The following is a 127,153-nucleotide window of genomic DNA, read 5'->3' as shown; positions in this document are numbered from 1 at the left end:
TTAAGGAGCATATCAAACTTGCTCTAAACACAACCAGCGCCTTTTAAAAACTGTTTGTATGTTTTCCTGCTAGTCAGAAGCATTTACATTTATGCAATTTTTTTAATAGATTTTTTTTTTAAAGAAATTGTTTAAATGCCTGAAGTTTCAGGAGTGTATTACTTTAGGTTATTTACAGTATAATTTTTGTATAAAGTTCTGTTCTTTGAACCACAGCTTTATTATGGTACGCTACACTGGATACAGATACAAAGACACTGTTAAAAGAAGATTAACTAAACACAGCAGTTGTCTGGCATCAAGAGCTTTTCAAGTTTTACAGCCTGAATCTGGAGAGATAATGATCTGCTGTGCCTTTGCAGTCACTGCTTAGCCCAAAGTAATATTACTTTTGATAATACTCAACACATGAATATTCCTGAAGTAATTCAGTCTCGAAAGTCTGGAATTTCCTCCTCAATTACCTTTCTAATATTTGGACATGCAGTTGTCTCCAAACCTGGGTATTCATGGGATTTCTAGTTAAACACCTACACTTTGATACTGAAGACTGCCAAATATGTAGGAATTTCCTTTCTTAAAGCAGTAGTGAAGACTGTATCTACCCTTTCCCAGCACTGAATGTTTTAATAGCACTGGGTGCTCACCATGAAGAAAATGTGGAAACTCAAAAGGTCAGGACAGACTCTTAAGCACTTGCAACTGATGTTACTGACATCAATTTTAATAATTCTCAATATTTGTAGTTTTCAGAGAAGTTTTTAATATTTCTCTGTCCACTTTTATAAGCTTTAAAATGATTCTCTGCCTTGAGACTTGCATCAAGAAAAAAGCAACTCTCTTCACATCGAAAGCTTTGAAGACTAGGGACGTGCTTTACACATTTTAGAAAATGTGGTTAAATCCACATTAGGTAGCATCAGTTGTTGAGTTTAAAAATCGATTATTGTCACATTTGATCGAATGAATTTTAAAAGGAACATAATGTTTAATATTCAAACGATAACAGTTGCCAGAATGTTCTTTTTAATATAAAAGGAACAGGAACTTTGGAAAGTGAACATGCAAAACAGTCTTTTATCATTAGCTCATGTATTTGAGGAAGAGCAGCTGTCTTTTATATGTTTTTTGACAAATCATATTGTAATTCTTTTGTACAAAAAAGAAGTACTTGTATTCTAGAAGAAATATGAAATGCTTAATTTATAAGCGGGCTGAGGTTTTTTCCAGTATTGTTTTCTTTGAAAATGAAAGGGGATCATCTGTTCAGTTGTGGGGTTTGGGAACCTTTGAGAATTTAATTTGTGGACCAATATTTTGTGGAAGTGTAGGCAGGGGTAAAATAGGGCTTGAATTCTCATCCTTTTTAGACCAGCAAACCACCCTCTGCAAGACATGTCTAAATTGCAAACTTGTCTGTATTTGCATAATGTCAGTTTGCTTCAGCCCCTAGAAACCTCAGGACTTGGTTTAAAAATAAAAAAGTAGACAGCTAATAAGTTTTCATACATATGTCAGCCAGAAAATATTTGGTGTCAGGTAAATACATAAAATAAAAAAAAGAAGTTGAGCTTTGTTTTTATTTATTTCATTTGGTCCGTATTTGGGAATGATTTGAACAGTCTGAAGCTCAGCTTAGGTGTTTTTTTGGGGAGAGCCCTTCTACCCCGTTTTAATTCCATTTAGAAGGTTGTCCTAAAGTTGTAGTTTGATCCATTCATAGGAAGAACTGTGTGTCTGTATTTGAAAAGAAGAGCCACCAGGATGTGCCCTCCCAGATGGGAAATTTAATTCTGACCTTCCTAGTTTTTACAGCTAAAAGCACAGAAGGGACAACCCTTGAAATCATCTGATGTTAGTAATTTTAATTTTTTGTACCTGTTTTAAATTCTGTTGCTGTATTTACTATATTGTAAATATTTTGTTGAGGGTACCTATGTATTTTTGATTTCCCTTGTTTCAGTAATTCAGGTGTCAACTGCTTCCCCTAAAAAGCACCAGTATGTTAAGTTCTAATGTCATGATCCCAATGTGTTACTCATCTTTAATCCTGTTTTCATTCTTCATGTGTACAGCAGTATTTTTAATAAAGAATACCAGAAATAACATGGCCTTATTTTGACAATGTGAAGTTCTGAAGTTGGATACAGGGCTTTTCAGCTGCTTTGGAGTTGTTTCTTCCTGTTGTATTTCTGTCTGCAAGGCAGAGTTTAAACAATCATGAGTCACAAAGTGCATTTCATGCTTGCCACTTACAGTATATCAGATATCCAAAATCAGATAGATATTCTTGACTAGAGTCCTACAAGTACACATTTCCCTAACTCTCGAGTCCCATCTACTTCTGTTCAATCAGGTCTGCTTTGCTAAACAAGCCCTAATTTTGAATACTCTGTTTAAGTACCCTTACTTTGTTGGAGCTTTTTGCCCAATTAAAAAGTACCTAAATTTCTCTGAGAATTTGCATGTGGAGTCATGACAGCTTCCTTCCCCAGAATTATTTTTATGTTGTTAACCAGCAAAGGGGAGATGGTTTACTGGTGGGGTAAGTCTTCTATACCCATCCAATCCTGACCACGCTTATGTAATGTGAGATTTTGTGCAATATCTGTGAAACTGTCAATACTCCCTGTGTACATTTAAAGTTAAGTCATTATCCCTTAAATGCAGTGTTTTAGAAATGTTATTATATAAGCTGTAATGATTGATGCACTTATCTTGTATCCAGTTTCCTTATTAGCAATGTGCAACAACAGCTACACGACCCCTGTGGCACTAGGTGATCCCATTACCTTCTGTCTCCCCAGGGAAAGTTTCATCTCTGCTGCCTTCCAGCACTTGTGTGTAGTTTACCGCAGTGCGGCTTGGAGGTCCCCTCAGTTAATAAAACACTGTATAGCAGAGAGCACTCAACTGAAGGTCTCTGGAGGCAGCATGCCCAGCTTCTGATGGATGGGGTGGGATGTGGAGGTTCTCTAGAGAAAGCATCTATCAGGCCTAAGCTGCCAACTCATGTCACAGTTGGTTCAGAACAGGTTTAGTTCATAGAGTCATAGAATGTCCCGAGTTTGAAGGAACCCACAAGGATCATGGAGTCCAACTCCTGTCCCTGCAGAGGACAGCCCCAAAATTCATACCATATGTCTGAGGGTGTTGTCCAGTCTCTTCTTGAACACTGTCAGGCTGTGACACTTCCTTGGGGAGTCTGTTCCAGTGCTCTACCACCCTCTGGGGGAAGAACCTTTTCCTAATATCCAATCTAAACCTCCCCTGGTGCAACTTGAGGCCATTACCTCTTGTCCTATCACTTGTTACTTGGAAAAAGAAACCAACACCCACCTCACTACAACCTCCTTTCAGGTAGCTGTAGACAGTGATAAGGTCTCCCCTCAGTCTCCTTTTCTCCAGGTTAAATAGCCCCAGTTCCCTCAGCTGCCCCTCATCAGACTCGTGCTCCAGGCCCCTCACCAGCTTAATCACCCTCCTCTGTACTCTCTCCAGCACCTCAATGTCTTTCTTGTAGTGAGGGGCTCAAAACCAAACACAGGATTCAAGGTGTGAAAAACGTCTTCATGGAAAGGGTTGTCAGGTGTTGGAACAGGCTGCCCAGGGAACGTTGGAGGTGTTTAAAAGACACACAGATGAGGTTCCTAGGGACGTGTTTTAGTGGTGGACTCAGCAGTGTTACGTTAGTGGTTGGATATGATGGATGAAAGGTCTTTTCCAACCAAAACAATTCTATGATTTTAACTGTGGAAGTAACTGGGCATGGGGGCAGTTGAATGGATATTTGTCAATGGGCTGCTCTGTCTTCCCCCAGCCTGAAACCCTGCCTCTCCCAGAGACAGAATTGAATTTTTGCTTTTAGACAGCAATAAACACTTCTTTGATATGCTGAATCTAGAGGATGTCACTCACACAGGGAGCAGTACAAGTGTCCCCCACCATACCTGCTTTGCTGTGTGTGAAATGTGCCTTCCATGCAAATATTCCATATTCTCCTTTGCTCACAAAACTGGCCCATGGGATGGATTGTTTGCCAGATGTTAATGCTGCCCAATGCTGAATCACCTGCTGTAGCAGTCTCTTATATTGGATTATTAATTCATTTGGCAGAACTCTGTGGATTCTTTCAAAAGCAAACTTTATTATATGAATTTAGCAGTCAAATACATTATATGAAGACAGAAAATGCAAGACAAAATAGGAGTTATCCACATCCAAAGAAATTTAGGGGGTTGATATAAAAGTAATCTATGTAGTCCAGTTTTCTTAAATATTTATGCACAAAAAGCATATTTATATATTTACACTGTGCAAATATTTCCTTTGAGATGCATCATCCCATAACTTTCTTTGCTCAATTGAAGATAACAGTTCTTTAAATTTTATTTTGTTTTGATCAAGATGAAATATACTTTATCAGCAAGAGACAGTGCAATAAATACTGAAAACTGATGGTCTCTTGGCCAGGAAGATCTAGAATTGATACATAGCTTATAAGTAGTGGTACGTACTTCTTGTACGTGAATGTCCAAGAACATTTTTGTTTGTAAATACACAGAAGGTCATTTGCCTTCAAGTCTGTTAGTGGATTAAAGTCACAGCTCTTAAGCTGAGTTTTAAGAGGTCAGAACCATATTATATGTAGCATTTGAGTTAATATATATTAATAGTGGACCAAAAGGAGCTGATATTGGGCAGTGGTTTTTGAAGACAACAGCGCTACTGTGTTAAATGGCCAACTCTCATTTTTATATTGCATTCAAAAGTGAAAGGGGATTGTGCATCCTTATGCTTCTCAAACAAACATTCATAGCCTTTCATTCATACAAAAGTATGTTGCAAATGAATGATACATTTTTATTCCTGTACATATATACTGATAACTAACCTGGAAAATTGACTGTCTTCATAGAAAAGCTGCCCTAACTTTCAAAGGAGATTGTCTTGTCATTTCTAACTAATCTCTTAAAACTCTCTAGTGATCGATTCATTAAAGTATATGCAGCTTAGTAGCCATACTGTCTTTTCAGACAGATTCCCATAAATAAAATATAATCAGTGCAGTGTTAGAAGGTCCACGAGGTTTTGTGGACAGAGCTTGGCTTTAACATATCTAGCTTGTGGTTTGGTTCCAGTGTCTGTGTTGGCATACTGACAAAGTGCAAGACTTCAAGAACATATACTTGATTTCAGCAGGCTTGTCCAAGCCGAACTGATCTGTATTCCCTGTTGTTGCAGCCCTGGCTCTGATCTTAGTTCTCCTCTGTCCTTGCCAATTGTGTTTTGCAACACACATTTGACATTCTTGCCTCACAAGACACCTTACCGTGCTTGCCATCCAGAGCAGAAAGAGCCATGCAATGCCCCATCCCCAGCTAGCTAATCCTGCTTCCTCGGGGTGTCAGCCTTCCCTCAAGTTTCTCAAAGTAGAAGTCTCACTAAAAACTGTAGAGCATGATCTGTTTCTAGTTTCCCTCTTCTTGAAGAATCCTGTGTTTTCCAACACTACACAGGCCCCAGTAGCAGGGTTCCCAAAGGCTCCCAGCTGCCTCTCCAAACCAGAACACCGGGGCTGAGCAGAGGCTGAGTGACCACAGTATGAAATACCATCCTACCACCAGGGACCAAACAGCAACCAGGTTTTCTCTGCAATGATGACCATCCAGGTTTTCAGAAGCACTGGGCAATTTTGGTGGCAGCTGTTGGTGTTCAACATTGGGAAAGTCAAGGCCTAAGCATTAGTATTTTGCTATAGTTTGTATATGCTTCTTGCAGTCTGTAGAAAAGCAGATAATTGAGATTAAGCCAATGATATCTTTCTCAATTTTAGGATAATTAAAATTATTTGGGTTAAAGTTTTTAAACTGACAGTGTTTCAGAAGAACCTTTTTGGATTAAACACGTTTAAATCTTGGCCTAGAAGTGCTTAAACGGGCGGCTGAGAATAAAGCACCACGGAGTTGTAGTCTGGAGGGGGCGAATGACACACTTTCATTTTCTCCAGCACCGTGTTACCATACGTATATCTTCGCTTGGAGTCACTGAGCTGATCACAACTGAAACTGCAGAAGCTTCTTGGCTTGGTTATTCCAGAAAGCACCGACTCCTTGCTCCTGCTGGCATCTTTCACGCTGTAACAGAGCAGTGTCACTGTTAGCATATTTAATGTGTACGGGCATTTGTTTTAATGACCTGAGCAAAGCCACATCACAAGAAGCAGCTTTGTTTATTCTCAATTGATGGGAACGGCATTGATGCAGATGGGATTGCTCAATGGGAGGGCGGAACGGAGGACTGAAAGCTCTCCTGTATCTCTCTTGAAGCCCCTTCTGAACGGAGATGCTGTGAGTGAACATCTCCGTTAAAGTGCTGCTGTTGTTTTAAAGTGTCTTGGTGCTTACAGGGGATATTTGATCACTCAGTCTAAGCTCTATTACTCATTTGTGGCCTGTGCTCTAGGGAGTGAAACTTCATGGCAGGGCAAAGCAGTGTGGAGTATCTGACATCTATGCTGATGCTGGGCTGGGGATGCCCGTAGGGTCCCCACATTTAAATGTTCTTTCTAAGGGAACTGGGGGTTTTTTAGCAGGAGGAGTGAAATAATGAAAGATCTCAAGCCTCTGGGCAAAAGCAGAAAGCTATGAATGTACGTGTTCCCAAAGCCTAGTGCGGGGATGACTTTTTAAAATAAATGCCTGATGTTTGTGAAGAAGGGCACAAGGTCTGCGTAGCTCCTCTCTTTGGCTTCTCTCAGCAGCAGACATAAACTGGTTTGAATTAGAGTTTTCCTGTCCCACAAAGGACCGGTTATCTTGTAGACTGGCTTTTATAAGGTGCCCTTTACAAGAGGGGTTTAATGTCTTCTCAGCTAAGCCACTGTTTAAGACACTGATCACCTTGCAGCACTTTCTCACCTGTACTCAGAGAGCATAGTGCTTAAAAAGGCTTTTTCAATAATGAAGAAATTTGAGGCAAAGAGAATTTTCACACCGTTGAACTTAGATGCCAAAGATTTTTCTGTAGACGAAGGACAAGACAGAACAATTTACATCATGATTATACATGAAATCCTAATGTAAACATATGTTGGACTGTGACGCCTAAAATTAGATTCTCTCCTTTGTATTTTTATAAGTTCATGGACACTCTGCTCCTCTGGGTTTATAAGGTCAGGAACATTGGCAGTCCTAGTCCTGAATTCCAGAAGAGACAGTCAGAACATCTGTTGAGGCTTTTGAAGCCCAGGGGTTTGCTTTTCATTTTAATTTGCACTGCTGTGTTTTTGAGTGAAGCACAGAACTGGTAGCACAGAGCCTTTCCTGATTAAGAAATGGAGAATTAACAGTTTCTCTTAGATTTCACAGTTTCTTGAATCTTTAACTCATGAGCCTGTGTGCTTTTTAAAGAGTATGGTCCCTGTTTTCTGTCCTGCTCTAGGAAACTGGAGGGTCCTACCAAGAAGGCCCTACATCTACATTTGTTTGAGATGGATGGAGTTCATGAGGAGGAGCCCTCATGACGAGGATTGCAGATGCATCCCATATTTTTATATTGCATCTATCGGCAGATGGACGAGTAATTGCCTTGGGATAAATCCTGCAACTATATGACAGGGTTAGTCACAGACTCAATGGGTCTGTGACTAATACAGAATTTTTGTGAAGGGTTTAAAGAGAAACACTTCTGTGGTTTACATTGTAAGTCCTGGGGAGCAGTGGACTGGCAAAAGTGTAGTGTGCATGTGAAGTTATGAGACTTAAAATCATCATGCTTGGTCCTTTCATTCGTCAGCAGGCTTTTGCATCCTGAGAATTTTCTTGTGAGCTAGATTTGGCTTCTACTTCAATTAATAAAACTACAACAGTAGAGCTGCATCTATTAATTTTACCCTGAATGCAGTGCTGTACCTGGGCATGCCCTCCCATGGAGACCTTTGAGGGAGCCCCTGGGGTTCTGGGATCCATAGTCAGGCTTTATTTTGAGACCAAGCTTACAGTCAATAAAGGCTTCTCTAGCTGTGGACTATCTCATTTGCACTCTAGAAATGTAAATGAGCAGCTGTCATGTTGGTTTTTAATTGGTATCGTTTGTTGGAGGAAATGGCTGCTGCTTTCCTGACAGACTGAAGAACAGAGTGAGGTTAGAGACTGGCTGTGGCTCTTGAGATGCTTGTTCCAGCACACAAGCGGCGGAGTTCACAGCTGTTTTTCTGGCTTAACAGTTTGCTTTGACTCAGGGGTTTGCTCCAGCCCAAGGATTTTGGCTTACTTGGGTTGGGCTTTTTCACCAATCCTGAAAAGCTAGAAGAGAGTTGCAGTTGGGATCCTTTCCACTTGCAAAGGAGCAGAGCTCAGAAGGTGGTCCTTTCTCTGCCCCCAGACCTTTCTATTGGGATCTTGTTACCTGAGGCCTTACATTAGGGAAGACTTAGCTCTATGCTGTTCAGAGTATGACTTATTTTCATCTCAATGGCAATAGCAAGTCCAAGACATGTAGCAACCACTTCTGTTTTTACACTCCTGGCCACCACCTGGGCCTCAGGGGCTCACCAAGGTATGGGCTGATGTTTGTTTCCTATAGCAAAACCAAGGGTGAGCTTTGCATGTTGGCGCCTTTCCCTCCACAGGAGTGGGCGCCTGAGGAGAGGGGACTCTGCTGGCTCGGTGGGGTGCCCCTGCACTCTCAGGTAACCTGGCTCCTTCCTCTGGGGTTGATCACGCTGAGTAAGGACCAGTGCATGTACTGGCACCCTCCTGGAGTCAACTGATGAGTTTCCTCTGAAACAAACCCTGGGTGCACTTTTGGGGACAGGCAAGATGCACCAGATTTGGGTCCTTCCACCCCATGCCACCAAGCCTGAATCCAATGATGCTGTGCTCCAGGGTACACACACACACCCTTTTGCTGCTCTGAGAGCATCACCCCACCGTGCGGGCTTGCATGCGATTTCACATGCTTTGAATTGAGAAAAAAACCCATGCTGAGTGCAGTCGTTGTCTTCTGGGCAGCAGGAAATGTGGGGTCCCAGGGAAAGGCAGGGCTCGGGGTGTCCCTGCGGTGAGCACAGCCAACCTGCCCCAGCCTGCTGGCGAGTGGGGAGAGGACAGGGCATGGCCCTGCAGTACCCTCAGCGCAGGACCTGCAAGTGCGTTTTTCTGCATCTGTGTCCTGAACTGCGGTGTTGAGGTTTACAGCATGAAGGTAAGTGCTGCGGAAGCAGTGAGGTGTTACAGTGAAGGTGATCTAGCTATAAGCTGCTGCTCAGAGGAGGGTGACCCCTGCCTCAGCCTGGTGCTGGCACCAGCTGTACTGATGGTGAGCTGCTGCTGCTCACTCAGAAGCTATTCTGGGGCTGTTCTTCTGATAATCCAGCGACCTGAACCAGCTCTCTGCAAGGCAAGCCAAGCAGAAATGTCAGCACAAGAGAGAGGGTAGGGCTGCAGAGCAGGATGCTTGAGACGGAAGGGAAGAAGCAGGACTATGCATCTGGTTAGATCAGCTTCCATGTGTCAAACCCCTCCAGGCTCCACCTTGTTCAGTGTTCCGTGCAACATTCAGGGGTATTTATTTACTGTTCCAACTTAGCCTAAGTAAAGGATGCTTAGCTAAGAAGTTTAGCTTACAGGCCAGATGACCTTGTACGTTCTCAGCCAAGTGCTCTGTTTCTATGAGGATTTATGTTCTAGCAGCCACTGTTGAGTTCAATTTTATTCCCCCATCCAAGCATTCCTTTTCCTTTTGCAGCTGAAAATGCTGCTTAAAGCAGTTCCGGAGGGGTGCTTGGGGCACACTCCACGTATTCTGTACCATGCAAAGAAAAAGGCATTTCATACATTTCATTTGGGGAGGTTGCCATGTTGTCTCTGCAGCTGACAGCAGCCTTCAGAAATGTCACATTTACACAAATTAAAAATGGGTTAAACCACTTCTAGGAAACATTGCATCCTTTGGAACCCTGTAATATCCACACACATTCCAAGCTCTGTAACACCTGGGTCCTCAAAAGAAAGTATGAAAAATTACCTCAGTAACATCAAAATACCATAAAATTGCCCACAAGCCCCTTCTCTGAACAGTCAAGGCAGGAGAAAGGGTTTTCCAGCACTTGTTTGGAGTGGTTTGTATCACCCCAGCTTTGCCACGCATGGGCAGTGCTCCATTGCAGACTCCCGCCAGCAGCACGTTTGCCCAGCACACTGTGTATTTTGGCTGTGTGAGCGTGCATGCTCTCATACACGTATTTCTAAGCTTGTAACTAACGCCCTCTTAGTCACCGGCATTTTTCTTGAAACAAGACCTCTCTGCCTTGACTGCACATTTCAGCCAGCTCCAATTGTTCATGAAGACAATACTACACCTCCCAACCTGCCCAGCTGCAAGTTGCTGACAAGTTCGGCTCAGGCAGGATGGCGGGATGGCCTTGACCTCTTGCCAGCGTAAGATGAACGTTGGGTTGGGTCTGGGCAGTCCCTGGGCTGGCTGAGAGCAGCGAGCCAAAACCAGCCACAGACACCGCCAGCTTCGCAGCGTCTGGGAACTGAGACACCGCCGGCATTGAGAAAATAAACATTTCCCATTTACAGAGAGTTTGTGTTAGTGCAACACATTTCTTAGGGCAGCCCTAGTTCCCTGCTTGGGCAGCTGTCAGGAATTAGGTGGAGGAAGGTGGCCAGTATATTAAAGTGCTTAAAGGCAGGAAGAGAAGTGAAGCTCTCACATCCATCTATTGTAAAGTTGCCACTTTAGCATCCTGAGCCCATGGGTGTTAAATGGGCCGTGCTTAGCTGAGTCATGGAAAAGAAGGGCAAAAACAAGCACGGGGAGCCTTGTCCCAGCTGCAGTGCCCTTGGGGACTTGCAGAAATGACTGCAAATTCTTCATAGCCACATGTTCCTCCTCCCCATTGCCAAGGGCTTGTTTCCTACAGTTACCTACCTCTGCCCCAGCTTAGTCCCTTTTGGCACTCAGCATGCAGTTGAGACTCAGGTTGATCGGTAGCATGCTAATAAATCATATTGGTGATACGCATCAAAAGGGCTGAGGGTTATTCGTTTGCTCAAAGGCACATGGAGGGTGAGGTGTGGGAGCTGATTGCTGACTCAACTGAGCAGGACACGCTTCAGCAAGTGTTTGCAGGGACCAAGGAGACCTCAGCCACTTTCACTAGGCCTGATATAGCATGAGGACCTTGAATACTCCTTTGCCCTCTAAAACATGAAGGAGAAGAAGGAAACATAAAATACAAACCCAAAAAGTGTCCGTTTCTGCTTGCTGCCTGTCCAGGTGAAGCGTTTCAGTTCTTCTGGAGCCAGCACCATCCCACTGTCTGCTTGGTAATCCTTGAAGAAGAAAGAGAGACATGAGTCTATTAGGTGTTAACTGTAGAAAGTTAGTTTTAAAATGGGCTCAATTATTCTTCAGTCAGCTTTTCAGCATCGTTTTTGTTGTTCATGCTCACGCTCACGGAGCTCTATCTGACTGATAACAGGACTTGTTCCTGCCAGGAACCTCTGATGGAAATGTGTCCCACAATTCTCATTTGCGCACTAGTATTCTGACAAAAACACAAATCTAAGGGATTTTAGGTGGCTCTTCCACAGCGGTGGGACTCAGATGGGACCCCAGCAGCTGTACCTATCAGATCTACTGCCACTGGCCATTGCTTATCAGGGAAGGTGTGTTTGCATAGTCAGCAAGGATCTACTGTCCCCAGTTTGTAGGACATGGGATAACAGCATCCTGCAAGCACAGCTAATTTTGCACCTTGTATCAGTAGAGCTGACAAATCAGTAGAACCCTTTTTTGATTCTCCTTGTATAAGTCTGTCACACAAATAAAAAGAGATAAATGGTGTACCATTTGGCTCAAGAGTCACTTACATTAAATACACGTGTTTCCTTGATGGGAAGCTCTTCAAATGTCTTTATGCGCTGGGGTGGTTTTATTTTGAAAGTGTTTATATATCTGTTCAACAAAAAAAAAGCAGGACAATTTTTGATGAGAGTGTGGAGTGCGTAAGCAGGAAGCCCTGCGTATTTCTGTTTCTTTAAGCAGTTGCCTAACTGTCACCGAGGTAGTTTACACCAAAGGGACTTCCTAACCAGACCCCACCCAAACCTCCCTCCCCAGCCCTGGTACGCACACAGCTGCCTGTGTCACAGTGTCTGAGCTTAGTGACCTGATGGACTCCCTGGGCAGAGACGCTTTAATGGGCCATCCCAGTCCAGTGAGATCCTGATGCTGGTGGCCTGGTGGCTGGTGGGACGCTCAGACTGTGTGGGGTGTCTCTGGATGTTTTCTCCCACCCAGGTCCAAACCAGGCTATGCAGCAAGCTACAACACACAACAAATGAACTTGGTCCTGATATTGTTTCTCTCACCTGACATTTTCAGTGCTTCCACAGCTTGAGCTTGTAACAGGAAAATTTTCTTTGCACAAAGGATTGGATGCAGATGGAAACCCACTTTCTGTTGTAAATATACTATTGAGGGGTATGTAGTCTTTGCCTTCCTAAACACACATAAGAAATCCAAGTGTTATTCCTGGGACTGTGTGACCAGTCACGCCTGCCTTGCTGACAGCACACAGTCATGGCATTAGTACCTGCTGGACCTTTGCTTGCAGCAGGTCACCCAGCTTTTTCACCAGCTCGGAGAACCTTGGTCTGTCATTAGGATTGCTTCGCCAGCAGTCCAGCATGATTTGGTAGCTGTGAGGGCAAAAGCAAAAAGAGCACGTGGTGGGGTTACAGATCAGCTGGATTCAAGGCAACCCAGTCCCCGACAGCTTGTCACCAATAGAGTTAACTGCCAAGCCCACCTGACTTTACAAGGATGCTCTCCAACACCACCAAGACGTCTTACTAAAAGAATAAACTTTCCACAAAAAAAAGCAAATAACCTTCTTCCCGCAAGACATCAGGAAAACCACATCAAAATAATAATTTAGCCAACTAGTCATACTTTCTTTTTTTATTCCTAATTAAGCATTAAACCTTTGTATTAAACATCTATTGAGTGACAATGTTTAAGTTAAGGCATCCTAAGATGACTTATATGAATGTGTCACTTCCTTGTATTGGTTGAGTTGAGCTTTCCTTCCTGCAATAAAATACGTGGAAGAAGAAAAAAAAAAAAGCTCTTATCTACTGTCACTAGGATAATAAAACGAGCCAATGGGTAATACTGCCACATAGCCATGGCTGGCTCACATCCTTTCTCTTCTTCCAAAACTACTTTTTGGTAAGTGTTGCTATTTAAAGCCATGATGTTGCACTCGAAAAGGCACCAAAGACACCTACATGTACTTGATTTTGCCTCCAGAGGAAAAATACCCTGACATGTTCCTGCTCCTGAATGATGTGAGCCCTGTGGTGCGTGTTGGGTGTGCTGCAGGTGCCTCCCCCAGCAGAGTGCTCTGTCCTGCTGCCAGGGCAGAGGGGCTGCAAGCTCAGGGTCTCACTTGGACTCCCTCCCTCGGGACCTCCAAAAAGGTGTTGGCCATGCAGTGGCAGCTGGAGGCTGCACCTGAAGGCAGGGGACCAGGGAGCCACAGCCTATGTCATGGTGGCGGGGCTTAGACAAACCCTGTAGGTGACACAGACAGGGAGGCTGCAGGTCTCTGTCACCTTCCTCTACCGTCAGACACTGTCTCCAGGAAAGGGTGGACACTCCTCGCCTGAGTGTTTGTGAGGAAGCCTCCCCTGTCGCTTCCTAAGTCAAGACGACGTTAATAATATCGCATTCCTCCAGCACTTATCTGCGTGCACGTTGGTAAATATTAAACCTGGAGAGGGATGAATGACCTCCCTCCTCTGGGCTGCTCTCTCAGGTCTCCTTGGGCCCAGCCCTAGTGGTCCCTCTTCACCATTTCTTACTCCATGGGAGTGCCAGGAGGCCAAGCATGAGGGAGGACACAAGAAGATGCTGACAACAACAAGCAGATACAAGGCAGCACTGAGTTGTTTTTCCTTATGTTGGCATGAGGTACTTTTGGGGATACTCATTCATCATCTGCAAGGTAACCCAGGAGGGCAGTGGTACACAAGGCAAGCGTAGGAAGGCATCTTACATCTCCTCGGTCGCTTGTTCTGGGGCTCGCATTCTTGTGCCTTCCTTTAGTCTGCTGCAGAAATCCTCATCTATTTGGACTCCAGGATAAGGAGAGGCGCCTGGGGATGACATTGGGAGAACAGGGTCATACGTGCTTTGAGTTGGGCACCTGTGACCTAGCCTTGGCCCTATGCATCCCTGCCAAACACTCAGGGTGTGCAACTTCTGCTTGCAGAGCTGAGAGCCTGGGGACATCCCCCCCGGGGGCCTGGCCCCCCCAGCTGCTGCAGGCAGGGAGCTGCTGCTGACACTGCTTTAAGCCCTGGTCCTTGGAGCCGGGGCTAGGATGAAACCTGGCACTATCCGTGGTGTTTGCCTGGCCTGAATACCAAAACCAAACATGAATTTGACTTGAAAAGAATCCCTCAAGAACAACCAAGTCTGATGTCTCTGTGGTTTGGCCCACCACAAATTCTAGTAAGCAAAGTATTAGCAAACCCCAAATGCTCAAAATCACATTGAAAATAATAAAATCACAGTTTTAAATCAGATCATTGTACGTTTGTATTATTTCTGTAGTTTCTGTTGTTTTAAGGTTCAGCCTGATTGTGCTGTTGGTCTTCTTTCTGTAGATAAGAAAAACATCAGGAAAAGGGAAAATGAAAGAAAAAACTAAAGAGCTCTCTGAGAGTCAGACAGTCACCAGGGTCAAGGAGCTGGGGCTTTAAGAAAAAAATAGTAGGTATTATAAGGCTGACCATAAAATCACAAGAGTTGGCAGGCTGACCAGCAATATGTATTTAAACTAATAAATGATTGATTGTCCCGAGAATTGTATAGTATTGTTTCCTCTGCTGTTCGCCTCTTTTGTCAGCCTCTGTGGCGAACCCAATTAAGATTCTTCTATTCTGACGGTCATTGTTGTTCCTGCTCAGTGTGCATCTTGTATCCTGCCTTTTCCACGTGAAAGAAAGGAGGGGAAAAAAAGCTTCACTGGGTTTTAATTTCAGATTGCATGCTCTAGTTCATCCTGCGGCATCTGTGTGGATGCTTGGTCGCCTGCTGTGTCCAGCAGTCTGGGTGAAGTGGGGTGCTGGGTCCCTCCTGGGCTGGGGTGACTGTCTGGTCTCAGGCTGGAAATGGGGGTGGCACAGTCTGAGACATGCAGAGACCTCCATGTGTGTTCAGCTCCCTTGCTCCCACAACAGAAGTAAGAAGCTTTTGGAGGAACACCCAGCCCATGTCACTCAGTGTCTTGAATGATATCAGTGGCACAGGAGGCATTACCTCAGTCCCTGGCAGCTGCTGACCCAGGCCCACATCTCCATGTGATCTCACATTTAATAAAAACACTTAAAAATTTGCCCAATTTTCTTGGTTTGCCCCACAGGTCAGACGAAGCCCTGCAACTGCTCTGGCTGTGCGGCCCTGCGTCTCTGCCGAGGGTTTCTGCAGGGGAAAGAGGGAAGCTCGAAGTTTTGCCCATGGCAGAAATAGGCAGGGAAGTTCTCAGATAGCTATGCTGTCCAATAAGATTTTCAGCCTGGCAAGACAGTTTTCAGTGCCCTTAAAAGCACCAAAATTTCTGTTTCACAGGGATGTTATACACACAGTTCTCTCCCCTACCCCCACACCCCCCACCTCTGCCTGATTTAGGTCTTTCCTTATGGAAGGCCCAGCAAAAGCTCATTGAGGGTGATGGATGTTTTTCCCCAGGCTGATGTCCCCGCTGCTGAGTCAGCTCCTGGTGTGCAGAGTTAACGTACCCAAGGAAAATATCTCCCACAGCAAGACCCCGTAGGACCACACATCGCTTTTTGTATTGTAGATTTTATCAAATATGGATTCTGGAGCCATCCACTTGAGAGGAAGTCGAGCCTGGAGTAGAAGGGACAAACTTGACTATTATTTTCAAAGCCTAAAAGAATTTAATCATAGACGAATCAACTATATATTGTTAGGTAAATAATTACCATTCAAACAGGAACCTGTGGGATTTCCTTACAGGCAGTCAAGATAAACCCACACTCATTCAGACACTTTCTTAACAAATTCTCAGAGTAAAAGGCTGTTTTTAAAATACGTGTGGCACAAAACACCAGAGTCTGGAAAACTGTGACCAGGGTGACCAAGGGTCTTTGTGGGGATATGCAAGAACAGAGGTCTCTTACCAGGATCCTAGAGACATTGGAGAAATCCCTACATGCAAGCACAAATCATTCTGTGATGGATGTTCTCAGGGAATTTTTCAGAGCCTGAACTGCAAGAGTGTGTCGGCAACCTTTGAAGCCCTCTAATTGCAGCCTGTTAGTGCTACCTGAGCAGTACCCAAGTTAGGCAAATAACACTTAGAATCATAGAATCATTTTGGTTGGAAGAGATCCTCAGGGTCATTGAGTCCAACCATAACCTAACTCTAGCACTAAACCGTGTCCCTGAACCTTGTCTAAATGCCTTTTGAACACCTCCAGGGATGGTGACTCTACTTCACAGCTACATGTAGTGCTGCAAGTCTTGAAAGCTACAGATGGGGCAATAGCTGGCAGGTGGGCAAGACCTGCGGAAGGATTCCGTGTGACCCCAATACCCACACCAAATGCCCATGGCATCAGTGGGTGCAGGCACAATTTGCTGACCCAACTTTCATGCAGGCCTGGTAGGGGGCTTTCTGCCTGCTATCTGCAGAAAAAGTAAAATTAAAAGAGTAGGTGCTGGAGGTGGTGAGTCCAGCTCAGCTGCTGGAGTCACCACGAGCAGCGCTTGGCTCTGGCCTGGGTGCACCAGGGGACATGCACCTTGTTTCAGAGGGAACGGCTTCCGTGAAGGAAGTTGCTGAGTTGGTTAAGCTGCAGAGCCAGCCAAGAAACAAATGTCTAAAAAACATGTAGAGTACTAACAGGGCAGAGCTGTGAAACAGCTAGCATATCCAAGCCGTATGCTGGAGGATAGAAACGCTTTCCAGACCCACAATGCATCTTCTCATAAAAACTGTGATAGCTTTCAAGCTCTTTTAAGTTCAGGAAATGTGAATGTCTTCAGAACATTTTGGTGGACAGTTTGAAATGATACGTTATAAATATTTGGGTAAATAAACAGCATCTTGACTTACATCTCCTTTTCTCACATAATCAGGATTTTTATAAATATCTCTTGCGAGGCCAAAATCACAGATCTTCACGACATTGTTCTCAGATAAAAGGATGTTTCTGGCTGCCAGGTCACGATGAATGCACTATAATAAAACAGTTTCACAATCAAACTGCATTTCCTTAATCCTGCCTACAAATTTCCTGACTGTCTCCCATATCCTTTTAAAAATTGTTATTACTATTTGAGAGATCAATTTAACATTTTTTAGGGAATTTGACTATAGTTTACATGAAATTACTGTAAACGGTGTCAGTTCTTAAACAAAAAAACACCTCGCAAGTCCAAAAAGTATTACATTCTTAAGAACCTTGACATTTGCAGGGAAAGCGCTGGTTCATTTGGAGCTCCCTGCATAATATATGTTGAAATGAATTAAAAAAAACCCCACACGACACCCAAAAGATCTCCCCTGAATGAATGAGCTTGACCTGCTGCCTTCAGCCATGATCCTGTGTTTATGGACTATGGAGATTTGGATAAACACACTGTTGTATTTATAACACCAAGAGGAAAACGACTCTTCCGTTGGGAGCTCTCCCAAGGAAGGTGTCACTAAAACATAGACATGATTTCACCTCTGAATCCCATCCTTCTGCAGGGAAAAATCCCCAGTGCACAACTCACCTTTCTTGAGGAAAGGAACTCCATGCCTCTGGCCACCTGAAAGCTGTAAGAGATCAGGTCCTCCATCGTGAGCGGCAACTTGTAGAGCTCGTCAGCATCTGCAAAAGTGGAAAACATGGTTTGTTGCTAAGTTAGCTCACAGGCAGTTATTTCTCGCCCTATTACTCCCATAAATTCAGTCTTCATGGAGTAGTAGTTGAAGGTCAATCCACTGTCACTGGAAACAAAAATAATGCTTGCTTTATACCCTATGCTTTGGACACTGCTGTGTTTTCCCCGAAGATAAGGAGCAGTCAGAAGAAAACAATCACGCATTTTCCTGTCAGATTTAGTAATGCTGGAAATAATCTTTTTTTAAATCTTCTACCCTCTGGACATGAGTGTCTGTGAGTGTCTGTGAGCATCTCCCACGGATGTTTATTAGGGTGATAAATGAGGAAAAAAATTTCAGGGATGCACAGTATGTTGTAAAAATATCACAGACCGTGTAGGGACAGGAAGGAATTAATACCTACCCTCCTCGTCCTCCTCCACATCACTCAGACTTTTATCTTCCTGGAACCCAGAGCTTGCGAAGCTCTCACTGCTGGTGACACTGGCCAGCCTTTGTTTTTTGCCTTCCACTGGCTCAATATCCTTTTTCTCTTTCACTGGTTCTCCTTGCAGACAGGAGTCCTTCAAACAGAGAAGATGTGCTACATCAGAGCAATGGAGGGGGTGGAAGACGAACTTCTGTTGCCTTTCCATCAGGAGAAGATGGTAGTCCATAGACTCATAGAATAATTTTGGTTGGAAGAGACCCACAAGGTCATCAAGTCTAACCTAACACTGGCACTAAACGGTGTCCCTAAGAACCTCATCTACATGTCTTTTAAACACCTCCAGGGATGGTGACTCAATCACTTCCCTGGACAGCCTGTTCCAAAGCCTGACAACCCTTTCCATGAAGAAATTTTTCCAAATATCCAATCTAAACCTCCCCTGGAGCAACTTGAGACCATTGAGGCCATGGCATGTGGAACCACGTCTCCCATGCGTCCACATGTCCAGTGCCACTGTGGCACACAGGAGTTGGTGGTAGGCCTGCACTCCAACAAGGTTGCCATCCACAGAGGCCAGAGATATGGTGGCTTGGGAGAACCAGCACATCATTCTGGGGCAACCCAGGTGGTGGACTGACTCTGATGTGGTGAGGATTTGCAGGGTCCATGGATGGACACATCCGCTGGTCTGTGGCTCATCTCAGCCTGAAATAAGACATCTGAAAGGGCCTATTTTTCTCCAGCATCCAGAGAAGGAACATGGTGGGATGAGTTGAGAAGGATGTGCCCACAGTGCAGGTGTCCCAGCCCTATCAAAATAAAGCATCAGGTTTTTGTCCCAGGCTGCTTAAAGCACCTGCCTCTATGTCCCTGCACAGTGCCTGGCGTGGGACTATGAGCCCTTCCAACAAGAAGCAAGGGCACTTTGTTTTTGAAATACAGCTGCTTTTGGAAGTGAATGCCTGTCTTCCTAATGCCTTTATCCAACGCTTTCAGGTTACATTCAATGACAGTTTAATGGGACACATGCAACACTGTGGAAAATGCTTCCTTGGTGAACAGTCTAGCCACCTGGCCATGCTCTTGCCCCATCTCCTCTTTCCTCTTGTCCTGTGGCCATGTCTCTCTCCTGCACATGCTGCTGCAGAACCAAGCTCTCTCCTTCCTACCTGGGCACCATTCCCAGGGGTTCCAGAGCACTGAGTCTGGGCAGGCTCCTCACTGGGGGGATGATGTAGGTGACTGTCCCCATGGTGGACCCCACATGGCCATGCTCCCTGCTGAGCCTCCTACCCCAACAACCACACATTGAACGAGGCAGCTATTGTGTTTCATGCAGAGTCCAACATGGATGGCCTTGGGAACAGACACTCAGCCAAAACTCTTTGGACGTGGAGGTCCTGCCTAGCGTGCCCTCCTATAGAGCCCTTCTGAAAAATCCCTGAGATGCTGCTGAGCTTTTGTCACAGCTGAGTGGGAGTTTTGAGGACTGCCTTTCTGGGTCCAGGCTCTGAAATCCCACTTCAGATCCCCTAATCCTTTGGGAGATTTTGCTGAAAGTGCACAAGCAGAGATATAGTTGGCACATTTGGCTTCAGGTTTGTAATAAGAAACACCCTGTGGATTTGATTCAGAGGTTTGTGGGATGTGAGGACAAGACTTTAATCTCTTTTCCTCTTGATAGCCCTTCTTCTCGCACAATAAGAAGATTACTTGCAAATCTTTGAACATTAGGGTGTCTTGGAACATGAGCTTTAACGGCATTATCTCGGTTGTGTTCCCAGCGGTACTGAAATCAGTGGGCAAAACCACTTCCCTTGGCTTCGCTGACACCAGCCTCTGAAGTGACCCCAAGCTCAGCAGGAATGGGTTTGTCAGCAGCAGGGCGAGAGCATGTGGGGACACTTTGGATGGAATTCACTTCCTCTCCTTGTAGATACCTCCATATGAATTACAGCATTCTCCTTTGCAGTCAGGGGAGAGAAATGAGCCCTTTTTTGTCACAGCACATCCCACACCAGACATTAAAATGCATCAGATGAACTGCACCCAAAAGCCATTTTTCCTCTCTGGTAGGAGACAGGCTAAGGACACTAAGTCAGAAGCTGGCATCTACATTACTGACATGTTAGGTAAGATGAACCCTACCAGAGGCATCTCTCTCCTTACCTTGTTGGGGCAGAAAAGATTCCTCTTGCTCTTCAGGTAGTTTGATAAATTCCCATATTTGCAGTATTCAACAATCACCATCAGAGGCCCTGGGCAAAATGAAAGTGCATTTTGAGTGGCATAAAGCAATATAAGGGGCCATCAGTTCTAAGAAGAGTAGTGTTTCTGTCCCATAGCTGTAACTGGAATCCAGACTAACAAACAATGTCTTAATGCAGTAGAAGGCTGCTTGAAGGACACTGGATGTTAGCAAAACACGACTGTCTCTGGAAATCAGGGAGGGCCTAATTTTTGAAAACCAGGTCATGAACCTGGGTCCTGAGGGACCCTCTTTCCTCTTTGGGCAGTCTGCATTCAGACTGGAGTCCTGCAGCCCACGCTTGTTGAACTAGAAGAAGTGACATATCTAAAACAAACAATCACTCATACTGGCCCTATGATTTTCTTAGTGGAATATTGTGAAGGATTTTACAGCAGTCAATATCCCTTGTTGACGGCCTTTCCAAATTGTGTTTAACCTGTGCTTGAGTAGTGAAAAGAGGGAGATAAAGGACAACAAGTGGCATGGTCCTAAATTCACACTGTCCAAGTTAAAACTAAAGGAAAGTTTAAGTAGATAAAATGTTTAATCACTTCACTAAATGACTAAAAATCTTTTTTTCTCTTCCTCTTTTTTTCACCAGCCACAGGACAACCTCAAATATTTCAAGTTAGTAACTTGACCTCTGGACAAAAAACAACATGGCCAACTGATCATTACTGGAAGGTGATCCAAACCTATTTTCAGTGCAGTGTAGAATTTTTTACCTCCATTTTTCGTGCATGCTCCCAGCAAATTCACAATATTCAGATGATGACCAATGTGGATCAGGATTTTCAGCTCAGTCATCAGTGCTTTGTACTCACTTGCTGTGGCTCCTTCTGTAAATGCAAAATAAAGTCAATATGAAATGGTGAAGAATGGGTCCCGCTGAGCTTTACCACTGATCATCACTTTTAATTGAAATAACCTCCATTACTGGATGTACTTCATGTGTTGATGTTCTTTGTCTATTTGTCCCTGCTCAGCATCCTCTTACTTGCAATAAAACCCATAAAAAGAATTAGGCACTCAACTTCCTCCCAGTAGACTTTGTTATATTTAGAACTGAGAGAAATTTTTTTCACATGAATAGTTTTGTCGTTTCAGCCAAAAAATGAAAGAACAAATAAAAAGGGATTTCAAAGCTATAATTAACTCCATCTAGAGTAGGCTTCAGCTGACCCGACTTCAGGTCTAAGGGTTATGTACTAGCCTGAACTAATCAACATCTCAAGAAGTCAGTGGCAAGAGCAATGCATTTCCAGAGTCTGATACAGCCATCAGCTTTACCCATCTGAGTAGGGAAGACTTGAATTACCCTTTGGTGTTGATTGTTTGATTCTGTCCATTATAGAGGAGGTCTGGAGTATTAAGATAGATCAGGGAAGTAAATTTTAAATGGTTAAAATTAGGTGACTGCATCTTACCATTACTGGTTATGATCAATATTCATTGTAATAGAAATAGTAATGATGTAAGAAATCCCACAACTAAGCCCAAATTCAATTTAGTGTTGTGTGAAACTTTTAATTCCCTCTGAGCAATTTTTTTCTGCAGAATTTTGTTTTGTTAAGAAAAAACATATTGCTTTGTGTAGACTCAAAAGGACTTTTTCACTTTAGTGACACCAAGAGTAAGAACATTACAGTGGAAAGAACCTAGACCTAGATCTTAAAGGTCTTGGTTTAAACAGATTTTCTTGGTGGCTCCACACAAAACTTGTCATCTACTCAGTGACCCACTATTCATCTGTATAGGCGGTAACACTTTCCCTCTACCTCATGGGAATTCTGTGTGAACAAAGCCCATGAATGACTGCAAAGTTCCTGGATAATTTAGTGAGGACACAAGGAACAGGGCATATCTTCCCTCACTTCGAGTGCCCAAAGTGAAGATGCCTACAGAAGATCTAGTCACCACAGGCTCTCTTCATAGTCATCAGAGCTAAACAAGCTCTCAGCTCATCATATGCAGGGGTCCACCTTAGGATGGGATGAATTGTTGTTTCTCACCACTGAAAATAAAGGCAAATTGAGTGACTAACTCTGCTACAAACATATACTCTGCACATGAATCCCACCATGAAGACATCTTGTAACTGCTGTCTGCTCATGTCTATTCCAGGAGTAAACCCTGTTGCCTTAGTGGTGCTGGCTGGCACAAGAATCCTGCTGATGTACATGAAGAAATGTTGAATCTATCAGACCACTCTGCCAGCACATATGTCTGTATTTTGGCAAAACAGCTCAGTTAACCACGGGTCAGGTGGTGACCCAGGTGATAGGCATCCACTGAAACCAGTGACACAGGTGGCAGCCCACTGCTGCAGAGAAGGTCTGGACAAGGACCAAAGCTTTAGCTTCCTCCCATATTCCAGACATGCTTGCTGCAGGGTAGCTGTTGGTTTGGTATTGGCCAACAGGATATTTCTGTGTTTCCGGAACAAGAGAGAGGAGGAAGGTTTGCAACCCTCTCAGCTGCAAATTCCCGCCTTGAGGATGATCCTGGATGTCACAGTAGCATGTACCACCCCCTGGGAAAGCATTTAGCATTACATTGCAGAACAAGCTTATTGAGGACAATATCAAGAGGACACATCCTACACAGTGTATGGCTGCCAACATTGTTGGCAAGAAATAGAAGCTATTTCAGGTTGAGTGTTGCAGGGACAGACTGTAGGTTTGAGAGGATCACACATGCCCCTCCAAGGGCTGGAAGTAACACGTACAGATCTCCTGATAAATGATAAACAGGTAAGCAGCTGTGGAGCTTGGAGCCACTGGGTAAGAGGGATGTAGTCCAACTCTGCCTGAACAGAGCCACCTGAGAACATCAGGGATCCAAGTCTTACTGGCAGAACAAGGGGATGTGATCTGGCAGAGGATGACACTGAAATGGATTAAAGGATTAAGACTGCTAAGCAGTTCAGCATAAGCTCCCAGAGCAATGCAAAAAACCCCAAACCAAAACAACAAATAAACACCCCACACCAACCAACTAACCAACCAACAAAAAACCCAAGCAAACAAAAAAACCATCAAAACCAACCAAACAAAAAACCCAAACAAAACAAAACAAACAAAAAACTCACCACCAACAAAACCCCCACAAACTTGATATGATCCTTAGATACACAAACAAGGGAAAACTGAACACAGAATGAATACAGAGGAAGGGATGCCACCATGACTCTGGGATAGGGAATTCAGCCACAACTGCTGCAGGCTACTAGTGAATATTGTCCTGCCTGATAATTTCCCAAGCACCCTCTTCACACTGATGAGGGTCGTTGTCCCTTCTGTTCCAATGAGAAAAGTGGCAGTGAATAGTTGGGGGATGATTTCACTTTGGGAAGAGCACTGGTGTGTGAAGAATGTTGGCACAACCGGGGTGTCAGCATCTTAAACTCCACAAGATGAGACTCCAGACACTTCAGTGAGGACCCACCTGTACAACACCTCCAAGACTTAAACAGCTCAATCTGTTCAGCTTAATAAAAGCGCCTTCATGAAGAAAAATCAGTATCTAATCTATACAGAGAAGGTTAGAATGAGAAGTGAAATTCAGGCAGATGCAAATTATAAATAAGACACCTGTTTTTAACAATGGGATGATTAATCATTGAAAGTAAATTGAAACTAATGATCAAGGAAAATATGAAATCATCTGAGTTTCTTCACATCAAAGTGGATGCCTTATGCATCAGATGAATTTCACTCGTAGTGCTTGGTACAGGATCAGTCTAGCATAATGGTACAAGGTAGGGTATGCAGGAAATGCTATTGTCCCTTCTGATCCTACAAAAGTGACTTTTTCATTCTTTACAACCCAGCTTTGCAGCAAGATACCTTTCAGCATTTTCACAGCTACTATTCTGCATGTCGGCGATTTCTTAATTCCAAAAGCAGATGCTTGTACCACCTTTCCAAAAGCTCCATGTCCAAGAGACTTCCCTGTAAAGAAAATAAATTGGAGAGGTACATTCTAGTTAAAAAGTAATCCTATCAACAAATGACTTCATAGATAATGAATTGAAAAGTGTGCTTTACAATGAGTCTTAGATTGTTTGTTTGATTGTTTTTACAGTAAGCAGACAAACCAGAAGACTGAGTCATTGTAGGGAATAAGTGATATGATTGAAAATGATGCTAAATGAATACAGCCATTCGGTGGATGTATACTGGATTCTGATACACTTTTTTCAGTCTAGCTTTGCCAGCAGAAAGAAAGATTTAGTCTTTTTTTTTCTCCTTGAGCACACTGCATGATGCAGCAGACTGGGACACTGCCACTCATGCCCACAACAACACAGGGTCGTAGCTTAAACTCACACACACACTGAGATGCAGCTTGACACAGACTTTGGTAATTTTTGCAAATGAAATTCTTCCTTCTCAAATGAGGTGCCTTAAAATTATCTTCATTCCAGGAAGGCAGCAGCAACTTTGCATTGCAACCCCTGTAATACGTGAACAACCCTGTGATGTTCCTCCATAGCAAGACTGTTGTTGTATGTTGAGATCATGGAGTGGTGAGAAGCTGAAAATCTGTGCAAACGAGACCTTCACATTTGCAAAATGAGGTCTAGGGGGATTCGGTGAGAGAGGACTTGGAGTGACGAATGACGAGTTTGTTCATGGTGGGTTTGACGCTTTCAGGTATCCAGGGGTAGACATCTGTGCTGTGGTATCACCATCATGCTGCTACTAAAGAGACACCAGGAGAAGCACCCAGAGAGAAATCAGTGGGCATAAAAAAATTCTCCAGCAGTAGAAGCAAAACATCCTCATCGTTCATATTCAGAACCAGGTAAAGCTCCAACGGTAGCTTTGCAAGTTTTCTAGAATTCATGACATTTTATGACAATCTTATGATCTTCACAGCCTCCTTTGTGATTTATTACTGTTTGAAGCAGGGAGTATTGACCGCCTCTTTGACAATGTGCTCACACAGACAGGCCTGGCTGCCTCTGCCCTTCTCGAGTGGCTGGCAGAGTTCTGATCTGAGAGATCTTGTCAGCTTATCAGCTAGCAATAAATTCTATTTCCAAGTAACTATTTTCAGATTGTATTTGTGCTTCACCTTCAGCAGAAGCAAGAGCATAGCAGAAGACTTTGTGATGTAGAGGAGAAGAGCAGAAAATGAAGGCCAGCTTTCCATACAAAAGTAAAGCAAAACATGTACCATATATTTGTTTCTCAGATAGGCACTTGTGACACAGCCATTTCCATAGAACCATTTCCTTTTTCTGTGGTGAGCATTTGTTTAACTAGCTCTCACTTGCACATCTACCTTGTTGATGCCTAAAGCTACAGGAGAGATTAATCCCACCCACACACTCAGAGACAGAGACAAAGAGCTGATGTCAGTTCTAAATTAAATTAAATAGGTACTACCTTTTATATGTGTATCCCATTTCTAAACTGGAATTCTCAGTATGTCTGTCAGTAGAAGCAAACAGCATATGTTATCAAAACTATGGAAACATTAAGTGGAATACACTAAACCAAAAACAACCTCATAAATTTATTTCTCCCCTAGACATGCAGAAGCGTTGACTTTTTTACAGAAAAAAACCAAACCAAACCAAACCAAAATCCAACAAAACAAACCCAACAAAAAACAACAACGTAAAGAACTTAATTTGGATGGATGAAAAGCATCAACAGACTGAGCCTTGGTGTGTGAAGGGTTTAGAGTCTGACACAAAAATACAAGTGAATCAGTGTATATCTTTGAAATTCTACAGTCCCCTTTTTCAGTTACTGCATATATCAGATGTATAAGGGAAGGAACATTAACATTAAGGTCTCGTTTTTCTCAGTGAATTGATGTTCTTAGTCTTTAATATATTGACTGCTGGTGGTTTCTACAAGATGAAGTTGCAGTTTGAGGTCCTGTAAAACCCATCGTACCTTTGTTTAATCCATAGCTTTAATCTGTTTCCATCACTGTTAACTCACTTCCCACATGAAGATAACCTACTTAGTCACCTCTTGGAAAACGTACCAGTTAGCTCATAAAGCTACACAAAGCTGCTAACCTTTCATAAAGGAGAATGAGCACTGGAAACAACACTTCCTTCTCTAAACAACGATTGTGATTTAACGGGAAACTGTAATAAGACTTGATGTATTAGCCTTTGTTGCTCTCCTATTGTTTGTACCACACTAAATGTTAGTGCAGAATAGGGATGCTTTAACTTTTCACAGCACAGATCGAACTCAACAGTTTAGTATGTGCATTGTGTCTATGATACTAACAGATTGCATTTGCAAAAGCCCCTTATGTTGACACAAAAGGTAATTACAAAATTATTAAATAACATGATCAAACAGAGGAATATTAAGTTACCCAACCATTTAAGCAGTCATTTTGTCACAGTCCTCAAGCAGCTACAGTGGCCCCGTTTGGGGTAATGCTCAGGTGTGACATGTTGCAGCATCTATAACCAGACCAAGGAATCAAAATGCTCTACTTAAATATTCTGCACTTGACTTTGGTTTCCTGGGGCAATTCAGAACCTATTAAAGTGAACATAGCCCTCAGTTAAGGAGTTTTGGATCAGGAGGTTTCCATTTTAGTCCCATTTTAGCAAGGTGCTTCAAGCATATGAGCTGCTGGACCAGGGCATCATCAAACAGCTCCTGCAGATACCACTCTCCTTATATGCCAGAAGGCAGTGGCCCAAAGCCATGTTTTCTTCTCAGGTCCTCTGCTGCAGTTTGAATGATCTGGGTTTTCCCCTATATGGCTTCATATTTTCCATTGTGTATGTACTACAGCTCTGCACATGAAGGAGAACAGAAAGGGTTCTGCTGGGTGCCAGTGCTATGAGCTTGCAGAGCACAGGGGGGAGCAGGGTTCAGGAAAACATCTAACACTGGTGTGTTTGACGTAGCACCCGAGACATGTGGCAACACTCCCTCCGGGTCTTGCACCACAGCATCAGCGGTGTGTGACCTCTCATAGATTAGGAAGGTCAAGGCCAAGATTTAGGTGAGAAATACATGATAGCTCAGCCAACGCTTATGTTGGACTGCAATGTTATCGCCATCCACACCATCAGTGATTTATAGCACCTGTGTTTTTCTGCCTAAAGAAAATATGACATTTTGCTCTCAGTCAGACTAATGTACACTGAATGTTAATTATCGTGACTTCAGTGGTGCCCATATGAAATTTCCTGTAACATCTGTAGCTCTTACAGATGAAGGGGGAGTCCTGTTATATAAGCATTGCATCACAGCCGTGGGCTGCATGTATGGGTGTTGGACGAATGCACAGAGAAGGACATGTGGGCTGAAAGGAGACACTTACTTGCAAATATTATAATAAGTACATATCCTGAAGGATAAGTAGGTGGAAAGAGAAAAACAGACATATCTGATGCTGGAAGAGGTTGCATTTCTAAGTGAAAATATTTTTTAAAAAACATAGAAGCGCATTTTATGTTTGTGAGACACTAACCCTTGGAGGCTGCCAAGGTAATCAAAGACTGAGCCAACTGCCATGTAAGCAGGACTTCCACTGAGCTAATAGAGCATACTGCACATACCCAGCTTCTCTGAATCTGGTTCATTGTTGGCATTCTTTATTTGTTTACACCAGCTCTTCTACTTTTAACTCATTCTCTGGTCACCATTCCTCACCTCCAGACTCCAAACACCAACCCTACAAAACATGGGGTTTTCCTTGGTGTTTACAGTCCACTTCTGCTTGATTCTTTCCATGGGGTTTATATACAAATAAAGCATCACATAAACCAGTGATCACATTGTCTGCATATGAAGTTCTTATTCCATCATTGTAAGAACACTATTTGAAGATTGAAGACACTCCAGCAGAAGGTTATGTTTCAGCATTCCCAGAATTGTGTATGACAATTATAATTGATAGCAATGTATTTCAGCTGTGCTTATCCACATCTGGTCACCTTGTGACTTATTGTAAGAGAATTAAGTGTGATCCTAATTGTATGCATGTTTTAATCACTCTCTGTCCTCGATCCCCCAAGGACAGAAGGAATATGCTACAGCTCCTAGCTAAAATGAAGAGGGTTTTTAGCCCTTGCCATAGGACAAATTTAATACTGAAAGAACAAACAGCACTATAGGAACAGGCTGAGATCACTGATATTCTAAGGCTGACCCTCATTAAAACCTGTGTGGTTTCCAGAGGGATTCCTCAACTTCAAAACCTAGTGCCTACCCTCCTGCCCCCCTTGCCATCCCCTGCACTAGGCTAAGCACGTAAGGAATGCTCCCAAACCCACGTCTTTCACTGAGGTATCTGTAGGCGAGCTAGCTGCAGGTTCAAAGTTTCTGAAGGTATTAATTTATTTATGTGTGGACTAAAGTGTCACATTCTTGCATTTGCAGTGCACGAACAGGAATGTTTATAAATCAGCAGCACAGAAGGAAAAATGTGGAGAGTGTGCTGGTGAGAAGAGGAAAGAGGGAAACAGGGAGGGGTAGAGGGTGGACTGTGAGTACCCATTTCTCCATAGGTTTTTTGCCAGATTAGCACATAGCCAGGTTACAAGGGAAGAAAATTACAGTAAATGCCAAAGGTCAGGCTCCCGAATCTAGAGAGAGAATCACCCAAGTCAGCAGTCTGATTGGGAAGCCTTTGATTGCCCTGTTTTTATGTTGTGCTTTAAGTAAATCAGTCTGCAAAAAATAGAGTGCAGCACTATTTTCTGTATTTTAGTTCGCTTACATGGAGTGAAAAATATACACCTGTAAACTCAGCTAGACACAGTCCTAAATGCTGTCAGTCACAGACCAGGGTACTTGGTATGGAATAGTTTACACTGAACCTGGCAGTACATTGGGCTGCGTGTCTAAAACACACCCCCTCTCATCCTTATCTGTTCAAGTACATCTCATTCAATCACTGCAAACCCAGCACGAAACATGCCAACATTACCTAGTTTAAGCCTTTCCCTTGCAATCTCCCACTTGCTGGCATCATAAGGCAGACGTTCACATTGCTCATCTAAGGGGACTTCGTCAGGATCCATTATGATTGACAGGTAATGATTGGTCTTTATTTCAGAGGAATAAGGCTAGAAAACAAAGAACATAGAAAAATGTAAAAGAGGTTAACGATATCTGTCAGCATCTTCCTGTTTGGATCAAGGTTTTCAAGTCAATTCTGTCCATGGGGCTGTGTGTTTTACAGTCCAATAGATGGTTTGAGTAAGCACTCTTTGGCTTTTTTAAATATTGCAAGACTTTTTATATAAAAGAAACTCTGTCCTTTAGCTTTGCTCGTATGTGACATATAGGTTTCTTCAATGAAATCTGTGTGCATCTATATTAACTTATGGTGCTATGATATGGGCCCTCTGCACAGTCAAGAGAAATAGTTTCAGCAAATGACTAAACATTGCTGATAAAAATAACTTTCCTTCATGACTGCGCAAAGCAAGAAATGGCCATACGCAACAGATGGAGTTCAACTGCCAGTGTTTATTTTTTCCATATACCTGGCAAAGATAGATTGTATGTGGTCAGAAGTTGTGCAAGACTAGTCATCAGGAGACTAGATGTTATCCATTTCAGAAACTGTTTACAAATATTCAGAATTTTTTATTTCTTTGGTATCATTTCTGAAAAATTTACTGAAAATATTTGAGTTTGGAGGAATTCATAAACAGCCAGACACAAACACATAGTTTACAACACAGAATTTTGAATGAATTTGCCAGAAGTTCAGTTTCTACCATCCAATAAATCATCCACTTTACATGAGAAATGTAAAGGAAGGTGAACCTAATCTCAATGTATTCTGCAGTCCATCCATTTTGAAACATATTTTCCTTCAAAGAGAACCTAGATTGCCACTGCAATCCACTGGACTTGACACAGGAGCAGTTCTATTTCTCTATATATTTATATATACTTATATAAAATTATACATACCTATTTATATCTATATGTATTTTATATACCTGTTTTACATACCTATATAAAAGGTCTAGTGTGTTCCAATTTCCTGGCTATCAGTTGGAATTTATGGAAAATCTGTTGAACTAAGACTCTTCATGTTGCTTCTCCTAAACTCACGGAAACAGCACACGGGCACATATACAAACACACAGACAGATCTACATATTCTTTTCTTGTTGCTTTAATTGCTCCCTGTGACTTTCAGCTTTCTTCTTCTACAGCCTCGAAATATGTTCCTAATACATGCTTTTCCGGGCCTCTGTTTAAAAAGCTGTGTATGCTTTGGTTACAAACGTAACTTGACTAGAATGACAGAAGCTAATAGCTGCTCTTTTAGTTGCCTTTCATTCTCCCAAGTACACAAGGTTAGTCCCAAGAACGATTACACTGATAGCATGCTTGGGGAAAATTCAGGAGGCATAAAGCCTGGCTCCAAACCATCCACTGACCCTGGACAGGACATAAATGAGTGGGATATGGATAGAAAGTGAAGCGTATGTGGTGCTCCAAAATAGAAGAGTTCTTGGTAGAGATGTGTGTACCGGACTGCTCTTACCAGTCACTTTACAAGAGCTTTTAAATTGATCTATCCCAGAAAAAGCAACAGGGGAGTGGGAAGGTGCAGAGAGCTTCCTATGATTCTTCATTCAGATGCTCTGAAAACCAAATCTTTGGCCCCATTAGAGATTTGAAACAACATTTTGAATTATGAAGAATTGTTAACTATATCATTCGTTTTTGCGTAATAGACAGACTTCAAGAAAATGCTCTCAGAGAGAATAAAAGTATTTTTTCCTGCTGTGGCAACATAATTTGTATATGGAATTTAATTTAGAGTTAATTCCAGACATAAATCCTTGAGAGTGTGAGTTTATAATAGAAACACAGAGAAGACCATAAACATGATCTCATCATGGTCTCTTTCAGATATGCCACCCTGGTTTCGAGGTCTGGTCCTGCATTCCCACAGTCAATAGAAGTCCTTAGTGTAAAACCTCAATTACAGTCAGGCCTGAAAGCAGGTTGAGGTAAGATGATTTGGTGGTTGCAATCAGCCTTTAGCAGTCATCACGGAGCTTGGCCAGCTGGAACATGCGCAGCCACAGTGGCTGTGAGCTGACCCTGGTGACACTGCGCTGTGGTACCTCTCGGGCTGGGGGCAGCTGGTGCTCAGCACTTCAGTGGTGTGGGAGTCAGGGGTGGGGGTCAAGCAGCCATTCCTCCTCTCATGTCCTGCAGTGCCCCCCATGGCCCCAGTACCTCCCTTCCCTCAAATACATCTGCTCCTCCAAGTTGCTCTGAGATCTTTCTGCACTACTGAAGAACAGCTTATGAGAGCTGCTGTGGTTTAACTTGCACACACCATGCAATCCAGATGTGGTGCTATCAGCACACAGGGGCTTTAAACCATCACAGTCAGGCTTGGACGAGAAGGGTCAGCTGCACAGGCAGTTAACTTTATCATGCTGATGCAGGATCATCTGCTCTAGAGGCTGCACCACCAAAATTACTTCAGTAAAATATCACTTTGGAAGTGATGTAATTGTAGCAGACATTGTGTGCAAACCAGACCTCAGCGCCCTCTGTGAAGATCTGTCATTACCACTCACTCAGATCTTCAAAGACATTAAGATGCCAAAGCCTCACAGCCTGTAAGTGAATGGGGATGCCTTTGGTGGGAGCCAGGCACCCAAATGCTTGCAATTCTCGGATCCTTGCTCCCACCCAGGCTTTGCTTCTTGGCTTACTCATGCTCAGCCTTGCTAGTCACAGTTCCCTGGGCGCCTACCAGCAGCCTGGTGATTGCACAAGGAACAAAGGTGAGCAGTAAGTGAATTGGAATTTTTTTTTTTTTTTCCTAAACGTAGCAATCCCAGTGGCCCAAGAAGAATTTTCTAGCATGAGCAAAGGCTGGTAAGGAGAGGCAGGTGTCACCAGGATATCCCTGTCCATTCTTACCCTCTTCAGCTTGCGAATGAAGAGGGTCAACAGCAGCCAGAAGAGTGTTGCAGCCACACAGGTGCAGGTCAGGGTTATTAGCTCCAGGTTTGACCTCTCTGATGTGCCTGGGAAAATCAAGATAAAACAACATTTAAAAAATGACCTGCAACGCAAGGGCACTTTATGTTTCTTTGCCATTAAAGTAAAATACTAGGAAGGACCAGCTTCTTTTCAATGGGGTATTAATCTCTGTTTGGACTGGCTCAAAGAACCTGGAAAAAAAAAAAGGATACCCACAGCAAAGCTGTTTTATTGAACATGGCAAAATTACATTCAATCTGTCCATAAGTTTTCCAGTAAAAAGTCAGCTCTTCTTTGAGGTGCAGGAGGCAAAGTAAACCAGGCTGAGGATGGTCAGTCACATAGTAATTCACTTCTGAGGTGGAAATTCAGTTGCAGGGTATTTTTAGCCAGATTTTCTCTGTGTGAGAATGTGTGTGGGCCTGTGCGTGCAGTCTCACCCCCCCACACACACAACAGTGAAACCCATCTGGCCAAGCTCACATCCAAGAGAGGAGCAGAGGTCTCAGAAACACTCACTCCCCAGCAGCCTTGGGAGAGGAGGGGTCTGCGTGGAGAGGACAGCTCTGCTGGTCCTTCCCTGGGGGCAATGCCATGGTGCGAGAGCTGCTGCTAATATGCAGGAGAAGCTCCAGGGAGGGTTTATGTAGACACCAGTGAATACAGGTATGACTTGGAGCATGCTGTGGTGACACTGCTTAGTTTTTACTGTCCAGGACGTCTGATGCCTTTCCTTGGGCAACACAGCTGCTCTGTCCCAGCTCAGTGAGCTCTTCCATGCAGATGGCTGAGCCTTGCAGGTTTCAGCTCCATCCCAGCAGTGCTGGAAACCCACCAGCCCTCACGAAAAACCTTTCTGGGGGAGAGCTGAAGGCTCCCTTGGAGGTTTGTGATGCAGCCAGCAGGATTCCAGGAGCCTGCATGGATCCAGTCTGGCATCTGTGAGCTCAGCTCATGCAAAACATGGCATGGGGTTCCTGAGCCCCATTCTCGCTGGACAGAAACCTTGGGCATAGGGCTTAGTGCTCCCTTCATCCTGCAGTTCTGTCAGGCTCTGTGCCCGTGGGTCTCCTGCAGGTCACACTAGCAGCATGGGGCCAGGATCCCCACAGGGACATGGGACTCTCTGCTTCCCCAGCAGCACCTCACAGGACCCATCTGGCAGGGAGCCGGGAGAGCTCTCTAAACCAGGGAACAAATTAAGTATAGAAAGTGAAAAACAAAAACAACAACGACTGAAAACAGGGCAGCAAGAAAACATGAACATTAGAAATCTGGAGAGTATTAGAGCTCATAGAGAGATCTTTTTTTAAAAAAAAAGCACAAATAAAATTCACTTCAGACTGCTACTTAGGGACTCATCAACTGATTTCAGAGCAGTCTGTTTTGCAGATCCTGTGATTGTATCAAAATACCACACTTCCCACAATATGTTTTCCATCTGATTGGTAGCAAATGCAAAAAAACCTCCTCATGCTCTGCCTCTTATTCTGATACACCCTCCACAGACACAAAATGAGAGGAGAAGGAGAAATAATTCTGAACATGATTTCACAGTAGTTTTGTCAACTGCACTTGCAGCAGTTTCAGATCCTAAGCAACTTGGTGTTACTCCTGACACATGAAAAAGGGATGATTGATGTCTCACTGGTGGGCTTACTAGGTAATTCAGCAAGATGTGCTGCCTGGTTTTAGGCAAAGCTACCAAGCTTTGTTCAGAGGTTGAATTGCTTCCTGTAGCTGTAGCTTAACTAGCATAACATCTTCCCTCTCTAAAGATGATAATCAGATTTGTGTTTGTACCCTATATCTATGATTCCTCTGGCATGTGTATTCTGGAGATTTGAGAACAAAGCTCACTCAGGAAAAACACAACTGCAACCAGAAATGGAGATATAAAATACCTATTTATCCAAAATACTAGGAGTATTAATTTATCACAAGTATTTTTTAAAGGCTTGATTGAGATACGGGACATAGTGATGGCATAAATTGTACAGCCCAATGCATCAGGCTTTTCCTTTACATATGGATACTCTCCTCTTGCTTCTAAGCAGCACCCATCCAGATGGTGAGTAATAGCTTCTGACATTTATTCAGCAGAACCTAGAGGGGCTGAAGGTTCATTTGTTGCCGCTGTAACATATGGTGGGTCTCAGAAAACCCATGAGGCATTATACAGCCAGCCCTGGGGTGGAAGGCAGCAGATCCCTAATCACTGACGTTTGCTGCCCAGGAGTTAGCGAAGAGATGCAAAGGTACTGTCTTTGAAATGTCCGAGTGAATTCAGGCAACCAGAAAGCATTTTTCCAGGCTGGGGTTGAGTAGGGTTATCAAATGCCAGATTCCTAGTCTTGCTAAAAACCTTGCAGCCAGAGCTGGTTGACTGCCTCTCAGCTGGGCAGGAAATGCTTTGATTTGAGGCAGAACAGACAGGAACAGTCAGAAAAGAGTTTAGGATTAGCAGAGTTTGGAGAGGCTGTAAGCAAGACTAAGACTCTCTCTTTGCCCAATAGCCCAAGATTTCTGGCTCCTCCTTACACCCCTTCCAGAACTTTACCCACCAGGCCACGTCATTAGACACAGACTTTCTCCCATGCGCAGCTCTGCCCCACCTGCCTGACTCACTGAAGCAAGCAGCTGCCCCCTTTCTGCCCCAGAGTCCTCCTGAAAGCTCCCCAGCACCATCCTGTGTCTCTGCAGTGCTACAGAGGGGTGAGGGAAGAGATGCCACTGGCAACAGCTTCTCCCTCTCAGCAACGACAGGTGCCACCAGGACCATGCAGGTATGTGGGGACAAGAGCCTGGACTAACACACTGACCCCTCCAGGCTCAAGCTCAAACCTTGGACTGGCATGGGCTCTGTCATAAGGATTTCAGCTCTAAACACTGAGGTACAGTTCTGTGTCAGGTGTCAATCAGGGAAAAAGCAATGCCTGGGGCACCAACACCACTTCTGTATCCAAAACATCCATCACCCCTACAAAAAAGTGACCTACTCTGCTTAATCTATGTGATCCTGTGGTCACGGCAGTGCAGCACTGCGATGGGTGCTCAGAGGTGCTGAGGAATTCCAATACTTGGAAGTTTTCATGACTTGGCCAGACAAAGCCATCACTGACTGGATGTGGTGTTGATGATGATCCTGATTTGAGCTGAGGATGAACTAGGAACCTTCAGGACTCCATTCCAACCCCCTTTGGTGGTTGTCTGAGGTAACAAGAGTCTAAGTGTCCTCTGATGTTCACATTTTCTCTTATAGTCACCTACACAGCCCAGGCTGAACCTCCTTCAGTAGCCAAGGGAATTCCAGTTAAACTTCATGGAAACATTCCTGATGACTTCAGAGTCAGAGTGACCCAAAAGGCACAACATAAAATACGAAGCCAGAAAGACAGATAGAGAGATAAATAGATAGACAGATAGATAGATAGATAGATAGATAGATAGATAGAAAAACAGTAATTTAAAAAGGAAATACCCATGTTATAGTGTCTGAATAGTTCAGTGAATGCTTAATAAATGTGATATTTTCCTTTTCATCAGCAGGGATCACATTAAGTTATCAAGAATCAACTTTAAGACAGTGCATGTTGCTGTATTCATTTGCTTGTTATACATCCAGATTTCAGTGAGCATGAGCTGTAAAAGAGGCTCCTTTCTTCCTCAACACATTCCCTTCAAATGGTGAAGCCTCTCTGCAACTAGCTAAATTGCTGGCTCCCCTAAGAGTGGGGGCAAGGGTCCCCAGGAGAAGCAGGGCAAGGCTTTCATGGCAAGTTGTCCACTCTGCTGACAGGATGACCCCCGAAGGAGAGCTGCCAGAGACAGCCTGTGTTCCCCCTGTGCCCAGCAGCTTGTGTGCTCAGACTTTTCAGGGCACACTCCCCTCTGCCCGCTGGGTGCTCTGGCAGCCGTTGGCTGTTCCCATTCCAGTGTTTCAGATTCACTGCCTCTTCAGTTCCTCAGCCAAGAGCAAGTGGACAGTTTGCTCTGACATGTCCACAAACGTGGCCCTTCTCCTCTTCAGACAACCCAGCAAGTGTGGCTTCCAAACCAAACACGGGCTGCGTTTATTTAAAGATGGCCCTTTGATTCCACCATCCATTCATCCATTTCAGATACAAAAATAACGCATTGTTTTATCTGTGAGTATAAGAATGTTTTTTCAGAGGAAATAAAGAGAGCAGACAGTTTCCTTCCTGACTCATTCACAAACTACACTTCCAATAGGCTAAACATGGCCATCGACATGAGATGTTGCTTCGCTCCCTTTGATCTGCAGCTCTGAGAGCCACCAGGATGGAAGGAGGGCTTTGGTGCTCACAGTGGCAATCTGAATCTACATTTCTCCAAAAGACAAGCAAGTGGCAAAGCCTAGGAAGAGCCCCATGTTTAAGCCCTGATCTTGTCCCTACAGGCTCAAGGATGGGGTGAGGGGCAGCTGTCCCCTAGGAGAGGGACAGACACTTCTTATCAGTGTAAGAATGAGTGAAATGAGTGAAAAAAGTGCCTTGACACAGTATATAAGACAAAAATCTCTGTCTTTCTCATCCAGTCTCAAATCTATACCTTTTAATATGGTAGTCTTCATCTCCTGCATATTTTAGTGCTCCCATAGGAGTCATACAAGAACATTGCCAGTGGTCCTTCAGGACATGTAATCAGAGAAGAAGTCACTCTGGTGGCTCTCTTTTCTCTCCTCTGGATCATGTACTAGGAGATATGGCTTCCTAGAAGCCATCTGACAGACTGCTTGTGGTTGTAATAAATAGCCAAGCTACAACTTTAAAAATCAATACAATAATTAATTACATTTCCCAGGACTATCAATTAGTAGTACACATTGGACAGCAAGCACTTGGGCACAAGTTATTCTTTTAGCTATTATAGAAGCCATACAACCCTTAGCATTATTCATCAGAAGATAGGTTTTAACTCCTTGATTATATAAATTAGGCCAGCCCACATGTACCTATACTTGTCCCTCACCTTTTAAAGCAAAAGCATCATTGTTTCATCAGCAATCACTATTAACTGAGACTGCTAACACACTCATGGCAGAAAATCAATATTGATTTACTAGCTGTGATTGTCTTCTGCTGTAGGGTAGTATCCAAATACTCAGTAGTGTTCACGTGCATTTAGTAATTTTATGAGAACATCCACAAAGACATAATGCCTGCCTGAGAGAACTGGTGGTAACCAAGTTGTTTTCTGTAAAGAGAAACTAAATGCATTTAGGACTATTTACTTAACACATGAGATCCACAAGACAGGTTATGTCAAATTCAATTTATACATGGCACTGACTTATATGGAGAATGTCAACCTGCTTCTCTTGTCTCATAATATATGAACCAAATGGGTATTAAATGAAACTGAAAAATCACTGAACTAACTTTATTTTTATGCAATGTAAAATTCCTTGATAGAAGTCACTGCCACAGGCTTGAGTCAAGCTTGGCAGAAGGCAGAACAAAGCTGGACATTTAAATGAATAGCAAAATAGCTCGATAATGGCTACAGAAATAACTAGATCATACCTACGTGTTACAAGTACCTTTGAAAATGCATGTGTAGCTACTGCTAGGCTAAAATCTTCTAGTCTGACTGGGCTGTTCGCTTTACATTGAAAATAAACAAATGAAAATATCCCAAGCCTCTAATTTCAATGGAATTAACCTGAAATGGGAAAAGGAGTGGGTATGAGAGTGTTCTTTACTCTGTTTTTTGTTTGTTTTGATGATACTAAATTTACATTTGTCTTCTACCCTGACCTGATCTTTGTTGGGTTGAAGCAATTCTTCTTTCTAGTTCAGTGTAAACATGCTCTGAGTTAGCATTTCCTGAAGGGCTTCCTTTCCAACCTGGTACGCTTCCCTTGCTATGACTTCCTTCAAATTGCTGCCTTCAGAGATGATCACATGAGTCCCAGGTCATACCCTTGCCCTTCCAGCCTGAGTAGGAATATCACCCTAGCAAGGTTGCTCTTCCCATTTAATGTCATGCTTTACCTTGTACTGTGACATATGCTGCACTCTCCACGGACCCTTTTAAGTTGGTGGCTATGCACTGATAAAGTCCTTCATCCTCCTCTTTTACTCTTTCAATAAACAGCATTCGGCTTCCGGGCCCTAAAATTATTCCTGTGAAATGAAATATTTTGCAATGAGAGGGAGCCAGGATATAAACAAAAACAGGCCCTTGTGTAATAATATCTGCTTCGAGTTCTTCTCAGAAGAAATGAGCCGCAGACTGCACAGCACAATGTTATCTGCAGGAAAGCCAAATATACTTGGATGTTTTGGGAATCTTTTGGAAATCAGTGTTTACAAAGCACTTTTGTGAGTGAAAAAGCTCAGCCTAAGGGAATACTCTTGGGAACACTTGTTGTCATGTATATTGATTAGGACTGTGCCTAGACTTGCATCCAAGTGAGTTCTTCAGCATGTCTCCAACTTTTGGAAAATGGGTGGTCTGATTACTTACTGGATCAGGTCTGCACCAGAAGCAGCTCAAGCTTAAAGCACTTCCAAGACCCAGCTGTATGTGTCCACACTGGACTTATGGGCAGCTGACTCGCTCCAAATCTTTGCTTGTCCATGTGGCATGGGATGATGGGCCCCTTCGCAGAAGGACCCCAGCTCATGCAGAGAGGTCCCATGAGGTGCACCCTAAAATGTAGGAGTTACCTGAAGTCTTGAACATCTTGTTTATTCCAGCTAGGTAAACACAGAAGCCAGTCTGGACAATACTGCAGCAAGTAAGAAAGAGGCAGGGAGCAGATTTGGTCTCAGGACTGCCTTTAGGGCACCACATAGTCATGAAATGTGCACTCAAGTGCACACTTGTGTGCTTGGTTCTGTCAGAACTACTGTCTTACCAAAACGTATTTCAGGCAACTACCTTGTTTCCCAGAAAATAAGACCTACCCTGAAAATAAGCCCTAGCATGATTTTTCAGGATGCTCAAAATATAAGCCCTACTCTAAAAATGAGCTCTAGTTACAGGTCATTAAAACAGTCTATTTAAATGTTGTCCAGGCAGCTATACATGTAAAACAGTAATAAGTTTTGGAGCAAAAATTAATATAAGACCCTGTCTTATTTTTGGGGAAACAGGGTAACTAAAGTGCTCTGACCTACCCTCTAGAGACATCATCCTGGCTCCTAAACTTTGTTGTTGCATTACACTCAAGTTAGACACATAACATTCATGTTAGAAGACAGTGTTAGTAACGCACATTTCAACCATGTAGTCACTGTAAAGCTTCAGGGAATCTGGCTCTAGATTAAATTTAGTGCCCGTGCTGCAGGTCTGCACAGGCTTATAACTCATTTGGAGAAATTCTCAGTGTTTTTCCCAGTTGCTTTTATTCAAGCTATAGTAATTTCCAATAACACAGGACAGAACCTTAAACACAAACCTTCTAAAACAGTGCTATTGAAGAACACATTTAGGGTTCAAGTTCATATAGACCAAATCACTTTGAACATTTTTTGCTGAGCCTGTAACACTAGCTCATCATGTGCTTCTGATCCAAATGTGGATGACCTCCCATGAGAAAGGTTTTGCCTTTCCCCCATCATTCATCATCACCTGAAATCTCCAAGGAACACTTCCGTGACTACGGTGCCATCAAAGCTGGACATGTAGCATTAGCTGATATCTGAGGGCACATTCTGGACATAGCAGTAAATATCTCCCAAAGTTTTCTTGTAGCTGCAGCATGCCACCTGGGAAGCTGTTCCTTTCTGCTGCATGAGACCTGGATTCCCCAAGCCATTGGCAGATGCATTTTGGTTTTGGAGACCCCAGGTAGGGAATTAGTCTGGTGGCTGGGCTGTGAACCTGGACCAGACTTTTCATGCCTGACCACAGACTCCTCCTGGTACTCCTACACACATCACACAAGCTTGGTTTTGTCCTGCCTAGCTGTATGCTGGCCAAGACACCTGATCCTTAGGCTCCCTCTATTGTAAATGGAGAGAACGATATTTTTTTTTTTTTCTGGAGATAACTCTTCTAAGATGTAAATTGAGAGGTATGTTTTTCCCCATTGACTCCATAGAGGTCCCTTGTGCCTGCACCTCCAGGCTGGCTGCGGTTTTGGAGTGAGACAGAATAATGTGGAACACCTGTGTGGCTGCCTGCCTGTCTGTAACACCCAGGCAATGTTACTTCCTTACATCTCAGTACGGATGCCAGTGACCCTGCAAATGGCTACCTAAGGCAGATGGGCAAACAAAAAACCTCTAAAAGGTAAGTGAGTACACAGAGCTCTCACCTGATTCTTGCTGTATTTCCTCATGGTTTTTAAACCAGGATATCTGGGGCTCTGGGATGCCACGAACCTGGCACTCCAACATGGCAGAGTTACTGGTGTTCACTGTCTGATCCATAAGGTGCCGAAGCAGGGCTGGTGCCTCTTGAGCTACAAGACAAAACGACACCTCCATTTTACATTCTTGTAACTGTGGGGGTTTAATTATCATCCCTACCAGTATGTTACTGATGTTAGAGATTGCTATGGCTGTACTACCAAGTTAATTGTTCACAGATTTTATTTACTGTTCCAGTTTGCTTAAGAGAGTTTTGTATGTACAGAGTACTCCTGTTACCCAGTGATAGCAGGTTATGATGACTGATGAAGACCTAATGATGATTTTATTTAAAGATTTCTTCAGTTCCTTTACAAACCACATTTATTTAGTGAAAGCAATGAGTTTCTGTGAAAGCTTTGAGGTTTTCACCATCAGGAGAAACAAACCATGACACCACAGTTTTTAACAATTAGCAGGACAGAGTGAGTGTCTTTGCATCACTGAGAGCACCATGCAGCTCTGTACGCCATGATACTCACAAAAGTGACTTTTATCGTTTACTTACTTTACGCTTGCAAATCATATTCAGCAAACTCACATCACTTAAACCCAGGAACCATAAGCACAAATGCATTGTGTTACATGTTCCAAAGTCTTAAGAAACTCTTCTACTTTTGCGTTTCACTTATTTGGCTGAACACAACAAAGTCTGGCCAAGCCACACCACACCACACCACAGCCCGCCTGCCAAAACTGCGTTGGTAAGAAACACGCCCGTGTCCTCCAGCAGCCCACAGCTGCTGGAAACCCTGATGGCAGGAGCTGAGGCAGAGCGCTAGCAGGCCACACAGCATAGCAACATTGCTCCTGTTTTATCTACTGAAATTCATACAAATGCAATGTAATAAAACATTTCCATGACAGTCAGTGATAATGACTATTGAAAGCGTATCTCATCTGTTCTGCTTATGCTCAAGGGCCTTCCAGCTGAGCAGAAGGGCATTTCGAAAACACTCAATAAACATCATGTTAAAGTCATGCCTGAAAGAAGAAGCAAAACAGCAAATCTTTCTAATTTCAACCTTTTGCCACACCTTCCCCCATTTCATACAGAGCCGCAGTCTGTTCTACGTAAGATCAACATGTTTGCAATGTTTATGCACATTGGATGGCAACATCTTTCTGTCACATTTGCGACTCTCACATCGTCTTTTTTGTTATTTTGGTCCCTTAAAAGCAATGATGAAGAATCCAGGGAGCTCCTGAGAAATCTCACAGATGCAGATGCTCTGCAGATTTCCTTGAATTCCCCAGCCTTCTAAGAACCGATTATTTGCAAACATTCCCTTCCAGGACACCGCCAAGATCAGCAATTACTAACATAGTAAGACACACAGTACGAAATACAAAATGAAATGAAATTAAACAAAACAAAGCAGAAACAAACTCTTTGCAACTACTTTCTTTAAGACTGCAATAAATATGAATACACCAAGTTCAAGTATTATGTCAGCTATATTTCTGACATTCTGTGTTTGCAAGATTATACTCTATCTTTTCAGAAAAACTGGCTATCAGACTTTTCCATCTTCACAATCATTCTGTTACCAGCTGTAAATAAAAACTCTTCAGATAAATGACGCGCCTATGTACCACCAACTTAAGCGGTGTGTATGAACCCCATAGTACTAAAAGCATTTTCAAAGTAGGCTATCGTTGCTGTTTGCCCTTTGAAATTAATTCCAGCATAGTCATGACCCTGCAATGACCAGTTTGGGCTTTTCTGAGCTGCAAGTCTGTAATTTTTACAGGCAATGCTATTTTTTGTTTACAGTGCAATAGGCTATTCGTTCTCTCTTCCCAAACAGTAACGTTCATGAGAGAGGCTGTGAAGTAAATTCTTCATCAAATACCTACACAATGACATGACCAAGAAGACTACTGCCTTCTTATTGATACCTTGGTTTGATTTTTGCACAGTTCTCATTTTTCAAAACACTGTCTATGAACAGGCATTGTCTGATGCATGTCCAGATACACACACTGAGAAGAGCTCAACAGTTCACATTTATCAGTGGTCCCTGATTGACACCCCAGCCCAGACATCCAAAATGAAGGCAGACAAGATGACACAACAAAGGCAAATCACACATTCTGTGAGTTATTTGTGATTAATTTTAATTTGTTTATAACCATACACTAAAGATGGGTTTTCATATTAAGAAAAACTTCTTTACTTAAAACTTACGTCACCATTCACACACTTTCAATAATTTCTCTGCTGCAATCAGCTGACTTTTCAAGGACTTGGTCAACCTGAGGATTATTCTCTTTTGCAAACCGCTCATTTTCTGCCATTCACTTTCACAGTGAAGCCAAGGGGACAGTTTCCCGTGCCCCATTCTGCTCACCTAGAAGCTGAGGGTCTGCCCTAGCTGCCAGACTGCTCAGCTCCCAGAGCAGCCCCCCAGGCTCATCCCCAGCCCTTATGCCTGCCCCAAAATGCTGCCTTGCTGGGCCAAACTCTTCTCTCAGTGCCCCTGAGGAACTTCATTGTAGGGAGAGTTTGGCCCAGGGGAGCAACAGGAGTGTCACAAGGGGAAGAATGGGACATCGGTGTCAGAGCACTCAGCTGACTCGGGGCAGTAAGGAGGGAAAATTTCCATTTCCAAATGCAAACAATGGCAAATGGGGGAAAACATTACAATTTGTTCATTTTGGTTTGACTTCTGCATTCCATCCATTCTTGCCTTTTGTTATGATTATGTTGTCTGTTCACTTATTTTTATTAATCAGTACAAAAATATAAATACAAGCTTTAATTTTAATACTTAAAAAAACCCAAAAGAAATATAATTCACATCTTTCTCCCTACATAGTATATTACACAACAGAAGGCAGAGAAACTCCCCAAACCGATGAGATTCTCGAGTCATCTGAGGACATGAAAAGTGACATCAGTAGTTTTTATCTGGCCACCAAGAACTCCTTTCCTCAAATACTTCCAGTGAGGTTTCTCTGTGTCTCCCAACACAGGCAGCCGCATCAGGATTTTACGACATCCTCGCACAGCATGGCTCTCCGAGCTCTAGTTGAGACCAGGTTGGTAGGACATCCACACAACAGTAATACACATTATCATAGTTCACAATTTCATAGAGGAACAGTCTAATTCCCAAACCTCTTTTTTTTTTTGACCCAAACTCATATTGCCTGGCAACTGGCTGCTACAAGTCATCACGCTCCGGCTCCCAAGGCCATGGAAAATTCATAATGGCCTGTCATCACCGCCCACCTTGCCATCAAATGTCTTCTCATGAAACAGCCGTGTAAAAAAGGGGATTATGATGTATTTTAATTCTTTTGAAGACTTGCAAATGCTGAAAAGTGCACTTGCCCCATTTTTAAGCAACCACCAATGATTTTGCTTGCTTTTTAGGCATATTTTAGGAAAAAAAAAAAGAGACCCAAGTCCCTTTGCAAGAACACATTGTGTCTGGAAGCCATCACACTAATAATGAACAAAAGAGCTACTGTATATAAGCAGGCTATAGGTGACATTTCAAGATATAAATTATTATTCTTTTCTTTATTCTGACAACTTCCAGGTTATCAATTGTTTTCTAAGCATTTTAGGCCCCTTGCAACTGGCATTATGGGGAAATGCTATTGTTTACGCTTTCACACTTGACAAAAGAAATTCCCACGTGAAAGACAAGTTTAGCCGTGGGACACAGCCTTGATACCTAAAGGAGGAAATAGTCTGGTGAGTTCCCAAGCACAAGAAACTGTCATGTTGTCACCCCCTATTTTAAAAGCACAGCCACTTTGTTCCTTTGCTGTAGCTATTTTGGTCACTACGGTCTGTTTTGTTATGGCTTATGTAAATGCTATATAAATGATCGATCATAAATGTAACCAAAAATAATAAAAGCTATGTATTGTAAAAAAATAAAGTTATCAGATCTATTAAAAATAGCAACTTCTTCCTTGTACAGAATTTATAATACACAGAAACATTTCATACCAAAATCATGACAAAGGAAAAAAAGGGGAAATGTTCATGAGGAAGTTTTAGCTTGCCCTTTTTTCTCCTTCAGCAGTTTGGCTGGTTCTTAATCCCCATAATAAATCCAATTGTCATTTGCATACCAAAAGCAATGAATATTTTTAATGGCTTCAATTTTGAATTTGTATTTTTGAAAACATATTAAACAACTCACTGTGCTGGCTGCAACCTTGTCAGTCATGTTAGTGTAATATTTCTCACTTAATAAAATAATTACAACGTTACAAATTCCTGTATTTTCAGGCCAGGAGCAATACTCACACTTTCATCAGTAGCTTTTTACATTAGTGCAGAACCACCTTTAAAAATTGACCAACACAGTAACTGGAAGTCTACCTGGATTTATTTGGAGAAACATGGTTCACGTCTACCAGTTTTAAAATCATCATTATTAGAAATGATATGATAGGTCTGTGCATTATATCAACATTTTTATCTCTTCCCTGCATACTTCCTTTAGAGGATACTTTTTAAGATTAATGTACTTTAGTGTAGAAAATAATTTCAAATAAATAAGCATTAGAACTTGCTCAGCAGGTAATATTTATAAAAGTCCATCGAGATCAGATTAAAATAAAAAATATATAGTCCAGTCAATCTCAAACTGAATAGTGCTCATTCTGCACATTAAAGTTAACTTATTAAATGTCCATTGTTGACTGAAAACAGCAGTTTCTAAAGTTAATCAGTTTATTCAGCTTTGACAGTTTTGACGAGGCCGATATCAAAGTGGAAGAAAAGATTGATCCAAAGTTTTCCTTATCGCTCGGTAGGAGACAGCAAGCGAAAACATAACAACATGCAAAACGTAGCATGGGGGATCTTCCAAACCCCAGCTTCCACGTGCCTTGTCAAAGCAGAAAACACTCGTCTGAACTCAACTGGAAGCTCCTGCGTTACGATTTTGTTTGCTATTCCTCCTACGTCCAACCCATGGGGGAATATGCACCACCTCAGGGCCTGAAAGGTAGCAACAGTAATAAAAAATCAAGATGATATGAGACACCTGTTACTGTTTAACGAGTCCTTTAATGTTTTACATTGCTCTGTGTTGTACAATCATTCCTTGTGCTTTTATATTTGAGGATCCGAGAGTAAACAGCCTTTTTGTTGCAGTGCTCACCTCTGATTGTAACGTCTTTCTTTTGAAGCACTTCTTTCCCCGTGTATATGTTCCTTGCTCGGCAGGCATAGGTGCCCGAGTGTGCCAGGGAAACGTTCCTGATGGTCAGAGTGAGGGTGATGGAGTATTCCTTCTTGAGAGACCTTTTTGCTTTTGTTTGATTGCTGACTGTCCTTGGTAAAATCCAAGCAATGTCTTTGTACAGGAACTTGTTGGCTGAACAGGACATTATCAAATTCTCTCCTTCAATGGGCATCTTTTCCAAACTAATATGGAATCCACTTGGTACATCTGTCAAAAATCAAGAACACTTTTTACTTTATATGAAACAAATGAGCCAAAATTAACACAGCATATATTCTCCCCTTTATCAGGAAGCCTTTGAACTAATCAATGTCATTGCCTTCCTGCTGAAGTCTCTAATCTTTCCTTTCATATGCTAGGCTCCAGCTATTCTTATAATTTGTCTTGGAGCTAGGAGACACTTGGGCTCAGACATCAGTTGGTGTAAACTGAAGTCACTCTTGGAAGTAATGAGTTTGCATAAATGTTATGCCAAGTTAAGACAGGCTGGGGCAAGGTACCAAAAGCAGAATTATTTAAAGACAACACAGTGGGACTATGAAAATGGAGGAAAATTCTGATCTCAGCTCCAGCTTGTGAACTGCATGAGAGAAAATGAATCTCAAGAGGACAGTAGAAAAATACTGCAGCTCATCATGCTTGGTTATATTATTTCCTTGGTATTCCCGAGTTTCCAGACAAATCATGTCTATTTCTTGAAAATGCTTAACATTCTGAGAAATTACTGAATCTGTGATTACATGCCTGATATTTCCCTTGGAACAGAGATATTTACCCTCCATGAATTTGAAGTGTGTCAGCCACCCAAGAGGAAAGTAGAAACAGTACCCACTGGCCTGGGTGTCCACCTCTGTGCAGGCAGTGCTAGGATGAAGATATCTCTATTCAGACTACTTGGCATTACACACAGAAGAATAATATTTCCACTTGAGAGAAATCAAGGATCATCGCAGCAACCATTTACTAAGGGTAAATACAACTGAAGTTTTCACAAGGATTTTTCATAGTTAGTTCAGGCAGGAATAATTTATCTGACAATGTAAAAAGTCATACTTGGAAAAGTGTTTGGTGCTGTTACTGCAGCTTCCCTCACCTGGGGAGCATGGCAGACCTGCGGCAGCACTGGCTGCCTCCCAGCCACTGCTGCCTGGGGCTCATCCCTCCAGCCAGGCAGTTACACCACTGACCTCAGTGAAAGTTCCTGAGAGAAAGCACTTCCAAGTTTTACTCCTAGAATGCAACTGCTCTTCGGTTATTTGTAGCCAATATTCTGATAAAGTCATTTCCTTCTTCTTGGTCAAGTGACATCGACTTTGGCCATTTTCAATTGTTCTTTCACTGCTAATTGCTACAGCACTTGGCTGTGAACTTGACTGAAAATCATAAGAATGGTTTCATCTTTCATAAGGGACAATTATGCCTTTTTTTCTTGTCTCTTAGAGCATGAACAGCTCAATGCTAACTTCCATTCAGTTCCATGCTTACGAATGTTGTTTTGGCTTTAATATCACAGCAGCAGGGACAAATTAAGCCAATAATATTCCACACCTTCTTTCAGTAGCCTCTTTCACTGATTGACCAATCCATCAGAAAGCTTCTCCTTAAACCCCCACAATGCAAACTGAGTCCCTCCCAGAGGGACCATGAACATGACCTGCTCACCTCTGCCTTTCAGACCAAGTTCTGCCTGTTGAAAGTCTGGCATAACTTGCTCCCCTTAATACCCTCTTTCCCACACTTAGCCCTGAGTGTTAAACACAGAGTAAATGAGCTTCTGCAAGTCCTCTGACTGTAGATGCCTTCCAGGGAGAGGCCTGATTTCTGTTGGTTGAACTCATTGTGCCCTTGAAGACAGAGTGTGTGCCTGTCACCAGCTGTACTTCAGGTGTGTAGTCCAACCATCAGCCTAATGGAGGCAGGGACAGTAACATATTAGAATGGATATTAAAGCCTGTGTATTTATTTGTTCCTCTTACATTTCACTGAGTTCCCCCTTTTTCCTCTCTCCAGCAAACAAAACTATAAGAAAAACTTTAAATTCAGTAAACTCATCTGTGAGTGACTATCAGCAGCATCCTTTTTAAAATATAATGACACATGGTGCGAGATTTTGGTCTCAGGAACATGTCAACTGGGAGTGCTACTAAGATGAAACCTTTCCATACACAGGGTAGAGAATACTTAGCCTAAGTCATCAAAATGTAGACATCTACTTGAATATAGTTGTTTTGTGTATGGACAATAGTTTACAGTTAACAGAGTGACACAGGCACCTCCAGAGGGCAATGCAACCCATTGCCTTAAGATGAGTCAAATTCCAGAGATCCTGATCCCTCACACTTAATTATGAAATGATCCTACATGATCATCTTAGGCTTAGTACCTAAGTATAAGGTTTTAGTTAGATGAAGTGAATCCTATGCTTGATTTTGATAAAAAGCATTGAATGCAGACACACTTAAAACCAATCAAGGGACCAAAGTTTTCACCGTAGATGAGTATTTGGATCAAAGAAATTGCTGTGTCTTGCTATGCATCTCTAATTGTTATGATGTGTGTTGGGAAAGCCAGGGTTTGGGTCTGAAATACTGATAATTTTTTTTTTTTTTACTTTGCAGATGTCAGTACTCCATGAAAGCTGGGAAGAGCCAAGCAAAACTCTTAAGATGAAACTAAAGATCCCCTGGGACTGAGGCAAATAAGCTATTTTTAATGTAAAAGGATAACTTGTCAACAGAATAATATAGTTGCAACTACTTCCATGTTGTCAGGTCTGGAGCTTTTCCTAGACATATTTTCTGTGAAGAAAGACTATTTTCTGAATCGATCTAGGGACAAAAGCAAAATGCACAGGATTCCAAGAGAATCATTTGTTTAAAGGCCACGAGCCCCCTAATATATGACACCTCTCACCAATTGTTACAGACTCAGGCTAGCTAAATAATGGGGCTGGGAATAATGTAAAAGGGTTTTATTTACTTTAGTGATTTGAAGCTTCCTGTGGAAATAGCTCCCAGGTTTCCTGATGGAAGATTTTGTTTATCTTTGCCAAGCACCATCAGGAATCTCAAAATAAAATGCGTTTAGTGACACTGGGAAACCAGGGAGATAAGGCAGAGCTGTTCCTGTTTCACCCTCTGTAATTGCAAACACACCCATGGGCCTGCTGTGTGCCAGCAAAACAGCCCAAAATGTAGGGAAAGGGGCAGGCTGGAGGGCAGGGGAGTACCACAGTTAAATTTGACATAAAGATGTTTTTACAGAGACTGTTTCCATATCAGCAAGGAGAGCATTCAGAAATAATCTTTCCACATTGTTTTTATATGAGACTCACAGCTACTTTCGTGCCCTGAACAAAGATTTGCTTTGAGAATAAGTGAGTGTGACAACACCCCAAAAACGTCCATAGTAAAGAAAGGAAAGCTGCAGCAAAGCCCATAGATTTCATGTCCTATGCCCTCAGGCTGAGGGTATAAAATTATACTCCTGCCAAACTGCCCAGAAACGCAAGCAAATTGCACTTCAAGGCCAGAAATAATGTGATTTACACTCTGCTATACCTTCTTGCACTTATTACCCCAGATCTACCTTTTCCTGAAGGTGTGGAACATGCTGCTGCTAACCTGGGGTTGCTGGGACAAGCTCTGCCTTCTCACCACCTTCCCAGCATTTTCTCCCTGTAGAAGACTCCTCACACCACCACAGCTGCTTCACTGCAGCACACGTGTTCTCTAATCCCCAGGACAAGGCCTGAAGGAGATTGCCTCCAAGGAAAGTGATTCTTTCTGTTCAGGACAGGCTTTATCTGCTCTTCAGAGTCCTTTCTGGCTTGTCCTTTTTACAGAGGGCAGCAGCTTTTCTTTCTACAAGGGATCACCTTCTCCTGCTTAGACACTTCTCTTACACTTCCTTTTGTGTAGTTCAGGACAGCTTCACATGGTGCCAGCAGAACCAACAACACAAGACAAACTAGCCCCAAGCTGTCACCTGAGATCTGAAGTATTGGCTTTGGACTCATCAGAAGGAAATACTTTGCAGTGTCCTGTTCACATCCATCAGCAATTAGGGCTCACATTTTTTTGTTCCCTCAATGTGTTTTTCAGCAAATGCTGGATGCATTTGTTTCATTGACACAGAACACAGGCTGTTACCCAGACACAGCAGTTTGGTTTCAGCCTGATGGAGGAGAACTATGATTACACCGAGTGAGCCCAACTGATACGCTATGGGTGCAAGCCAGAAGAATGAGCCTAACTTGATTTTTTAAGGGCAAACCAGCAGCATTGTTTAAACAAACTGCCTCCAGTCAGTGCCAGTGAGCGTCAGTGGATGATCAGGACTTTCCATGTCACACAATTGAAGTGCTCAGCTCCAGGAACTCAAAGGACAAATGCATTTTAATGTCACCACCCTATATAGAAAGTTTGCCTCCAGTCAAGACATTAAGAATTTCCAAGCAATAATAAATCAGTCACTCCTCTTTCTGAACATCAGCCAATACAAGAGTCTTCAAAGGAAAGTCAGAATATTCTGCATGTTCTCATGCAAGCTTCAGTATCAAGGAGGAGGATTTCTGTCTATCCCTGGTCAAGATCTAAGACTGAGAGATCTAAGTAGAGAAACTAACTCCTTCATGTCACAGCCCTAAAATATCCAAAGCCACAATCAAAACTTTGAAAGGGAGATTTGGGTACAGTGAATAGGGCACAACAAGCTTCAGCTTCATTTTGTTTCAGGATCTTCCACATGACATTTTGAAGACTGAGGAGTAAGAGCTAGAGAAGGCCAAATGCAGTATCTTGCACATTAGAAGAATAACAGCTTCAGTGAGTGACTCTCAGTGACTACTCAAGTTACATGTGAAGTCCCCACATAAAGATAAGAATACAGCTCCATTGGCAGGATAACTAGTGGAGAACTGTGCATCATTGTTTAGCTTTCTGTCCTAGCAGACACGACATAAAGATAGGGACAAAAGCAAAACTGTGAACTGAGAGTGGGGACAGCAGTCATCTTCGAAGTGGCAAATGTTCTTGTCACATCCATTAGCAGAACATGAAGATGTTCTTGCTTCTGTATTTTAACAAAGAACCTGCCTATGTGTCACTGTTCTGTTTATACTTTAATATCTCCTTTTCACACTTGTTACCAGTTTCCTATATTTATTGGCACTTTCTAAATGTGGAAGTGTGTTACTACAGCTAGTCAGAATATTTTAAAAATATGAATTTTGGTCCACAAAATCAGGAGCGGGGACATTTTTCAAATAAGTTTTCTTTCTTTTTTTTTTTTTTTAAAAAAAACATATCTAGTGAGGGCGTGTCTTGAAATCTCTCAGTATAGTAACAGAATGAGTTTCAATAAAATCACTCATCAGAAGGATAAGCAAGAGACTGACAACAAAGCTAGATGAGAGAAACAAAAAAATTAAATGGGATACATTAAAATAATTTTTCCCTTTCATCTTCAAGGTTATGATTTTGGGATTAAAATGTCAGAATATTTTAACCTTATTTTTTTTTCTCATAATCTGGAAGCAATTGTGTATCTTTATTGACTTACACTGAACATTGTCATCAGCCTAAGTGCTCTATGAAGTACCACTTGGTTAATAAAACCAAAATAATATCTTTCCCCAGAAAACAAATCCTTTGTTATGGCATCTGCAGACATCGTGCTGCTAACCCATGCAGTAGTTCTTCTCAAAAACTCATTATCTTTTTTTTTTTTTTTTTAAAAAAAATCAAATATTTAATCATTTATTTCTGAACCTGCAAACACTTGCATACATCTAGTAATGGAAAAATAACTGGAAACATATGTTCAGCTAAGATGATGAGTCTACTCAGTGCCATGGTCCAAATGACATCCAAGATTGTCTTTCTCAGAAGAGGAAACAAAACTCCGTAGTTTGTACCCTGCCACTTTTCTACCTACAAGTTTCCATAGTCCCTGAGAGCTGAGAAGCTTCCCAGGTAGCCCCGGCATTTCCCCCCTGCTACCACGCTGCCTGCAGACACTGGCACTGCTCTGGTTAGCAGCAGCATTAGGCTGTAGACATCATCAGTGTTGCGCACAAAACTGGCTTACTAGTGCATGAAAATACAGTAAAATTTCACATACAAAATGATTTCTATGAGTGTGAGCAATTTGTGTCATGGTGGCATATGTCATGGAGGGATGAGTCATTCACCAAATTTGGTGTCCTTCTTAGAAATCCAGACCAGCTGCTGTGAAATGCCACTCCAGGACCACCCAAAAGCATGATATGAGTTTACGGGTGCACATATTATTACTATTTTCAAACTGTAGTATATGAAAAAGCCATAACAGCCTGACAGTTATAATTCCAGGACCAGGAAACACATTTGGCTCTAGTGGGGACTAGATCTTACCTGTTACAATAAAGCTGACATTTCTTCTGGCTTTTCCCACTTTATTGGATGCCACACAGCTGTAGATTCCAGAAGACCTGGCTTCAGCTACAACGAGAGTGCTAGCAGTCTGCAAAAGAAATAAGAGGTTTAGCTCTCATTGGATCAGGAGCTCAGTTAAAGGTTCCCTACTCTTTTTCCCAAGTTACTCTTGACAGTCCAATGATTCAGTCCCTCCATTCATTCAGCGGTAGGTACCACTGGGGCTATTTAAGGAGATGTCACCATATGCAGTTTTGGAAAGTGTGGAAGAATAACAAAAACCAAGCTCCTTGGCAAACCCTTATATTATCAGAGCCATCATAATAAAAAATCTTTGAACATGACTTTCAGGTTGATTTATCTCTTGCCACTGAGGTAATGATAAGCTAGAAAACATGAAACATTACACAATGTGATTCACCCAAGGAGATGAACAGCCTGTAAGTCAACCACACTGCAAAGGAAATAGGTGAGGAATGCCTCAGGGAAAAAAATAGCTCCATTTGGCACTAAATGCACTTGGTTTCTCTTTCGTTTTCTCAAGTAAGTGTCAGGTGAGAAAAGACGGGTGAAAGAGAAGTTTACATGTCCTTTTTTGGACTTAATATTTCTATTATTAAAAAATAATATGTAGGGTTTCTTTATATTGTATTCTATCACCATCTTGAAAGGTTCAGCACATTAAGTACTTTTGTAAAGTAGTATGACTTGCAAGATGAGACCTTGGAAGATCAGGGACTAACAACACTTGATGTGCCTTTAGAAAAATAAACCTCATTGCAATAATAAGACTTATACCTTCATGGTGATGGAAAGTCATGATCTTGGCTTGGGTACTAAATGAAAGAAGAATGCTATGCAGAAGCAACTGAGGTGTCATTTTGGTACAGAGATGAGACATGGGGCACACATACGGAGCTCAGCAGTGGGATGTGCTCTCAGACACAACTTAGTAGATTAATTTTCTGTCTCCATTTTACTTCTTCCATAAAACATGAGCTGGCTGGAGTTAACAGACAGAGCTGGGACAGTGATGGAAGGGAATTGTGTGGCCGCGGAATCCTGTTGTTTGGAATTATTTGGCTTTTCTAAAAATCTTCAAAATCATTTTTGTGCGATTAATACATTTTAAGTCTGCCTGACTGCTGGAGTCCAGAGACAAGCACAAGAGGGTGAGTCAGTAATAAATAAAGACCAGCTATCTACGTATCTACATAAACACTGGCTGATCATTTGCACTGCTTCTGTGTCTCCTACTCAGAGACTTCATGGCTATCTCCAAACTCCTTACTGAACACTCAAATAATACAGATGTTCTGGCTTCCTAAAGCATTCTATAGTAGAACGAGTCTATTACTTTTCCTACTTGTTGAGCAAACACAGTGGAGTCAAGTTGTTTGATTTAGACTTGTTTTAGAAAACTGCAAATTCAAGACTACAAGTGATGCTAACAGACCTCTACCCTGTTAAGCTGTCTCAATGATCAGCTACTTCTCTGCTAACAAACTACACCTTATTTCCAGCTAGAATTTTTCTAACCTACCTTTTTGGCTCTTCCATGAGATGAAAGAGGCTCAGTAATACCAGATAGATAATTATAGCCTTTAAAAAAATCATCCTGCTTTGCTAAATTCAGTAGGCTGAACTCTACAAATGTATAATTAGAAAGCATGGCTACAGCCCTGTTTTTATTTTGTCATTCTCTTTGAATTCCTTCTGGTTTTTAAATATAATTTCATAAAGTGTGGACACAAGGCCAAGCAGTAGGATTCCTGCTGCTGTTTGATCAACACTAATTCAAAATAGAAGGAAGTCCATAACATCTGCCAGAGGGCTAACATGGCCAGTTAAACACTAATTCTGCCATCCCACACTTTCCACCCCAAAATCAGCTCTTTTTGCATTATTTGATATTACCTCATAGCAACTTTACCCGGGTAGGAAGAGTAACCTAAAATGCACAGTGAAGGAGAATTAAGCTATTCCTCTCTGATTCTGACTCTAGGGCACCGGTCTTTGTTCTACTACATCCAGAACTGAAGCATTTCTGAGCTCGGAAAATTCATGTCAATTATTCCTCCTACAATTAGTCCAGCGATTTTGAATTTTTTTTATTTTTTTAATTTTTTTTTAGTATTAAACTGTATTTTGTCCTGACATTATCAGGTATTAATTTTTAATGAAAAATTATGCACCCTATGCAAGTTTTACTGCTCCAGCCCACTATTCTGTGATTATTGCTCTTATTGCACTGAGGATGGCACATACAGTTACACTTAAGTAATATGACTGCAATTACTGACTGAAGCAGTTATAGATTGTGCCTTTTCTTGCATATTAAGCAAACCTAAAGAACCTTCCTTGGCACTGAAATTCAGTGGTTTAAACTGAATGCTTTTCCTCAGCATTGTTTTGGTTTTGACCAAATTTGTCCCAAATACTCCTCTAGCATGTGCTGAGGATCGCTCCCAACAGGCAACTTCAAACAACCTCTTTGGAGGGCAAGGGAGATACATGCTATGAACACAGGCATTAGAGGTGGAGAGCAGTCATTGGCATGTTTACTTGACTAAGCCAGAGAAAGCCACAGTGTCTAGGAAAAAGCAAGACTGACTTTGCAACAGAACAGAATATTTTAGAGACAGTATGTCTCTGCATAAATATTTTAGCTTATAAATTAGTCGTAAGGATAAGATAACATCTCTTTAAATAGTTTGTGAGCCCTCCAGTGGAGCAGTCAGTGTTCTGCATTGTGGATGCCAGCCAAAACCCACCAGAGAAGCAGTGTGTACAAAACTAAGCCTGGCATGTTGCTGTTTATTTAGCAATGATGGCTGTATGAGATCACTTTGCGCTGCATCATTCCTTCATACAGCCATTGCAGCAAAAGAAGGAAGACAAAAAGTTTGCACAGCCTTGTATCATCTGGCTTTACAACAAAGTTTGAAGACCTGGATTAGTATCCATGTTACATAGAGAAAGTCTGAATCCAGCTTCCATGACAGAACAGGACCAATACTTCCTGGCATGCTGGACATCTGGAGCATCATCTGGCCACAAACCCTATTTACCATCAAAGCTTTGATCCTTTATTCCTCCTTTCTGCACTCATCACCTCAGCTGAAACACTATGCTGTGGGCTCACCTCAGAGCCACAGGTAAGGGAAATAAATCACATTCTGCTGCTGCTTCTGTCTGCAAATAAAAGAGGCATTGAGCAGAAATCCTGAGATAGAAGAGGAAATTACAGGTTTGTTTGTGGTGGAGGCTGGTGAGGAAAAGACTGCTGGGGAAAGAGAATGCAAAGCAAGTGGCATGATAGTTGTTGTTATAGCCAGGGTGGGCTTGACCTTCTCCTGGAGGTTCTTCTTGATTTTTTTCTCATGTCTCAAAGTAGCTTAGATAGAGGATTCCCACTGCTGTAGTTGATGGCAGAGAAGCAAGAGGAGGTTTCAGAAAATGGTTGGTAACTTGACTCTTTCCTGACTCCTAGAAGTCCCCTGCAGACACAGGCATAAACATGCTTCATCCAGAGATTGCTGTGCTAACTTCTCTAAACAACTCATATATTTAAAACCCAAAATACTGTCCTTTTACCATTGATCAGGGTAGTGCAAGTCTGCCCAATATTGCTGATTCCCTCCTAGTTATACTTTCAAGAAAACAATTCTTTTCCTTTATTATTTTTTTTTTTAATATGAAATAAATAAAAATACACTCTCCTCACTGCCCTGGATTAATCTTTGGCTAGAAGAATATTATTTATGAAGACTCATGTTGAAATATTGACAGCACAACATTGGATTGTTCTGCTTATGCGGAAGACATATTATCTTCATGCCTCATGTGTTGGCAAAGAACATCAGTGTAAAACATCTGGACAACACACTTCACCTACAGGACTGCCACAGAAGAAACACCAAAATATCTTCAACAGCAGGACATGAATATGTGCAGGAGAGCACCCTCTTCCTCCCTGGGGTCAGACAGGCAAATCGCTGCTGTTCAGCAAGCAGAGCTGTGGTTTTCCTCTCCATCCCATGTCATCCCATTCAAAAGGCCATGAGACTGAACACAGCCAGCTGACTTATGAGGAGATGATGCTATGGACAGCTACACCACAGGCACCCCTCTCTTCCTCCCCAGGGACACTCGCAGAGCAAGGCAGTGCCTGATTCTCACCTTCCTTGCTCACTGAGGGAGGGGATCAGTTTCAGGAGCTGGAGGGAGCCGCAGCTTGGCAGAGGCAGGTGCCAAGTTCTGCTGGTTTTAGTCTCACCAAGGGCTCAGCTCAGCTGGCAGCTCCCAGTGATCTGCTTAAAAGTGTTGACAGTGATTCTAGTAGCACTCAGGAAGGCCCCAAGAGAAGTTATGTTGTACTGAAAGAGACAAGCTACACTCCCACTGCTATCTTTAGCCTGGCTTCCTAGGAAGACCACACTGTCTGTCCATCCGTCTGCCAGCATGTCCATGTGTTTGCCAGTACCCTCCCTTCTTCCATGTCCTCAGTAATTTTTGAACCCATTGCCCAATTTCAGCCAAAATTGACAGTAAAATCAAAGTTCATAAGATCTCACGCATTTCCTGAAAATCAGCTGTTGGGTAGAGGAGAAAGATCAAAATGAGTGTTGTAGTGAGCTAAACAGCTTTCTCTTCTGCTTTGGGTTCCAGATGGCAAATCAGCGCAGATGTACTGGCCAGACAGCTGTCATGTGTATGGACTGAGAACAGACAAACACATGCTTCCTTGTCTCATCAGTAACAAAGGGACATGGAAGAGATCTAGAGGTTTAGGGCTTAGCATAGAAGAGGCAGAAAAGATGGCCACATCCTATGTTGCATGATCACACCTTATGTCCAAGGAGAATTGATTCTTTGGACAATCTAGCACTCTGTTTATGCTGGATGATCACAGTTTTTAACTCTAAACACAGTAAGCACATGCCAGATTGACCCATCATTTCCAGCCAAACCAGAGATAGATGAGAGCGAGCCTAGGTTTGATCATGCACAATCTTGTTACACGGTCCTTATTTTCCATTTTCCCTGAAGTCAAGTGGCTTTGGTACTCACAAGGGAGAAGACCACTAAAATCTTGTGTCAGTAAGGCACATCATATGCAGTGGAAAACAAGGCCATACATATATATATACACATATATATATATATACATACACATATTAATGACAAACCACAACTTCACAACTTCAAACAACAACTTTCATCCTACTCCTTCCAGCTTTCCATGTTCTCAATTTCTGTCCTCTCTACTGTCTCCTTCCCTTGGATTTATCATCCTTCCTTCTTGGCCAACACCTTCTACTCTCTCCCACCTGAGCTCACCTTCTTAGCATTCTTCTGTGCATTCTCCATGCCCAGGATCTTTGTCCAACTCTTCCGCAGCTCTCTGTCCCTTGCACCCCTGTACAAAGAGTACTGACTCTTTCTTTCAAAGCTGTTCATAAACCAGTGTGTGTCTGCACACATGGGAGAAAACACATGCCCAGTATGTGTGCACCATATCAATGCATACACCAGCTCTTTGTACTTCGTTGTTGCAGGTCATCGACATTTTAATGAACACTGCTTATGCAAAGAATAATAATCAGTATCAGGCCTGAGTTATACATAGCAGTTAGCTTCAGCTGAAAACACTATGAAGTTATGGTTTTTAGCAGGTGAATGACAGGAGGGTGTCTGTGACCTGTTTACATGATAAGCCTAAGAATAGCCCAGCTTTGTAGGAAGTCGCTCCAATGAAATGAGAACAAAAGGGAATCAAATAACTTTGAGAGTTGTCTGTTGATTAGGTATTATGGCTTATATTACAAAGTTCTTCCATTATACCACTTCAGTTTCTCAATGTCTTTTTAGAGAGGCTTCAGCAGAAAAGTTACTAAAACACTGTTGTCATGGTTTCTCTGTCACCAGAAGAATAATGTAACACAGACTTCCTACGTGACCTTAACTGTACAGACACAGGGTCTGAGGTTTTTCTGACTTTAAAAATATACTTGTGGATACCTTGATAACCACAGGTAAACAAACAACAAATCAACCTACCACAGCAAAACAGCAAACTGGAGGCACTCAGATGTTGCACATACAGGAAATGGGTGGAACTAGCACAATGTCTTTGAGCAAGGTGAAAACAGCTACCTTGATTGTTGAAAGAAACTTTTTGACCATTCCTTGTTCATGTCTTCCATTGATTACAATAATCTCATCCTGTGGCCAACTCTATTTCTCCTTTCATGCTAACCCAAATGTGCAACTTTTTGAGTTTCTTCATGCATTTCCTACTGCTTTGTCTCCTACTTCTTTGTTTTTTTTCCATTGAGCTTTGAGATTGTGTTCACCATGCATGTGATCATGTGATGTTTGGATGTGGAAGTGGGGTAGACACTCTGTTTAGATAGCAGGACTCCATTGATGTGGAAATGCCTCAGAGAGCTCTTCATAGCTGTTTGCAGTAGCAGAACTGCTCACAGTAGCAGTTCATTGGAGCCAGACACTTATGTTGACATGCTGCATCCAGTGAGCTCAGTGCTATTAAAAGTCTTACAATATCCCAGCAGATGAGGAAGGGTTTTGTCTGAAGTGTGTCCCTTTGAGTTTGCTCTGGGAGATCAAGAATGTCTCTCAGACTGCAAAGAGTGAAAAGCTATAGATTCTCATGGGAAAAAAAAAAAAAATATCCTGGATGTTCTAGAGCAACTATGTGTGCATAAATCATGCCACCCAGAGCTTAGCCAGGAACCAAGACTTGCAGAGCATTTTCTACTTACAATAGCAATCCAGCTGTGCTTGAAAAGCTATGGCAGAGCAGCAGCAATGAAGAAACCTTAGAAAAGCTGTGAAAAAGTGAAGCAAAGAGATTGTTTCTCTAATTTCCCTTCCTGAATAGGGACCAGAGGGAATTAATCAATGCAAGGTAACCTTTTTTAGATGAACTACACAATATGAAGACAAGGAATATCAAGGAGAGCCACTAGGTTTTACTGCTAAAACTTTCCATGTAACACATGCAGAGGCCATGCCTTGGTTCATTTCTGGATACATTTTTTTAAAAAGGGCTGCTTGCCAAAGACTTCAAACAAAACCTGCAGTTCTGTCACAAGGACCCATTATTAGGATCTTCCTCCAGGGAGGATTTTATTTGCTGTTGACTGGAAGTTGCTTTGACATTTCAGCCACTCCTCTTCCGCTGTCTCCAAAATGCATGGCACACAAGGAGAATGAGGTCTGGTCATTAGACAGCTCCTTCTGCACCCTGCGAGCAGGTAAGACTTCAACCATAGCCATGGCTAAACTCCTTCTGGAAAATAACAGGTCCTTATCATATTTTGTTCTTCATTACCCCCTTGGAATAGACTGTGTGTTCTCGTGCCTGAAAATATTTCCATTTCCTCCTTCAAATCCCTCCTTGTGTCTCATTTTTCATGTGCTTTCCTATGATAGTCGCCCCTATGAAGCTGTTTGCTCCCATCTTTGCCTCAATCTTTAAGCACACAGAGGTGACCAACTAAACAGATTGAATGCCTCACTGGGATCCAGCCCATTCCCATGCACTGGAACAGTGCCATGAACACCTGTTGTACTTTCTAAATAATACAACAGCAGGAGAAAATGCAGTCCCAGGCCTGATTTTTGGTCGCACGCAAAGCTCTATTTATTCTGCAGTCTGTGAAAGGGCTCTAACATGAGAGTAATTACAGTTTATATCCATTTTCACATGCAGAAGATGGAAGGCAGCCACCTGGGAAAGGAGACCTATATCCCTGGAGTCCTTAGATCACAAAAAGCACTTCAGTGTCCTTAGAAATGGCAGGCCTAGAATAAAGTAGGCTTTAAAATTTATTTCTTCAGCCATTGTTGCCACAAACCCAACTAGTGTGAAAAAACAGATGCTGTGACAGTAGCATGGCATTGTGCATATTTGCCTGAACTCCTCCATAGCACACACAATCAACCATACCAAATCAGTTGCATGTCTAACCCAGGGATCTAGGGCATCCTTCAGGAAAACACCTTGATTTAAAGGTTTTATCTGATGGAGAATCCCCCATGCCCCTTGGTAATTTAATCTCATTGGCTTTCCCACATTAGACACCAACAGATCACAGGCCTACTCATCCTTCAGAAGTGCCTGCATCTCCCCATAGCCCAACTTGGACTAGACACAACATTTGGACAGTTAATTCAGCTGGGATGAATCCCACCATACTGTTTCTGACTGAGATGTCTCTTAAAGTCTTCTTCTGTAATTTGAATTCATTTGGTCCTCTAAACTTTTTATTGTAAGAAAAGACCTGGTCATTGAATAATCTAGAACCACATCTGTGAATAAACTCTCTAATGAGAGTAAATTGTTTAATACTCATAGGAAAAAACAAAACAAAACAAAATAAAAAACCACCACCACAAAAAACAAACAAACAAACAAACAAACAAAAACAAAAAACAAAAAAACCCCAAAACCAAACAAAAAACAAAATAGAGGAAATCGTGCAATGTCACAAAACGAAGCAAAGATGGCCTGGAAACCTGCCCCTGTGCTCCTGATGTGTCCCAAGATACTACAGACCAGCTCTAAAAAGCAGATATGATGAATCCCACTGACATACTCTCCTGACTTGTCATTTACCTGAATATGACTGCACGCAGGTATAAGTACAGCTCTACATCTCAGCAAACAAATACCAAGTATGGAAGTTGAAAGTTATTTGCATGTATGCAGCTCTTCAAATCTGAACAATATAACAATACTGGCTTCTTCACTGTCACATGATAGCATCTTAAAGTGTCTTTTCAACTCATACTGTCACATGGAAACATCATCTCCTTCTAGGAATCTTACCTTATTTTTGCCTTCTATTACAGCTGTTCTCTCAGTGATGCTCTGGATCCTGTTTCCTACGTTGCTGTCAGCTTTCAGGACAAAAGATCCATTGGTATAAGAGCAAAAGCCATGCCTGAAGACAACAAAAATTGAAGTTTTATTGATTTGGTGATAGACTGAAACATTCACCACATAAGACAAAACGATTCTTCTGGAAACAGTGTTCAGTCAGAGAAACTGTAGATGCTGTGTTGACCAGGCAGGTATAGTTACTTTTCATAAAATCTTGAGGTTTGAAACCCTATGTTTGGATTCACTTCCACAACCTGTCCTTGAATATTAGCTTTCTGGAGTCAGTGTTAACATTTAACCCACTGTGGACTGGGAGTTCAGAATTCGGAATCTGAGCCTATAGGGCTATGCAAGACCAACATCTCATTTCTGGTGCTACTGCTTTCAGACATTGTCATTATTCAGGCTTGGCTTCAAACATGAGTTCATATTATTTTCAGCATTAAAATCAAGACAAGTTATATTTTTTCAAGATCCATTCCATTATGTATTGGATGATGTTTCACTATGTGCAGGATTTTTTTGTTATAATGAAAAATGATGCAAGTTCTCATTTTTGAATGTTTTCTTCAGTTCATTTACAAAATGGCAAAATATCAGTACTAGGATTCAATGATTACAGGACACACAGTAACAACAATAATCCTGCAAATTCACAAAACAATGTTAAACAAAACTGTATCTAATTGCCAAAGGGTTTTAAATGTTCATTCAATCTGAAAAAATCAAAGTCATGTTAATGAATGGAAATCTCAGGGAAAAATGTTTTTGCCTTATGCAACAAATTGGCTTCTAATCAGAACATTGAGGTGTGGTCATGGTAGAGCTAATTTGTTTCCCAAAGCCTAATTTGGTACACATGGAAACAAACATATTGGAATGCTTCTTAAATGCTGTCTGTTCCTATTCTTCTTTGAGGATATCTAGTTTTGCATTTCATCCAAAATTTACTTGTTGTTTGTTCAATTCCAGCTTCAACAGAGGAGCTTAACCCCTCAGCAAGGTCAAGCTCTTTCAAATATATGTTCCTTTGATCTTCCATGGATTTGAAAGATAATGACTGTAGTATCTGCAGTCAAATAGTTCTGACATGTATATCAGCTGTTTGGAAAAATGAACTTTAAAGCCCAGTGACTGGATAACAGCATGTGATGCAATCATGACCAAAGAATGAGGTTCATTTCCTTTCAGCTAACTGTGCAGTTTGCTTAAACTTTGTGCTGATTATAATATCAATGGTACACTAACTTTATATGCTTGTTTTTAATTGTGCAGCTTTGTGTCAGGCTGGCCAGTGTCTTATCAGATATTACAGCTTAAAGAAATGGTGATATGTAAACTAACTTGGGCTGTAATCATTAGCACAGATATATGACTGTCTGCCCAAATTTCTTAACATGCATTGAGAGGCTCAGTGAGCCTGACCATGTTCAAGAAGAGACTGGACAATGCCCCCGGATACATGGTGTGAACTGTGGGGTTGTCGTACGTAGGGATAGAAGTCGTACTCAATGATCCTTGTCAGTCCCTTCCAACTCAGGACATTCTATGATTCTACAAAAAAGTCAAAAAACAGGAGCAGGCCAAGGTCATTCATGCATGTAGTGTGGACAGGGAGCAATAAGATAACAGTCAGCATGGCTTCACCAAGGGGAAGTCATGCTTGACCAACCTCATAGCCTTTTATGAGGACATAACGAGGTAGGTAGATGATTGCAAAACAGTGGATGTGGTCTACCTTGACTTCAGTAAAGCATTTGACACAGTCTAACACAGTATCCTTGCTGCTAAACTGAAGAAGTATGGTCTGGAAGACTGGGTAGTGAGGTGGACTGTGAACTGTCTGAAGGGAAGAAGCCAGGAAGTCGTGGTCAATGGGGCAGAGTCTAGTTGGAGGCCTGTATTGAGTGAAGTGCCTCAGGGGTCAGTACTGGGACCAATATTATGCAATATATTCATTGATTACTTGGATGAAGGAATAGAATGCACTGTCAACACGTTTGCTGATGACACCAAGCTGGGTGGAGTGGCTGACATGCCAGAAGGCTGTGCTGCCATCCAGTGAGACCTGGACAGGCTGGAGAGTTGGGTGGGGAAAAATTTAATGAAATATAACAAGGCCAAGTGTAGAGTCTTCCATCTGTGTAGGAACAACCCAGGTTCCAGTATAAGTTGGTGAATGACGAATTAGAGAGCAACGTAGGGAAAAGGGACCTGGGGGTTCTGGTGGACAGCAGAATGACCAGCACTGTGCCCTTGTGGCCAAGAAGGCCAATGGCATCCTGGGGTGTATTAGAAGGGAGGTGGTTAGTAGGTCAAGAGAGGTTCTCCTTCCCCTCTACTCTGCCCTGGTGAGACCACATCTGGAATATTGTGTCCAGTTCTGGGCCCCTCAGTTCAAGAAGGACAGGGAACTGCTGGAGAGAGTCCAGCGCAGGGCAACAAAGATGATGAAGGGAGTGAAGCATCTCCCTTATGAGGAAAGGCTGAGGGAGCTGGTTTTCTTTAGTTTGGAGGAGACTGAGAGGTGACCTCATTAATGTTTATAAATATGTAAAGGGTGAGTGTCACGAGGATGGAGCCAGGCTCTTCTCAGTGACAACCAGTGGTAGGACAAGGGGCAATGGATACAAACTGGAACACAGGAGGTTCCACTTAAATATGAGAAGAAACTTCTCAGTGAGGGTGACAGAACACTGGAAAAGGCTGCCCAGGGAGGTTGTGGAGTCTCCTTCTCTGGAGACATTCAAAACCTGCCTGGACATCTTCCTATGTAACCTCACCTAGGTGTTCCTGCGCCAGCAGGGAGATTGGACTAGATGATCTTTTTAGGTCCCTTCCAATCCCTGACATTCTGTGATTCTGTGATTCTAAGAAAGCCCTTTCTTCCCGACTCTGGTTTAAAAGACAACTTCTAATACATGACTGTTGAAGCCAGAGTAGATGAAAGACAGCTGCATTGAGACTGATGATGCATTCAGATGGGAAAAACTGGTTAAAATTGTTCTGAAAGGTAGATGCCATTTACTTTGCACATTTAAGTCTCTAAGAAGTTTGATTCTGCAACAAGACTAGGCTACAGAAGGCATGATAATGCTGGTAAGCTGATAACATTTCCATGCCATAGCACACATCAGAACTTATTTCATGATGCCAGTACTGTGAGCACACAAACAGGCGGTATCAAAAGCACATACTTGTGACTGGATATTCTGGTGATCTCTGAATAAGAAGACGGAGAACCCAAAATCTCATTTCATCCATAATATATATTTTTTTTTTAATATTTATCCTTTCAAACAGACGGAAACCAGCACTTTTCTCCACAGAATGAATTTATGTTTCTTCGTTACAAGGCTGAAAATCTGTGCTCTTTACTATAGAAAACCTTACAGAGACATGCTTTTAAAGGACAGAAAGAAGGTGCAATGCATGTTCAGAAACTGCTTGTGCAGCTCTGAAAGACATCTCCAGTCTCCTTTCTTGTAGCTCTGGAGCCTCCAGGCTTAGTTATTATTACACTCTTCCTCACGATTCCTTGAAAAAGACTGTATACATTTAGATCGCAATTTCTTAGCGATGAGGACAGCGTTATGTCTTTGTTGATGGTTAGCACAATGGGGTGCTGATTACTCATTAATACTATAATACAAACCACCATCATAATTACAATAACATCACAATAACAAGAAAAACACATGTAAAACACTAGATGAAATATTAGCCCTGGAGGCACATATATATGAACTCTACTGACTTCACGTACCATACTATCTCCGAACTGCCAATTACAATGTTAATGCAATTACAGTAGAAAATTGAATACACTTAATAGTTGTTGTCCATGGTTTTAATAAAAAAGGAGTCACAATCAAGCTGGGATTACATTAATCAACAGGCCGCGGTGCACAGCAGGAGATGTGAGCACTGTCGTATGCATCACTTTGGCTCCACAGTCTGCTGGACCGGCAAAGGTTTATAATCAGTTGCAGCACAGCTGCCAAAGTCTAGGGCAAGACTCAGACTCATCCCTTTGGATGTAGAACCAGATGCTTCATCTCTTCAGCTGCCAAATGCTCTCGCTTTAACCTCAAATACACTAACACAGCCTTGGGCAGGGGTGTCAAACTCATTTTCACCAGGCCCCTACAGACAGAGAACACAAGCCACGTCCAGTCTCCTGATCTGGTTACTCAGGTTAATACTCAGTCACCCTTCCTCTTGCTGCCACCAGTGGTGCCACCTGAGGCCACTAGTTAAGCCAGCAGCATCGGGTAGAGATGGGGAGGGGACAAATGGTAGTAATTAAGAGTCCTGCCTCCTAACCTGACTTCAACTTCTAACAAGAGACATTTTGCAACAGAAAGGGAGAAGGTTCCACTGAACTTAGATGTAGTCATCAAGCCAAATGTTTGTGTTAAGTACAAATTCTTGGAAAGAGAGAAAAACGAAAATACAAAAAATTTACTCTGGCTGGGATCAAAATACACAATAATCTTCCTGTTAAGTCAATTGATGTTTCATTGCATGTGTCCTCAGATGACATCAGCTACATATTTTTATGCTTTTGTAAAGAAATTACAAGTTACTTCAAACTATCCACTCAGTAAAATAGCAAGGGTACCCTTTTTCTAGCAAGAATTGCATGTGTTTTCAGGGAAATCCCACTGAATTTTGGATATCTGAATCTTACTCCACGTATCTCTGGCATGCATGAATTCCTGAAATGTTTTGTTGTGGGATGAACCTCATTGCTTTGCATCTTCAGGAAAGCTCAGAGCAGGGTTACCGTCAGGTTAATGAAAAAGCACACAGTGTGCACAGAGATTGATAAACAAGCTAATATCTGCCAGCACATTTCTAAGCACTTCTTACACCTGTTTCCCTGCAGATCCTTTCATGTCCTTAGTTTGTGGGTGCAATTATGCACGTGTAGAGATCCTATATAAAAATGCTAAGGAGGTATGTGTACAAATGTATGTTTATAAACGTTATACAATCTCAGAGCAAGGTAACCAGACTCTACGTCCTAGTCAAGCACTAGGAGAAAGAGAGTAGTGAGGTTTCTCACCCCTAAGCAGTTTTTTTCCATGTGCCTGCGTGCGTGCTTGCATGTGCGTTGCCTCTGTGCACACGCACGCACCCGCACACACAGGCACGCTTCGCCCTCTGAGTCAAAAGCCTGAGAGATAGGCTATTCCTTTGTAAAAACAGAAGCTGTTAACTTCCCTGCAGGTTTTGAGAAGCCCAGCATGGGGGAAAGGAGGGGTGAGACAGCTCTGCTGGTGCTGGGGGAAGCCTGCAGCACGCCCTGCCTGCCCGGCTGCCTGCAGCGCGGGGTGAGCTCCGCCAGCAGACCTGCTTGCTGCCCTTAGCTTTGGGAATTTACACTTCTTTGGAAAGGCTAGGGGGAGATTTATGCAACCAGAAGTAAGTTCATCTTTGTAAAAGATCTGCGATGTGCGGAGCTGGCACCGGCTGGTGGGGGCCCTAGAGAAGTGGCCTGGGGGAGGGGAGCCAGCCTGCTTCTCAAGAATACATCAAGCCCTTGAGGAAGCAGAGTGTGCCATGTTTGAAGATGCAAAGATAATCACAGTGCTGGGAACCGTCTTGTGTAGCGGAGGAAGCGAAACAACAAGAGGAAAGCAGCTTATGCTCCTGATTTCGCACAGGAAGCTAACAGCACCTCCTGCCAAAGTGAGATAAGAAAACTCCCATGGCCTATTCTGGACAAGGCCATGGTTATCAACCTTAGCTTCACACTGTCCTCACTCTGATCCACAGCCTGCTCCCTTTCCTAATGAGTTTTAGAGCCCTCACCTCTATTAGCATACAGCATGCCAAGCACAACAGTGTGGTATATTTATAACTATCGACAGGGAAAATTTTCCAGGGTAAGAGTGTACTTCATGTCATCTTGATATATTTCACTGAAATCAAACTGCAAACCAGCTCCAAGATAAAGTCTTGCCTATGAAACTACTGATCTAAGAAGACAAGTAGTTTTGTTGTCATCCTGGTGATTTACAGTAAAGAGTAGGAGCTAAGGTAAAGGATTTTTCTACTTATATACAGGACAGACTTGGCACTCCGTACGACAGACAGTCCTAAATGAAAGCCCTAGACCCAGCTTGTGTCCAGACACATCTTCTTCCCCACTCTGGAGACAGTTCTTTAATTTGCAGTTCAAGTAGTACTGTGACAAATACCAGCAGAAGAGCCTCCATCCCCAAAACATTTGGAAAAAAATACTCATCTTCTGTCTTCTCATAATCTCAGCTCCTCCTTCCCAAGCCCTCCTGCATGATGCCAGAGGCTATTGCAATCTTTCCTTCCTGTAACATCCCATTCCACTAAGACCAGCCCTCAGGAATCCCAGACCCTAGAGGTAAGAGAGAAAGTCTGGAGAAAGGAAGACTTTCCCTTGGTTGAGGAGGATTAGGTTAGAGATTGTTTAGGCAAACTGGACATCCATAAGTCCATGGGCCCTGATGGGATGCACCCACAAGTGCTGAGAGAGCTGGCAGATGTTATTGCTAAGCTGCTCTCCATCATCTTTGAAAGGTTGTGGAGAAAAGGAAAGGTGACTGAGAACTGGAAGAAAGCCAGTGTCACTCTAGTCTTCAAAAAGGGCAAGAAAAATGACACAGGAGACTACAGGCCAGTCAGCCTCACCTCCATCCCTGGAAAGGTGATGGAACAACTCATTCTGGACATCATCTTCCAGCACGTGGAGGAAAATAAGATTATCAGGAGTAGTCAGCATGGGTTCACCAAGAGGAAATCATGTTTGACCAATCTGATAGCCTTCTATGACTGGCTGAGTAGATGAGGGGAGAGCAGTGGTTGTTGTCTACCTAGACTTCAGCAAGGCTTTTGACACTGTCTCTCATAACATCCTCCTAAGTAAGCTCAGGAAGTGTGGGCTGGATTAAAGCATGGTGAGATGGATTGAGAACTGGCTGTATTGCTGAGCTCAGAGGGTTATGATCAATGGTGCAGAGTCTGGGTGGAGGCCTGTAGTTGGTGGGGTTCCCTAGAGGTCAGTATTAGGTCCAGTCTTGTTCAACCTGTTCATCAGTGACCTGGATGAAGGGACTGAGTGCACCCTTAACAAGTTTGCTGATGATACCAAGCTGGGATAAGGGCAGATACACCAGAAGGCTGTGCTGCCATTCAGCGAGACCTGGACAGACTGAAGGACTGGGCAGAGAGGATCCCAATGAAGCTCAACAAGGGCAAGTGCAAGGTCCTGCACCTGGGGAGAAAAAACCCCAGGCACCAGTACAGGTTAGGGGCGGACCTGCTGGAAAGCAGCATTGCAGAGAGGGACCTGGGAGTTCTGGTTGACAAGCTGACCATAAGTCAGCAATGTGTTCTTGTGGCCAATGGTATCCTGGGATGCATCACAAAGAGTGTGGCCAGCAGGTTGAAGGAGGTTCTCCTCCCACTCTACTCTGCCCTGTTGAGGCTGCATCAGGAGTACTGAATCCAGTTCTGGGCTCCCCAGTCTAAGAAGGACAAGGAACTACTGGAGGGAGTCCAGTGGCGGGCTACAGAAATGATCACAGGTCTGGAGCATCTTTCTTATGAGGAGAGACTGAGAGAGCTGGGTCCGTTCAGCCTGGAGAAGAGAAAGCTGAGAGGAGATCTTATTTATGCTTATAAATATCTCAAGGGTGGGTGTCAAGAGGATGGGACCAGACTCTTTTCAGTGGTACCCAACAATAGGATGAGAGGCAATGGGAACAAACAGAAGCACAGGAGGAGCTTCTAAACATGAGGAGAAACTTCTTTACTTTGAGGGTGACAGAGCACTGGAACAGACTGCTCAGAGAGGTTGTGGAGTTTCCTTTCCTGGAGGCATTCAAAACCTGGCTGGATGCGATCCTGCTCAATTTGCTCTAGGTGAACCTGCTTTAGCAGGTGGGTTGATTAGATGATCTCCAGAGGTCCCTTCCAACCCCAACCATTCTGTGATTCAGTTCTCTAAGAATTCCTCTTGAAAAAGCCACTGGCAGCCTCAATCACACTCTTGTTTACTGAGGTAGTATTTGGCAATTGCATCAGCACTAGGAGAAAGAGGAAGCCATCATGTCATGGATGGTGACCATTTTTGAGAGTGATTAATGGCAAGCACAATATTTTTCTCAGCATCTATCTTTTTTAGGGCAGTGGTCAATCCCTGGAAGCATCAGGGCAATGTTATTACAAATTCAACTTGGACTGACTCATGTCTTTCAAGAAGCAGTGGTGACAACGCTAACTTTAAGACAGGAACTCTGGAAATTCCTGGAATTGTAAAGAATATATAGGAACTGTTTTCCACTTGGAAGTTATTGAAGAAATCTGAATGACATGGACCTTGCCTGCTCTGTCCCTCGGCGTCCAGCACCATGCAATTGCTAGTGCAGGGCTGGTGTAGCCACGTGTCCTGGGCAATACTGAGTCACTTTGAGGCAGGAAATTGTGAGGGAGAATAGTAGCAGGGAGCATGTTCAGGTTGTAAAATGTGCTTAGTGGGGGTGGAGGGGGAGAACTTGTGCTGGCTCCCTGCCAGCGTGCTCCACGAGCTTTGGCTGTACCACTATAATGTACTCATCCATTAAGGAGCTATGGTCCAAGTGTTCCCTTTTTAGGTCAAAAATCATTGGTTAGAAGTCAAAATGCTGGCCCCACTACGTTCAGTGGCAAAGCTGCAGCCAGATGGGAGTTCATCCCAGGCATCTTCCCTGATACACATGCTCACACAGAGTAGGTGAGTTAGTGGAGCTAGGAGGAAATCTTCTGCAAATAGTAGGAGCTGGATACAGTTTACATCATAAATTGCAGTTTGTTTATTTATATTTATTTAGGAGCTTAACAAGGAATGCCAAACAAGCAGTCCAGGTGAGAGTGGTGCAGGTTTCTCCTCTCATTCTTCAACCCTTCACCTCTCTGCTCTCACTGTCACTGGTCCCTACTGCTGTCCACTGCAGTGTCAACATTTTGCTACCAAGAACAGATGGGATATCACCAACCCATCTCACTTCAAACATGCTCACAACTCTCAGAGAGCAGCAATTCTCCATCACCACTCCTCAACTTCTGCCTCCAGAGTGAGAGTATCTTGTGACCAAGGACACTATTAGCTGTGCTGAAAAGTTATACACTGATGAGTTGCAGGGTTGCTGGAGGATTTCTCATTGGCCTCTGCATTGGGCTGGGTTGGGGCCCTGGTGGACTGCTTAGTTTACAGATTGGGGATTGAGTTGTTTTCTTTTTTGTAGGATGATCTGTGTCCCCATTGAGGGGGATACTTAGAGGGAAAGCACAATCTGTAGGGGAGATCCCCAACATTCTCAATGTCTTATCCTCCTGGTGAGCATCTTTGAAAAGAGTAGAGGATATGGCAATCATGGTGTTGCTGCATATCACCATGGCTCTATGGAAAAAGAAATTGTTTGAAAGCAGCACACTGTCTTTCCCACTATTGTCTACATTCAACCAAATGAATGGATGATGTTTCCCTTTCACAGTCATCCTTTCCAAACATTATGGCTTGTCGTGAACTACCCCAGTATGCTACCACATAAAGCTGATTGATCTGAATTATCTCAAAAGAAGCAGCAGGATCAACAGGAGTTTAACCTAACCCACTTTTCAACCCTTCATCAACCCATGCTCACATTTCCACAGAAAAAAAATAACTTCTACATTTGCACACTTGAACACCCTGCAACACCAGCTATTCACAACAAAACATTCACATGACTGAAGCTAAGGGTCACCAAAACCACATTTTACTTCCAACTTCTATGCCAGTATTTGAGACCCCTGGCCATCAGGGCACCTAACAGCATTTGAAAGTAATTCTTCAATTTTTTGCACATCCTGAGTTGACCTGAAATTTTCTTACCTTGAGTTGATTATCATATAATTATATTTTGCTTCTTGACCCTCTATTTCCCACTTCACACTGCTTAGCATTCCTCATAGACACACAACATCATCATGATTCAGTCAATCCTTCCTTCATTTCTCCTTGTCTGTCTCCTTTCCCTTTCTCCTTTGCTGGACTATAATCACTCTCATCTTCCATGTGGTCACTGTGACTCAGCCTTCACTTTATCTCTCTGAGAGCATCAACCATGCCCTCCACAGAGGTAACGAATGTTGGCTGGAACTATAGACTTATCACTCAAGGTTTCCACAAGCACCTAGAACTTCTTGCTGGGAAAAATCATTTGATTTTAATAGTCTGTGTTGTGCTGAAAGGAAGAGGTATTTTCTGATTTGATTGAGCCGTCAGAAACCTAAAGAGAAAGACCGTGAAACTTCTACATACAATGTCCACTCTTACTCTGTTTCTTCTATTTCCAAATAAGTTTCCTCTATATAAAGTCAGAGATGTTGTTCAGACACTTCCAGCATAAGTTATTTTCCATGCACAAGTCACTCCTAACAGCTCACTTCTAGGCATAACCTCACATCTATAAACTTCAAGATCCAGGTACTCCCAACACCTTCCTTCTCATAATGCTGAAATTTTCTCTGCTGTCCTGTCTGGATCCTTTTGGCTCTAGAACGGAGTAATTCTTTACTAATCTATTAACACAGTCATTAATGCTCCCTGTCTTGCTGATAAGTTGGAAGCATGACTAACACCCTTTTCATTTTCTAGTGATCAACAGAGGAGATGAAAGAGCTCTTGCTGCATTGAGGTTGTGTTTTTCAAGATGGTTTGTTTTTAGCTTCACTGCAAGTAGGGGTCTGAGAGCAACTGCAGGCTGACTGGAGTGAGGGACTGGAAGTGCAGGCAGAAAACAAGGAAAGGATGAGAAAGAATGAAGGGAAACATTTTTAAGGAGAGAGGGGAGTTGATTAGAGGGAAACAGGAAGAGAAAATACTGACAGATGTGGACATAAGACCAAAGATCCATCTACCCCATATCCTGTCTCAACAATGACCATAAGCAGATGGTTGGGGATGAGTAAGAGCAGGACTAACTTCAGATACTTCCTCCTAATACTCCCCCAGTCACCAATTATTATCAGCTCAAGAGCTTCCCACAACAGAGGTCATTTCTATACTTCAGCGGATTTCTCTTCCAAGACTTTATGCAAATTTTACAAATGCCCTGGCAAGGAGTTTCACAGATCTGCTACCCACTGCATGAAGAGTCATTTCCTTTTTCTGTTTGGAATTTCACTCCTCCTGGCTTCATTGAATGACCTCTGCTTTCTAAGCTGGAAAAGACACATAAAACTCGTCTTCAGACATGTGTCCTTTACGGCTCTGCAGATCTCTATCATGTAGCCCCCAAGTCACCTCTTTTTTGGTCTGCAGAGCCTTGACCTCCCTCCTCACTTGTCCCTGACACATTCTTCTCATTCCCTGAAATTCCTTTGATTCTTTTTGTCGCCTCTCCTGGTGTGTCTCCCAGTTTGGCTGCATCCTTTGAGATGAAAGGGTCAAAAATTCTCATAGAATAAAAGATGTCGGTCATTTATGGATTTATGTGGAGTTATTGTGGCATTCTCTATTTTGTTCTTTATTTCTTTCCTGGTAATTTCTAACATTTGATCTGCTTTTTGAGCTGATCATGATTGTGATCAATTTCACAGACCCTTTTATCACAATGCTCAGATCTCTCTTTGTGGTAGCAATGATCAGCCAACAGCTTTTTCACATGTACAGACTTTTTGCCCTTACGTTTTACGTGTGAAAGTCAGCTTGTTATTTCCTGTGTACATCATGCACATTTCTCTTCAGTGAATTTCATCTGCTGCTTTATCACTCAGATACCCAGATTCAGATAGTTCTGCATTTCTTTGCAATCAGCTCTCATCCTTACAAATCTGAATAACTTCATATCATCAGCAAACTCTGTCACCTCCTTACCACCTTTTCCAGGTTATTTCTGAACATGTTGACAAGTACAGACCCCAGCACCACCTCCCGAAAAACTTCACTGGTTGCCTCCCTACCCTGCAAGAACTGGCTGCTCCCTCTTAACCTCTGTGTTCTATTTTTTAACTGAATATTTTTTTCTGAGCGTGATCTTACCCCATACGCCGTGTCTGTTCAAAGCCTTCTGCAAATGCTTTTTGAAAGGCGTACACGTAAAAGGAAAAAGGATGCTAACTAAAGTTTGTATATTTTTGTAAAAGGTGTACTCAATCCAGTAATAGTACTCCATTTGTAATCACTCCTAAGCACACACAGAGTTTGACCTGGTGCCTTCCTTTGGCCAAGAGCCCCTGCTAGTACAGGAGCAAGTTTCTGGCTACAGGCTGGGACGTCCCACAGGCTCAGGCACCGCCAGCGTGCAGGGCCTCACTGACGACGTGCAATCCCCATGTACAGCTTTGTCAGACACTTTAGATTCTATGGGCTGGGCAACAGTGAGTAAAAGACTGAAAAATAATGTCCGAACATGTGCATGACCCTTACTTGTTCTTCCTTAAGACTAGGTGTCAAGCTGTCCCTAGTAAAGCCAAGAGACCACCCTGGGAAGGAACCAGGAGAAAAAAAAAAAAAAAAAAAGAAAGAAAAAAAAGAAAGAAAAAAAAAGGACAGCAAATGCCAAAAAATGCCAAAAAATGTAGGAGAGTGAGGATTAGAAGTGTGATACTAACCAAAGAGCCCCTGACCACCTGGATGTTACTGTAGCTCTTATATTTTAGGTTTGATCAATGACCAATGAAAAAGATTACTTGGGCAACATAATGCATTTTGGTTTAAAACATTTCCTATTAAACCTGGAAAAGTTTGAGTTAAAGTGATTTGAAAACGAGCAATATCAAAATCTGAAAGCTTAAGCTTCTAGTTCAGCTAAGACTCATAATCAAATCATTTACAGCTTGCAGAATAAATTCATCAGTGTGTTACCTTGAGGACAGATTCAATGTACAGCATGTATTTATCAAGCTTATCCATATGTATATGCCAGGTCTGATTCATATGGTATTTTGTAAATAAGGTATTTTAAAAATGTAAAAAAATTCCAAACTACTGACTGAGAACAAGGATATGGTCCTCCTAGCTGTTTGCAGAGGATAGAAGGTGTTTGCAAGCAAGCATTGACTTTTGGCTTACAGAGGAAATACAGAATGAGATGCTTCAGCAAATTGCTCAAGCTGAAGCAGATCAGATGCTATTTCACTTCTCCCTTTCTTTTGGCTTCGAATTCTCTGCCAGTCCATGCTGCCGCAATGTACATCTGTCTGTTTCTCTGCATTTTTTTAAAAATATGTGAAAAACCCAGGGTCGGATTTTTTTATTTATGCTAATCTATTTCCCCAACTGGAGGAAAATAAGGGAATAGCTAGCATATTCTTTGATGTACCCATTTTAAGTACCTTTACATTACTAGATCACTGTAAAAGGATTTTCTTGTAGTAGAGAGTGGAAGGCACAAATGCCACCAGCCAGATCCTCAGCCAGTGTGAATTTAGAGCTGAGGATCTGGCCACATGTCAAATTAAACAAAGGCATTTTTGAACTACCTGTTTATTAATGGCATCTGACCTACTTTTACCAGCTCTAAGGACTCAGACTTCCCTTTCCCGAAAATAGAAGGTGGCATGGGGAACAAAAACAGTCACTGTGGACAAACTAATGGGCATCAATGTTTGCAGACATCCACAATTAAATTCGGGTGGTTCAGTACATTTCTAATTAAGTATAATTAACATTTGTTCTTTACTTGTTCATTTTACATACCTCACTGATGTTCCAAATCTGGTTTCCCCTGATAATCTATCCAAGCACATCCTAATGATTCTGCCTTTCAATCCCTTATTAATACACTGACATAAAAAATGCAGAAATGCAATTAGACCGCTGTGCACACATGGCCTGCCTCCTCTTTCACCAAAGCTGGTGGGAGTCTGGCCATGCACTTTCATTATGGTATTTTCAGGTTTTCCGTATCTCTGCAGAAGATAATAATCTGACATTAGGTTTGAGGCTAAACAAAACTGATAGCTAAAGGAGAGACAGAGGTGGCAAGGTGGTGGGAGAGTTAGAACACCCAAGGTAAAAATTCAGTGTTATACCTGTTTGCAGTTTCTGAATGGCCAATCAGTCAAATCTTGGGCAGAGCATAATGAAGACGTCTCTTGAACTGCCCGCATGGAAATGTCCAGAGAGAGAAACTGTCCCCAAATGACACTGAACAACCGCTGAGGAAACCAGTGCTTTCACTGAACAATATCAATATCCCACGTGCCTTTCTTGGCAATCTCTGCCAGACCAGTTTAAGATAAACACAAATCTGCTGAAGAGATTCATGTCAAGAACCATTACCATCAAGCACATTCCCAGCGTGCAGATGCTCATTCTTCAGCCTCAGAGCTGGTGAGTTTTAGGTAGAGCCCAGCCCAGCTGGCTCCAAAGACAAGCCCTGCCACTGGCTGCCCCTCTGCTGACAACCCAGCCTGAGGAAAAAGTGGCCAGAAAGAACAACTCCAGGGTGGTAGAGAAGGGGCCAAAGAGGCTGATGGCTACTGCAGGGCAAGTGTCCCTCAGGCTGTCTTTTGCTGTATCCACTGAGCGACTGGGGACTGGCCAGCCTGGGAATGTATGTGACTGCTGCAGAGCAACAGATTAAGTTGGAGTAAGATAGCACAGAAAAAGAAGTTTCTTGATCATTTAATATAGACTAATATGTATTTTTTTTAATTTAATTTTATTTTAACTCTCACTGAATCTTCAACTGTCTTTTGCCTGTTATCTCTGAATTTACTAGCTTTTCGTAAGCTTCAAAAAAAAAATCCCAAACATTACTTTTTGCCCCAGACAGTTTTTCTTGACTTTTCTAAGCTTCATTGCTGGGGTGAACATCAGAAGAGATTATTTCCATCTATCCATCTAGTTATCTAGCTAGCTAACAGAAGGTTATTTGATGGCAATAGAGTTGTTTTAAGCAAAGTAATTTCAACTGAAAATAAAGAAAAGAGAATATTAATGATGTTGGTCTCTCCACATTCCAGAAAGACAAGTTTGTGGAGCAATTTTATAGCATTTTTTTTTTATTTATTTGCTATCAGGAAACTATGAAAACTGTTTAATTTGGCTGACCTCCTGTTATTGGCCTGAATGATATAGAGATGAGAGTTATGCAAATTTATTGTACTAACCACAAAGCATTAAAATACATCTGCATTTTATTTAAAAGCAACGGAATCCACCAAAGTATTTTTAGATTTTTGAAACAGAAATACTGACTGGAACAGAAATTGAAGTAAGCAGCCAGATAACCTAATGGTTTCTATTAAGGACCCCATAGGCAACAGTGCTTAAAAAATAGAACCATCTAATTTATGCACCATGCATCATTCCCCATCTTGCAGTGATACTACTCAAGTGATGTGAAGTTAAGCACGTCTTGGAGCAAACAGATCTGTGCACTGCAAGGTCTTTGGAGCAACAGCGTCTTTTTACTCAAAGTGTGTGCTTTGTCCCGTAGCTTTCTGAGAATCCCTATTGCCATACACTGGATAATGGTTACCTGTAAGGGTTTATCAACTTAAGGTAGAAGGTACATCTGTGCACAGAAGCAGGCAATCCTCAGCTACAAACAGAGCAACATTTTGGCCTTGGAAACTTAACACTGGACAGCTAAATCCAAAGAAATGCTGTAATGGCAGAATAAGATGGATTTTTTTATGCACTGTGAAAGGTATACACACTTTAAATCTGTTGCTTAGGCAAACGTCCCCTCATACGATGGGGTAAGCATAACGAAATAGGTGGAATTAAGGGGTTCTCCAGTTCTTCATGGAGAACACCTGAACTTGCACAGACATCAGCCTGAGCAAAGGCCTGCCAGCTGCTGAGGTATTCCACTCTGCTCCCTTCCCAGAGCTGGAGACAAAATGTAATTATTCAGGTATTTCTGTCTTTCTGTTAATTGACCTAATATTACTCAGAGGGAAGTCATTCCACTCCTCTTAGGCAAAGCATGAAAAATGGTGCTCTCCAGACTACTTCTTCAATGAGCATTTAAAGGAGAAGGAAGGGGAGGGGGTTAAAGAGAATTGTCACAGAACAATTATGAAGGCAATTTGGAAGCAAGTCTGGAAACAACCTTGTAACAGAGCCAAAAGCTGATTCAAATTGTTACATTTCTCCTTTGATCACCTGCTCAAATACACTTCTAATTAGCATTTAATTGAGTCTATAGTTTAGCACATTATTAAACACCTGGTTGTGGATATTAATTTCTGTTTCTCATGACATGCTTTCTTGTGCCATAGTGCAGATCTGTGCTTGTTTACAGAAGGAAATAGTTGACAATGGACAAGCACCACCTCAGCTACCAAAGAAGAACCAACTGTTTTATCAGTGCTGCACCATGATTTCAATCCAGAGCATGCACAGATGTACAAAGACTTGAAAGAAACTAAAAGACTGAAAATTTTCATGCATGCCTTTCACAAGGTTTCTCTACCTAAAAGATGTTGCGTTTTCTCTTACACCTTGAACCTGTAAGCAAAAATAAATTAATACTTTGAATTTTGTAACTTGTCCTTCAAAGGTAACATAAAGGAAATGTAGCCCTCACCTGTCTTCAAAATGGAGAATTTCAGGTTATACCTATTCCAGCAAAACAAGAGATTTCTAGTGCCACCTCTTGGTGACAATGGCACAGAAAGCCAACCATTAGCATAATCCCAAAGCAAGGCGTAACTGGAAACATTATGTGTGCTTCTAGAAAGTGCTGACTACTCTTTCACTGATCCCAAGGCATTTGCAAGCACCCTTAATTTGAAATACGATGTTTGACCTATTTAATTGAATGAGGTGTCTTGTGTCCCTGCAGTTAAGCATGTGCTTAAATGTTTGGCTGGACTGTCACTAAAACCCAAATCTATGAAAACGTTGAAGAAGTTAAATCCTATGTAAAATTATTAATTACAACTGAAACAGAGAAATGTTAGTTCCTAAACTTTTGTTAGGCTTTTAAATAACTTTGTGGTGCAGCAATCCAAATACCTTGCATGTTTAAACCTCCAACAGTAGCTTAATGCTAATGCCATTGTAGAGGTTGAGTGTTAATCATTAAGATTGTGTCAGATTTCATGATTCAGGAAGAGCCTTGGACAAATGAGTCAACACACAAACTCGTAAGAAACAGAGTTCCAAAGAAAGCTTAAATATAAAAGAGGATTAGTTAACTGCCACATCAGCATCAAGTAAGCTTTTATGGTGCCATTCATATTTTACCCTGTCTAAATAGCTTCTGCAGATTACTGGGCACATTTGTCTTGCTGAACTGAATCTATGAATCAATGTATGATAAGAGAGATTTGACTTTTATAATGGAAGAAGTCTTTAAGATTATTTCTGTTAGATTTCAAAAGGACCCACACTGCAGAATCACCGTGCATGGACAAAATCCCCTCCATGAGAAAATATGTGAACTTTGCAAGACACTGCCTGCGAGATTTCCCTCATAAAAATTAAAAAGCAATTATCACCTCTGGATGTTGCATGCATGAATAGTAGTGAACTGTAAACAAACCTAAACGGCAATACAAAACAACAACTCTACCCTCCATTTTCAAATAATTATGCAGAAAAAAATTGCATTGTGCCTACGTGTTTACTAAAAAATACATTGATTAAAAGTATACAAACTATTAACTAAGCAATGGTCATGGCAAGTTTCATTCTTGTACAGAAGTAAATATTTAAATGTAATATTAAGGAAAGACGTGCTAAATAGAAATGAGGAGGCTGTCCTACCTTGTTTTAGAATGGTTTTGTCTACAGGGATACCACATCCACGTAATTTTAGGCTGAGGAATACCATACACGGTGCATGTCAGCACTTGTTTGCTGCCCAGTAAATACAGATTGGGATCAAGGAGTGATGACACAGCATTTTCGTAGATCTGGGGCTTCACTGTAAAGGGTAAAAATTGCAAACCAATTTAAACAACCTCATTTCCAATGTATTGCGCCATCATGAAAATACTACATTCCTGCAGGGTGAGTAATAGGAAAAATCCCCAGGAGAACCAAGAAAAACAGCAGGTCTAAGTCAAGTCAGATGAGAGGTTAGTAACATGTTCAAGTCATCAAGAACAAGTATGTGACCGTGGAAGACGGAAACCCTTCTAATGAAAACCAGTGTCTGTGCTGATTCAAAGATGTGCTGTCGCCCTGCATATGGGGCTTGGATTTGGACCTATGACAGTCAGTGAAAACCCACTATAACTTGAACTGTGCAAGACCACTGAAAATCTAGTTCCATGAAAAGTTAGCATTTACATGTTCAGGAGAAGTGTGGGAATACGCTGTAAATTTACCATTTACTGTAAGAGTGACTGTAAGATTCTTAGACAAGTTCCACTGTCGTATGCTCAAAATTATAGTGTAGTTTCCAGCATCTTCCTCAGCAACATCCTTGATGATTAATGAATAGTCTTTAACCATGTATCGGGCACATTTTTCAGCAGCAGGTAGCCCATCTTTTAACCTGTTTAAAAGAATTCCAGAAATCAAAATTTTGAGAAATAATGTTGCTTTAACTGCCTGTGTTATTTTGTTTCACAACATTTCTTGACCTTTGGGCAAAGATTGAATTTACAGTCTGAGATCATGTTTACCAGAGGGTTATCCTTCCCTTACAATAAGATTGCTGATAAATACAAATTATAAATACTTTATAAATTTGTATACTTATCTTTTCAAAGCAATTTGGAGAACACCATTCTATATATTAAAATTGATAAGGATCTGACAGGGTTCTATAACATTTGAGAGTAGCTGAAAATTGCAACTCTTTCTGAAAATCCCAGTTTTCCATGCTTGTGCCACCATTTAGTCTAGAAAACAACCATTTTGTGTAGGACTTATTCACACAAATGAAGGTTGTGTCATCCAGCACTGACCCTTTATTTATGACCTCAGAATACATCCTGGGACAAAGTATTACAGTAGCCTAAGCACAGCTGTGATTTTAGGAAGAGGAAGAGTAAGTAGATTAGATAAGCACTTAAGAATCAGATACCCCGCTATCAAGTGAATGTTTTTAAAGATAACAGAAAATCAGACTAAAAAGTACTAACTGTTGCTCACACACATATTCCTGAAAAAGCACAACATTTTTCTTCAAAGGCTAAGATATAGCATAAAGCACATTTTGGTAGATTGCTGTACAAAGGTTGAAACAGCATTAGTAGAAGAGTGCAACAGAGTTTCACTATGATGATGGACTTAATTAAAATGATTCACAGGTTTTAGTAAGTATTTACAGAAAATTCTTACAGTTCTTAGAGGAGCACTAAAAACTGGGTCTAAGGACTATGGATTTAGGCATTTCACTGTATTTGTATTTTACAGAACCACAGAATAGTTGAGGCTGAAAGAGCCTCTGGAGATCATCTAGTCCAACCCCCTGGTCAAAGCAAGGTCAGCAGGTTGCCCAAGACCATTTTCAGTCTGGTTTTCAACACCTCCAAGGATGGAGTCTTCCCAGTCTCTCTGGACTATTTGTTCCAGTGTTTGACCACCATCACAGTTATAAATAAAAAATAAAGAAAAATTCTTGTTTAAAGGGATTTTTTTTTTGTATTTCAGAAGTTTTGGTTCTGTATGGTAGTCAACAAGCCAACCATTAAAGAAACAGAAAATATTGTATTAACGACTAGCATCAGCTTCACTTTCACTCCTCCCTTTTCCATGTGGAGCTATAAATGTAAGGGTCTTGTAAAACAAAATATTTGGAGCAAAAGTGATTTCTGGCTGTGAATAACATGAACTCCTACTGTTCATGTATATATGGTTTGTTTTCTTAATCAGTCTTGTCATAGACCCTTTGTTAAAGTGCAATGAATTGAGCAAGAGCTACTGGTATTTAAAATGATTTAAACAAAAAAAACCTTGAGATCTTGAATAGATAATATTGTTTTATATAAAAATAGTTTGGGTTAATACAAAACATGGTTGAAATGATTACTTAGCACAGTATATGTGAGCCAAGTGAATGCTCCAGTTGCTAAAGTAGGTCTACAACCTGCAGATCAGCGTATATGGTTTTCTAATAGTGTTTGTCTATATGACTCAGCTTAGTCAGTTATTTTAACGAAAGCCTCCTCTTCTTTCTCCTACTGTCTGAAAAGCAAGTTCAGGTCTCATATCTAAGTCTGAGTGAAGTCGAATGCAACACTTCAGTCATGGGTGGAAGAGATATATAGCTGTAGAGTGTCCCTTGATTTCAATAGGAGACATATGCAACATATTTGAAGATCTAAGCTTTAAACTTTCTAGATCTCCTTTTTTGCATGTGCAAAATGGAAATAATGTTCTCATAAATTGTTAAAACCCAGGACAACACTGAAACTTCTAATAAAACTCCACAACTGGATTGTCTCCAGTTTGTTGCCATTTTCAAGGGCTCTTTTCTAAATATTTTACGTAGACATTATTTTTCATCTAAGAAGAGGTTGAGTGTGCATATGTGGAAGTAACTGTTGTCCTACCATATAACCTCTGGAGAGGGAAATGCCTTCACTTTCATTGACAAACGATAGGATTTTCTTCCAGCTACAGCCTCGAGTGCAGTTTTTCTTCGACGTTTCAAATTAATGAACATTTTATCTTAAACAAAAGAAAAAGAGTGCACCTTTATTACTGTTTGTCAGTCTTTAGAAACAGTTGCTCTGCTAAAGAGAACAGGAAAACAAATAAAAATTATCTTTTCTAATTTCAGTGTTCCCAAATGTCAACAGGAAGAATAAAACCTAACCTCCTGGAGATCTATAAAATATGGAGAAGAATACCAGAAATACACAAGAAACTGAGATACAATTCCCGGGTCATGAATCTGCCTAGAGAAGATACGCTCTAGCCAAAATTCACATTGTGCTTCAGTCAGAAAAAAAGGCACTTGTTTCGGCACAAGAGATAAGGTAATTCTTGGTACATGGGAAGCTGAACTAGATGAGCAGATGACCCCTCCACCCCTAAAGACTGAGAATCAATGAATGTTCCAAAAGAAAATACTCTGCCAGAGAGGATTTAAGAGATCTTCAGAGAAACTCTCTGTATTGTCGGTAAACAGCTGTTTCATCAAACAAACAAATCTTTATCACTTCATTGGAACAATCTCAACCTGCTGGAATTTGTTCTTTTCCAGTTGTATTGCCCCATATTTCAAACTCTTTGGCAAGTTGATGGGTTTTATCAGAGATTATAAAACACAACACTCTACAATACATTAGGAAACCTCCTTCTCCCTCACTACCCAAATTGCACTTAAGCAAAATAAAATATTCAAAACATAAACAATTGTTTGAGTGTCTTTTTGATAGAGTCTATAGTGCAATATTTACTCAGATTATGCACTGCAAAAGAATGTTGTATATCTATTAAACAGGTGCAATATTCAATTGCTTATCATATACATTGAAAATAACATGCATAAGATGAATCAGTGGTTTAATTATGCAAGTCAGGTTATATTTTAAAGATACAACCCCAGTTCTGCAAACTCTTATTCACACTCACGTAAATAAGAGTTTACAAGCTAACTTCAGCAGTTCCAGCTTCTCTGACTTTAATTTTAATCAATATCTGATAGCTTCAGACTTATCTGTTCAAGAATATAAGAAGTCGTTATCATGATTCATCTTATGTACCTAGTGACCTAGTTCAAGGCTTAAAGAAAGAAAAAGAACTGAAAGAATACCAAGAATACCAAGATGGAATGTTTAGCCCACACTTCCAGATACAAGGCAAAACTTAGATAATTGAAAATACAGAACAAATCAATATTCTGATAATGTGTCATCTGTCATAGAGGACACCCACAAATGGCTTGGTCTTTAATACCAATGCTTCAAAGATCCTGGATAGTCCTAATTGTAACAGAATGCCACAAAGAAGGTAACTTTTCGTAGTAGTCCCAATGCACAAAAGTCATAATTCACATATACTTGAAATAACCCCAGAAATGTTCAGGTTTCACAGAAGGCCCAGGAAGACTATAGGGAACTTGTTCAAGGTTCTCACTGTAAAACCACACTGCTGAGTTGCAGTATCTTGTGCTTGTTTCATTATTTTGGACAGTCTAGCAGCCACCTGCTCCACGTAGAGGCAGTGTATCTATTTATTCTTCATTTTTCATAGAAAATAATAAATAAGTACTGTAGAAGAGGAAGTTAGATTCTTCTTTTTAAGTTCAGCTTGTACATGTGGGTTTTTTTGCAAATTATAGTTTAACTGATTGCTTCTGCTGGAACTGGCTGAGGACAGTATTTAGCAAACAAGAGTGATCAAACTGAATATTAACATATCTGCTGCCAACAATACAAACTAGTAATGGAAGAAAAGTCACATATTGCCTTTTGTCTCCCTCCTTTTTCTGACTATGATAAAGATGCAATAAATTCACTTCCATTTTGTGTCAAGGTGTAAAGTTATTGTATGACTGAGCTTGGTAGATGAGCATTCAGTATTCTACAAATCTGCAACATTTCTTACCATAAACAATGACTGTTGTGTTAACAGCCTTGATTGATGGCCCACTCTTAACGTGACAGGTGTATTGGCCTTTATCAATGTCACGCACTTTGTCAACAACAAGGATACTGTAAAAAATGTTGGCTTCTATATTCCTCTGGTCAATGCGCTGCATTATAGAACCTCTCTTCTGTGCCTATAAAAGCAAAAATCAACAAGTAAGAGTGTAATCAAACCAATTTTCATTATTATTAAAATTTTTATTTTACGATACTGCCACCGTACCCTAATAAAAAAAATCCAGATCCCTCTGGGCAGCACTGACGTACAAAATACACCTAACATTTCCAGAGGGTCAAAAATAAAAATCAAAAGTAGCATAGCGATTCATTCCTATCTTCATCAAAGTTGTGATAACACCCAAACTAGTTCTTTCCAAATGAAGATCATCCCTTCTGTACAGCCTGCCACAGCAACAAACCCAGCTGCACGTTGGTCCTTGTCCAGCATTGCTCATAAAAATCCTCAAAGCTGTGATGTGAAGAGGAGCACATAGTTTGGTGTCTGGATTCAGCATCTATAAGCAGTGGATGTATAGAAGAAGAGAGCAGAGAAGAAGAGGGGAGAATTCTGGAAACGCTATGAACAGAAAAGGAACTAGATTTGGCAAGGGAATAACAGGGTGGAACTGAAAATAATGTGAGTCTGAGGAGTTATTTCCTGCAACTCCCCCTCAGCCTTTGGCATCAAAGTTTATTTAACCCAGGACATCACTGGTGTCTTACAAACACTGAGCACCCTTCAGTTATAATCCAAATAAAAAAAAAGCAGAATTTCACAAGTGTGGTGCTCAGCTATGGCTTGGTAAGGGAGCAATGAGTAACGTAATATATTTGGAGCATTTCTTGTTGCTAAGTCGTTTATTTCTGAGATGAAAAAATGCCAAGGAAAATGGCTACAGTGTGCAATAAATGATTGCATTAATCTTCCCTATATAATGTAATCATAATTTCAGCTTGTGATTAGGTACAATGAGTGACATAATAAATGTTCTTGACTTGAATCACCAGCATAAATCAAACTGACATGAAAGGAATGGGAGTTGTAAACCTTAAAATAATGTAAAATTTCTTATCAGCTTTACACGGACTCCCTGGCAGTTATTCTGTAAGCGACAAGTATTTATGAGGATGCTCCCAATGAGGGGGTGAGGAGAAGCACATTCAAGATCATTCCTGTGGTTGTCAAAACAAGAGGATTGTTCATGTGACACTTAACAAATGAGATTTTGGCTAGCTAAATCAAAATATCTTTTCTAAACATGCTCGAGTCGGGTGCCTGACTGTCTGCCAGTCTTTTAAATGGATATGCTGAGAAAGAGCAACTGACTGAAAAATTTTGTCACAAGAGAGAGCCCTTGCCTGTGTAGATAAATTTCTAACATTTCTACAGATTGAAAAGAAGCTCCCAGGGATGAAACAATTCTAGTGTTTGCTCATGATTATGCAGTATAACCAAAGTACACCATGTGAACATGTTCCCTCATGCAATTAAGCACCAGAAAGAAAAAAAAGATAAATATTTAAAGACATGTCAATAAGGGTCAAAACAATGGAATGTGAAGTATGGCAAGCATTTGGAGGCAAAATTCCTCCTGAGATGCTAGAAGCAGTGTGATCTATGGGAAAACCCTGGTTTCTTTATTTCAGCCACAGCACTCACCTCTCCAGGATAAGTCCATGTCATCTGCACTCTGGTGTTCCAAGCTGCAGTGACAGTGCAGTTAATTGCGAGGCTGTCACCTTTCAGCAGCTTGACAAGACGCGGAGTGCTTAACTGGACATCAAAAATTGTGTTGGCTGTATGTGATGAAGAGAAAGAAAAGTGAATAACATCGCCAGAGCAGAGTGCCTAATGCAAAGATGAGTGGAGAACACTACTTACTTTCTCGGTGTGTTAGGTACTTTGTGCTATACTTGTGTCCACCAATGGTTGTCTCACAGCTCAGGAGTCCTATGAATTTGTAGGTTGCCTTGGGTATTCTGAAGCCTTTCATGCTGTCCCAAATTATTGTCTTGCCATCAGGAATTAGGGTTTCACGTGGAATCTGGAAGTGTCAAACATACATCATAGAAACAACTCATCCTCATGCTATTCTTTAATACAGGGATGTCAAACTCATTTTTACCAGGAGCCACATCAGCCTTGTGTTTGCCTTCAAAGGGCTGAATGTAATTTTAAGCCTGTAGGAGTAATTACATTTATACAGTCCTAAAATTACATTTGGCCCTTTGAAGGCAACCATGAGGCTGATGCGGCCCCCAGTGAAAATTAGTTTGTTAACCCTGCCTAATCAAAGCAGCTTAATAAAAAGGAACAGGAAAAAAAAAAACAGCCTAAAAATGCCAATCAGAGTAGAAAGGATGACATTTAATTATGCAGTATTTTCAAGTCAGACTTTCATTACAAAATAGAGGAAAAATCTGGGTGAAATATGTGAATGTTTTATTTGTTTCCAAGATTTCATCATTTATAACAGGATGTAATTTATGACACAATAGATTGACACTGTCATTAGCCTCCGTGCTTGGGCTGCTATTCTGTTGGCTCTTGTTTGGCAGCTGAAGTGCTCATCTTGGCAAACCTTTGCAATTAAGTATCCTGGTTTCACCAATGAGACACAAATACAGATTTTTGAAAGGAGGTGACAAATGGACTTAATTTGCTGTCATTTTGTGACTTTAACGAACTCCTGCCAGGATCCAATCTGATGCTTCACACTTTTATGTTGTCTAAAGGACTGGACTGTTTAAAAAAGAAGAAAAAAAAAAAGGTTAAGGACAAGAATGGCAGTTCCAAAGCTGACAAGTCACAGAATACACATCTCTAAGTCATTATGTACAATATGAAGTGCAAATTTTAAAGCCACACAACTTCCTTAGGTACTTTTATTGGGAACTACTGATCATACTGAATGAGGAAAGTCATATTGACCAGGGATTTTGAGAGGACATCTTGAAACACTAAATACATCACATTTCCACAGAAAAAAAGTATTCAGCACATTTTAAAAATTTGGCATTTCTAAATCTCTCAGAAGTTGAGGACCCAACAAGTGATTAGCATAAAGGCATCAAGTGTTTTTAAATTTAAGACCTGAAATCTAATACAGGCTAAAATATTGCCACATGGGATCAAGTGTTCACTTTGTCAGCAGTAAAAATTACATTTTACGTTAGGATCCTTTGAGTTTTAAGCCCCATTTTAATAAGGTATCAAGAAAACCTTAAAAAACAAAGCATGACATAGGCATTGAAGCTTAGACAAGACTTCTTTTTTGTTCACATCATCTTTTTTGTTATGCCTTATCGATAGAATAAATGCCACCATTTGGATAACACAGAGATCAGCCACGAGTATAGAGCCTGGATGTGACTCTACTTTTACAAAGCCTGCTTTCACAATAAAGACATATTTTTAAAGATGGCACATAGAGTTTGAGTGAATTAATGAATTAGTTCCCTAAGCAAAGATTTCTGGGTCAACTAAGCACCTTGCAGCCCATCACCTCTCACTGTGCATCCAGTCTCACTATGTCCCCTTCTTCTCTTTCTTCCCCTTTATTTGAGCAGAGGACTTGTATGCTGGCCAGCCCTCTCCTTCCTACAGTCAAACCCAGCATGTGCGGCTGCCAGAGGCTGCCAGAGACTGGGGGAATCATGGCTGCCCAGCACCTTACTGCATGGTACAGCGTCTCTCCAAAACATGGCACCCTTGATGCTGCCTGCTCAGTGCACACTAAAAGCTGCCCTTGAAATAACCTCCACTCATCTCTTGCCATTTCCTCTGACAGAAGTGCACGGTGAATCAAATGAACAGTAATTACAGAGCACAAAATGTGGTAGAATTCCTTATCTTTACAACAGCTGATAAGATGCTATAATAAGCATGCAAATTGCAGGGGAAATGTGTGTTACACACACATACAAATAAAACCCATTACTTTACGGACTGCTGGCTACCATTCAACAGTATCTTGGACTCTAAGAGATCTGTTGCCATTCCTGTTCTAAATAAAACAAATATTCAGGCTTTAGTTTAAATTAGATCATAATTTTGCTTTCCATGGCTTCAACTGAATATATCCTCTTGCTACTTCCATGGAAACCAAACTATTTCTGAGCATATTCCTCTATAGGTTTTCATACAGACCATGAAGAAAGAGACAAGTCTGAGCTTCAGAGCCTCCCTAGACTGACATTTCCGAGGGAAGGCATTAACTTCACATTAATTAGTTCATTGGTGGATTACTGAATTTATATTAGCCTTACTGCAGGAATGGGAAAGTAACCAAAACACCCAGAAGTGTCTGGGTCTTGTAAATAAAGTGCTCATCTAATAAATATGATCCTGCTTTGCAACACTGAATGTTATTGGTTGTCTGTATATACAATAGGCTCACCTGCCTTGGAGGAAGATCTTTGCCTGCACAGTTTACTTATCTGACACCCCTCAAAACCAGCTAGAGTTACATCTTTTTGTGTAGTTTTTTGCAACATTGAGACTAAAAAGTTTCACACATTCACATATGAGAGTATAAATTGATGTTTTAAATTTATTGCACAGAATACTTTAGAAAACTGAAGTCTATGACTAGTGAAAGATCACTGTGACACGGTTTGTCTCTGGCTAAGTCGGGGAAACAAGATGCTGCAACAAGCCCCTTTCAGAGGGTGGAAATACTAGGATTTAGTCTCAGAAGAAACCAGGAGTGGAAGCTGTGTGTTCACCCTGATGGCCCTTCACAGCTCAATGCTCTCTCCTTGCTTGTTTTGGTTTCTTACCCAACTCTCCTCCACGCTGTTCCCCCCTGCCAGCCCCACTGGTTCAGGTAACCTATTTCCCACTCTCAGAGAAGCATGATTGCTTTGCTCTGCCCTAAACGAACTTCCAGGCAACCACCTAGAGACACAGCATCATCACCATGATGATCACTGCAAAGATGGTACAGGACAGAGAATCCCAGAATCATACAATAATTTAGGTTGGAAGGGACCTCTAGAAGTCAACTGGTCCATCCCACACACAGAGCAGGGCCAATGTAGTTCAGGGCCTTGTCAAAAAAATTGGCCATTTGGTCAACACAGAGAGAAGCAGAAAACCTGTGAAGAAACAGAGTGCTGGAACAGTGAGATCTCCCCTGAAGCAGCAGAGGATAAATCCAACTAAAATAATAGCTTACAGATGGGTACCAGCAGATAGTCAGAAGCATTCAAAGAATCAACGTGTTGCAACAGCTGTAGTAAACATGGAATTTACTGTCTACATACTTATCTGCATGAACCACATCACTGTGGATCCCAGTGCAGTCTTGGCCTTTCACCTTCTTTGTATTTTGTTTCTAACTAAGCTTCAGTTTCTTATGGTATAAGCTGTGCCTCCTTATTTGCTCAGCACCAATCACTGAACCTTTTTGGTACCTGGTAACATTAACACAGTACTACCATAAGGTTTTCTGTATATACATATGGCCAAGAGTATTTAGTCAAGCTGTGGTTCCCCATGTCTCCAAAAGCAGATTGTGTCAGAAAGAGCCAGCTGAAAGTATAGTAAAAATATACATTAGAGTTTTGAATACTTGTCTTTCATGTCTCTCCTTCCATTAATCTGGGAAGGATGAGGTGGTATTATCAAGAATTCAGACTGTCCAAGTGTGTGACTCTCAGCATACTTGTGTTTTTTTAACTTTTTTCATTTCTTATGCAGAAGCTCATTTACCTTTATTCCTGTGAATGTCATTTTTGAATTTATGACAGAGAAATCAAAATAAGAATAAACAGAGGGATCAAATCATGGTACCAAAAGGTGATGCTTTCTCTGTTTAGCAAGATAAAACCAAATGAAGAGGCAAGAGAAATGTATACTTTATTTGCAATAGGGTTTGTCTGATTTTAGGTATCTTAAATGAGGCTGCCAAAATCATATTGATAGGAATGATGGATTCAGAGGCTCCGGATATCTGTCTATTAAGCATTAGATCAAAACTATGAATTTATTCCACAGGTTTTCATATGATGAAGAAGAGAAAGGGCCATTAGCTGTTCCAAACATAGATTATAACAGGACCTGAAGGCTGGATTTGAAATAGAAATGAAAAGCTCCAACCCCATTTCCCAATCCCTGTTTTATTAACTTCTTGATTTTCAAGACTCCTCCCATGTTGTATATGATTGCCATGCTAAAGAATCTAATTTGCACAGATGTTCAGCCTGAAAGTTAGAGAAACACAGTACCTAAAAGGGTTGACTACAGTAAAGATGCAGTTTTAGTAAAAAAATAATTTGTAGTGTTGAAGATGGACAATAAAACTTCCCCACACTGGTCCACTAAAACTAAGAAATAGCACTGCAAAGGAACAAAATGCTGCAGGCAGTGTTCATGCAACTGTCCCAATGAGTCCTTTTAGAAGAGAGAAATTACCAAAATATTCTATATTTTGATTTTCTGAGACTATAGAATGCAGAATTTAATTACTCTAATGCTGGAATTTTCTTTCTAGCTCCAGAGGATAGCATTATGGGGACACTGACTTCTTCCTTTGTCGCTAAATGGAAAACACATAAGAGCTTTTGCCGTCTCTCCCGAAGTAGTTTGCCTGCAGCTGTGAAATGCATTTAAAACATCTTTTAATTGCTATGTGAGCAAAAACTTGCTGGAATCTTCATACGTGGGTGTCACAGATGATAAAAAAAGATATGATGTAATACATTGTAGCTTACATACTTCAGGAATTTCTGTGATTAATTTTTCCTGGAATGCAAAACATGTAAGCAACCAATCCTTTCTTTCAAGACTTGGCTCCACCTCCTCTTTCTCCTTCCCAGAGTATTACATCTGTTTTTGACGGTGTAAAGATGTATCTTACACCACAAGACCAAGCTAAAGGAAAGTTGATACAAAACCAGAGAGTAGACATGTCTCAATGTTCTCCAAATAAGGAGAAAAAAAATTCTTATATTGTTTAATGAGAAAGAAACCTGAATTCTGACAGTCAGAAATTTAATATGCTGAAATTTCAGATGCTACAATACAGTGCCCAAATAGAACCACAGAATAGAACCATAGAATCATTTCAGTTGGAAGAGACCCTCAGGACCATCGAGTCCAACCATAACCTAACTTGCACTAAACCATGTTCTTAAGAACACCTTTTAAACACCTCCAAGGATGGTGACTCTACCACTTCCCTGGGCAGCCTGTTCCACTGCTTCATCACCCTCTCCATGAAGAATTTTTTCCAAATATCCAATCTAAACCTCTCCTGGTGCAACTTGAGGCCATTTCCTTTTGTCCTATCACTTGCTACTTAGGAGAAGAGACCAACACCCTCCGTGCTACAACCTCCTTTCAGGTAGTTGTAGACAGAGATAAGGTCTCCCCTCAGCCTCCTTTTCTCCAGGCTAAAGAGCCTCAGCTCCCTCAGCCGCTCCTGTAAGACTTGTGCTCCAGACCTCTCACCAGCTTCATTGCTTTTCTCTGAACTCTCTCTAGTACCTCAATGTCCCTCTTACGATGAGAGGCCCAAAACTGAACACAAGATTCAAGATGGGGCTTTACCAGCGTGGGTACAGTGGGATGATTACTGCTGGCCACACTGTTCCTGATACAAGCCAGGATGCTCTCAGCCTTTTTGGCCACTTGGGCACACTGCTGGCTCATATTCAGCCAGCTGTCAATCAACAGTCCCAGATCCTTTTCTGCCAGGCAGCTTTCCAGCCACTCTTCCCCGAGCCTGTAGCGCTGCCTGGGGTTGTTGTGACCCAAGTGCAGAACTCGGCACTTGCCCTTGTTAAACCTCATACAACTGGCCTCAGCCCAACAATCCAGCCAGTTCAGATCCCTCTCTATGGCCTTCCTACCCTCCAGCAGATGAACACTGCCACCCAATTTGGTGTCATCTGCAAATTTGCTGAGGGTGCACTCAATCCACTCGTCCAGATGACTGACAAAGTTGTTAAACAGAACTGGCCCCAATACTGAGCCCTAGGGAACAGCACTGATGACCACTGCCAACTGGATTTGGGCCCATTCACCATAACTCTTTGGGCCCAGCCCTCCAGCCAGTTCTTTATCCATCGAAGAGTACACCCACCCAGGCCATGAGCTGCCAGCTTCTCCTGGAGAACGCTGTAGGATACAGTGTCAAAGCCTTTACTGAAGTCTAAGTACACAACGTCCACAGCTTTTCCCTCATCTACTAGGCGGGTCACATTGTTGTAGAAGGAGATCAGGTTGGTCAAGCAGGATCTGCCTTTCATAAACCCACACTGACTGGGCCTGATGACTTGATTTTCTTGCATGTGCCATGTGATGTCACTTAGGATAATCTATCTGCTCCACTACTTTCCCTGGCACTGAGGTTAGACTGGCAGGTCTGTAGTTCCCCAGATCGTCCTTCTGGCACTTCTTGTAGATGGGCATCATAAGTTCCCACTTCACAAATCCACCCTATGGAAAACTAAATCTCATTTACTTTTGATTCTACAGCCACAGAATCTCACGGTGAACTCCTTGCAGGAGAATCCTGTGCGTGTTTGTATACACACACACAGTAGCATCCTAGATCAGATTATTTTCTCTGTATTTTGCTTTCTTTCATGAGATTTGACAGGTGGAAAACAAGAGGCAAAATCAGTATCTATATTAGCAAAGCAGTGCTGGATAGAATTTGTAAACCTCTAGATCATGTTAAAACACCAGATCAAGTCTGCAGCTTGTGTAAAACTCTACAGCCAAAGAGGAATCAAAGACTTGTATTGATCTAGATAGGCATTTTAGGGTGGTACTGTTTGGCAATTGCATGCTATTCTATAAAAAGACAAATTTATTTTCCTTGTAACAATGATGAACGTTTATGCTGCTATGTACAAAACTCCCTTTATTTAGAAACCAAACATCACTGGCACCTTCACCTCATTACTAAGCCAAACAAATGAACTTTAAAAAAAGAAACGCTGCTCTCTGTCTTGGTACTAAGCACTTTACTACAGGCATATAGGTCAGTTAGCTATCTGTGTAACTCTCAAGAAACCTAAGAAATAAATGGTTTCCCCAAAACATTAAAAATGTCTAGATTTTCTAAAACTGCCCTCATCATCTCAAACCCTGCATGAGTTTCCTTACAACGAGGAGCCCTCCCCTGTCTAATGATAAGTGCACTCATATGGAAAAGGAAGCAACGAAGTCAGTGGTGGGACTGAGGAAGGGCAAAGGCTTACAGAGATCCTTGTACAGCCCTAGCAAGTCTCCAGGGACCAGCTGTTCCAGAGGACAGAAGAGGAAAGGGGAGGAAGGGCAGGGGAAGATGTGGGAGGAAGTCTCTTCTCCTAACAAAAAAAAAACTTCCTGGGCTTAAGAAACATTTGCCAGTAAAAATTTAATAAAATGGTATTAAAAGTTTAAATTTCTTCAGAAAACTCTCATCCAATATAAGCAACTTAAGGAAGCCCGTCTGTGACATATGAGATGAAGCCTTCAGAGCTGAAATATTTCAAAACACACTGACACCGAAAAACCTTGTTTAAGAAATACTAAATTGTTGCAATATTTCAAAAGCACTACAATAGTAGTAGACAAACAAACAAACAAAAAGCATGATAACACCTTCAGAGCATGCTTGGCTTGAGATACCTTTTTTAAAGTAACAGCAATGTTTGGTGCTGTGACTCTGCATGGAATGATCATTTCTCTTCCCACAATCATGTGTATTATTTTTGGTATATCACTGTGCATTTCTACAAATGGATTGCTTGTATCTGCAAGAGAAGAAAAAGAAAAGGTTAATATCTGATCCCTTGAGACAGTTTATAGAAATTGTAATGGTGCATACAGTCTTGAAAGAACTGACTAATCCTGTTTGTAATGAAAGCTAGACCAAGTCCTCAGATCACTCTTATATTTATTGTCATCTGAACAAGCTTAGCAAACACTATTGAATATTTGGAAAAAAAAAAAACAAAAAAACAAAAAAACAACAACTAAACATTACTCAATATGAACAGCAGTACTTTGGTATCTTCTTTAAAGTCCAGGAGAGTTTAAAGTACAATTTTCCCATGACAGCAGTATCTCTACTGCTCAGGGATGTGTTTCTTATTTTAGGCCATTTCTATTTTATTATCACAAGGAGAAAATAATTAGATGGGAAGGGACTGCACTGGTGCAGCCTCACCTGGAGCACTGTGTGCAATCCTGGGCACCACAGTTTAAATGGGTTATAAAGCTAATGGAGAGTGTCTAGAAGAGGGCTACGAAGTTGGTGAAGGGTTTGGAGGGGAAGCCGTATGAGGAGCAACTAAAGTCACTTGTTTTGTTCAGCCTGGAGAAGAGGAGACTGAGGGGACACCTCATGGTGGCTACAGCTTCCTCACAAGGGGAGGAGGAGGGGCAGGTGCTGATCTCTCTTGTGACCAATGACAGAACCCAAGGGAATAGCAGGAAGATGTGCCAGGGGAGGTTTAGGTTGGACATTAGGAAAAGGTTTTTCACCCAGAGGGTGGTGGAGCACTGGAACAGGCTCCCCAAGGAGGTGTCACAGCCCCAAGCCTGACAGTGTTCAAGAGACTTGACAACACCCTCAGACACATGGTGTGAACTGTGGGGTTGTCATGTGCAGGGACAGGAGTTGGACTAGATGATCCTTGTGAGTCCTTGCAACTCAGGACATTCTATGACTGAAATTCATTTATCAGGAAAGACCTAAAGACTACACGTCCCTGCTGTCTGCAAGGAAATGGATGGAAAAAAATGTTGACTTCACCAGCAGAAAGAATCTACTGTGATTATCCAGCCATATTTTCAACATCGAGAATACAGACTAGCAAGAGTTAATTATTCTCGTGCTTCCCACTATCACAATACCTATATGTCTCTTTTGTAAGTGACAAGGTAAATGAAAATGCCAGGAAAACATTCATTCTGCTTGACTCAATAACTAAAGCTTGGCAGAGTAATTTACCGTCCCTTGAACAATCCTTTTAACAAAAGACATTGTCATAAATAGCTTGCGCTGGGAACAAGGAACATTGCTGCTACTGCTATTGTTTGGGTTGCTTAACAAAGAGGGGCTCAAGCCACAGGCTCTGGCTCCAAATCTTCTTTGCAGGTGTTCAGATTTGAAGGTTCGGTCTGACTCCCAGTGCACAGAAACTCCCTCAAAATTCACATAAGGTTTGGCTTTTAACTCTTAAAAAAGTGGAACACGCAGATCTTAATTCTGTGCTTATCTACAGCTCCAATGTTTTTTCAGGCAAATCCTATTATTTTCACTGAGTCAAAAATCTTACAAACAACAATGGAAATCTTTCTTGGAAAAGAAATCAGTAAAGCTAGCAAGACTGACCCTTTATAAAACCTTAAATTGTAATACTTTATTAAAGTGTTCTGGTCCTAGACTTTTGCATGTTGACCTTTGTTCACTCAAGTAGTTCTTCAAATGCACTACTTTTGCTTCTCTTTCAAAAGAATGAACTGCACTTCCCAGTGCCATAAAACTGTTCTGCCTTTGGGATCTTCTTTTCTTATGATATGCAATAATAGTTTTGTTTGAGACATCAAGCATGAAGAGAAGCAAATTCTACTCAAATTTATACTATGGAGAATCCTAAGGCAGAGTATCTCAAATGTACCCCAGGATATAGAAAAAAAAAAATAAAAATCTTAAAGATATTTAATGAAACTCTTGCACAAACATTCTGAAATGAAAGACTACCTCAATGCTTTATTTAATAATAAATGTTAAATATCCACAGAGATCGCAAAAGGAACTTATGAGTAATAGAGGATGCATATGTAATAAAAAATACCCTAAGGACTTGTTAGGCTGACGTTTCCTCTGCAATATGATTCAAGGAAAGACCGAGAATGAATGTGTTTGTAGCATGGTGAAAAGAATATTTTTTGTTTTTCAGGGGCTACAGCCACAGAAGAGGTCACCTACCCTGTAACATCACCACACACATGGATTTACTACTCTCCCAAGACTCATTTGTCTTTGTCAAAAAATTAAGAGCTCCTGCCCCAAAGCAGCAAACTTTGCAAAGTAGTTTCCTGTATCATAATCTCCAGATCATTACAAGTGTGAGGAAGAGCTGTTCTGGGGACTACCGGTGCTGTCTGCAGACACAGTGTCACCACTGACTGATGCCAATATTGAGGCAGTGGGGGTTGTGCAGCTCAGACCTTGCAGGATTCCTGCCCATCGAAAGGCAGAGACAGGAAACATGCACAAAACAACACACTTTGCTTCTTTTTCTTCAATGGAAATGCACGTTTGCGTCTGGATAAGTCAATGAAATGCTCTATAAAAGTCAACTGAATACTCTGGCTGCTCTTGGTAGGCTTTAAAGTCCAGCTACAGCCTTTCTTGGTATACTCCCTGCAGTGGTACACCAAGGCGTCTCCGTGCCCCCGCTATTCGCGTGCAGAGATCCCATTGACATCACCGGGGACTTCCGTCATGGGCCGAAGGGCAATTGATGGCCCCAAGTGCTCCAAATGTCTTCCTGCTTTTGATTAAAAGAAATACGCATCATGTTTCCTAGCACAGTTTTGTTTTTATAATGAGTGTGGAGGCTTTTCCTGATTCCCTTTGATTTTATTCTCCTTCTGTATTAATGGCCATAAGGGGATACTCTCAGTGCCTCAAGACCAGAATCTGGTGCAGGCTCTACCAGCCTGGATCATGCAAAGCTGAATCCACAGCAGCACCAGGGTAGGTTATGCCACATTGGCAGGATATGCCGACAACGTGAAATCCTTCTGTCCCACAAATAATATCACTCCTTTTTCATCTTCCCCTCCCCTCATAGCCCTAGTTATTGCCAGTGGCTCTTGCTACATTTCCTCACAATTCCTTCCTGGAGGGAGGTAAATGCCATCCTTTCCTGAGCATATGACTGGCAGCACATCTGGGATGACCTAACCTCCTGCCAGCAGTCTTCTGGGCCAGCTTCACTCTATTTTCATGTTCAGAAAGCTCTAGACATAAAGGCAATGTCATGGACTGACCTATTTTGAAGACTACATCCAAGTTATACATTCGGCTCCATCAGGATTTGGAATGGAAGATCTAAGAGGGTTGACCTGGTTTTTTTTATTCTTCTTTGGTTGGTTGGTTTTGGATTTTTTGCTTCAGAGATACCCGCAAAGGTAGCGAAATGAAAGATGGATAGTCCAAATATTTGCATATGCTAAAGGTTACTTTAAAAGTCAGATTAGCATATTTTTAAATTATGTTTGGAATTAATGACTATGTGCTGGTTTGACTGTGTTCCTTACAATATCTATCAGTTACAATCAACATGAAACCACAAAGAGCATTCATGAAATCACAAAATCCATGAAGGTCACTTGCTATATTGTTAAAGAACATAAATATCAGCTTTTTATTAAGTTGTTTGGCAGCCAGATACAAACTTGATAAGAGATTTAACACAAGCAATATAATGTCTGGTATCAGTAACATATCTAGCCTATTTATGGGGTTTGCACAAACAACTACGTCAGCCAACACTAAAATGCCAAATTCAGAAAAGATGGAAAAGTTCTTTATTTCCACAAGCTTCAGCTACTGTTCTGGGGATTCTTTTGTTTTTAATAATCTGAGCTATGTAAGCCAGAGTACTTACACATACATCTTCAAAAAGAAAAATCTCTGCAGGGAAATCTGAGCTCCTTTAAATCTCTGAAAGTTTGTCCTCTGAAGTTCTTCCAAAATACCTACTTACACTTAGCTCATCATTAAGGCTTTTTTCAGGCTAGAAGAGCCAAAATAGTTTCCTCACATTCACCTAATAAACTTTTCCCTCATGCATGTGAAGAGGACTGAAGTCTTTATTGAAGTACAGACCTGCAAACTTCATTAAAGTGCCAAATTCCCCTTTCCATTATAGGGATTCACCCTATCTAGCTTTATTTATCCCTGATTAATTAGTAGGGCTGTTCAGAAGTAATTTGAGGAGAACCTTGCACACCAAGAGTGACTATCATCTCCTATATCTAAAATACACTGTTTTCCCACTGTGCTAGGTGGCCAAACTGTTACTGTTGTCACTGAGGAGAAAGGGGGAATTCTGCCATGGAACTCATCTAACCTGTTTTAGGCATCTGTGTTACAATAAGATGAAACATGTCCCATGAAAAGCACCTATTTAACCTACTTACATGTATCTGTCTATGTCCCTTAAGAAAAAAAAAATCTCATTTTATATGTCTGGAAGCACAACACTTATCCACAAGAAGGGCTTTTGCACTCTTGCATCTTCTTAGCGTGTAAAATAGTACTCAAATGATTCATAAACATTGAAGGAGGACTCGAGATATAAATTAATAATCACAGAAGCCCAGGGAGAAAAAAAAAAAAAAAAGTGAATATGTCTGGAGAGCATTCAGACACAAAGCATTGCTAACATAATTGTACAGTGATTTTTAGGCAGGGTTTGTTTGTTTTCCTTTGAGGCTAGTTATACTACGCTGTCATCAACGTAGGTCCGTAACACACATACACCAGTGTTAAAACTCTTAAAAAAAATATTCTTACCCACATTAGCCAGGAAATCCACACTAAAGTAATTACTATGTTTAGAAAGCAATCTCTAGAAAGGCCAGTGGACATTAGGGATACTTATTCAGGTGTAATCCTCCCTCATGATGGTTCATCTTGGAAATGCATTTCTGTTTCATTAGGAGGGATAACCTATAAGCCTCAGTGAGGAAGAAGAACTTAGTACATGGCCTTTGATACTGCCAAGGTGTCCACACATGCACCACTCGCAGTGTACTACAATGTGAAGTCCATGTACATGCAATAACAAAAGCACGGCAATTATAGGTTATAGACGTCAGCAAGTCCTAGAGGGCTCTGTTTTGTAACAGGAACCTCATTAGACACTAAAAATGTGTCCACATACTTGATACAGCTGTAGCATAGTTTAATTTCAACTAGTTTCTTTTTCATAAGAGAAATGATATCATATTATTAAGTCTGACAATGTTAGCCCAAACCGTACCACTCGTAAGTTAAAACTGTGCCAAAAGCAAACACAGAGAAAAGGCACAAGGGAGGAGTTTCCAAGGCCTCGGCAGGTTCCTCTGTCAGTACATTATTTCTGAAGAAGAAGAAGAAGAAAAAGAGAAAAAGAAGAAGAAAGTCTCCCTTTCTGTTAGCTTTCAGAGTGTTTTGTCTTATTACCTTTATCACCAGAGTTGAATTATTTTTACTTTGATGCTTCTGATCTTAAAAGAACCTTTTGGGGCATTGTTTGGATGTCCTTCCTGTTCTGCAACATAGTACACTTTGAGTTACAGGAGTCAGCTCATTCAAGCTAAATCTTAATTCCATGTCAGTTCTGGGACTGGATCCAGCTATCTGTCTACAAGTGGACCTCCCAAGGAGGTGCCATATGATCAGTGCTTGCAAACCTCCCGAGGAGGTGCATGTGACCAGCACTTGCAGAATACAACTCTAGAGTTTGAAAATGTACTCAAAACCCCAGATGTTTAGCACTTCAAAAGCTTAGATTTTGAACCATTCACTAATGCAAAAGCCCTTTATTTTGGACTGTCCAACCTGAGATACATATCAAGCTAAATATCCAAAACTAGTGGACATGTTTGACATTTTAGGCATTGCTGAGTACAAGTACTGTTGGGACTTGTACCTTTAATTACCCAGTTCTGATTTGTCTCACCTACTTAAATAATCTCTAAGCAAGACATCTATTCTAAGCTTCGTTCTCCAGATTCCTTTAAAAGCCAGCAATGAGAAATATATACCAGAAGGTCCTTTTTTCTCTCTGTTGAGTACAGAAAGAGAATAGACAAATGACTCAGGCTAGGGGTCCAGTTTTAAAACCAGAATATTTTGAATGGTGCTTGATTGAAGAACCGGTACATGTCTCATTTTGCAAGGTATGCAATCAGAAGACATGCACAGCAGGAGTGTGAGGAGAGACAAGGAGAGGAGATGAGTTAGTATGCTAAAGCCAAGTACAACTTCCCTGTTGCAGCAGAATTAAGGCATTACTCTTGTCTATTAACAGCTGAAAGCTGTCTCCATCACAGAAAGTCACAACACTTCAAACTGAATCAAAGTTTGTTTAAATACTTGTATGATTTTCCTCTGTCATACCATGGGAACAATCAAAGGCGAGAGATGCTGAGAGTACAGAATGAAGAGAACTTCACATTTTTGAATGAAAGTGAACGAGCTCCAGTAACTAGAAAAGAGTGTCTTGAAGATAACAGAATGAAGGCAGGCAGAAAAAAAGAAAAGAAAGAAAACAAAACAAAAAACCCAACCAAACAACAAAAACAAGAAAAACAAACTTTAGCACTGTCCCCAATCTACATAGGTTTCAAAACAGCTAATAATTTAGTGTTTCTTAAATGTCTTTATTCCATAATTATCTCTTTTCGAGCAGAAAATTCCCCATGCCTCACTCCAATATACGCAGTGAGCGTTCATTACAAATATTTCCATTTTACTACTAGGATGGAGTTGTGTAACAAAACAAGGATGAGAAGAGCTTTTAGTCTAAGACAGTGCAGAAATTGGCAATGAGGCTTTGCTTCATTTCACATTTTTCCCATGGTTTGTGGTGGAAGTCAGGCCATTTGTTTTCTTAGAGCAAAGTCCAAGGTTATTAAGAGAATTAATTTCCCTCACTTGATGTCCCAATTCTTGACCAGTGTGTGGTCAAGAGTTGCTGTGGCACACACTGTGCACTCACTGCCCTGTGCAACTCAGTAGTGACCTCTCCAGCTGAAAAAAGGATGGCATCAGGATTATCTCCTGCACGAGGAGTCAGCAGGCTGCTTGTTCCCAAACACAGGACTTCAAAAATGCTTCAAGTCATCCTGGGACACGTGGGACTTGCAGTCTTCTCAGTGTCCTGCATCTTGGTTTTGTCTATAGAAGATCATTTTCTGTTTTAGCATACATTCATTACTAAACCAAGGGACTTACTGGGTTTATTTTTTTTTAATCCAGTTCATATTCAGTATCACTCTAATTACGGAAATGAATAACATTTTTAAAACAATAAGTGATGACTTCCTGTACAAACAATATCAACTTTCCTGATTCGGATTCTGTGTTTGTAAATAGCAACTATTTGTTCTCTTCTGCAGCATGCTAAGACATGGGAAACAGGCACCTTGGTGATCCACATGGAGCTAATATGGGAAATGGATTGACACAACGTCCTGCCACAGGAAACAATAGAGAACTAGGAGGGAGCTGAATTTTACAAATGCTTATTTCCTAGGCAACCACAAATTCATTTAAAATAAAATCAAGCTCAAGAAAGCTAGTCTTCACGGAGGATTTTGTTACCCCTGTCTCACCACCACTTGAGCCAGATAACTGAATTTTATGCAAGTTCGCAAATACAACGACTTATATGAAGAGATTCCTTAAGTATTTTCTTTCCAAATGCTAGCATTATGCAATCAGAAAGGGTGAGTTTTGGTACTCAGTATCTGGCTTCTTTTCATCCTGTTCAACAATTCTTCCTCAAACTGTACATTTTTGGAGGACTAATATATCTTTCCTCACCTTAGAGCAAAGTGACAATTTAAACAAGCACTAAGTGAGCAGTTAGTTTGCAGACTCCCTAATTATCAGTAGTTTCCTCTAACTCTCATATGTGCTTACTAAGACACAATCAATACTTACCTGTTGAGATATTGGTTTTCAATTAAAAGGATTCTCAAATTCAGAAAACTAATGTACCAAAGATGCCTAAGCTTGATCCAGGTTTGTAATCTAAAAATTTTACTGCTTTGGCAAGTGAGGTATGAGGAGAAATGTAATCTAATCCTGTCTTCAACAGTGACATCAACATTTAATGACTGAATGTCTTCCCAAAAAAGAAGTCAACAAAACCAAGCCATTCAGGTACTCTTCTTTAACTGATTATTGGCAGAGGGGAAGCTGTCAAAAAGTTTTTCTCCTATGGTATGTTTCTCTTCCACCACCACGTGAATTAGGCAGATACCCTTTGTTCATATACATCCGATTGAGGTCCTCTTTCATATGCAAGCTACATACAATCTCAGAAGCAGTGAAGAGTTAGAAAGACTGTCTTTCATTTGTAAAAATTCAGAATCCTGAAAAACTAACACTCTGAACAGGAATGAGTGCAAGAGAACAAAAAGGAATCTCTTATATCATAAAGAAGGTTTAGCAGGAGATTCTCAGGCACAGTCGCAACCATCCTTGGTCTTCTCATGTGGTGAATGGAGAGAATTGTGGGTAGATCTCAGCTAGAGATGACATCCAAGGTGGGAGGTTCAAGAAGGTCCCATGATGGGAAACTTGCAAAAATCATCCAAGAAAATTGCATGTTTTACTAGACAGCAGGAAATGTTGCTCACTGAATTGATAACCTGCTTTGGTTATGCTTCCATGAGTGTATATATAGTGTGATATCCAGTGAATTATATGAAAATAGTTGGGTCAGAAAAACATTCCACAGTATATTTTGTAGAATCATAGAACAGTTTGGGTTGGAAGGGACCTTCAAAGTTCATCCAGTCCAACCCCCCACAATGAGCAGGGACATCTTCAACTAGATCAGGTTGCTCAGAGCCCCATTCAGCCTGGCCTTGAATGTCTCCAGGGATAGGGCACCTCTCACCTCTCTGGGCAACCTGTGCCAGTATTTTACCACCCTCATTGCAAAAAAATTCTTCCTCATGTCCAACCTGAATCTCCCCTCCTTTGGTTTAAAATCATTATCACTTGTCCTGTCTCAACAGGCCCTGCTAAATAGTCTGTCCCCATCTTTTTTACAAACCCCTTTTAATTACTGAAAGGCAGATGAAGGAAAGCAGGATGAACAGCATGAATTATTCAATAATTCTCAATAAAAACACACAATAATGGGGGAGCTATCTTATTTTCTAACACTGTAGTGAGAGGTCCATTTCATTCTGCTTTTTCTCAGCATCAGTCCCACTCTTTGTGTCACAAAATGAAAACAAAGACTATGTCACTCTGATGTGAACTCGTTAGAAGCAACAGACACATAATTTGGAAAACTTCCAGTTGCACATTCTCTGTAATATGGGCTTTCAAAATCTGTGAATCCTGATAGCTTACATTGATCTATTATTTTTTTTGTCAAAGTCAAGAAAAACTAAAATATGAATTTAAAATAAATCCCTAAAGTGTTTATAATGTCTTCTTTTATTATTGTGTCTATTGTATTCAACTGTTCTGTGAAGTGTCTGATTAATATCCTGGAAGAAAACAGGATCAGAAAGCAATTTTTGTTATAGTCTAACTGACCTAATTCAAGGATTTCCCATACATTTCACAGTCCTACTAGCTGAACAAAGTTCTCTGTTTAGTTTGATTCCATTTATTCTAGATTTTTTACAAACTGTGTAACATGAACTACAGACTACATTTTTGAATGTGACTTAACAGGCAAGTGGTAATTTTCTACAGCATGAGATAATTCAGTGATCTGGATAGACACCTTTGACATTCTTCAGCTGCCTAGAAATCTATAATCTTAGGTTAAAGTGGATGTGATACTAGATACACGGTTTTCATCAGTCATCATCTGATTCTGTAAGATCTGATTGTCTGATACCCATTTCACAGTTTCACTTCTAGTCTACTTCCATGTGGAGTTCTGTTTACTGTAGCAAACTGGTTGGGCTGGGTCTTTTTCATTCTTCATTTTCTTCCTAACAGATACAACGCTAGCACTTGTATTTGCAAGCTCTGAGAAAGCAGATTTTATACATGAATTGGTAAATTATCGTGACATTTTGCAAGGCTGAAAATATCATTTAAACCCCTGAATTCAATCACAGCTGAACTGTCTTATTTATCTATTTTGCTGTACTGAAGTGAAAGTATCAAGAAGTGTTAAAAAATGTAATCTTACCGTTAATAAATACATAGACTGTAGATTCCTTCTTCTTTTTTGCTGGACTTATTGGGTATTTGCAGCTATAGTTTCCAGTGTCACTTGCTTGAGTTCTGCTCAAGGTCAGACTGCTGCAGGACTGCTTCCCATTCTTTCCACAGGCATATTTAATTACTTTCAGCCTTTTGCTATCCTTACTTAGAGTTTCAGGCAAAGACCATGAATGAACCATTTCCCCCCTGCAAATACAGATAAGGAAGCTGAAACAATTATGTTGGGCTGCAATTATACAGCTCCAGTTCCCAAGCTTTCTTTTTTATTATATCAGGCTATTTCTGGGGTTCTCTTTTATCTTGTTTTCCAAAAACAACAACAGAAACAACAAAGAACTATTAAACAATTGCTATTGAAGTCTACTCCCCTCCCCCACCTCTCCCCACAACATAAGGTTTCATTTCTTCCTAATTTCAGTTACAAAAAAAGAAAGTGTCAGGTGCATGAACTCCCAGCCAATTTATCAGAATCCAACTCGGTTACCTGCAGGTGAGATTTAAAGTCTGGCCTGCTTGAACAACGTGCTGTATGCCATTTATGCTCAGCTCAGGAACTTTTAATTTTGATCCTGAACTGGATCCTAGAAAAACAAAGGAAAAAAAAACCAAAACATTAACAATGGCAAATCATGCTGTTCCAAGTCCACTTACATTTATTATGTTATACTGGAAGGGGAAAGCAAAGAAAAGAGGATGTTCCCCCTATCACACATACTCTTTTCCTCTGAGTGAAATCCTGCTGTCCTAACTGAGGACTCACGTAATCTTCCATTAGAATTACTCAGGAAAGAAAGTAGAAATGAAAGTTATGCAAGTTTCAGTCAATAACTTTGCTCTCAAATTGTTCACTTAGCATACCTGGAAGAAAGCTCAGGACCTGCGGCTACCCATCTAGCTGAGGAAGCATAACCTCAAGCACTACTTGCTGCCCTTCCTTAGAAAACACCACCATGGCAGGCCCTTCAATTGGAAGGGTAAAAGTTGGCCACTTCTATAACAAGAGCCACAAATTGACCTCTAAGATACCAAATTGCCACTCAAACAAATTGCTGCAAAGCTGGAACTGTTCTGAAAGGTGTGAAAGGGGATGAAGGATCTTTCCTTCCTGACTGAGGGTCACAGCACTGTTACCTATGGTCCCTCACTACCTGCAGACTTTCTACCAGTGAAGTGGTGTCGAAAGGTAATTGAGCTGCTCAACAATAAATTTTGAGAACAAGTTCAAGGAATCCTCCAGATCAGATTTGCTGCTTATTGAGAAAGCAAGCATGCTAACATGACTCTGGTCATGGCCAGATCATTATGGTATGGGTGAAGCCCTGGGTGTCAGTAGAACATGAGGTAGCTTAGGACACTTGAAAACAGCCAGACAGAAGGCAATTTTTAGGAAGTCAATGAAAAAGCCCCATGGTCAGAAGACTAAAGGAACACAGGACCTTCCATCACATCAGGCCAGCAAGTTCTGGAAAGGCATCTTTGCCCCATAATGGGCTATGGCCACAAAAGCTTTCATGGCAAACAGACAGAAATGCCTGTCTTAAAGCTTTAAGAAACAGTCATCCATCTTGTTGCCCTTGCAGTGGCAGCAAATGTTCCATGAGCTAGGAACATAACAAGCAAATATTTCGAAACAGTGTAATTTGAAAACCAGTTTAAGTCTAAATCCGGACCTGAGTGAAATTTGTGAAGATTTCAGTGCTGTGAGAGAGGAGCATAGAGTACTCCGGATCACTTTATTTCAAGACAAAGCATTTCTTTCTCAACTTAAGAGAGTAGAAGCATCATGTATACAAGGGTAATGTGGATTTTCCACAAGAACACAGCCAAGTATAGTTTCAGTTTAGCTATTTTAAGCATTTTGAAGAGGTCCCTGCCACAGCCAAATATGAACAGCTGTATGCACCAACAGTAGAAATATGTGAACCTTATTTAGCTGCTATGGATCAACCACTAGAAAGGCCGCCCTCTTTCATTGACTATAGAAGGAACTGTTGGACATCAACTCTGGCTGAGATTGGCAACTAAATTTCGACTGTATAAACTCTCCAAAGTCAATAGCTGCTCCAAATTCAGCAGCTTTCACCCAGTAGAAGATGTAACCACAAATTAGAGGCTGAACGGCAAAAGCTTTGTTCCGAGATGTGGACTTGAACTCCTTCAGTCTGAGAAAGGCCTAGAACCCAAGTCTTCACTTTTGGAGAGAGATGCTACAAGTACAAATACTTTGTACAAGAGGCAAAGGTGCACTGCCCCCATCTGCTGGTTTTGGGAGTCTTTTCTGAGGACCCAGCTGTACTCTATTTGTCAGTATTTCCTACTAATTCTTTATAACATCAGTGGCGACAAGAGATCTGTATCAGCTTCCAAGACTACATAGCACAATCCATGAAAAGAAGCAAATAGCTGATTAGATTTTCAAAACTGTTTGCTAGATGCCTTCAGGAACCTGTTTCCCTTCTTTAACAATATAGGAAATGTACAGTGTAACTTTTAACTAATCTTTGGCATCTAAATTAGTTACATTGATCTACATTTTTCTTTTTAGCCCTGTATATCTCATTCAAGCTGTGGTTCCAGCAGTTTTCCTGTGTATACCAACATCCACCCCTACTCAAAAGAAGGTTTAAAGGGTACACGTAAGCATAGACATAAATTATTATATAATAACTCATCTAAACAGGCTTCAAGCAAGGGCATAACAAGTTTTCAGAATAAAGAGGTCCTCTGAACTACACCGCACATATTACCAGAAATTTGAATGGTAATACTGTACAAATATACATACTTCCTCTGCTATTTGTCTAGACAATCATGCTTCTAACTAGAAACAAATATATTCTGTCAGCTGTTAAGAGGGGAGGAAAAAAAAAAGATGCAGCAAATCTTTGAAGAAACAACTTGTTATGCAATGTCTTGCAAACTTACATTTTTCTCACCTACTGTTTAAGGATCCGAACTCTGAAATGCTGGGTCTGCCAAATAGCACACTGTGCTTTTATGAGATAGTCCCCCATAGATGCTTATGGTCTATGAGTCTACTCATTTGCAGTTCTGAAAGAATGTTCCTGAAGCTAAACACTGAGAAACTGAGACCAGGGAGCTTCTGTGAAAAGCAACCCAAGCACTTTGTTGAGTGGGTTTGTCAACATCCTCCAATGAAACGATCTGACATGAAACCGCTGTGTTCCTGCATTTCATTTGTATTCCTTTTGTCATCCCAGAATTGGAGGCTTACATGCTCTCCCAAGAACGCAGGGTTTATATACAGCCTTATGAATCTTGTTCCTGATTTCAGAGGGTAACCTGGCCTCTGAAATGCTCCTTATTTGGGGCTCTAGAAAAGCTGAAAGCATGCAAAGATTTTTACAAACAGGTCAGTATGTATAAAGACCCATTAGTAACAGTCTGTCAGACGAACCTGTCGGAATCAAAGCTTATCTGCTAGAGACAAGACAAGTAGGTTACTTTAAGTGTAAAACTGACTGAAAGGTGGAAAATCCAGGTGAGTGACAGATGCTGAGAACAAGGCAGGTCTGCAGTGCCGGATCACGACTGAGGTGCTGAGTGCGTGGCTTTGCTCAGCACCAGCACCCACAGCAGCACCGGCACCAGCACCCTGCCCAGTAGCAGCACTAGCCGTGCAGCACCGTGCTGCCACCTGACCCATGCTGAGACCAGGAAACCAGCCCTGGGAGTGTGGGCTGAGGTTGTTTTCAGAGTGTACCAAAGGTGAAGCACAAGAAAACATTAGAAATGTTGCAAACTTTTTTCTTGATAACTCTACGGTGATATAAGCAAAGATATAAGCACATCTGCATGAAACTCTCAAGGCATCCTGGAAGCCTGTATCTCAGAAGGTCTGACTCAGAGTTATTAAAACCAACCAACCAACCAAACAAAAACAAAACAAAACAAAACAAAAACTAAACAAACAAACAAAACAAAACACAAACAAAACCACCAAATCTTTTCACCCCATCCTGCAGGCAAAAAAGGAACCCAGATAGACTGGATGCAAATTGAAGCTTTTGCCCTTTTACTCTTATTACATATATCTAAAAGACACTGCAGTATTTGTAAATATTTTGGGTGGGATCTTAAGGTGTGCTTAGTGTTTGTCTAACTTTGCTCCCATTAATATAAGATAAAGTTTCTTCATTGACCTCGAGTACATTTTAGAAACTTTAGACACAGAAATCTATCATGTTAATATCCAAGAACTAATGTCAGTGTATTTGGCATGAAATATCAGATTTGTTATATATTCATTCATTTAGTTTTTCACTGACAAAAAAAATGAAGTAAAAGATCTTATTTCAAGCCAATATTGTTGCTTTTACAAGTCTGCAAGACAATGCTCTACCAGCAAGAAGCTAAGCCTTGAAGAAAAATAGCTTTATTTCACATCCTATCTATTCATGGGTCATTAGCTTCCTTACTTTTTTAAATGCTTCAAAACTAATGCAGATTAAAAATGCAATAGAGTTTGACATGCTTACCAGAAAAGAAAAAGGAAGAAGAATAGCACGGAAATTCCTACTGTCAATATTTAGAAGCAGATTATGTCTTCTATGTACCTTCTCTGGGCATTTTACTTGACACTGTCTTTTCTGAAGGGTCATGGCTCAACAGGACACGTTCACTTATCATTGTGCCTGTCACTAAGCGACCGTCAGCAGCCTACCCTCACACTGACCTACATTGAGGGGTGCAACTTCTTTTCATGTGACAACAAGAGAACTAATTAATCCTGATAACTAAGGAATCTCCTCCCATAAGGAAAGGGGTGAATTTTTTTGGTATATTCTATTTGTTTCTGAAGGCTTATTAGATATATTGAAAAGTCAGTCAACAGGGTTGCTTAATGAATCAGCAAAAATTTAGATCACATAAGTTAACCATTCTGTAAGGGAAGGAGAATATATATATAAAATATATATATATATTTTTTTTTTATATGTATATATATATATATATTTTTTTTTTTAAGAAAGTAGAAGGCATAAACTGCAATTTGCAAAGGAAGAGAAGAATAAACATTCTTCAGTTATTTTCTGCCTTGCAAAGAAGGCAATGCTCTTCCTGAACAAAGTAAACAAAAATTTCATAGAATCATAAAATATCTCAACTCAGAAGAGACCTGTAAGGATCATTGAGTCCAGCTCCCTGCTCCTTGCAGGACTAGACATTGATTATAAGTGATTAAAAAATAAATGATCATGCATATGTTTTTCCAATATGACGTGTTAGTTCAGTTCTACAGACATCTGAGTAATCATGCACACATGATCATTGTCTTCCACTGATTTTAGCTAAAACTCGATTTCTCTTAAAAGGATAGATGTGCTGAGCTTAAAATTGGGAACAAATTCTGGACTATGATCCCCATTCTGATTTTTTCCAGGTTTTAATTTTAAATTTCTTTTTATACACTGTGAATTTCTGTTACTTTTGACCAAAGAAAGTCAAGCCAAAAGCTAGCCTTAATTTAAAAAAAATCTGTATTAGAAGTTATTAGAAAATTTTTTGAAGTTAACAGATCTTCTACTTCTAAAGCCTTTTTCCTAAGTAGAGGCTGAGTGGCTCTCTTCCAACCACTCCAATTATCTTGAACATTTTGACTAACCTTTTTTCACCTGCACAATGAGATGTTAAGGAGAATGATCAGTTTATCTTTGCAATTTCAGTGTATACAAAGAATCTGACCTTCTGGGTTTAAAGTGCCATCTGTGGGCAATAAAGTTATTCATCATGAAGTAATTGTTTCAGTCATTGTTGGATTTGCACATGTTTTAAGGCTTGTTAAACATAACTGATGCTTTGTGGTTTTTACCATCAAATATAATTTTCTCCTGATTCAAACACATGCAGCAAAAGATGTATTTTGTGAAGGATGCTCCTGAACTGGAAAGAAAGTGCAAGTGATTTCTTAATAGTGTCTTCATCTCTCTGTGCTCCTTAAAATACAGGTCATTCAGTTCAAATGTAGCCCAGGACTTTACTCTTGCTTATGAGCATTTCCTTATGAGTCATCCCACTGGAGGGAACGGAAATACTCACATGTATGCAACTAAGAAGCAACTGCAGAATCTGGCCAAAATGCTCAGGAGTGTGGTAGTACCCGGCCTGTTGACCTTCAGTGCATCTCTACTGAAATGAGCTGACTCCAATCTGCAATAGCACCTTAGCCAGAACATGAGCACCAGCAAACCTCATATGGGATATAAGTCTTTACTCCATTTTGTAAAGAAACTTGACTTATCAGTAGTTTTCTTTATTTCAGAGCTCTTCCTGACAAGATGTTGCATTACCATATCCTCTAAAAGGACTTCAGAGCATTCCGTAAGTAAAAATAACCCTTTTTTTGATCAAACATTTGTACCTATCCATAGTAATTCCAATTACAGCATTACACCAAATCACTTTATTGTAAAAGAGAGACAGAAAAAGAAATCTGTGGCAAACTCTGAAGAGCCATTTAAAGTTTCGATTTATGTCTGACCATAAGGAGGAATATTGACCAACAGGTCAATATTAATCAACCCTGAGATTCTCATCAGCATCAATACTTGCATTTATAAGACAAGAAAACTTTTAGGCAGAGTGGCTTCAAAATTTGGATGGTGATTAGAAACCTTTTTTTTTCCTTCTCAAAGTGTGAATGTCTGGCTTGGTTCTGCCACAGCATCAGAAGAAGAAGGGATCGCCTTGGATAATTAAGCTTTGTATAGTACTTCTGTGACTGCTGGTGGCTGGGAAGAACCACTACTGGAAGAAGACACTCTTCTATCTCCATGGCAGCAATAGCCCCCATCTCATCTGTGTCGTCTGGGTTAATAATGCTCAGGCATGGGCAAAGCAGGCAGCACAGTCTGGTTTCTGAGGTAAAAGCACCGTATCCACCACCTGTACTGAGAAACCACCTCCAGGGAAGACCTACAGTATCAAACCATGAGCCACTCTGAGATTCAAAGCAGTATTTCTGGGTCTTTCAGATGCCATCTAGGTTCCCCATTCTAAAGGAGACCTCACAGTCCTTCATACATCTAATTTCACACCACTTCTCTGAAACAAATCCAAGCTTCACACCTGGAGTCTGCAGAAAAGAAACTAGGACAGCTGATCTGCGAGAAAGCAAGGAGATGTGCCTTTGTCCTAAGTTGATCTTCACAATTGGCCAGATGAGCAACCTCAAGATGTGATACAGCAAAATGTAACCACTGTTTCTGTCAAAGCAGAACTTTGCAGAGCAATTAATGTTCATGGGGACTTCCACGAGCTAACAGATGTAGGTCCTCGGACTGCAAGGTGGCTTTGTCCCTATTTCCTGTTGGCTCGTGTGCATGCGCTGGTACACAGCCGGCAGACAGAAACACACTTAGTGCAGAAGAAGCAGCTCAAACTGTCTCACTCTTCAATGGATCTAACACTCACACATGCCTCTGCTGTGACTGAAATAATTGGTTTGTCACTTTCAGGTCCAGAAGGGACATTCTGATTATGCATTCTGGTATTCTGCCATGCAAACCAAATGATTTCTGGATCAAATACTTAAATCTTATTCATCTCAACTATAATTTGAGAATTTAAAGTACCATTAGGACATAACAGCCAGCCAAGAAAATTGATGGGTTAATGGATGAGAAAGCTGGGCTGCTGTGTGATACAACGTTGTAATAGAGTCTGAACACTATAAGGATTATCACAGTAGATTAGAAGAGTCCTGGACAGACAAATATGCCTTGACCCTGACTCCACGCCCTGGAATAAAAAATCAGTCAGCAGGGTAAATGGTTATGTTACTGCCCAAGAAAGGCCTTCATGGGACAGAAAATTGCGTATGTCTAACATATGAGCAAGTTTGTCCTTCCTCTCTCAGTTCTGGGTCTCAGAGCAAGTGATAATTTATTTACAATCTGTGTGGGTTTGCAGTCCCTAGATGTGTATGCACACTGATACAAGATTGGATGCTATAGAAGCAAAGCATAACATGCAGTAGCTAAAAATGGACCAAGTACAATTCTGATAGCACTTCATTAACACTTCTGAGCACTAGACACTACCATGCCACTATAGTCAATAGCTGCAAATGTAAACAGATATGTATTTCCCAAATAATTTCCAAATATTTTGCCAGTATTTGCACTAGCTAAGTCAGGCTATACATAGAGAAGCCTGTGATAAAGCCATTTTATTAAATAGCAGGGAGTTTTGTTAATAAAAAAGTGTAGATATAGAAATTTAACAAACTTAAATCATGGTTGGTTATTTGAAATCAATCCGGCTTCAGTTATTACCAATTGAAATTGCTACCAATTCCCATCATGCCTGGACAGCCAAGGCCATGCAGTTCAATGGGCTGTGCCCATGCAACACGTGCTTGAAAGCACTTGCTTCACAAAACATTGTGTCCTGTCTGCCCTAAAGTCACCAGATGACTTTTGTGCATGAGCACAGGCACTTTACATAATGCAAATTTAAAAAAAAAAAATCAAAATTTAACATTCAGAAACCTGACAGTAAAAAATAGTAATAATTTTAAAAAAATCTTAGTTACCTCTTTTGTCCATCCAATTTTAATAAGTCTAGAAACTCAGCATCTGAAATGAGCACCTTTGCCACCATCTAGTGTGGTGAAGGTGCTCATTTAACTAGCTATATAAGGAGAAAGCTATTACAGAGAAGAAGTAAAACCAGCCATAATTGCAAACCTATTAGTTCCCATTGAGCATATGAAATTGAGAATGGGTATTGAAATGTGCAGTCTAACACCCCCATTATGAACCCTCATAGGATCATCACTTTGGTAAAACAGATCGAGGGAGAAAAACACATACAGATATGGTGTGCATTGAGAAAAGCAAGGGAAATATCACAGTTGTTTTCACGTTAGTCTGGTCTTCACCCCAACAGAGCGAATTCTCAGCTCAAAGAAAAAGGGCTGCTGAGGCTGTTCTCAGCCAGGAGAGGTTATAGCAGAGCTAGACTGTAGCGACACCTTCACAAACATGTTCATTATAGGTCCGTGTGGCTCTCAGGCCCCTCCACCTCCACATGCCTGTGCTGGCACCTCTGGGGAGCCCCTGCTCAGACCATTGCAGATGAGAGCTGGTTGTGACTGCATCATCTAGCCACCCGAAAGTGACACCATGAGATCAGCCATAGGCATTTACCCAGGAGTGTGGTTTCACACCTCACACACATGACTAAGCCTGTGCTGCATACAGCAGTGTAGGTAGCCCTACCCTAATCACATCCATGAGTCACCAGATCAACTCCATCACTTAATGACACGTCAGCAATCACTGCACCTCTGCTCCGGTTCCACTATGGCAAATCCCAGCACAAAATCATCCATTACATATTTCGGAGAAAAGTTTACACCATTAACTAGCATAGCAGGGAAGTGTTGATATGGTATAAAGAGAAAGCAAGCATATTAAAAACAGGCACAAAAATAGTTTAGAATTCCTATATGGAGGAATTTTCCTGAGCAGATTAAATGTCTTTATCAACTTGATAATTCAGATTTGCTGCAGGTTCCCTGGCAGGACAAATTAAACAATATAATAGGATTGAATTGGAAGATTATTTCATATACATAGACAAACTGCCTACTTGGTAGTAACCTGCCAGCTCAGACAGCAACGCAGACTTGTCAAATTCATCTGAGGGTGATCATTAAGCTGTGGACACCAAAATAAATAAGGAAATATATATATATATATATTAAAAAAAAAAAAAAAAAAAGTAAAGCAAAGTTGCAGGTTTTCTACTTTGCTGAAGGCTGCCAGCTATTATTTCAGATGCTGCATCATTATGGCTGACCTGTCCTGTAATGTTCCAAGGCAAAAAAGAAAAAAAAAGACAAAGTCACAAACTGACTTTCCATCCACCCTACTTAAACCTATAAAACAGAGCTATAAGCAATGGTCCTAGGTTCAAAACAAGAGAAAATAACTAATGTGATACAACAACTTAAACTACAGAGGTGAGAAGAGACAGAATGGTCTGCACAGAGGATTCTCTTGCAATGGCCCAAGAGGCTAAACACATTCTGCAGTCAAGTGGCATCTAAACAACCATGTTTACAGTAGGTGCACGTGCAGAAGGCTTTTGGCAAGCTTTCCTATGGCTCAGTTTACGTTGGGAAATTATAATCATTAGTGCTTATAAAACAGATTAGGATGAATGTTAATTACAGTACTGCATAAGGCAAAGGTGGGTTTTCACCTCAAATGCTGCCAGCACAACAGAAGAAAATTCTCTGTATTATACAATATAATGCAATTTAATCCCACTATGTAATATCTATTTGCCATAAATGTAGACAGCACCTAATCTTTGATGGACACTAATTTTAGTTTCTTTCACCCTCAATCCCATGGTTTCTTAGTAAATAATAGTAGATTTTAGATCATACTACCAAAAAAATTTCCTCTCTGGAGAATTTTATCAGATAACTGCTTCCTGCAAGGTTCCTTGAACCTTCCCTGAAGATCAGATGTTGGACACTGCCGGAGACATGACACAGAGCTAAACAGAGCCCTTAGCCAATTCAGGATGGCAACTCTTACACTTCTGTTAACATTAGCCCACAGTCATTCCGAGGAGAGGTTTTGCACAGAGGAACGACAATGGGAACAAAAGGGGCAAATTCCTTCACTCTGTGGCAGGGAAGAATCCCACAGGAAGGACGCTTAAGTGAACTATGTGAAATTGTGAAATGCCTCTCTTCAAACGCCCTCACACTCATCTCTCGTCGCTCCCCACGCACTAAGCAGGGGGTCCTATTCCCAGAGCACAGGCTTCCCAAAGGAACTTCTGAGGAGTAGAGACATCTGTTCAGGGGTCCCTGGCTCTGCAAGAGCCACTGTGCCCTATCCACTCTGCCCCCGCTTCCGGGCACGGCACGGAAATTATGTCACTGCATTGCCACAGCATCTTCAACCCACTGGAGTCCTAGAAACAGCTTCCTTCTAGCTATTTCTCCATCCATCAGCTGCTTTCATGGCAAAATCACCTTGTTTCAAGGCTGTAGCTCCAAACTAGGGAATGTGACTTAAAAGGAGCATTTAGGAGTGCTTAGTGCCACGTATCAGTGAATGTTGGAAGAGTAGCCCCCAACATCTAGAAAAGTATTGGAACCATGCAAACAGCAGTCAGTGTCAATCCCACCATGCTGGATTGTGCTCTGTCTGAACGTGTTACAGGGATGACTTAACATTGTGGATATGGATGAATTGATTTTCTTACTGAAAATCAACTGAGATTTGATGGAAAAACAACAGAGTGTAAAATTGGGTCATCATAAACGTGAACCTTTTGTCCCTCCATTAACAGAAACAAAAAAAAAGTCTGGGAGAGATGATGAATAAATCACTTAACTGTTTCTACTAGCATCTATAATGGTCTTGAACAATACAGATGCATCACAAACAAAAACATCCTCCTCTTCATCTTCAGGCCAGCACATTTCCAGCCACCCTACCATGAAAAAAAAGAAAGAAACCAACAAAAAAAACCCAAAACCAATCCAAATACCAACAAACAAGACTTCACGCAGAAGAAACAGTCAGTCACACTCCCAGTCCAAGTTTCTCCATACATCTCAATTGCTCAAGACTTCAGTTTCAGACAGAAACTTGGCTTTGGAGAGAGCTCCAATGCCTGTATTTTCAGCTTTCAAACTGCTGCTTGCAGCATATCTAACTTTTTCTTTTAACCACCAGGATTTATGCTGTGCTGACCTCCAGCTGTGGGGGAATGAAACTGAACTTCTGTATCTTGATAGAAGAAAACTGTGTGGGCACCTTTCTGACAATTACTAGACTAATTTTAGGATGAGAAATTCTCACACGATGGTTCAAGTAATTTGGCCATTCCTAGCTGGGACTGCTTGGGAAATGCTATTTCTCAGTTCCGGGAATATATGTAGTAAGGATGCATCGCAAGGGCAGAAAGAAAAGAGCCTGGTGCAGTCCATGGGTGGAATTCATACTCAAATAGGCACAGAAACATTTCCGCACATTCTTACAAATATTGATGAGGAAAAAGAAGATAATTCTGGGAGCAAAGTGAGATCCAAAGATAAAGCATGTCTGTGGATGGAGCAGTTGGCTTCTTGAAGGTCTCACACCAATAGGGGAGACTTGTCTCCACAAGCAGAGGTGGCTGTGGTCGCTGGGCGTCCTACACTTCATGGCAAAGCTCCTCTTCCAGCATCAATGCTTTCCACTCCCTGCAGGGCTGCAGCAGGAGTTCCCAACCCCTAACTTTGGGGGATTCAAAGGAACAATTTGGCTGATAAAGCTTCACCACAGCCCCACTGGACACAAACTTCTGAAACACCAAACCTTAACCCTCGTCTGCTGAACTTCTTCCTTTCTCAATCTCAGTCGGACGTGAAAAGTAGCAACTTGATAAACATTGTGCTTGAAGTTTCCAAACCGCATTAAAGTGTAAGGACTCAGCAACTGTCCTGCAAATCTGGAGCATTTCCTTTTCTCCTATACACCCACACAGTGTGAAGGGCTACTCATTTCAGTCTTTGAAGCATCTCACAAAAAATAGGCTCAATTTGTTTGTTACTGTTCACATATTAAAAAAAAAAAAAAATAAAATAAAAAAAAAAAAAAATTCACCGTCAAAGGAATTCTCAAATCTCCTGAAAAACAATTTGTTAGGGTTTTAATGTATTTGGTGCTTCTGGATATAAAGATATTTATTATGTACAGGCCAAGTCCTGATTTCCTCACACATGAACCATACATCTCAAGGATGCTAGCTGAGACCAAAGGAATTGCTCCAGATTTAGACCAGCTCTCAGTGAGTGAGGTCCATCTTTGTGTAGGGTGTATGAGTGGAACAACTGTCTGGTAAAATGTTGTTAACTGATGTAAGTGATTTTCTTTAGCAATGCCAGAAACTTTGGTATTTAAACCCCATATACAGTTTTTTAAAGCCTGTATTATATGGTGGGGTCTAATTCTTCTACCTTGTATGAATGTTGTCTGGAATATTTAAAGGAGCCCTTTTTCAATGAAGATACATAAAATGCAGTAAACACATTTTTTCTAGAGTCTGTTAAGATCTCGAGCCCTAATTACAAATTAGACAGCTGTAGCTGTGTGTTGGTGCAGCTGTTTCAGCTGAGTACTCAAACCAAACCGAAACATTAACGTATGAACTTCTATCTAAATAGCGCTTTCAGAGAAGTCATGTTAGTTATTGTAAGAAATTAACCTCAGCACTGATTAGATTTGACCTATAATTCCTTTCTTCATTTTTTCCAGCTGACCATGAAATTGAAAAGTCCATCATTCCCCGTGGATTTTTATTATCTAGTTCTTACTGGAATAACTGAGATTTGTATGGCACTATTCACAGATAAGGTTGTAATAGAGTCCATTTACCTTGTAGCTGCTAATTGTGAGGTATTGCTTCTGTGTAGACAGCTGGAAATAAAGCCAAATCATCTGTCTACGTTTCTGGAATTGTGACCACATAGTCCTTGATCCAAGATGTGGAATCTGATCTTTTCAGGGTTTAAAATCAGTCCTTCACATTTCCAAATGCTATCAATTAAAATTATTATCACACAAAGGAGATCAAACCTGAATGAGGCACCAACATTTTCATATTGACCATTATGTATATAGTCTTCAGCACAAATGTATGTAATATAATTTGTGGAGTAAATATACACAAACTATAAATGAAACATACACAAATACTATGCAAAAGACAGACAAAAATCTTGTTCTTTCCCACAATAGCCAAAATACGCACGTGCATAGAAATACAAGAGGGCTGAAGTGTCCAACATTTACATGTTAAAGAAACATCATTTCTTTAATCTCATTTTTCAAATGGGAACTCTCATGTCTTGTATCTTGCATGTTGCTCTGGGGAAATTTAAATTATTAAATAGACACAGACAAGCTAAACGACCTCATCCTGTCCCTTCCTTTTGAAGCTCTCTGTAGTAACTCCTGAGCCAGTGACTATTTCTGTGAATCTCCTCCAGTACTTGTCAGTAAATGGAAGCTCAACAGACACCCGCAGAGACTGAATTACAAGATTGGACCACATAGCAGTGACAAATCTAGTTTCATCAAGAACACTTGAAATGGGAATTGCTGGACAGCCTGAGTAAGAGTTTCAGTTAAACAGGCAGTGAAGGAGGGTGGAAAGGGAAGAAAAGCATAGGGAGGTGCATGGTACAAAACATCCCACCACTTCACCAATAACTTCGAAATGCTCTGTGCAAATGCAAGTACTGAGAGTTTTACCACCAGCACAGAAGAGATCAACCTATATGGGATGTCCAAACAAAACAAGGATGATTTTCTAAAAATAATAATAATTAAAAAAAATAATAAAAAAAAAAGAGTCTAAATTCTGAGTTGGACCACAACCTCTTGTACAAAACCGGTTGTAAAACTACTTGGTCAAACTACAGAGTAGCATCTTTGCAGTGCCTACCGCACCTGAGCCAACCCTGGGATGTACATCCTCACAGCCCAAAACCCAGAGCACCAGGTTTTCCTCTAAACAAGCCAAGTTTTTCCCATTGGAATTGGTCTAGGGTGTACATGTCCCTGACAGTCGCTGGAACAGGAAGGTGAACCAGGGTGTCTCACAGGCCCTCTCGCTCACAGAATCCACCTTCTCCCTGGGCAGTGAGTTTGTCATGATTTGCACAATGGAAAACCTTTCCAAACGGAAAGAGGAAGCCAGTCCCCCAGTATAGCTGGCCACTACAGGAGCCCATGTGGGAGCTGAACGCCGAAGTTCAAGCTGAAGCTGTGAAGGAAGCCTGGCAAAGATTTGAACCCACATTTCCTGTGTCCAGGGAGAGTGTCCCATTCCTCTGCCTATTTCATCCTGGGCAAAAGATCCTCCTTGGCAGAGACAAATAATCTGAGAAAGCTAGCACTTTCTCAGAGAAAATAAAGGGGAAAAAAAAACAAAAAACGAAAAACAAAACCCACAACAAACTATGTATCTATATCAAAGGACTAAAGCAGCACTTCCCGAGCAGGAAAACCTCTCGTCGGAGCGGTCCCGCCAGCTCCCCTCCCGGCTACCCTCGGGACGCGGCCGGCAGCACGGGCATCGCCCATGGAGCGCCCACAGGGAGCGCCACGCCGGGGCTGTTCCCGCGGGCACATCAGGCACCTCGCCACGCCGGGGTTGTTCCCGGGGGCACGGCGGCACCGCGCCACTCCGGGGCCGTTCCCGGGGTCACACCAGGCACCACGCCGCGCCAGGGCCATTCCCGTGGGCACGGCGGCACCGCGCCGTGGCTGTTCCCGCGGGCACATCGGACACCGCACCACGCCGGGGCCGTTCCCGCGGACTCAGCAGTGCGGAGCAGCCTGAGCCCTTGGCCACTTGGGCAGCGGAGCGTGGCGGGTCGGCTGACCGCACTGCTGACCGCAAAAACGCCGCGCTGCGCGGCCACTGGCCTTGGCGTGAATCCTGGGGAGAGCTCGGGGTTTTTGTTGCCCACTAGGAGTTAGCTCTGGCTCCCAGACGGCCGCCGGGACCGATGATGCTGCGCGGAAGCTGCCCGCGCCCCGAGGAGCACCTGGGAGCCCCGTGCAGGACACGGGGAGCCCGGGCACGGAAGGGCTGCGGGATCCCCGATCCGCACCGGCGAGCAGACCCACAGGTCTGTGGCCCTGCGGTGCGATGAACCCACAGACGGGAGACCAGACCGCATACGACCCCCATGCGCCCCTGCTCACAGGTGATCAGCAACCCAATGGTGGGACGCGCTGCCCACCACCGCGCTCCAGCACAGGAGGGCCAACTTTTCTCTCAAAGTAAAATGAAACTCGATTAAGAAAAGGTAATCTGCACTGATCCACTCCGGCACAAGCACCGGCAGGCACCGAAGAGCAGCTCCATTCCTCTCTCCAGAGAGACCCACGCCTGAAACCCACGCGGCCAACCCCGCAGGCTGTCCCGACTGATGCTCCGCCGCCCCGGGCAGGAGGCAGCAAGACCTGGATTTTTGCGAAGGAAACGGGCACCTTTTCCACTTCAAGGACAGAACTGTGAGAGGCTGAACCCACATGGAAACAAAGTGGGGAGGAGAAAAGCCTGCCCTGGAGCTAAAACATGCCTTCTTTCCTTGATGCACCGGTTCGGACCTCTCCCGGAACAGCTGTCCCCCGTGCCCAGGAGAGGGTTGGCTCCCCGCCGGCACCGCCGCCTTGCCCAGAGGAGAGGAGGCATGGCAGCTCCGCACTCCCGCCAGCTCCCGGGGCTCTGCTCTCGGGCGCTACCGGGGCACACCGCCGGGCATCCGCAGACTACCGACCGCTCGGGACGCGGCGTTTCGCGACTCTGAAAAGCGGGGTCGCTTCTCCCGGTCCTGCCCATAGGAGACGGGCGGAGAGGAGAGGAGGCAGGTGCCCGCCAGCTCCAGCCAGCAAGCCGGATGCAACAGGGCCAGTCAGGGGCACAGGAGGCGCCGCTGAGGGCACGTCGCGGAGACCCCGGCGCAGAGCGGGGGCTGGATGGGCCAGCGGGTCCCGGCGGACCCTTACCTGCGAGCAGGAGGGCGGCTCCCAGCAGCACGGTCCCTGAGAGGAGCTGGCGGGGCATGGTCCTGCCCGCGGGAGCGCAGGGCTCTTCCCCTGCCGACGGCAGTGAGGCAGAGGCGCCGGCTGGGCTCCGACGGGCTCTCCTCGGTCTCAGACTCCTCCTGCGGTGGCTGAGATAACGGCGTAGCGCGGTGCGGGATCCACATCCAGCAGCCCCTAAGCCCTCCCCTACCCGGCCCGGCCAGCGGAAAGGGAGTGTCCGCTGCGAGCCGCCCTGCCAGCTTCACCTCTCGCGGACATCAATTACCAGCCAGCCCCAGCGCCGCTGATTTATAACTTCTTCATCCCTCACCGCGAACCCCTCCGCCCCCACGGCCCACGTCCTCCGCCGGGAGCACGCCCTCCCCGAGACGCGTCCCCCGCCCGCTCGCCGGTGGGCACAGCGTTGCTTCCCTGCACGTCTCCCGATCCCCGCGGAGCCCGGCCGTGCCGTCCTGCCGGAGCCCGACTCTGGGGAGTTTCCAGCCACCGGGGGCGCAGAGCTGCAGGGGCGGGTGGCGGGGTTCGCCGCATGCCGCCGGGCTCCTCCAGGGAAGGCGCGCACCGGACTCGAGAGTCCCGGGCCAAAGGCTGAGCGCAGACTCCCTCTCCTGCTCTACAAGAAGACCCCGCCAGAGTCGCGTCTTGTCGCCGGCTCCTGGTCCGTGGGTCAGGCCAGGCCGGTGCCGTGCAGCCTTTCCCTGGCTGCCAGGCACGATGCTCAGAGCGTCCCAAAACGCTGCCTGTTCCCCGGGGCTGCTCTCCCCGCCTTCCCTGGGGAGGGGACTGGGGGGCAGCCTGCTCTATGCGGGGTCTGACCCAGACCAGCATGGGTCCCCTGCCAGCATCACTGAGTGGTCAGAGGAGGGAAGCCAGAGACCAGCAGCACTGGCTAAGAATGCTCCAGGAGTCTGCCCTGCCAGTGCTGCTACTGGCCTTCACTGACCCTCTGACATCCCGGACTATCCTAGAAATATATTTCTCTCTATACACTTACCTCATGTTTTCCATACGTGTTTTATTTTGTGAAAGACCAGAACGGAGCCCATGACAGCAAAACTCAAGCCCCCGGTTTTCATATGTGTAGACAGAGAAGGGCTATTGGGTGAGTCAGGTCTTTGGTTTGACCCAGTATGGCACTTTCTATATTTTTATGCTATGAAATAAGTTGCGAGGGTGTCTGCATAGGGCAGGTAAATGTGATCACCCCCATTTAACAGAGAAGGAAATGGAGGCACATAGAGAGGTTAGGCAGCTAGTCCAAGGTCATAGGAAGCTGGTGACAAGAGACAGAAATAGAACTTAGATCTCCTGTGACCCACCAGACCATCCTGTGCAAGAAAAAAGATGAGAAGTTGGTGTTGATTTTAACTTGAGAACTGTTTAACTTTCAAGTTTAAAGTCTGTGAGAATATTTCCTGCATGCTTCTGTCTGACTTCTATTCATAATTGGCACCCTAAGCTAAGAATTTAAGCCTGCATTTTCCAATCTTCCTGCCTCCAGCTGAGACCTTGAAAATACAACAGTTATGGATACCTTCCGTCTCATCTGCTCACACCATGGGGAGAAGAACCCAGAGGTTTCTTTCCCGAAGAGGAATGACTCATAAGAAATAATCTCCTCCACTGAAGAGGACAGCAGCTGGGAAAACAGTCAGCCAGTGAGGACAAACCAACCAGAACCAGTACACTGGGCATCTTGACAGCTCAGACTTCCTAGGAACAAGGGCTCCCTGTGGAAGGAGCTCAGGGACCTGCATACCTCTACCTTTGACCTACCCAGTGCTGAGTATGTGCTGAGTCTGAGACAATGCAGGTCTCATCACAAGCTCAGCAGCCATACCACACTAATTCCTCTCTACCCTCCTCACACCTCCTACATCACAGCTGCATTCAGTCATGGCCTTCCAAAGACCATAGCACTTTGGAAAGACATACCTCCTTCCTTCTCTAATGGATGTCATCAGCTTCTGATCCACTCAAGGAGGTGAGGGCCAGAGGGGGCAAAACAGAAGATCTACTCATAACTATTCATCACTCTTCATAGGTTAAAACAAGAGAGAGATGTGGAGCCTGCATGAAGACTGAAAAGACCCCAGTAGTGAGAAAGGGAGATGAAAGAGGCAGCAGACATTCCCATAAAGCAGAATGTTGGTACAGTGGGAAGTCTGTGCCTGGAACTTGATGAAAGACATCTCTAAACACATAGACTGAAGCATCTGGAACAGGTGGACAGAGCGTGTGTGAAGAGGGCTGTGTGGAACCTATTTATCTTATATTTTGTGTACTACCATGTAACTGGCAACACCTAGTAGGGTAAGAACTTGTTTTGAAGAGCATCTCAAGTACTATGGCCATACAAACACTACAGAGTTGGTCATGGACTTGTCCCAGGTAAATGTCCATCCTGCAGGCAATACGATTGCTTCATACCAGAATCTTAGGCATTGACCTGCATAGTGTGTGGCATATATGAGAACATTTTACCTTGGAAGTTTCAGGGACTGTTGTTATGTTCTCTTCAGCTGTAAAATGTGGGACATTCCTTTCTCTAGCATTTGTTAAAAAGACTCTTTACTAAGTATTAGAAGGGAAATCAGGCAAATTTAGCAACTGAGAGTAAGCCCTCTTTGAAATTTGTCAGGCAAACATCTTTGCTGCAAGGCTGAGCATCTGCTTGATCTCCAGCACTAGAGTAGCTGTGAAAAAGAGAGAAGGAAGAGTCTTCACAGTAGACAACATCAGTTTTTAGTGTTCACTTACAGCCCAGGGTACCATATATTGATAAATTTTACCCTGCTCTAGAGGAAGAGAGCTCCTGCCAAGCCTTTTGCTTGAACAACTCATACATTTGACACTAAGATCATCAAATTGTCAGGCAGCAAAATCATGAACTCTCCAATATGCATCCATTACTCTTCCCTGGCCAACAAGACTCATTGGGACAACATAGAAAATGAGCTATAGGAAATGTGATTGAAAAGATGAATAATTGGGGAATTCAGTTGGAAAGGGGTGAATCCAGCTCCTGGCTCTGCCTTGAACAACAGACTACCATGCTGTAAAGAAGCACAGACATCACCCCAAGCACAGAGGACCTTTCATAGCTGAAAACTTAATCAGGGCATTGTCTCTTGTCCACTCTCTGTCAGTCTTTCTGACCCTTGCATGTCTGGCATTGAGAGTTAGGTGGGGTGGAGGCTCCTCTCACCCGGATATGACTTAGTCAGGTTGCAAGGAGACATCCTGGCATTTTGGATTCTACTCCCCATTCGTATTAGGACACTTGGAACATCCTGAGTTGAGGCTTTAGCCAAGTCTCCTGGCAGGAATCACTTGGACAGTTCCTGTGGATCTGGCAAAAATAAAGAGCCTGGAAAGTCCCATTCACACCAGTAGCTGATACCTTCCCAAACTGACTTGACTCTTTCCAGCCATGGAAGATACTTCTTATTTTCACTGGTGCTCAAAATTTCTTCTTATGGCACTGGTTCCTGTGTTCAGAGCATTACACAAAAGACTACCACCAGCACCTGCATGACAGGTGCCTGACTGTGGAAGTATACCCCTCTACTCACAGCACAGAGGTATTCACCTCACAGGAACAGACTTTGAGACGGTCCCAAGCACCAGCTGTTGGGAGTGAAGGAAAGACGTCAAAGCAGAGTAGATTGCATCACTCTGCAGGACTTTCTGCAGAATCTGCATCTGCCAAATGACTTGTTTTATAAGAGGACTGGGTACTCCCAGGACTGAAAATTTAAGCAAAGCAGCATTTCAGTTGATCACCCAAAAATATTACCAGTTTTTTGGAGCCAGGAGGAAAGGATTCAATGTTCCCTGTCCACCAGTGGGAGCTGCCTCCATTCCCATAGTGCCCTGTACCTGAAGTGCACTGGCACAACCATTTCTGGGGCTTATAACTCTTTCTGGAGCTCAGTGTAAATCATCTAGGATACAACTTGCCTGCTTTCTATGGAGGACCACTTATAACCTGGGTCATTTCAGTGATAGAGCTTGCAGCACACTCTCACAATAGGAGACCCAGTGAACTGTGACAACTGGAAGAATACTGGATGTTTCTGTACTGATCTAGCTACTGGGGAGACTGCAACCTGGAGCAAGACCCCAGGTGACACAGACTCGATCTGCTCTACCCAAGGCCTTCCTCTGACTTTCTTTTTCTCCCTGTTTTCAATGAGGTGTTTTCAACTACCATTATTTTGATGTCCTGTGGTCCCATCTTCCTGCAGTAGGAACAGAGTTTAAGAAGCACATTATCAAGAAAATCCCATTTACCATCAACATTACAAATTTAAGTGCTGATTTTGTTTGGGTTAATCATGGAGGAACAAGAGCTGCCCACTACACTGGAAGTTGCATGTGAACCAAGGTAAAGGTCCTCAGTTTTCTCCAGGACTGTGTGAACAAGAAGCTGAGAGACCTCTTCCCTGCCCTACAGTGTTTACTGGGACAACTACTTATACTTACTTACTAAGTACATGCACAGGTAAGTGTATGTAGAGACATAAACTACAGCTGTGGTTGTGCTTTCCCTTAGCAAAGCTGAGCTTTACCCTATAGCCCCTCTGCTTTGCAGCTGGTCAGTTTATGTGGCAATGACAGCCAAAAGCTGTGGCAAAGAATTAGTCATTGCAGGGCAACCTCATAACACTACTGCTCATCCTTCACAGGAGGGTGTGTCAGCTCAGAGCAGTGATTGTCACCTCTCTATCCAAGCTCCCCACCTGCATCAAAACTGTCTAATCACATCAGGAAAGTAGAGGCAACAGGAGCACATAACTTACCACAGGTAATTTTTTATCATAGTCAGCTGGCATGAGCAATTAATCAGAATACTTTTTTGGGAGATTAGGAAGCTAATGAGTATGAGCTCCTGCAATACTTGGGCCTGGAGAGTACCCCACTTCCAGAGGCTGAGTTGAGGAGCTCAGCTGCTGGGGTATAAGGTCAGGGCCTTCACTGGCATTACCTGTTGTGGAGAAAGCTGGAGGAGAGGGTCTGCCTCTCCTGTCCCTTGGGAGATGCTTTTAAACTGAGATTGTGCCACTGGTCCCTGCTTTTGCTACACCATAGTTCACAGCAGTTATATCTGTGGCCAGTCTTGTATCACAACAGTGGCCTTACTGGGTGATCACCAGGTAGTGTCTGACCCTAACCACTGCCTCTGGACCTGATCTTGACCCAGACTTGCCGTTACATGTTCTGGCTCCTTACTGATGTGGTAACTGCTCCCACCTGCCTTTTGACTGTGCTTGGCTCACTTGGGAATCAGCCAGACCTCGTTGGTCCTTTGCATATCCAACATCATTTTGGCTTTGCCCACATCACCTCTTCCTGTCACGACCACATGGTAGAATGCCAGGGATTTCATCCCCCTTACAAAAAACAAACTCTATTATAATACACATTTTCTTTCAAAATACTACACAATTGATTTTATATGTGTATTCAGCAATATTTCAATAAACAGGAAAAGAAAGAGTGGAACAATAATTTTCTTTCCCTGAAAAGTGCAAGTACAATAGAAGAATGCCAGTAAGCATTTCCACTATATCCACACGTACGCGGGTTGGACCCCACTCACACACATGCACACCTGCATCAATATGGGAATGACCTACTTTCAGCATAGCTGGGTTAGTGTGGCAATGACGTAGTGCTCTCAGCCCCACCTCCCAGGCATCTGAAATCCAGTCTCCAGCCATTGCTTTTTCCCTTTAGGAGGAGAGATATACATATCTATCTATCTATCTATCTATCTATCTATCTATCTATCTATCTATCTATCTATCTATCTCAGCCTTTCCTGAAGCCATCAGTACATGAATGTGCCAGGATAAAGGTTTAGAAAGAGGTAAGACCACATGAAAGTATCGATTGCATCTCCTCCCTGTGGAATTGGGCCCAGGTCACTGCATTTCAGTGGGAAAGACAACCAGAAGGTCAGCAAAAGAACCACAAAACCAAAACCAAACATGTCAAAGAGGGAAAACTACCCAAGAAAACACTGGGCCATGAAAAGAAAACCAGCTTTACAATGAAGAGCACTTTTCCTCTTACCACCCCAAACCCTAGTCCCTAGAGGCTTAGTGTTTCCCTCACTATAACACAAACCAGGCCTGCACACCATGCGCCCACGCAGCTGCAGCTCGCAGAGAAGCTGGTGACTCAGTGGTGTGCACAAATGCCTACGTGCTGATTATTTTGGAACAAATCAGACACAAAATGAGAATAAAAGGAAATAGTCACCTAACCACAGAAATGATGTTCTCAGGAGTCTCTTGGGAGCTGTACTACGAAATGTGGGATTTGTGCAGCACTGTCAAGGTCCTGCAGCACTGGAGTAATGCATATGGTTACATTACGTGCGCACCACATAGTTGGTGTACTCCCTGCCCCATGTGCTAATTCACTTACATAACTGCAAGCAGAGCAATTTCAGGAGAAGAGGATTCAGAGTAGAATTTTGGAGCTCTGGGCCCAAGGAGGTCCACTTGGACTAAAATTGTAGCAATGCTAGTTCATCAGACATGTGGA

General features: G+C 42.0%; 1 protein-coding gene across 1 annotated transcript; it reads right to left on the bottom strand.

Annotated features, from left to right (window-relative positions):
• Positions 1-5,932: 5,932 nt before the first annotated feature.
• On the bottom strand, positions 5,933-120,614 carry FLT1 (fms related receptor tyrosine kinase 1; the record flags this gene model as incomplete). The annotated part of the gene is made up of 30 exons (XM_080354072.1): positions 5,933-6,137; positions 11,254-11,345; positions 11,886-11,970; positions 12,387-12,517; positions 12,611-12,716; positions 14,078-14,177; positions 15,825-15,936; positions 17,168-17,290; positions 17,833-17,930; positions 18,348-18,507; positions 20,544-20,632; positions 21,351-21,464; positions 24,474-24,578; positions 29,557-29,695; positions 32,541-32,647; positions 38,621-38,752; positions 40,894-41,040; positions 46,123-46,413; positions 52,602-52,710; positions 61,483-61,597; positions 79,274-79,433; positions 79,840-80,009; positions 82,015-82,132; positions 84,017-84,191; positions 85,718-85,854; positions 85,940-86,102; positions 93,686-93,810; positions 103,960-104,180; positions 104,479-104,575; positions 120,557-120,614. 30 exons carry the CDS (start codon positions 120,612-120,614, stop codon positions 5,933-5,935), a joined length of 3,984 nt encoding a protein of 1,327 aa, XP_080210198.1.
• Between the last annotated feature and the right edge of the window lie 6,539 nt (positions 120,615-127,153).

Source organism: Nesoenas mayeri, assembly GCF_963082525.1.
Source record: "Nesoenas mayeri genome assembly, chromosome: 1".
NCBI lineage: Eukaryota > Metazoa > Chordata > Aves > Columbiformes > Columbidae > Nesoenas > Nesoenas mayeri.
Note: the sequence above shows the minus strand (reverse complement) of the source record. Positions and strands in the feature narration are given on the sequence as shown.